At 39.6% G+C, this 142,360-nt stretch overlaps 8 protein-coding genes across 15 annotated transcripts; 3 read left to right on the top strand and 5 right to left on the bottom strand.

Annotated features, from left to right (window-relative positions):
* Positions 1-12,730: 12,730 nt before the first annotated feature.
* Positions 12,731-18,309, bottom strand: drd1a (dopamine receptor D1a). Its single transcript, XM_013271743.3, has 3 exons — positions 18,041-18,309; positions 17,842-17,957; positions 12,731-17,049 (listed from the first exon to the last, which is right to left on the bottom strand). Exon 3 carries the CDS (start codon positions 16,669-16,671, stop codon positions 15,559-15,561), a length of 1,113 nt encoding a protein of 370 aa, XP_013127197.1. The 5' UTR covers positions 16,672-17,049; positions 17,842-17,957; positions 18,041-18,309; the 3' UTR covers positions 12,731-15,558.
* A 3,728-nt stretch (positions 18,310-22,037) lies between these two features.
* nek12 (NIMA-related kinase 12) lies at positions 22,038-37,883 on the bottom strand. Of its 4 annotated transcripts, none has more exons than XM_025897681.1 (5): positions 36,277-37,883; positions 33,481-33,673; positions 23,086-23,136; positions 22,866-22,997; positions 22,038-22,755 (listed from the first exon to the last, which is right to left on the bottom strand). In XM_025897681.1, the coding sequence occupies exons 1-3, from the start codon at positions 37,373-37,375 to the stop codon at positions 23,124-23,126; spliced, it is 1,305 nt and encodes a 434-aa protein (XP_025753466.1). In that variant the 5' UTR covers positions 37,376-37,883; the 3' UTR covers positions 22,038-22,755; positions 22,866-22,997; positions 23,086-23,123. The 4 variants fall into 4 exon arrangements, with proteins under 4 accessions (XP_025753466.1, XP_025753468.1, XP_013127195.1 ...); XM_025897683.1 differs by having other exon boundaries at positions 33,518-33,673; XM_013271741.2 differs by lacking the exons at positions 22,038-22,755; positions 22,866-22,997; positions 23,086-23,136 and adding an exon at positions 32,916-33,100.
* Positions 37,870-41,915, top strand: pin4 (protein (peptidylprolyl cis/trans isomerase) NIMA-interacting, 4 (parvulin)). The gene is made up of 4 exons (XM_003445850.4): positions 37,870-38,055; positions 38,229-38,296; positions 39,344-39,463; positions 41,203-41,915. The coding sequence occupies exons 1-4, from the start codon at positions 38,019-38,021 to the stop codon at positions 41,359-41,361; spliced, it is 384 nt and encodes a 127-aa protein (XP_003445898.1). The 5' UTR covers positions 37,870-38,018; the 3' UTR covers positions 41,362-41,915.
* Positions 41,916-42,883: 968 nt separating this feature from the next.
* Positions 42,884-49,106, top strand: faf2 (Fas associated factor family member 2). Its single transcript, XM_003445851.5, has 11 exons — positions 42,884-43,035; positions 43,880-43,948; positions 44,046-44,180; positions 44,493-44,569; positions 44,667-44,805; positions 44,910-44,995; positions 45,216-45,307; positions 46,037-46,214; positions 47,183-47,354; positions 47,442-47,585; positions 47,847-49,106. Exons 1-11 carry the CDS (start codon positions 42,973-42,975, stop codon positions 48,027-48,029), a joined length of 1,338 nt encoding a protein of 445 aa, XP_003445899.1. The 5' UTR covers positions 42,884-42,972; the 3' UTR covers positions 48,030-49,106.
* A 177-nt stretch (positions 49,107-49,283) lies between these two features.
* rnf44 (ring finger protein 44) lies at positions 49,284-63,422 on the bottom strand. Of its 3 annotated transcripts, none has more exons than XM_005467956.4 (11): positions 63,127-63,422; positions 58,589-58,781; positions 58,183-58,405; positions 57,781-57,948; positions 57,191-57,364; positions 56,909-57,070; positions 54,801-54,916; positions 53,980-54,067; positions 53,606-53,727; positions 53,422-53,521; positions 49,284-53,325 (listed from the first exon to the last, which is right to left on the bottom strand). In XM_005467956.4, the coding sequence occupies exons 2-11, from the start codon at positions 58,693-58,695 to the stop codon at positions 53,263-53,265; spliced, it is 1,323 nt and encodes a 440-aa protein (XP_005468013.1). In that variant the 5' UTR covers positions 58,696-58,781; positions 63,127-63,422; the 3' UTR covers positions 49,284-53,262. The 3 variants fall into 3 exon arrangements, with proteins under 3 accessions (XP_005468013.1, XP_005468012.1, XP_005468015.1); XM_005467955.4 differs by lacking the exon at positions 63,127-63,422 and adding an exon at positions 61,539-62,379; XM_005467958.4 differs by lacking the exon at positions 63,127-63,422 and adding an exon at positions 61,539-62,373 and having other exon boundaries at positions 57,829-57,948.
* A 3,994-nt stretch (positions 63,423-67,416) lies between these two features.
* Positions 67,417-80,966, top strand: cdhr2 (cadherin related family member 2). 2 transcript variants are annotated; one of them, XM_019345341.2, is made up of 31 exons: positions 67,417-67,734; positions 68,371-68,416; positions 68,702-68,758; positions 68,841-68,897; positions 69,008-69,147; positions 69,240-69,290; positions 69,373-69,462; positions 69,914-70,003; positions 70,094-70,216; positions 71,357-71,503; positions 71,752-71,827; positions 71,901-72,010; positions 72,924-73,139; positions 73,263-73,412; positions 73,542-73,703; positions 73,801-73,862; positions 73,967-74,210; positions 75,411-75,650; positions 75,755-75,824; positions 75,906-76,490; positions 76,580-76,654; positions 76,784-76,833; positions 76,922-77,073; positions 77,291-77,387; positions 77,483-77,571; positions 77,687-77,755; positions 78,003-78,138; positions 79,108-79,229; positions 79,315-79,428; positions 79,529-79,606; positions 79,937-80,966. In XM_019345341.2, the coding sequence occupies exons 1-31, from the start codon at positions 67,624-67,626 to the stop codon at positions 80,118-80,120; spliced, it is 3,993 nt and encodes a 1,330-aa protein (XP_019200886.1). In that variant the 5' UTR covers positions 67,417-67,623; the 3' UTR covers positions 80,121-80,966. The 2 variants fall into 2 exon arrangements, with proteins under 2 accessions (XP_019200886.1, XP_013127193.2); XM_013271739.3 differs by lacking the exon at positions 68,371-68,416 and having other exon boundaries at positions 67,617-67,734.
* On the bottom strand, positions 80,755-85,093 carry gprin1 (G protein regulated inducer of neurite outgrowth 1). Its single transcript, XM_025897674.1, has 2 exons — positions 84,656-85,093; positions 80,755-84,255 (listed from the first exon to the last, which is right to left on the bottom strand). The coding sequence occupies exon 2, from the start codon at positions 84,223-84,225 to the stop codon at positions 81,880-81,882; it is 2,346 nt and encodes a 781-aa protein (XP_025753459.1). The 5' UTR covers positions 84,226-84,255; positions 84,656-85,093; the 3' UTR covers positions 80,755-81,879.
* Positions 85,094-87,725: 2,632 nt separating this feature from the next.
* Positions 87,726-99,362, bottom strand: sncb (synuclein, beta). Of its 2 annotated transcripts, none has more exons than XM_003445853.4 (6): positions 99,201-99,362; positions 98,074-98,207; positions 94,099-94,128; positions 93,830-93,915; positions 89,892-89,978; positions 87,726-88,451 (listed from the first exon to the last, which is right to left on the bottom strand). In XM_003445853.4, exons 2-6 carry the CDS (start codon positions 98,192-98,194, stop codon positions 88,422-88,424), a joined length of 354 nt encoding a protein of 117 aa, XP_003445901.1. In that variant the 5' UTR covers positions 98,195-98,207; positions 99,201-99,362; the 3' UTR covers positions 87,726-88,421. The 2 variants fall into 2 exon arrangements, with proteins under 2 accessions (XP_003445901.1, XP_005468011.1); XM_005467954.3 differs by having other exon boundaries at positions 98,074-98,204; positions 99,201-99,359.
* Positions 99,363-142,360: the final 42,998 nt, after the last annotated feature.

Genomic DNA, 142,360 nt, shown 5'->3' with positions numbered 1-142,360 from the left:
CAGACATCCAAAGAAGAGCTTTCAAGAAGCCCAGAGAACTATTCCTGAAGACTAACTAAAGAAATGAGAAGGAAGTGGCCTAAGAGACTTTAGGATGTGTTAAAGAATAAAGGTGGTCACACCAAGTATTGTTAGAATTGTATAATGTATGCATGTTTTTGCCTTATTATATATCAATTTATGTTTACACGTTTCAGTAAATTGCTGCACCTATTTCCCATTTTTCTAGAAAAATATAAAGAAATGAGGGGTAGCTAAAGACTTTGGCACAGTACTGTATTAAACATGGCTGCAAATGTGGTAAAATCTGTTTTAGGCTAAATAAAGCAGTCAGATCCGTTCCTTTAAAAAAAAAGAAACCCTAATTTGGTATTTCTCCCTGCATGTCTCCTCTGCTGTCTTTGCCTGTATGGCAAAACTGAAATCCAAGATCAACATTTTAAGATTCAGCTGCACACTCAATCCTGGGATGCAGTGCTTGCTTCACTGCACACGAGAAAAACACACAAATTTAAGGATCACTTCTCAGGAGGGAGGCAGAAATGTGAGCTATGACAAACATAAGAGAGGTGGGATGGAGGGGAGAGAGTGTGGTGATAATTTTTTATTTTGGTACAAACCTTGCAGGTCAGCGGAGTTAAAAGCATAGCTTGGTGTCCCTGAGAGCTCAGTACGCTTCATGTGAAAAAAACACAAGCAAACCAAGAAAACATTGTTACCAATTTGACAACACGTGGAGCATTTAAAAAGAAAATAGAGATAGAACAGTGTAGCACAGACTGACACTAAAAAGTGACGGATACGGTTAAGGCATGACTGTCGGTGACTCATGCAGTTACTGACACTGATCACATGATGTCTTTCTGTATTTTCAGTGCATTCCTATATCTGCTTGTGTTGTTTCACTTGAAAACTTTGCGGGCATTGTCAAATCCCTGAATATTTTTGATCGTGTTTTGTGTATTTTTATCGGTTTTCTTTAAAAGTTGCGGTGCATGCACTCAGAGTCACCGCATACTGGCACTTGTATTGTTCAAAGTGCAGTGAAAGACATGGCATGCTTTTATCTTGTCTTCAAAGCTTGCAGGCAGGTGTTTCCCTGAACAACCCCGCTCTATCCTCCATCTTTGCCGTTCACTTTTAGGTTCTGATCTGCGTCTCTGAACACTGCTCTGCTTTACTGCCTCCATTTCTTTTTCAGTCCTGGTGTATGATGATGCAGTCATTGTGTAATTAGACTCCCATTCACTTGCACAAACTGTGGCTTAGACAAACTAACAAGTTCAGAAGTTCGTTATCAGTGGAACTTGATCTTAACTAAAACACACATGCACACAACCACACACAGAGGCAGACCTTGTCCTATCCTGAGAGTAATCCCACCTCTAGCACTTTGTGTCTTTTGTTTCGTTCTTTCAGCTGGTTTTCAAGAGATATCGCCCCCAAGCAGGTTTGGCCAAACAGGATGACCTATTTAAACATAAAGGAACACCTAAAAGCTTTGGCTTTAAGGTTATAAGACAGAAAGCTTCTCATGGGTTATGACTGTTTTTGTGACGATCTGGGGCATAGAACAAGACAACCTAAAAAGTAATTAAAAATGAGACAAACAAACTGTAGGATATTCTTTTTATATATATTTAACTTGGAAACCTTAAACATATTCCTTTTTTCACCTTGGAGTTTTGTTCTCTGCTGCTGTGCATTTTTTTCCCCAGGTTATCGTTGTTATCTTTCCCCCCTTATAAAGCAGAAGCCTGATGTTTTGTGTCCTGACACTGTTTCATGTAGGTCTTCTGCTTTCGAGCCCCAGCTCTCTTTTGAAGCACTGAGGTGAACAAAGCTGGAATCAGCACTACAGTTGTTGACCTTTGTAACTAAAGAACATTACAACCTTTCGTGTTTGTTACAGTTTTGTATCGTATTCGCACATGGATTACAAAGTGTTTTTCTCCTCATTTGTTTCACTGTAAGCCTACGACATGCTGTGCCTCTAAGATTAGATGATTTTGTTTCCTCTGAAGTAACTCTTGCAGATAGGACACACTAATGTCAACTGAATTAGCATCTCCCAGTGACATCCATACATTGCCCCGTGGGAGGTTTATACCCCGTGTCTGAGCCTTTTTAGAGCAGTGACATCTTTAGCCTTCACCATTGTCTGTGTTTCCTCACAGATCTGTCTCTCCTTGCTGTCTCCTGAGATCCTGTGACTCATAAATCTTCCCCACGGGCTCTATTGTACTAAAGGAGGCCTAGTTGCCCATCTCTTTGTGATAACTTAGTAACGCACTAGGTGTCATGACATACACAGAATAACAAAGGCTGGTTTACATATATTTAATGGTAATTATGGATAAGGGTGAGCTAGGTAGTAACTTTTTACCCTGTTTTGACTTTTGATTAAAGCAGGGATGCACATATGGCACACCTTGACCTCTTTGATTCCTCTTTCTATGAGTCATCAGATATCTACACATAAGAAAAATATTTCAGCAATTTCAACAGCAGTTTTTTACATAATGGAGAAATGCAGCTGTAGTAAATAAAGGGAATCTATTAGTGTGGCTCTTTGGGCTTAAACTGTATGTGTAAAAATGTTCTGGTAGCAAAGTTTTTATTCAGTTTCTGTGGACCCACATTAAAAAATAGACATTTCTATAGTAGATCATCATTTAAATATTAATCTCTTAATTAGTTACTTCTGTGCAATATGAATGGGAATTGGGGAGACTTTATCAGTAGGAAAAGCTTTAAAGCTTATAAAAATACATCTAGAACTCCAAAATCTATGTCCTCCTTCATATTTTCCAGTGGGCTGGGTTGGAGAATAAGCCCTTATGGTTAAAACATATTTCTCAGCTAGATAACAATGAAATTAAATCAGGCTTTTAAATGTACATAAAATATACTGTTCACCAATGTAAGGGATCACATGAAGAAATCAGATTTTGATTTTTGGCAATATATATATATGATAAATTAAAAAAATACATGTAACATATAATGTAATTGCAATGAGGTATTTCTGTAGTCTATTGATTACTAGATAGTGGAAAGGGGGTGGGATTAAATAAGTTTAAGCTTCTTCCTGCTCCTTTTTGAACATAAAAGTTATTTGTAGTTGTGTTTGCTCGTTTTCCTTTTGTTTTGCTTTGTTTGTTGTTTGTCTCTTTTTATTTCTATTTTGTTGTACTTTTTCAACATGTTCAAAATAAAGATTCAATCAATCAATTAATCAATCAATCAAAGGGTTGACAATTTTGGTTTCCACAGTCATGATTTTTTTCTCAACAAATTACACAGCGTACTTGATTTTCAACTTTCAACTGAGATGCAATATGTAATTTAGGTGTTAAGAGTAAAAGGGTTAAAATGATAGAGAAAAAATTGGAAAAATTTAGAATTCAATTTGAGTGCATGGCCTAAAATAATTAACTAAAATGTGTTGTAGACTTACATTAAAAAATAAATACAGATTCAAAGTGATTCATGAGTCATTCTGCAAGCCTTAGATGGCAGGAGAAGTAAAGATAAAGATATAAGGCTGCCACAGCCGTGTCTGTGATGTAATGGTTTTATGGAAACTTGGCAGACTTCAAAATCCAACTTAGAGTATTTTCGACTATGTGGGCAGTAGTAAAACATCACGAAAGGACTGTGAGTAGTGTGTGCTTGTTTTTTATCTACAATTATTATTAAAAATGTACACATATGCTAGCTGTAGTCAGGTCACTGGTCAGTCTGGTAATTCATATAATGTGGCAAGCATGGTTGGGGATTCACATATTGAATTATTGATGGACAGTAGGTGGTCTAAACAGGAGGTCAGACTTCGATCTGGGACAATTAAAGACGACCGATGCAGTCCACAGAAAAACCATCCACCTCCACTTCCTCTCCCCGGTGTTCATCTAAACCATTTGAATACAGATGCTTCGTTTAAAAAAAGGGTTACAGTTCAACCTCTGTTCATTTAAACACCTTGTTAGCCATATTAGGGGGTTGACTCTTAAATATTAAATATGTAAAATATAACAAGTATATTAAATCACAACTAGTCGGTGACACACTAACAGGTAGAAAGGACCTGAAGTGAACCTGTAGTGAGAAACACCTTAAAAGAAATCAGTCTGCTGATAAGCAGCAAACCAGTGGGTGAAGCAGCTTTACCAGAAACCTACAGTAGAGTAAAAATGGCAGCGCGGTGATGTGATTAGGAAAGGGAACAGGTTCGAAGTACTCACCTTGCTGTCCTTGAGCAACACATTGTAATAGAAGAAAGTGGCTGTTCTATTACTGACCCCAACCTTTGACCTCTTTGTGGTGGAGCAGTTGGATTTCTTTCCGTATAGGAGTCTTATTACATTCTTATTTACACAGTAAGCCCTGACGTGGCTTACAGCAGGTATATGGGTTACAGCCCCATTTGGTGAGCTGGTGAATTGTTTGGGATTTTCTGCTTTATTCTCTGTCATGTTGCTGCTGAATCATAGAACAGATGGCTGGTAGTCTCTCTTATGGGAACTTAATTCCACTTCTTAGTAATAATAAAATCATGCTCTTTGGTAGATGCCATTGACATCCTGTTAGCCGTCCTCTCCTGTCTGAATTTCTCTTGTAATAATGTAAATGAAGGTGAGAGAATATCCTGAGTTTTCAGGGGGCTGGAGTGCGATGTGCCGTTAAATATTTACGTGAAAGGGTTAAAGCATTTTATGGTACTCGGATAGGACCAAAAGAAGGCTCTGCAATCGTTGTTCCCACAATCCCCCAGCTGTGCCGCTCTCTTTATATGTGTGTGCACATTTGTTTATGCTCGTGTGGTCCCATCTGAACTTTCCAGAGGGTAAAAGAGCCTCCTGCTGCGCTTGACAAGTCCTTTCTTAAAATAGACAAAATTGTGTCCGCTGTCTGCTTCCCTCCTATGGAATTAAAAAAAAAAAAAAAGCACAGTTACACAGCCATCGTACCATCTCACTGCAAAAATAAATGTTTGACATGCTTTTATTTCTGGCCCATCTGAGCGAGACTGTTTTCCTGACTCTTCTCTTTGGTCATATCTTGTACTCAGTTCATTATTAATCCTGGTGTCTTGATTCAGTCACTGCATAAAATATTGTGTGTTTTAAAAATACTACTACAGAAACATTGTAACATATATATACAAATATATATATCCTTATTGCCAAGTAGCGATGAGTAAAACCTGCATTTTCAAACTCCAATTAAATGATTGAAAAAACAGAACCCTGTGATCAAATAGAACAAATTTGCTCCAGTTATGGAGGTTAAAGCAGAAAATGTTTGCACAAGTTCAATATGATCTCACCCCTCTGTCTATACACCACTGTATTAGTGAAGATGATAACATTTTATGGTGGCGGTATTGTACTAAAGCGTAAACGACTCCTCGTTTACCCTGACCAGCATATGGATCCGGATCATCTAAGTTAACACAGATACAATAAAAGCCACTTATTTTCTTTCTAAGATTAACTCTTTACTTCTTTAGCCCTGTAATTTTCTCTCTTATTACAGACCTTGCCTCAATCTGCTCCCAGTTTCTTCTTTAATTCTCAAACCGTCTTTTCATCTCGTTGTCCTTATCTCCCTCCCCCCGGACTCCTCCTTCCTGTTCTTTCTGTCTCTCTCTTGGGGATGTTTGTTCAGCTTGTCACAGTGCCATCGCTCGAGTGGGATGTCTGTTGCTGAGTGGTCGCCTGTACTGTCCTCCCACTCTGTTAATCTCCTTTTCACATGCACAGAGCAGAACTTAAAATTTATGCCTGGCATTACATTCATTGGGGTTGTTGTTTTTCATCCCCTTACCTCGCTATTATATTATATTATAATATATATACAACACACATATTTATATAATTGTCATAATAACTTTTTTTGCTCAGCCATTCCTTCAGTCATTCCTTTAAAGAATTTTCATTCATACTTTACATTTTATCAGGTAATATATTGACTCTTAAAAACAGTTTAAATAAGCTTTTCCCTTTGCTTTGTGCAGTTCATTATAGTGCTTCATTATAGGCTTTCTTTCCTTTATACATACTTTATTATGACGAATAATGAATAAAGGTTAAATACAAAAATTTTAAAATCAAAGCTCACTGCCCCTCCACTTCTCCTTAAGATTACTATTACAGCTGCTGTAACAGTGACCTTAGTAATGAGTAAACTGAACTAAATGTGTGAAATAGTGGAGAACCCCTTTGATTGCCAGCGCAGATCTAAGAACTATAAATAAGTATGGTATGGGTCTAGAGAAATGAAAAAGTTCACAAGAAACTGGTACAATTGATGAAAATGTCAAACTATGCTGTCACTGCTTTTTTCGTGTTGCCAGATTAGAGAAACTGTGAATGAAAGCAGAAACTAGTTGCTTTCAAATGAAAGTGCATGACTCACCACCTCATATGGGGGTTTCACTTATGTGCAAGAGTAACACATTACCCATCTGTGAAACATCTTTTCCTTTTGCAAAAGCAAAACACGTGGTTTCTTTGTCATGTAGACATAGCAAATGACTCAGTGGTTATTAGCAAAAAACAGCTCATTGTACAAGCAAAATTAAGTTATTGCAATCTAGTTGACTCTAGAAACTAAATTTTGAGCTAATTCTTATGAAGCGTTAACTTGCACAGCACTGTCTGTGCATTTGTATCCATCAGGTTGCCTAATGCTTTCATTTAGTTTTGGATTGTTTTTTTTTTAACTTTTAACTGAAAAGGTTAAGATGAGTAAAGCGCTCGAAGTGTGCTTAAAGTCCACCACTTGGCATGCACTGTAGTTGGTGCATTATAATGTAAGTTCTCTGTGGTCAGTCAAGTCCACACGTTCAGAAAACAAAAATTGCAAGAAAAAAAACAACAACAAAAAAAGAAAAATTAGCAGCAGACCCATATCCATACGGACCCTCACACTCTCATCCGATGACGAAATTTCCATCACTTCGACACAAGTGGACCCTAGTGAACTCACAGATGCAGAAAGTCTATCCAGCTTGCTGGAGCCTAACCCAGCTACCATAGGGTGAGAGGCAGGGTAAACCCTGGACAGATTACAACGATCACAGGGCTAACATAGAGAGAGACAGACAACCATTCACACCTGTTGGCAATTTAGAATCACCAATTAACCTAACCCCAATAAATGTAGTCAAAGTCTAATCAAGGCTTAAGAATTTATTCAGTCACACACAGAGGTACTGTGGATGGTGTTATTATTCAGCGTCATATCTGACTCAGGCAGCAACCTCCGGGGCTGGTGCCAAAAATGGCATTTCCAGGTGAGGCAGTCCTGAGGCGGACTCCAAAAGCTAGTTAATCTCCATAGACCACCGGGTTAACCAAGCTTGCTATCATTAGCTGAGGATTTAGCACTCCACTTTTTCTTCCAAATACAATCACTTCTGGTGTTAGCAAGGCAGCCCAAAAGCAGCCATGTTGCTAACACTGAGGTTCCAGATCAGAACTTCACAAACCAGTGGTTCGTCATTTTGTCTCATGGAGTGACCACCAGGGGACATGAGGTAAAAAAATAAACTGACCTGAGCTAAATGTGTCCTGACCAAAACCACTATAGAAAGCAGATTTAATGTTGGCTAAAAAACGGCTTATATTGCCTTGGTAGCGTACCACAAACTGTCAGTGAGGTGGAGTAGGAAACATCGCTGAAGCATATTAAATGAGTAACAAGCCAAGGCAGTGGAAGCTAATCAAATTATACACTGAATAATAAGCTGGGTGCAAATGAGTTTGGAGGGTGAACAGTGTTCTCAGCAGGGATGCTGTCCACTCCAGCCACGCTCTGCAGCTTAGTTGGGGAGAGAAGAGGTGCTGTCTGGCAGAGACAGCTCTAAGTGGAGAAAATGCTATTAATGATGCTAATGTTAATGTTCTTGCTGGTAGGACGCCCTAGAGGTGAATTGTGGTGATGCTAATGCTAATCAGCTAGCTTGTGGGGGAGAAGATGTGTCTTTTTAAGAAAACATCATCAGCAGAATGAGCTGCCAGACACAGAGCAACAGAGTGATTACAGACAACTCTACTGGGAACTTGGAGATAGTTGCCCTGCTTCATGGGCTTAATGATGGCTGCTGTTTTTCTGGCCTAAGTGAGCTAAACAGTAAACAGTGATGAATGTGAGAGCATTGGAGCTGATGACTACATGTGCTGAGTCATGCCTGTGCTGCTCTCATGCACTTTTTAAAAATATGAAAATTAAATGTTAAGAGTGTTTCCACTCCTTTTATTTACTAAGGGCAGAAGAGAGATTGCTAGAAAGAAGCCAGATGGAGAAAGAAATGCGTATGGCTATTTGCTTCTGTTATCTGACAGTTTAATATTTTAAAACTTGCTTTGAGATCACAGATTTATATGTGATTGATGCAACTACTGAAACAAAGCCACGGTGATGGCACTTTGCAGAAAGCATTTTACTAGAATCTGGATTACCTAAAGTATACACCTCTTCACCATCAGCAGCATCAACTAATCTCTGGCTAGGTTTTAGAATAAGCCCAGATGGGATACAGAAATGGGGAATTCCACACTTTTACATACTTAACATTGTTCTGCACATCACTACTCATACATATATAAGCTGTAGAAAATCAGCAGGACTTATGACACCTTCTAAGTGCTCATGTTCAGCTTCTTTGTGACACTTGACATATATTATATTTGTGCACACCAATGTTTTTTTGGGGGGCGGTTGCAAAATTTTACACTGCTTCCTTCTGCTTTTGAAAGGCTTTTTTGTGTGTGTGAATTCATCCACCAGGGTAAGATAGTCACGCAGTGTCCTAGTGTAACATCCTAAGGTGCAAACAGCATGAACATGGTCCTGGGCCACATAAACACAACTTTTATTTGCCATCTGCCAGATTTTACTCACTTTGTCTTCTACCATGGTCTGTTTAAAATTTTCCGCCATTCGTGATGCAACATGTTTCTTTGCCTTGGATGATTGTATGTTTTCACTCATTTTCAGACCAGTCTTTGTACCTGTGCATTTTCAGAGGATTTTAGTTTTGTTAATCCACTTAATACTGACATAATAACCACTCATGCATAAAAATGCACAAAACTCAAGTATGAACCAGTGTAGTGTCTACATGTCAGGTTGGAAAGGGCTTAAGAAATAGGAAAAAATCCACCAAAGACAGGACCAGAGAGCAGAGCAAAATATAAAGAATACACGGGTGGCTTGAAGCTTTTCTGCAGTATTGTGCAAAAGTATACTGTACTATGCTTAACCAAGCTAATAGACCAAACTCTTGGCAAGCAATCCAAGATTGCTAAGATTAAACCAGTCTTTTATTGTGCACCCCTCCCTCGCATAAATATTTTTGCTCTCATCTCTCTGAAGTGCTCTCTGTGAGCATTCCTTTCTCTTCGTTCCCTTGGTCCTTTCCCAGTGGTGGGGTCAGAGGGCATGTCCTTTCCACTGGAGCCAGTTAGAGTGACGAATGGTAACGCAGCAATGCCAGCGGGTTTGCAGCACAAACAGTAAACAGTGCGAGGGTGGAGGAAGAGAGCGGAGGAGTGTGATAAGAAAGAGAAATGGTGAGCAAGAGCAAAATCAGAAAGATGAATGAAAGGCTTGCCACAAAGAACGGGCACTAAAGGTCAAACGATTTGCAGGGCAACCTTTGGCTTAAGCTTATGTATCTATTTTTAAAGAGCAGCCTTTTGCCAGAATCAGATATGCAATCACAAGGTTTTTGAATCTACTGTGCCATTTGCAAAGAGAGCCTCCATCGACCCCGACACAAAGAGAATGTGAGTGGCTGGGTGTGTGTTGTGATTGTGCTGTTGCTTTTTCACCTCAGACTAATCGAAAATGATCATAGAACAGCTGTTGATTTCACCAGCGAGACCAGACGCAGACAAAAAAAAGTTAAAAAGCAGTTTTTAACATGCAAAGTGTATTCATGTCTTTCAGCATATAACTGTGTTGCTGCACTTTGGCTGCAGCCACCAACACATTCACTCTCAATTATGCTTATCCTGGTGTTGTGCGAGGTATTAAAAATGCATTAGGCTCTAGTGCAATTATAAGAGCTCTGACAGTTTTGAATAATACATATTTAATGGAGAGTGATACAGATTATGGCAAACTGTTTAATAGCATTTTAATTCTCCGGAGGTGACGGAGGAATCATTAATGACATTAAAAATCCACCTTTGCATGGCCAGGTGTATCGTTCTTGAAGCAAACAGCATGTGGCTGCAGGATCCTTCATTATATATGTGACGGCAGTCAGACTGATGACACTTTCTGGTGGGTTATGTGATATTTACACAGCATCCGCTGTGTCTCTTTTTTTAAGTTGCCATTGCTCGATTCTTACATAAGACTGTCTGTCTCCTTGTCCCTTTTTTCTCTCTCTCTCTGTCTCAGTAAATCATTTCCCTAAGGCCAGTCATTAGCATCATCTAAAGTTACCACATCTAACATCCATTTTCTGAAGTGCCAATCCAAAAAGGCAGGATTGCTCTGAGAATATCACAAGTTCCACAGGAGGGGGGAAAAAGGGCAGCAAACAGAAATTTTCTGTGTTTGCAAAGTGCACATGACATTGCAAGGACTCTGGGTTGGGCGCTGGAGCTAGCAGTTGTAGCACTGCATCACAGACACACATTCCCACACACACACACACACATACTGTCTTGTTGCCACCTCAGCCATCACTCTGAATGATGTCACTCAAATTAATTGCTGTTCCCTTCTCGTGGCACGCTTGAGGAGGTTTCTTAGAGGCAAGGACAGTCCAGAGCCAAGAGAAAGCGGCCTTTAAAGGACAGCTCTGCGTGCGTGTGTGTGTCTGCGTGTTAGTCCGTGAGAGGAAGAGTTTCTCTCACAGTATATAGTTTTTTACATATTTATAATGAGCATTAACTTAATTCAACTGAACCATGTCACTTAGACTTGCTGCTTATTGAGAGTGATTTATTGCCCTGTAATTATTTTAAAATGCTTGACCTGCAAGACAAAGCAACAGTTCTAGAGAAAAATTAATCAAGTTATGATTTTTATGACGCATCTACAGAGATATTCATTAACATTACCGAACATGAACTTCATGTCAAACCATCTTTGAGTGTGATTTATCTTTTAAGACGACACAGCAGGCTAATGTGGAACAGAGTGTGTAACTGGGTCTTGCCAAATATAATTTATTTTGTCCTTGTCGTTGCTCTGCTGTCTTTTCACACTTCAACTACTTCCATTTCCCTCGTACTCCCCATTGAAGCATCTGAGTGGATTAGGTTCTTGTCACAGGTACATCCATAAAAGACAGTGGAACCACCGCAAACTAAAATCTACAATCCTCCTTATCCTCTTCTTTTAACAAGAAACTGAAACATGGAGGCGACAAAGGTGCATCGGAATCAAAGTTCTTGTTTAGCCGTTTGGTATTGTTTAAAAATTGATAGCGTGGGAAATGTTGTAATGCAATCAAAGAAAGAAACAAAGCCAACAGTGGGGATAAAGAGGTGCCACAATGGTTGCACTCCTTTATTATGCCAGGCTATTCACAACTTTTGATTAGGCGCTTCACTTTACTAATGATGGCAATACATCACCTGACTGAACAAACACATGAACACCAGGGTTATGTGAGAGTGAAATGTTAGATGTGAAACACAGCTGATCCCATTAGGTTTTGCTCTTTGGATGCTGGTGTGAAATTGGCTTTAGGTAATTTGATGTGTGGAGGTCAAGGCTGTGCAGCCACTCTCTCTGTCTTTATCTCACACACACACACACACACACACACACACACACACACACACCCTGTGGATTTCATGAAAATGGACAAATACACATTTATTAACATCTGCACTGATGCTTCCACATGGCTGAAGCAGACACTGCACAGCTGTTTCTTCTGATGGCTTTATACAGTTCTGAATGTAACATAACATGTATGCAGTAGTAAGACCGATATAACACCAGCATATTCACTCTCACACACACTTACAGCTTTTGCTTGTCATGAATTCTCACTCTGGCTAACAGATTAGCAGTAGTTGTTGATGATGATGTTCTTTATCTTGTTATGTCTCTGATATTTGCTGGGTCTTATTTTCACAGTTTTGGCCACAACATCTGTCAGTCATGATTGATCGTGCCAAGACTACGGCTACATTCACACTGCAGGTCTTAATGCTCAATTCCGATTTTTTTATCAAATCCGATTTTTTGTCTGGTTGTTCACACTACAAATAAAATGTGACACGCATGCGCAAAAGAAGACGTCACACACAACACGTTCTGTTTAGACCCAGACCAAACAGTATTGTTTGACTGATGGCCCTTAATATAAAAACTTGTTTCGGACTTTACGTTTCCCAATTTTGCTTTAAGTTATAAACTTATTTTGTTATTTACATATGGCCTAATAATTATCCTTACTGCTGTTTTAGAGAGGAGTGGTGCTTCAAAGGATAGTTGCAGATTTCTGTCAGAATCTGCAGGTTATACAGTACAAATAAAATGTTGACGTTTCTCCAACGTTGTCTTCCCAACAGTTTCACTAACATCTACACTGGATGGCCAGGAAGCCTTCACGATGTTTTCTCCGGCGCTGATAATTGGCGTCTGACGGATTTAATGCAACATGACCATTCAAACAGCAGTCGCTTTCTAAAACATCAGATATGTATCAGATTCAGTACCACATACGAAAGTGACCTTGGTCGGATTTGAAAATATCGGATTTGTGCTGTTCAAACTGTCATACCATGATCGGATATGGGTCGCATAGGGTCAAAAAAGTCGGATTTGATGTGCTTTCGCCTGCAGTGTGAACGTAGCCTAAGATTTAATGGTCAACACCACTCATATCTGACAGCTGAATTTGTGCCTGTCACCCAAGTGGCAACCCCTGGGCCTGAAAAATTAAGCTAGTGTTGAATGCAATGGTGGCTAAAGCCTACAGAAACACAATTATTAGCACAGTGATTGGAAGCAGTGTAAAAATGCTAACTAGCTTTGTTTAAAGTTTGGGGTTTTTTCAAAGCTAAAATCAAAATTTACTAATACTTCCAGAGGTAATTAGCTAAAAAAAAAAAACAAGAAGCTAAAGCTCATTAGCAAACTAAGTCAGTCGTTAAATACTATAGCTTTGGCCTACACAAAGAGAAAAATTCACTTAGCATAAAGATTGGAAGCAGTGGCAAATGCTAACTTTCTCCAAAGCTAAAAAAAATATTTACCAGCACCTCTAAAGTTAATTCTGATTTGCGGTTTAAAAAGTGTTTATTTTACATTGCAATACGTGCAGGACTATTTTATTACTTCCTGGAGTTCTGCTACTGATGAAAGATTTCCAGACAGGAAACCAGACAAGACAGCTAATTTTCCAAAACATGGGCCATTTTTTATTCATTATATGGGAACATAGTGGCCTCATTAAAATAATACAGATAATAATAATTAAGATTACTGATTTTTTATTTTTGGGGGGCTTTATTGGAAATGAAAAGATACATTTGATATAGAAAACATATTATTAAATTTGCAGAGTTTAAGTACAGCCGTAAATATATGTAAAAATCAGTCTAAAGCATAATTTAAACTGTGGTCTAATGCATTTCGTGTCAAACTAGCAACTTGAATGATGTGATGTAATAAGTTTTTTTTAAAAGGCATCTTTATTACACCAAAATTCATTTATGTTTCAAGTGAAGTAGCATAGCTGATAAGTGGACTTTTATTTCCCAATAGAGTTGTGTGGTTTTTAATTAATTCTTACAAATTATGGTGTCCCCCTGTTTCTTTCTAACTTATATTTTGTATGTGAGTCCCGTTGCCCGTCTTGTGCCACAAGTTGCTTTTTTGCACTGTCCGTCTTGTTAGGTTTAACTCAGAAAAGCAGTAGTTGTAATGCTCTAAACTGTAGGCTGGCTGATTGTCTGGCATCTTGTGTTTATTGCCTTGTTGGAGTTCACTGATGTATCCAATGTAATGTAATGTATCCAAACCAATAACAACAGTGACAAAATCAGTGAGAACAAGACCCATTTTAAATAACAGTCACAAAAAATGACACAATTGTCATTTAGATGTGCTTTCACTATGCAATTTATGGCACAACAGAAGTGTCACCAGTTGACACTGTATTTCTGTTAAATTTCACAGGAACATAAAACAACATTACACCAACCCATTTCAATTTTCACATAAAGAACCCATAATCCCATAATAATCCCATCCATAGCAGGTACAATACTGTCTTCTGCCAATAAACACTTTCAAGCACTGGACAAATCAGGCAATTGGATACAACATTAAAACCACAAACAGGTAAAATGAATAACATTCTTTATCTGGTAAAAATGGAATGCTCTGCAGGGAAACTTTGGGCTCACACACTTATCTAGATGTTACTTTGACATATTCCTCCCACATGAACATAGCGGCAGAACAAACACAATCCAGTGGCAATTTATTCCCTGAATACAGCAGGTCAAGGCACCCCTCCACCCTGCAAAACTGCTCAGTGATGACTCGACACAAGAAGAGCCCGAGGCACTGACCTGGCCTCCGAACTTAGCAGATCTTCAGTCGAGCATCTCCAGGATGCAATCCACCGTTGCCCCAACTCACAACCCACAGGGCCCAAAGTGTTACACAATATTAGGCGAATGGTTTTAATGTTGTCACTGACTGGTGTCATTGCTGAGGTCACAAGTTTGTAAATTTGGTTTAAAGTTATAATGATTCCAAATGTGGATGATTTATAAATAACATTTCAATCAGTAACGAGGCAGTCGGCTTGTTTTCCCCCATCTCTGCATCCTATACGGATTCAGATCACATTTTTACGTCTCCACTTCTCAGGGATTTCCTTTTACACTTGAATCTATTCACTTTTCATTCTAGCTGTAATATTAAGTCACTTGTGGATGTACTTTACCTGTACATATGTTCAACATAATTTGGCTTGATGCTTTACTGCTGGAGTCTTTGCAGGTCCTGAAATGTCAGTGTAAAGACTAACAGTGTTTCTGTGTGCTGTCATGGAATTTGTTGTTGTAGTGTGCGTGCTGGGTGCTACATGGTATTTCGGGGAGCATGTTTTGACAGTGTTTGTTTGTGTGTGTGTGTGTTTGATGATATAGAAGAGAGCAGTGTCTGACATCATTAGGGTGTGTGCTGCCCAGTCATGGGATTATCTATCCCAAGAGCTTGTCAGCACCGCTGCTCTCCCAGATCCCTGTTGCTACAGCGGCGGATTTTAATCTCAATCCCAAATCCTCTCTCCTCTATCGGGAGCTTCTCCGTTCTGAAGACAGTGTAGGGACAATGGCGAGCACAGCAAGCCCGCTATGGTAGAGATCACAAAGGCAGACCATTCACCTAATGCAAACATGGGTGCATGTGGGGTCGTCGTACCCTTCAGTCAAAATAAGAGTTAGCGCACGAAAGCAGTCTTTGCATTTCAAGTCAATCAGACCGGCTGCAACAGGACCTCTTGGACTGTTTTAAGAATTAAGGGATGAGTCAGTGCTGTGAGAGAGCTGTGAGTCATTTCTTGTTTAGACTGGCCGTCTCTATGTCGTGGCCTCCTGGATACAGTCTGTGGCATCCCAGCAGGATGGAGAAGGCCTTCCGGAAATCCGCATTGAAGGCATAGATGATGGGGTTTAGGGAGGAATTAGCCCAGCCGAACCACACGAACACATCAAATGTGGTGGGGCTGATGCAGGGGAAAGCCTCCCCTCCGCTCGACTGCTCGCAGAAGGGCACCATGCAGTTGAGGATGAAAAATGGGAGCCAGCAACACACAAACACCCCCATTATAACTGACAGCGTCTTCAGCACCTTTGTCTCCCTCTTGAATGTCAACCTGAAGGAGCTCTCTGAGTCTGCAATGCTGGAACCTCTGCCCATGCTGTCGTGTCTGTTTTTGGCACTTTCGGCTGCCCGCTCTAGAGCAGAGATCCTCCTGATTTGTCTGTGGGCAATGCGGTAAATCTGTGTGTAGGTCGCCACCATGATGACCACAGGGATGTAAAAGCTTATAAGAGAGGTGGAGATGGCGTAGGTCCTATTCAGGCTTGAGTCACAGTTCTCTGGGTAAGATGTAGCGTTTGATGCCGGTGAAACAGAGGACCCAGTAAGAGCAGTGTAAGATTTGGTTTGGGCTTTATGCCAGTTGAGCTGCACTGGAATGAAGGAAATGAGGACAGACAGCGTCCAGGCCACACTGATCATAATATAGGCCACTGTGGGTGTCATCTTCCTCTCATAGCGGAAAGGACTGGAGATGGCCCAATAGCGGTCCAGGCTTATGACACAAAGGTTCAAAATTGAGGCCGTGGAGCACATAATGTCAAAAGCCACCCAGGTATCGCAGAAAGAGCCAAACGGCCAGAATCCGGCGATCTCCGTCACTGCTTTCCAGGGCATCACCAAGATGGCAACCAATAGGTCGGACACGGCCAGCGAGATCACAAAAAAGTTGGTCACTTTAGAACGCAGATGGCGAAACTTGGTGACGGCCGCGCAAACCAGAGTGTTTCCCAGCAAGGTGGTGAGGATGAGCAGCGAGAGAAAACAACCAGTTAGGACACGACTCGATGGCGCCTCGTCCACAAATCCATTGTCGATGACAGTTGTAAAGTTCATGGGATCCATCCCTGAAAGTGAGTGTGTGCTTGGGGAGGAAGGGGTTCTGTGCTTATGTCATACTGAAGAGTCTTGCTACATTTTATCCACTAGTTTCTATGAGGCTCCTGTTCTCCATCACTGCAAAAAGTCTCCATCAATTTATCTTCTGATAAATGATGAAAGATGAGACATTTTAGGCAAATGCTCTCTGGGACAGACATTTGCCCTCTGACCTTGTAAAATAGGTTTGACATCATCTGAGCTGCACTGATGAAGAGGTAGTTGTACCTTAATTCCTCAGTGCAGTGGTGTAGTCACTGATTCTCTTCTGCTTGTTCTGTTTTAGCCCCAAACCCAATGTAATCTCAGGAATCCTCTGTCTGCTTACAGAACACATCAGTAGCCCTGGGGATTAAAAGAAACGAATTAGTCTAGAAAAATTCAATATTGTGTAAGATAAAAGTAATCATAAATACGCATGATTTTCTAAATGTTATATATCTTTTTTGTGGTTTGTTGTGTTGTGGTTTATATAATAGCTCTGATTGTTAATATAGCTGATTACACAAAAGAATATCAGGGCTGTTGTAAGTAAAAGGTAAAAAGAATTGGGGGAAGGGGCTCATTCAGCCTCATCACACCCCAAGCACCATTAAATGGCCCATGATAGAGTGCAGTTTGGACAATAATAACCAATCATACCTTTGCATATCTCTTTGTAGCTCCTGATGCCCCAAATTTCACCTCATCAAAATCAGTCTCCTTTTGAATAGTTTCCAGTTATAGTTATGTATTTGTAAAATTCGGATGCCTCTCATAATGTGGTAAATCTGGGCTGAATTAAGGAAAGGCCTATTTGCATAAATATAATTGTAAAGTATTATTTACTATTATTTAATCAGTGTGCTAATTACTATTCCCATCTTCCTGTGTGTCCACTAAATTTATTAGTTTATTTTTATTTTTTGCAGTGGCCCCAATAAACCCTCGTACAGATGTAATTTGTATTGCCAATGATCCGATTTAGAATAACACACTCACTGGCTGGAGCTGTCAGAGCAGGATTTTCCCGTGAGCGGGCTGTAATTATTAAGACGTGACTCAAAACAAGAGTCACATCCTCCTACATATATATACATACTGTGCTTGCGGTTTCTCTATTTTACTGTTTTATCACCAAATTCACTTCTTACTTACAGATGAAGTGTGCGGTCAGCTGCAGCTTGATACCACATCTAAAAACAAACGTCCCACCGCTTCCATCCGAACTTCCCAGTGTAAAGTCCCTCCAAAGAGCATCCAGACCCCATTTCCTGCAAACACAAATAAATGCACAGTCCTGTGTCCTCCCTGGAAGCCAGCTCGCTGACTGTTGCTGTGATTTAATAATACACACCACCGGATTCAAATGTCACTCAGCGCTCTCGCTGCGTCCTCCTGCAGCCACAGTGCGCATCTGCGGCCAAATCCCGAAGACCTCTGGCTCGCTTCCACACCGGCGCTCTGACGTTGTCCCATTCAGGAGTAAGTGCGATGGGAATGAAAGCGCGTGACTGTGGCCCTTTGGCGACCGATCTCGGTCACTGCTTTATGACACAACAGGTTTCACGAGAAAATCATCACGCATCCCGTTCACCGTTAAGCCTTGCTGTAGTTATTTTCCAGAGTCTTATTTATATCTGGTGAAGTTTATTGAAATGAAGGGGTAGATTATAAAATCATTGCAAGGTCCGTTCAAGTACATTGGGTCGCTGAGGCCACCTGTTGGAGAAAGAAAAGAAATGCGGGCGCAGCATCCTGATAAGGATTTTTTTTCTGCATTCTTTCGTCACATTAAGATAAAGAAGTATGTTAGTTGTGTATTTGCTTTTAAAGTATATCCATTTTTGTTTAAACTGACCCCAAATCGATGTAGATTAATCAAATTCTGAGGTCCTTTCTTTCCTCTATTATCTATGATTATCCATATATTAGTATCAGTTCACGGGTGCTTAATTTAAAAACAAATCATTTTGATTAGGATATTGTAAGCGTATTCCTTTGGTCCTCTCTGCCTGGCTGCCAGGACATTAAAGACACAACAGGCAGGGGTAAGAGTTGAAAGGGTCAGAGAATAAATAGACAAGTTGAGGTGCACTGTTGCCTATATTTCTCTCTCTCTGCATCCTCCTCTGTTGGTTTTCTGTGTTCAAAGGTGCACCTGCTACTCTTCTAACTCATGTATACTTCAAAGACATGGATGCCACTCCAAGGTTGCTGCTGACTGTGCTGTGTGATTTTCCCACACGTGACGAGTGCCACGATAACCTCTTTATCTTACTTATCTTTTCTAGCAATATAATGAGTCACTGGGTAAGTTACTCTTCAGGAAACATGATGTGACTAAAAATGTGTGATACTAGATAAGCAGAAGTCATCTGTAGATCTTCTTTTCTCAATCTTGATGTGCTCTTGTGGGAACCTAAGAAAATGTGGTTTTCAATCATGAGATATTGGGTTAAAGTCTTTTTAAAGTTGTGAGCTTTTTTTGAAGTCATGAGAAGGCTCTAGAGTGTTTTGTTTCTTTTTCTTTCTTTCTTTTCTTTTCTTTTTTTTTTTTTGCTTGGTGATGACCCACAAAATATGCAAAAGGGATAAGTAAGATGGCTAAAAGCAAAAATAAAATAAAACAACAAAAAACAAAAAGCCTGAAATTTTAGGAAGCCAAAAACCCCAGCCCTTTATCGCTCTCCTGTGTGTTAGTGTGAGTGCATGTGTGATACAGCCCTGCATGTTTATCAGACATGCCTGTCTGTGCAACTTCATTCCTGTGCATGCGTGTTTTGTGCCCTGCCATGCAAGCTTGTTAACTTTTACTGCTCTAAAGGAAGTTTAAAAAAAGACGCACTTCTGTCATGCTTTTCCCACTATGCCTTTCACCGAGTTAAATGGGGGTGGGGAACTTTCTGCATCTTCTATCCTCCAACACATCCCTTCCCACTCTTCTTAATTACAGTCTTTTAGTGTCTGTACTTGCAATATTTTTTTTTCTTACACTTATATTACAAGAGGGATTATGAGACTGATTCTAAGATGAGGATAAATAAAATTTAATTAATAAATGTGGCAACTCTTTGTGGCAAGAGTAGCCTAAAGTAGCTTTACTGATTGCTTAACAATTGGTTTAACACTGACATGGTTAAACCAGGGTTATATGGTAAAAATGTACTCTGTGATGCATTTATGATCATTATTTCAGTTGTTATAAAAAGGTTGAATGGGTGATTTCACTTTCTGAGTGGTTGAGTTACACCAAAAGAACTTGGTTAGGTTTTGGAAAAGATTGTGCTTAAATTATAATATGGTAAGCCAGACTACACATTTGAACCTATACATGCGTCACAGGATCAGTGGTACGGGCTGTGGGTTTCTGTGACAAACCAGTAGCTTTTGACACAGTGGTATTATCTAAGGACCTGGCAATGAGAACTGGCTCACTGATCAGCAATAAACCTTTATTACAACTTTGTAATACAAAATGCTAAGTAAATAGCATTAAGAGTTTTGACAAAATAAAAAAAAAAATCATTAATTAATTTTTAAAAAGTGTAAAATTGCGTCTTAAGTGTTATACATGCAGATGCCATCAGAATGTAACTGCTGTAGTGTACAATACATAAAACATAGTGATCAACTATACTGTGTGTATAGTTTGACTAATACCTAAAGATGTAGTATTACTAATGATCCCAATGGGTTTCCACAGCAGAAGGCGTTTTAATTTTGACTGGATGCCTTTCCTTGTGGTTTGGTCAGAATCCACCTGTTTCCTCAATTCCTCTCACCTCTCCCGTTGCTGCTTCTACACCATACACCTCTGCCGTTTCCTGAGCGGGCCCTCCTAATTCTCTCTGCCCACTTCACCAACCTTTCCCTCTCCGCTGACACCTCACAGCCCCCCTGAGCCTCCAGAATGAGCATTATCCCCACCAGAGCCTTTCACGAATGAGTTAGAAAAGGCCTAGGGCTTTCTAATACAATGTATGCTGGTATTTAAACAGTTAACGTATGCCTCTGATTAGATTGCGCTCGTAACTAATCTGAAGCAAGGCAGAGCTTTATTATGAGCACAGGCCAGAGAAGAGTTGACTTATGTAGAATTACTGAATAAGTTCAAATGTATTTTTGTTAAGGGAACCAGCGCTGATGCAGCTCAATCTGTAAACTTAGTGTGGCTGATTATTCAGTCAATTTCTGGATACTGGCTGAGGAGAGATGCTGGGAGGAAAAGCACTCAAAGAAGCTTTTCTTAGTTAGTAACTAAAGATTGGCTTGATCTGCTCTCAGTCTGAAAACCCAAAATGCAAAGGTTTTATGCAAAGACCTTTCTCTTTCTTTGCCTCCCCACAGATCATACAACTGTGCCATGGATGCCCTACCTGGTGTTCCTCCCCCCACTGGTTATCTCTACAACCATGGAGAAATGCATCCACGAAAGCAGGTATCATTCGCCCATCTTCTTCTCCTTTGGCCACTGGATTTTTCTTTGTAGAGAAAAAAGATAAAACACTCCATTCCTGCATAGATTACCGCAGTCTAAATCAGATCACAGTAACAAACAAGACTCCGGCACTTTGCTCCCCTAGATGCCCCTGTGGAAGATGAAGTGATCTTACTTTCCTCATGTGTCATTGGGTCCCTTACCTGGGAGGTCGAGACCCTCATCCAATCTGCACAGAAAAACAAACCTGATCCCAGAGGAGGTCCACATAACTGTCTGGGGTCCAGCAGACCATTCGTTTTTTTGCAGTGGCACTTATGGCCTAATTTAGAGACCTCTGGGAGTACATCGGTGAGTGCACCATGTGCGCCCAGAATAAGACTGCCCACACTCCATCTGCAGCACTCCTAAAACCTTTAACTGCTGCTGGGCGGCCATGGTCCCACATCTCTTTGGATTTCGTTACCAGACTTCGTGACAGGTAACACTGTCATTTTAACAATGACCCTACACTTCAATGACTAATATCATGGCAATGAGTATGCTGCGTGATATGCACTCCAAATTGGACTTTCATTGTGATGCTTTAACAAACAGGTTTTAGGTAGTCTATGACCGATCTTTAGTTTAAGTGTTATCATTAAAAACTACAATGTCAAGTTAAAACCAAACCAAACCAGTTAGAACTACCTCTATATCGCTGTGACTGTTCAAGCATTGCAACAGCGAGACAACGCTGGCATCATGATGTAAAACTAGACACTGCAGCATACATGTCAATGTTCAACCACAGTATTATTTCTCTCAATATTTTTTTTTTATAAAAGAAGAGAGGGCCACAGCAAAGTTTTCAGAAAAACACTCTCAGCTGGAGGCTGTAAATCTCAGAAAGAAAAGTCTTTGTTTCCAAATTCTTTATTCCACAAAGTTTTCACTATTAGTTCAAGGAAAACCACAAACCTGAGTGCTTAATTTAAAAAAAAAAAAGAAAAGAAAAGAAGAGGCAAAACAGCAAACAGTGTTACATAGTCAACTGTTACCACATTTTAAATAAAGTCTTTTAAACAAACTAATTAGTTCAATAAATAAATAAATAAATAGACAATAAAGTATAGTCAAGTTAATTTACTGAAGACAGTAGCACAGTCCTTTCCCTTTACTATTTTCACATGGTGAATATTACAACAGTATCACTGAGAGGTAAGGTCTTCAGTTGCATACAAAACAGTACATTTTAAATAAATAGATATAAATATGATGAAATAAATACATAAATATATGGAAACTACTTTTTTTTTGAATATTCAGAATTTTAAATTTGGAAACTTAATACGTCAAGGGTTATTAGGAAGGAACACTTCCTGGACCCAAGCTAACGTTACTTGAGGTGCTGTTGTTGTGCTTTTCAAGATTTTAATATTATTTGAAAGTACCTTGGTGTGTTCGGATAATTTAGACTATATTTCATATATATTTCAAGTTGCCGTTATTTTATGTTAAAAGTTGCCCTGCATGTAAGTGAAATCAGGTTTTGATTTTCAAACTCTGGTGTTCAGCTTCTTGAAGAAGTTTTTGTACAGACGAAAGGTTTGATTGGACATGTGTGCAGATTTCACACAGCAACTGTGACTCTGGAAAAGGAAAAAAGAAGGTATTACGTTGCATGTCATCTGGATGAAGATGTTGACATAAACAAGCAGATCTAAACAGATCTTGTTAAGAGTTGTTTTGGTTGACTTACGTTGGTATCATTGTGATGATGTGCCAGAGCATTCAAGTTTCCCTGAAGTTCTTGGATTTTGGATCCGTCGTGAACAGTCACGTTGCTGAGAAGTTTCTTCAGTTCTTTAATGACCACACCTGAACAATTGCGCTGCAATGGTAAAATGATAAGGCATAGTTCATTTATCATAACAAATGTAATGCATCTATCATCTGAGGTGATAATGTGCCTAACTTACAGGCATTTTTAATGAACATCCTGCAGGGACTTTAATGGTCACCCTACGATTCTGAAGAAACAGAAAAATAAATCAGTTAATTGTACTATGAACTGAATATTATAACATTGTAATAAACATCAGCGAAGCCACGGTGCACTTTGTAACATAGAGCTGCAAGTGAAATAACGAGTTGCGATAAACATTTCGAGTACTTACGTATGTGAAGTTGACTTTGCTGAGACTTTCGAGTCCACGTATGATCTCAGTAATCAAGTTACTGTCTGACTTAGCACTGACACAGAGATGCAACAAGGCGAGAACAAGGACGCACTTCATCATACTGCAGTGGCTTCTCTCTCTTCCTCAATAGCGTCGTTCAGCTGTGTTGAGAGTAACACTGACGTGATCAGCACCTCTACCCATGCGTTTTATAGGAGGGAAAGCGGAAGAAACCCCAAACACACCTACATAAAAATACTTCTTTCTTTTTTTTCATAGAGATGCGACTGTTTAAAAAAATACTGTTGGCCACAAGTTTTCAAAATAGCGATCCAAAGTGTCACTTCTGTCTCAGTATTGCAGACAGATTGTTATCTTTCAACTTTTGTAAACAATAAAATCATAAAGTAAATACATTTACTTTATGAATTTACTTGCATTTGGTTTAGCGAGTAAAAAAGCTACAACTTGTGTAATACAAAATGAGCATAGCTGTCTTCACAGGCTTGGTGCAATGTATTTCATGTGGTCTGGAGGTGATGCAATTTATCTGGAATTAACCAGTATAAAGAACCAGTTTTATTTTCATTTCTTTCACAGCACTCATAAGCAGAAAGCTGACATCATAGTGAGAAATCAAATGCATGAGTTGTTTCTCTGTGTCAGAGGGTTACTATATTTTAAATTTCACTGGTTGGTGCAGGTGGTCTTTTGACAAAAACAAATGTAACCAATAAGATGACTGCAAATGACACCGAAATATGACTGATTGTTAGGACAGAACTGTGATGCGGTGTCTCACTTGGCAGAGAGAGGAAATAATGTGTCTATCTATCTATGTATCTATTTATCTATCTATATACATATATATATGTATATATATATATAGAAAGAGAGAGAGAGACTGGGAGAGTTATATACAGATGTAGCAGCTTTCGTCAAGTAAAAGGAAGTACATACACACACACACACACACACACACAAATGATACGCATGTATATATTTATGTCAGAGTATTCCTCAGCACTTTTCGGTGACCTCACAGTTTCTGTGTCGCTTAGAGATGTGTCACTAGAAGATGTGTGACTAGGAATTTCTTAAACAGGAACTTTCTTAAATAGATGTTAAAGGGGGGCCGTGATGTGTGGGGGTGTTGCCTCTTACCACTGACGTGGTTGTAGATAAGGTTCACACTTTTCACGGGGAAACTACTCTGAATTATTTAGGGTCTCGCTGGTTTTTGCACATTACACACAGTATTTGAAGATTCGAAGGTGAGGTTTGAGATAGTAATAAAACTGAAGGTGCAGGAGCTACTGAGTACTACAAAAATTAAAAAAAAACATAAAAAACAATGGTTATTATGGTATTATGGTTTACCTGGTTACTCTGGTTTGACTATTTTATAGCTTGAAATTAGGTAATTACTAGGATCAAGATTTCAACCAACTAATAACAACATTTACACAACTTTGTGACCATGGTGACTGAATTAAATAAGTAAAATTCAATTTTATTCATATAGAGACAAATCACAACATAAATTGCCACTTGGTGCTTTATATTTTAAGGCAAATACTCTACAATAATACAAAGAAAACAGAGAAAACCCCCAAAATCAAATGACCCCCTATGAGCAAGTTCTTTGGTGACAGTGGGAAGGAAAAGCGTCCTTTTAACAGGAAGAAGGATGTTTAGGGAGAGGCGGGCAACTCAGTTGCCTGAGGGGAGGAAGACGGGACAAAGATATGCTGCAAAAGAGAGTCAGAGATTAATAAGAACTAGTGATTAAATGCAGAGTGGTGTATGAACACATATGAGTGAAAAAAGTTGAGTGAATAAGAAAGACTCAGTGCATCATGGAAAGCCCCCAGTAGGCTGGTCAATTGTGTTATAACTAAGGGCCAGCTTATCCAGCCCCAACTATATGCCTTGTCAGAAAGGAAAGTTCTGTCATGTCACTAATGTCACAGTATTGGTGAGGTATTAGCAAGTGCTTAATTCATCATGCATGTGTCATTGTTTCTCCTTAGTATGTCATTTACAAACACAGATATGTTTGTCCATCTGTTGCCGTTACATGTACAGCTATCACTGCCAGTAATAATCATAATCACAGTCATATTCATATATCTGTATTTATAAAATAGCATACTAAGGAGGAATAATGCTTTATGATGAAATAACCCTTTCATGCATGAATTATTACAACCTCAATCTTGATTTTTTTCTTAAGTATTTTAATTAATCTTTAGAGTTTTTTACATGTCCACTTAGGTGGACAACTGATGAAGTGACACATCAGTGTCCAATGTAGTGGTTTATGTGCAAGTATGCCATCAACACAGACACAAAGACAAGAAAACAGCCTTTGAATAGCTGTCCACTGTAGTGACCACTGTGTGTGAAAGGGTTAAGCACTTGCCAGTACCTTGCTAATACCTTCACACAGACACTGGAATCAGTGTTCGCCAGCGAATCTACTTTCTGAGGAGGCTGAGGAATTTTGTACAGGTGTGCAATTGAGAGTTTGCTGACGAGCTGCATTACAGTTTGGTACGGAAGCTGCTCTGCCACCAGCCGTAAATCACTACAGAGGGTGGTGAAAGCAGCAGAGCACATCACTGGCATGAGGCTTCCGGGCATTCAGGACATCTATCTTCAACAGTGCCCCCGTAAAGCACACAGCATCATCAAGGACCACAGCCACCCAGCACATCAGTTGTTCTCCTTGTTACATCTGGGAGACGTTATAGGAGTCTGTCTGCTTGGACTACAAGACTTAAAAGCAGTTTTTAGCACCAAGCCATTCGACACCTCAACCACAACCCTTAAACACACACCACAGGATGCACACAGAAGCTGTCCTACAGTTTCACAGGTACATACTACACTCTGCATTGGTCACCCCATTTGTATTAGTATATAAATAAAAATAAAAACTGTGTGCAATACTGTACTAACTGCCACTTTAAAATCTTGTACTGCTCAGTTTGTACTGGTGCTCACTCCTGCCACTTTATCCCATGTGCAATGTCCAATTTGCCTCCTCCCACCCCTCAATACATGTCAACGGTCACATTTCTATTTAAGATTTCTTTATCTATTTATACAAGTCTGTATATATATTTATATATATGTTTAGTCTGTTAACATTTTTTACTATATTTTTCACTATATTTTATAAATATTTTGTTTTTTACTATATTTTTTACTGTACTATACTGCTGAGTGACTTGTCTTCTGCTCGTCAAATACATGTCAATGCAATGTTGACCCTGTGCTAACTTGCATATGACAAATAAAACTGAACTGAACTGACCTTAATATTGCGTTATAGTGTAACATTATTATAAAGCGCTACCTAATTTTAAACCTAATCTTAAAATTAAAGAGGTGTCTTATGCCTGAATTTCAAACGGGGAGCAGAGAAGGGCCCTGAAAGCCGAAAGCTCTGCCTCCCATTCTACTTTTAAATATACTAGGAACCACAAGTAAACCAGCAGTCGGAGAGTGAAGCGCTCTGTTGTGGTGATACGGTAAAATAGTAAAATAAGATATGACCGGAGATTAAAAGTGTTTGGTCCCTTTTATGTTTATATCCGCTACCAGTCAAAAGAATTCGTACACACTCTGCATTCAGACAGCTATCAGATACAGCTGCTTGTATCAGTAAATTCAAAGCAGCTACATCGCCAATTTTAAGCCCCCAAAAAAGCCCAATAGGCGAGTTATTTAAAAAAAAAAAAAAAGGAAATCACCTCATCAAATCCTGGCATTATGAAGGGTTAAACTCCCCCATTAAAATTGACATTTTAATGGGGGAGTTACTTGGTTTTGGAGACAGCCTCAAGTCTACATTGTAGGAAATGAGTTCTGGCCTTTCATTCCCTTTTTCAGCTTTTCAGCTTTAACATTAAATAGTGTGTTTAACTCATAGACTAGCGCTAAATAGGGACAGGATCTTTTGTTTCTTTGTTAACAATGGTAATATTAATAGTCGCACGTGGAAATGTCAAATGAACCGTCCTCTCTTTGGATACTTTTTAAATAAAGTGAGTGTTTCCCTTGATACTTTTAGGTTTTGTTCAGTAAACCTTGCTTTAAAGAATTTGCTCCTGTTTTTATTGCTTCCACATGATGTTCCACACATCACATGGATACTAAGACAAATGTGGTCAGACTCTGATATACTATTAAAGTTGTAACTCAAAGCTATTTAATCACTTACATGATTACATTGTATGTTTTCAGGTCAACTGAAAATCTGACTGACATTTTTCAAGTTTCACTTCCTCGGGTAGTTTAGTCCATATATTGTGACAGAGGCCACAAAGACCAGTTAAAATCTCATGCAAATGGTGCACTCACATGCATGTTGTGAAACATATTAATAGCTTATGAAACATGCCTGAATGATCGCATAATATGATACTGGACAGCACGAGTCCTGGCAAATTCATCTGAGAGCAGTTGTGGTTGAAAAGAAAGATAACAAAAGATATAATCAAAGAAGAAATCACAGTTTGAAGAATTTACATGGTCTAATTTTCGAAAAACGTTTATCTACAAAATAAGCATCTTTTAAATGTTGCATGTCATATCTTTTTAGATCTTTGTACTGCCGCAGCCTGATATGACTCATTGCATCTAAGTTTTGTGATGATGCTGCTGCAACGTTTTGCACCTTTCATCATGGAAGTTAATGAGGCGCCTTTGTCTTAACACCATCAGTGAATTAACATTGAGATGACTGTGCGGGTGTCAGTGTGAGGAGCACTGAGGGGAACATAAGAGCTCTTTCTTTGCACAGGAGGGGAATCTTTATGCAGGGCGACATAAAATCGGCACTCTTGGTTTGCAATCAAAATTCCCAATTCCGCAGAATGTCGTTAACGGAAGCGGATTTAAGCATTGATAGTTAGGCACTCATAGATCTGATGAAACTCATGCCTGGCCTCTAATGTCGTTAATCCTAACAGTCGATCTTGAGATGATATTCACTGTATCATTCACCAGGCAGTTTCTTCTTTAAAGCGGTATATTTAGAGTGAGGATGTGTTTCGAGATGTCTTTCAAAACCATGAAAATGAAATACAAAAATTGTTGGCTTTCGAGACTCATTGTTCCCATTTATAAACAAATTGTGCGTCAATAGTGTGAGGAAAATAAAAGGTTTGTAGCAGGTTTTTTAACACTGACCCATGACTTCATTCATGATCTGTCTACCTGGTTCTCCCCTTTGTTGTGGTAGAGTTTCTGAAAGGAAAATATTGCCAATGCTGCGTTTGTGTGTACAGTATTTACTAATGGAACAATTCACTTGTGTCTGTCATCTCAGAGCGGGACCTTTATGTTGCGATGGCGAAGTTACTGTGGGTGAACTTGAGACTGCTGACTGCGAGCTCGGAAAACCTTGGTTAGCTTATGAAAAGATCGTGTGCTGATAAAAGGTGAATCTTTCCGTTGAGACAACATTTCACCTTGAATTTGGCACATTCAAAGCTCATTACACTTTCAGAAAGATGGCGGGGAAAACTTACGCTCTACCATCTTCTTGAAAATGTAACGAGATAGTGGTTAGTGTAATGAGTTAGACAGACATTACCTGTCTGCTCTGTTACAGCAGGCCCAGCACCATCGATGACAGCGTGATCCGTATGATCTGAGCGCCTGAGCGTCTTTGTAATATCAAAAAAGGATTACCTTATAAGTTTGACGTGTTTATATAAAAGGTCACCAAAGGGTCATTTTAAGATTGTATTTGATATTCCTGAATTTTAAAACTTGCTTTGATGACTGTTGCTTTGAGGAAAAACACAGAGGTGACAAATGCAATGTAAAAACGTACATGTTGAATGCTAATGCTATAATCGATGAATTATTGTGCCATGACAGTTGATTTGTCCACTTATGATAAAATAACATCATAATAAGGCAGTTTTTTGTCACTCATTTCTACTTGCAACAAAACTGAACCTGTAGTAGTCTGAAATAACCACAAATCACAGGCTGATACGAGAATTCAGTTAATTCTTCTGTTCAATATATGGTTTGATCCAGGAAAGATTGCAATAGTCATTCAAGGTTTCATGAGTTCTATCCATATCTATTTTCTGCTACTTATCTGGGTCTGACTCATGAAGGCAGCTGACTTAGTGCATTTAAGCGTGTATGTGTACTTTTAACCCTGGCATGAGAGAAAATCCCAAATAAATTCAAAGTTGTTCACACAGTGCTTTTTTAAAAGTCACTAAATATATACACTGTGTAATCATTCCAAACCCAAAAAAGAACAGTTCAAAGAAATTACTAAAATAAAATCCCTAAATTTCCATTACACTCATGCCTGTGACAAGAGAATCTAAACTTCTGACCCCAACTGTAATATTTCCAGCTTGTGCTGGGTTTGTCCTGAGGCCTCCTCCTGGTAGGAAATGTCAAGAATTCGTCACTTAGCTTAGGGCTTAAATTAACTTAATCAGAAGTTAATAGTTTATTTCTTAGACAATGACTGACTCTAAAGTACGAAACCCTTTTGGACATCCTGCTTTGTAGTGTTTTACCAGACCTATACTGCAGTTGTCGTCAGCTATCTTTCTGTCTTCGGTTTTGTCTCTTCAACAAATAAAAAGGTAACTTGCTCAACTGGAATCAGATAATTGACTTGGCTACTGCAGGATATTACATTTCTTTTCCTTCAACAACAAAAGGAGGTTGACCTCCTCATTATCTGTCTAAAGATTTTTCTGGCTGTGACAAATCTGCCTGTCCTGTTTTAGAAGCTGATTGCGCTTTTTTTGTTTTTGTTTTTTTGTCGAATCTTTCCATATTGATTTCTTAAATGATGATTCTTTTGGAGATTGTGATTCACTTGACTGGATGGTGAGAAGTGTTTTTTTCTTTCTTTACCATGGAAATGTGATCATCAGTCCCTGCTGTCTTCTTTAGACTTCCTTAGAAAGTACCGAATGATTGACTTGGCCACTCCTATTATTTTGGAGCTCGCGTACGGTCTGTTTCACTTGCATCGATACCGCAACTGCTTCCATATGCAAATACCAAACCAGCTTAATTGTTGAAGAAATCGTTTAAAAAAATAAGACACTATAATAATCCAACTGTGGACAAATCAATTGTCTAAAAATTAGAGGGGACTATGTATAAACATGGTGGTAACGCTTTAACAGTTAAGGAGTTACAGACTGCTTCGAGCTGATATGAAAGCAACAGCATTTAACACCCAGTTGTTACAGCACAGTTATGCCGAGATTTTCCTCTGCATAACTCTGTAGTAACAACTTTGTTGCATACCTTCTGTTGTAGCCCATCTGCTTCCCACCTTGAAGCACATGGATTACATAAACAGAAGACTGGGTGCCACTGCTTTTAGCTAAGAACAGAAAACTGAGGGTACAGTTCACCCACAATCACCAGTAGTTGACAGTAGACGATTGGAAAAATCCAATTTTCAGATGGTAGGATCCAAATTAGGCACATAAACAACATGAAAGCATGGATCCATCCTGTCTTGTATCAATGGTTGAGGCTGGTGGTGGTAGTGTAATGGTGTGGGAGATATTTTCTTGGCCCACTTTGGGCCCCTTACGACTAACTGAGCATCATTTAAACAAACTTCACAGCTTGAATATTTGAGTTCAAATACCTGGGGTCAACCATTCAAAGAAACAAGAGAGGTAAAGAAGAGAATGCAGGTGGGATTGAATGGGTGGAGACAAGTCTCTGGGATGATTTGTTATATAGGGGACAGCAAGTATGAAAGGGAAGGTTTACAAGATGGTAGTGACACCTGTTATTATGTATGATCTGGAGACTGCTGCACAAACAAAAAGATGGAATTTGGAGCTGGAGGTTGCAGAGTAGAAGGTATTTAGATTTTCACTGGGAGTGATCACAATGGACAAGATTAGAAATGAGTACATCAGAGGGACAGCTCAGGTTGAGCAGACTGGAGACAAAAATAGAGATTTGAGACTGAGATGATTTGGGCATGTGCCAAGGACGGATAGTGGATATTCTTGACAAAGATTGTTGAATATGGCGTTGCCAGGCAGGAGCAAAAAACCACTGAGATCCATGTATCCATGTATCTAGTGAAGGAGGACATGCAGAGGGTTGGTGTGACAGAAGAGGATGCTAAGGTTAGGATAAGATGGAGGCAGATAATCGACTGCGGCAACCTCTAAAGGGAGCAGCTGAAAGAAGAAGAAGCATACTTGAGTATTGTTACTGCTGCTGTATGACCACAGTGTACCCATCGCCTGAAAGCTGCGTCCAGCAGATAACTTGCCATGTCTCAAAGCTCAAATCGTCACAAACTGGTTTGTTAAACGTGACAATGAGTCCAGTGTACTCAAATGGCCTTAACGGGCAACAGATCTCAATCCAGTTGAGTACCTTTGGGATGTGATGGAACAGGAATTTCACACGATGCATGTCCAGTCATTAAATTTGCAACAGCTGAAGAATGCATTCAGCACCTTGCTGAATCTGCTGCACGAAGAATCACCCACTACTAGTGATGTGTACCTAATGAAGTGGCTAGTGAGCACATGACACCAGGTTCAATTCTAAGTTGATGTAATAATGTTGCGCACACCAACAAAATAGCACGACTTTAAGTGTCAGATAAAGTGAGAGCATTATGAAGCTACTTATTATGATTTTTTTTTAATATATCAAATCTTAGATATGCGGTTTCACTTCTTTTTTTCTTTCTTAACAGACACGATCACAGGAAACACAGCGTTCAGTAGTGCCTGCCCGGAATAATGCTGAGACAGTGAAGGAGGGTGTTGCTATGTGTGCGCTCTGCCAGTCAGCACTGGGTAACCAAACGTTCAAATTAAAAAGTAACAGAAAGCTAAATCAGTGCCGTCCCAGATTACAGCTTTTACCCACAGCGAGCAAATGCTTTAGGTAGATCCTAGCTTTTCAGCAAATATAAACACCACACTTGCGTTGCCCTTTTTTCACCAATTTTTTTATGCTGCCATATTTGGCTCACACTTTGTTTTTCTTTTCGCTGCCAGTATGACTAAGCTACGAATGACATGTAAGATGAGTGAAGAGCATTTACACGTAAACATGATTGCTTGATTGCTTTAGACTGACTGACAGGAAAAAAACGCCTTAAAATCTGCAAATAACGTAAATGGTGTGCGTCACAGGAGTTTGCGTGGATTCGGTGATGGAAAAAAAAATGTCAGTTGCTGGTTTGCTGCATAGTCAGTTTTAGCAAAAAACAATGAGCTCATTGAGTTGAACACAGAAAGATAAGGAGCTCTAACGTTCGCTATGGGGCCTTTTGAATCCTGAATGCAATCTATCAAGTTTAAAGTCGTGCACCGAGTGATGATAACAATGTTTCCTGGCAGTTCTTCTGTTATTTGCAGACCTTTGACTTCTAAGCAGTTTACCCATTATATCTAGGGGCATCAAATATCTAAATATTTGATCAAATAACTGCAATTTCTGCAATATTTTCTGCGCTCATATGTTATCGTGGTTAACTTTATGACCAGCATCGCGCACCACATACTTCCTCTGAACAAATGCATGCCATATAATGAAGCAGAGGTTAAAAAATGGCTGGTAGAAAGGCCGTGTCATTTCACATATATTATGTAATAACACAAAAGACAAAGCATTGAAAGTAATGGAATAAAGATACAAATACAGATACAGATGGGAAGCCTGATATTGGAAGTTGTGTATCAAGGTTTAACATCCACATCCAAATATCCACTGCTGCTTTTGGAAAGCCTTCAGAAGTCATTGCTGGTGTTTCATCCTTCATAAGAAAACAATATCAAACTGAGTCTACAAAATGTATAAAATTATAAAACTTCACCTTCACTTCTGTGGCCATAATGCATCACATTTATTCAGCATTTATCACACAGCTGAGCAGCTACAACGCAACTATTTGATCTCTTTAGCCCCACAAAGTGTTTTGAACATCATCCAGCAGTAAAAGGAACTTATTTATCCCCAAAGGGTCTCTTATGGAGGGGAAATGTGCTATAAGACAGCTGACAGGAGGCCTCGTGTCCTTTTCAAACTGAGGCGCATAAAGCTTTTATCAAGCCAGGCACTTTTAAAATACGTTCAGCATCAAAGGTCCCGTTATTTAACACTGTATTTCATTTTAACAATGCATTGTCTCTTTACCCCTTCTCCTTCAGCACTTTCAGTGTAATGGTCAAACCTCCAGCATCGCAGAGCTGAAACTCTTCCACCAGAGCTTCATCATGTGGCTGCTGAGCAGCATCAACACGCACACAGTCTCCTTCATGATCGTCCTTGTCCTCAATTTCCTCGAAGTCATCTGGATAGTCAACTTGTTCTGAAGTGTCAGGGATCTCTGGAAAAAAAAACAAGATTAAAAGGATGACACACGTTTGGTTTTAATAATGGCATTGTAAGTTGGTTTATTCTCAACAGACCTGATATAGGAGAGCTGTTAACATTTTTCACACATTGTTTTGATCACTAGTAGTGGATTGTTTTGTTTTCACACATCACAGATCAACAGAAGGTCCCACTGGAAAAGCAGGTTTTCCCTCAGTTTATCAGTTGATCACTCTGTTCATCTATCCCTTTAGCAGAGGAATCATCTATTTAACACATGTTGGTAAGTAGCTGAAAAAAGAACCCATTGTAGTGTTTTCATTTTCCCCCAAACTGTCTACATTATTTATCCATCCATATTTTTCTTATCCCAGCTGTCACAAGGACCTTTTTGGTGCGTGGCCACACTGCTAACCACTGTACCACCCCTTACATTATTAAGTTGGAACAGATAAGGGTAGATATGTTGCACTTTGATGCTGCTGCTGTAAAAGATCTGTAATACTAACTAAATAACTAAAAATAGAATTTCACATTTTTCTGGCCTTAAACAATAATCACTGCATTGTTTGGTAATTTCTGGGTTATTCCAACTTTACTAAGCTGCTGTCATGAAACTACACACTCACTAGTGATCCCTAAAGTGCCACCAGAAATTCTCAGATTTAAGAAGCTGAAACAGTTGAAGAAAGTTCTACATAAATGTTACAAATGTGTTTTTACAGTGTTCAGACGATAACCATAGCCCCAGATAGTTCTTACATTAGGCTCATCAGTTCACTATAAGATCTAACAAAAAAAGTTTAGGATTCGATAGAAGTTACTCAATGAACAGTTAACAATATGTGACTGAAGTGATTCAACTTTAAGTCAAGGAATTTAACCACAATTTTACCATTTCCAAGGGCCCAAACTAACTTTGAATATAAGGATTACTTTTAATACAGCCAATGAGTACATGAAGTCCAGAACCTGTGAATATCATCATTGAGATGATGAGATGCTCTGCCAGGCCTGCTTTTTGTGGGTTTTTCTGCATTCAGCTTTGTCTTCATTAGCTGAAAAGCTGCTCTACTGAGTTGAAATCAGGTGACTGAACTCTTGGGTTGCTTTTGCACTTTGCTTTGGTTTGATTTGAACACCTCACAGTTCATCCTGCTACTTCCATTAGCAGTCACAGCATCAATAAACCACTGAGACCCGTTTCCACCGGCGTCCACATGTGTCGATGCCATAATGCTGCCTTCGCCGTGCTTGACAGATGATGCGGTATGCTTTGGATCATGAGCTTTTTCTCTCCTTCTCCGTAATTGATCCACAGATTCCTTTTACAGAATTGTGCAGACTCGTTTAGATGGTTTTTTTGACAAATCTAATCTGGCCTTCCTGTCCTTGAGTGTAACCAGAGGTTTTCAGCTTGTTTTACACTCGCAGTGTTTCCAACCATGAAGCCATCATTTTGGCAGTGATACACCTGCCTTCTCAAGAGTATTCTTAACTTCATTAAATGTTGTGAAGTTGTCAGGAGATTTATTCTAAAACACTTCTTCAGTTGAGAATCAGAGAGGAGAAACACAGTTTTACTTGTATACAAGGGCAGCACAGAGCACCCACAGTGAGAGTGATGGCTCTGTGACACGTGCTCTGAAACTGCCCTGGCCTTTATTTATACATCAGTGGGTGTTTGTTCCTTACATTGGAATGTGGATGTTTAGGTGAGTGTGTGTGTGTGTGTGTGTGTGTGTGTGTGTGTGTGTGTGTGTGTGTGTGTATGTGTGTGTGTGTGGGGTCAAAGCATGACCCCATATATGACTTCCCTAAACCTGCTGGCCTGGAAGTCCAGCAGTTCATCTAAACAAAATGCACTTAGCCTAAAACAGGCATAGATACGTTTATCCTATCATAAAACAATAAAAGAAGGTACGACCTCTCCCATTCTCCCAGAGTGTGGGTGTGAAAACCAGAACACCCTGGAAATGCACACAAAGCCTACTAAAGATCACACATCCTATCACTACACAATCGATTATACACCTCTAAGCATATATGGAAACTTATATCATTAAAAGCTTATACTGACTACTAAGTACAATTTTCCATTGACAGAAGTAGTTTTTCTCAACCTCAAAAAGACCTGTGTGATCATCCACTTTAGTTTTCTTTGTGGTCTCTCAGGCTTTTTCTGATGCTGAGCTGGCCAGTACATTCATTCTTGTTAGGACAGTACTACATAACTGATCTGGCAATTCCCAAATTTTTGTTCATAGACATATTTTGTTTTGTTTTTTAAAAAAACCTAATGACAGCTTATGAATCTTTTACGTGATTGATTTGTCATAGAATAACACAAAGGTGCCTCACTGGGCTATTAAAGTACTCATCGGTGATTTTTCCAGTTACTTTCAAGCATCTGAAAATGGAAGAGTTTATAAAAATGTTTCTAATTCCTAAAGAGTTAATGTTTTTTGTTAAACTCTGATTTAAACCTAAAATTGGCCTGTCGGTCACATCATGATTGCTGGATATAAAATCCACTGTGGTGTTTCAATGTTGTTGTTTTTTAAATGTCATATGCTCAATGTCTGAATACTTATGGACATTGGAGGGATGCATTACCAATGGACTCAGCAGAATTGCTCCTCATTGCCAACCCAGACTGTTTACTTTGTCCCTCCAGAGAAGACAAGCTTCCATCATCATCAAAATCCTCAGGATAGTGGCATTGGTTCTGTTCATCTTCCTCCTCTACATCGGCAGAGGAGAAACTGACCTCCATACTTTGTTCTTTCTCTTCCCAAGAGTAGGACTGACTGGCAAAACAGGGTTGAAGTGTTGTGTTGATGTCTTCTTTTTGAACTTCCAAATTAATGTGAGCCACAGGCGTGCAGCAGTCTGTCTCTGTGTCTTTGATAGATTGCAGGTGATCTCGCACATAGGCACTGCTAAGTATAAAAGCAGCACTGGGCCTGTTGTCCGGATTGAGGTTGAGCATGCTCTGGATTAATGAGGAAATACTATCTGAGAACAAGTCAGGCACCGGGTGGTACTCTCCTTTGGTGATCTTATTGAACAGACTCAGGAGATTTGTGGCTGCAAAAGCAGGCCTGAGAGCACAGAGCTCATACAGGAGACAACCAAGAGCCCAGATGTCGGACTTGCAGCTGTACGGGATGTCCTGGCAAAGCTCGGGACTTAGGTAGCTGGGTGTCCCAACACATGTGGAAGCCATATCGGCTGTGTTAGTCATTATTCTGGATATGCCAAAATCCCCTAACTTTACCACACCTTGCTTTGTCAGCAGCACATTAGAGGGTTTGATGTCCCTGTGAAGTATTTTAGCTGTGTGTATGTAATTTACAGCCATAGCGACCTGGACAAACCAGCCCATCACAGTGTGCTCTGTGAAGAACTCCCCTGGTTTCCTCTCCTTTACTCTGTCATCCAAAGTCCCTCCATCGCAGTAGCTCATCACAATGTAAACGAACCCATCGTCGGAGTTCACAAAGGCCTCGCTGCATTTCACAATGTGAGGATGCTCCAGCCTTTTGATAATTTCTGCTTCCTGGAGAATGGCCCTCTGCGTTTTTGCCCTCTTCGTGGTCTCCGCCTTTATCCTCTTCACCGCGTACAGGCACTTCCGTTCCACGTGTCTCATGAGAAACACGTCTGCCGCTCCTCCGCTGCCCAACCGCAAGACCATCTCGTACTTCTCCATATTTGTGTCATAGAAACAAAAAACAGAGGCGAACACCCAGACTGCAGCCCGCTCGTCACGAGCCGTTTGTGTTCACTGCCGTTTCCATAGTGACCCATGACGCTGTGAGAATGGGTATGGGGGTGGGTCAGCGGCGTGTGAGAGTTACACATGCGAGTCCAAACATTAGTGTGGTTTCTAAATGGACACACTAATGTATGTACACTGTTTTCTTTATTTAGCGCCTATTTCATTACCTCTGCCATACACAAACTTAAAAAAAAAAAAACCCTTTTAATTTTAAAACTATTTTAAACTGTGATTCGAGAATATGAATTTATTGTCGAAAATCAAAATATTAAACCCTAACCCTAGCCTTTATGTTGGCAGCAAAGGAGATAACATTGAGTGCCGTCACATAAGAAAAGGAAGAAACATCTCATTAGCGTGTACAGGTATGAACCGCGTTTGTGGTTCTGTACAGTAGATGGCGGTATATTGTATCAATTATCTTTGATCTACCAACGAGTGGCGAAAGAAGAAGAAGCGTTTGGGCTCTCTGCGCAGGTTTATGCGCATGCTAATCACAACATAGCAGGGGTTTCATCTATAACTGTTATTTCTTATTGATTATTGTTGAGTTATAATTGCACGTTAGCCTGAAATGCCACCAAAGGGAAAAGGGGGAAAGGGTGGTAAAGGTTAGTGTCCTATAACTTACTAATTGTATTTGTATTCTATAATTAAAGTCAGCTAATAACTTTCCCATGTGATCCCAGAAGCGCCTTTATCACAACGGTTACTACTACAGTGCAGTTTTAATGGGTTTAACGGGTGCTGTGGTGTGTTCATCTCCTATCTTGTCACTATGTAGGAGCTGCTTCAGGGAGTGCAGACACCGACAAGAAAGAAAAAGGCCCAAAGGGAGGGACCGCTGTCAAGGTAACGTTACATTGAAGGCAAAGCTAAACTGCAACAATGACAGATTTCATTCCCTTCCCAACAAAATGTGACTTTGGGGGAGTTGAAAGGAGAGCACAGATGAACGAGTCCATGTCGCGTGCAGTGTCATGCATCCCGTACGATGCTATTTTAATAATAGAATAATCCAAACCTTTCTGCTTTAACAGAAATGTCTGAACAATTGTTGCCTTTTCTTGTCTTTTTAATAATTATCATTTGCACAGTATATCATTCCCGACTTATTTAGGTACATTCAGAGAGACTGTTGTTAAACTTTTTTGTTTAAAAAAGGTTTTCTGTTAAAAAATATTCTGTGAAAAAGCACTTCATAAACTTAACTAAATATCAAAATTTAGTACCAATAGATAATATCAAAAGATTCAGAGAATGTGGAGAAATCTCTGTGCACAAGGGCCGCGATCTTTGAGCCCTCAAGGGGCATAACGTTAAAAAAAAGGCATGATTCTGTCATGAAAATGACTGAATGGTCTCAGGAACTCTACCAGAAATCACTGGCTCTGTCATGCAAAGAAGAAGTCATGTGAACATGATCCAGAAACCCCCTCGCTCATTTAAAATTGACCAAGGGAAAGTGGAAAACTGTTCTGGGTTCAGGCGATGAATATTTTTTTTTAATTTTTGGAAAACATGGATGCTGAACTAAAGACAAAGAGCGACCATCCAGCTTGTTATATCATCACTTGTCTCTAACGCTAGCTTCTCTGATGGTTTGAGGGTACAACAGTGCACTCCTTGGGAGCTCGCACATCTGGAAAGGCACCATCAATGCTGCAAGATATATACAGGTTTTTAGACCAAAGTGTGCTTCCATCTAGACAATGTGTTTTCGAGGGAAAGGCTTGCAAGAGAATGCTAAACTGCATACTACCGCGAACTGCAAAACATTCAACACATCGTGAAATGAAAAACAAAAAAGCTTCAGGGCTATCGAGCAGCTAGAATCCTATATCAGACAAGAGTAGGACAAGTCCAGCAGAATCATCTGTTTTTGTTTTTTTTCTGCAGGTCCGGCATATCCTGTGTGAAAAACATGGAAAATGCATGGAAGCAATGGAGAAACTGAAGGCTGGAGTTCGTTTCAGTGAAGTAGCTACACAGTACAGTGAAGACAAAGCCAGACAAGGAGTAAGCGCTTGCACTTGTAATCAGATGTGCGGTGTTAGTTTCCCTTTATTGACAGTCTCAGTTTGTTTATAATGCTTAACTGAAATCATCCTAGTCAGAAGTAACGTAACCATGGAAAATTTGTCATATGATTCCTTAGTTATCGTATTACACAGTACGTGGCCTAAATGAGGTCATTGTTGAGAGTTTTTCTTGGCTCTGGCAGAAATCTATCCATTTTAGTCCTTTCTCTTAACCATTTGGTAATTGACATTTGGATTATATTAGAGCAAACAAAATCCAAACTAATAGAAATGTTTACAGATTGCTTTATTACACTGCTGTTTATCTTTCTGTGTGTCAGAAAGTCCCGTGAGGGGAAACCTGACTGTTTTATAGGATGTGTAATGTTTAGCATCACAGATAATGAGTTTCAACGGCTGACTATCCCACCACAACATCTACACCGATGTATTTTGAGCTGCTGGGAAACTCCAGTCCAGATTAGGCTATTACTCAGGTCACCACAGAAATATGTGAAGAGTTGCTGCAAACAAGCATTTGCTTCACACCCCCTTTTAAAAAATTTTTTTATTTTTGTTTGTCAAAATATCAGTTTGCCTCTTCAGTACAGCATCAGCATTAGGGATGGGTATCGAAAACCGGTTCTTGTTGAGAACCGGTTCCCACTGTTTCAATTCCTTGGAATCGTTTGCCATTTTTGCAAACGATTCCCTTATCGATTCCAGTCACCCCGAATGACGTCACCACGTTGCGGAGCGTCGGAGCGTACCTGGCAGGAAACACGGCGCCTAAGCGGCTCAAACGCTTAAAAGTTTGTTTATACTTTACGAGAATGGATGACAACAGGGCAACTTGCAATACTTGCAAAGTAGATATTTCATTTAAGGGAGGAAACACTACGAATATGCAAAAGCATTTGCTCACAAAACACGCGATGAATTTAAATGAATGTCTTTAATTCCGCTCCGGACTCGTGAATCTCAACCCAGCAGCAGCAGCGGTAACGTTTGCACGTCATCTCCCGTTAATGCGGCAGGTAAATAATCAACTAACAGTGCATATTATGTTAGCGCGATCTGCTTTATTACAAAACCTGCCATTGTGCATTTAGGTGACCATGATGAGACAGACAGACAGAGTCTGGCTGGCGCTCGCTGGCAGTTGTCGCTGCAGTCTACCGGTAGCGTCTCTTTTCAGGCCCGCATGTCACCGAGCAGTGACTAGTTTGTGGTCAAAACCTTGCAGCCATTTGCCACAGCAGATGGTAAGTGAATGTGTTTAATTGTAGGCAGGGACATTACTGGATATTCTTGTGTAATTGCTACAGAATAATTTATGTTATACTTTGTTATTGCTACAGAAGAATATTTATTTTATTATTTTACGTTTATAATTTTCCCCGGGGACCCTGTGACACCCCATTGAAGAGCCGTAGGCTGTGGATCTCTTAAGATCTCACTGTTGGGTTTGTAAGGCCATGTTACTCCTAAATTTCTATCTTGTTGAAAGAGAAGATATAAAACAGTTCTAAGCTAATCGACCTTAGTGTTCTCCTTTTTAAAAACAAGAATCGATAAGAGAATCGATAAAGAATCGAATCGTTAAACAGAATCGAAAATGGAATCGGAATCGTTAAAATCTTATCAATACCCATCCCTAATCAGCATGGTCTTTATTTACACATTTCCCCAGGTGCATATCATGTGATCTCTTCATGACTTTGATGTTTGTGACAGGGTGATCTGGGGTGGATGACGCGAGGATCGATGGTCGGACCTTTCCAGGATGCGGCATTCGCCCTCCCTGTCAGCTCCATGGATAAACCAGTCTACACAGACCCTCCTGTCAAGACAAAATTTGGGTACCACATCATTATGGTAGAGGGGAAAAAGTAACTCGGGCCAGTTCAACACTTGAAATCAAGACATGTAAATTCCCCAGTGTGCTATATTGTTAAACTTCTGATGATTTTCTTATATTTTTCAAAACACATGAGAATAAAAAAGGCATTGATGTAGAATTCTGTCAGATTTGTCTGTGATAAATGTGCTTGCCATACTGAAAATTTAACTTGAGGGAGAAGATATGCATTTATGTAATAAAGAAGTTTACTGGTATGACTGAGAGGGTATAACAAAGACTGCTAGAAGTTAGACTCATTATTGAAAAAGATCTAATGCCTTATTATCTTTTAGAAATGGGGATTTTTTTCTTTAAAGTGATGTCTTTTAATTCTTCGCTTCCATAAATAAAATTACCATAGTAAAAAAGGAAATTCTTCAGTGGGTGTGAATATTGGATGATTGAGTGTTAATGTAGGAGTTTCTATTATTGTATATCCTGAAGAAGAGTTTCATTATAGAGAACATTTTAATTAGAGAGCGTCACATGAATTAGAAATCATCAGAATTGTGTAAAAATGTATAAAAGATGCATACTAAAACATGAACCCTTTAAGCAGAGTTATTACTGTACTGCACATCATCAGTGTATATGGATGGACAGTCTGGTAGACTCCCACCTTATCATCAAGAATTGGACTGCATGCTAAATCTCCAGTAAACAGACTGTAAATATATGATATACAGTCCAGGGTGCTTATTGGCTCAAAACAGGCTGTAAATTTTCTTGGGTTTTTCAGAAGGATAGTGGGCAGAGGTTCACCAATCTTCAAAAGATTTTACAAATCATTGAACAGTTTCAGCAAAAAAAATTCCTCATTGTAAAATTGTAAAGACTTTGAATATCTTATCATCTGCCGTGCATAATAAGGTCTTAAAAATCAGAGAATCTGAAGAAATCTCTGCACAAAGAACAAGGTTGAAAATCAGTATTGGATACCCATTATCTTCAAGCTCGGCATCGACACTACATTATAAACAAACATGATCATTAGATGGAAATCACTGCATGACCTCAAGAACACTTTCAGAAATCACTGTCTCTGAACACAGTTGAATGTGCCATGCACAAATGAAGGTTAAAGCTCAATCATGCAAAGAAGAGCCATATGTGAACATGATCCGGAGACAGCACCTTCTTCATTGCGCCAAATTACATTTTAAATGGCAAAGCAGCAAGCTGTTCTGTGATGAATTGAAATTTGAAGTTTGTTTTGGAAAACATGGACCCGGGGTCCTTCAGACTAAGGAGAAGAGCGACCATCTGACCTGTTATTGTGCATTAGTGCATATGGAATTGGCTGAGTTATTACTGTACTGCACATCAGTGGTATTTGTTGATGAAGAAGTCAGTGAATTTTAGTATTTTATGAACAAATAAATGGAATAAAGCTTGGGTAAATGAACATTTTTGTACTTTTGATTGGTTTTGTGCTTTTCCTTTTAATGGAAAGCAAAAACTTCTTTCATGGGTGCCATAATGAGGAGCTCAAATACATCCACACCGCTAGGTGGCAGCAGCTCGCGTAGCTCGTGCCTGCATGGCTGGAATCAGGAAAAGACAGTTGACGTTGTTAGGCCTTGCTAGATGATTGGCGAGGTAAGATGGCGGCGCCAGAGGAGCCAGAATTATCCCAGGCGCAGACTGAAAAACTCCTCCAATTTCAGGTAGACAGCTGATTTTCCGCCTCAACTCGTGTCCGTTTGAGATCTCGCGTGGCGATGCTCTGTCGTCGATAGTAACAGGGTGTGAACATAGTGGGGGCCACATGTTTCAACGCTTTTTTGCACAGTCAACTTCGATAACGTTACCCCCAGTCCTCACCCGTCAACTTGAGTCAGAGCTAACGTTAGCGAAGCTAGCGAACACTAGCTAGGCTGGCTAACAAGTTAGCAGCTTTAAACGTTTATATATTTGTCTCACGGCTCTCACGCGGGTATAAACACTCCAGCTAGGTCAGTCAGTTCCACCATTACCTATTGTTTAATGTCATTTTTGACTGAACGTCAACTTGGGCTGAGGCTAGCTTTTCATTGACGCTCCCTACATAACACTTGCTGAGTTAACATTAGCACAGCTGTCACTGAAGTTTCTGAGCCACACAATAGTTGTAGCTACGCGAAGTCACTCAGTCATTATATGATAATAAACCCAATACATGCGATATTGCTCCATCTCCATCTGTAGCCTGCTCTAGCTTTCTTTGGCCGTTGGTAAGCTAACTGTTGGAACCACTTGAATTAACATTACATACCATCGTGCTTTGTTCTCTAGATGATTTATCTTATTTTCGAGGTCAAATTCCTCCCCAAACCCTGTTAAAGGACACTAAATAAGATAGGCGATTCAGGCTATTATTGTGTCATTGTTGCTCATTCTTAATGAAGAATTTGTGAGAGATAATCCAAAGCTTAGAGACGACAATTTTCTTCTTTTATAGTCCACCTATAGTCCATAATGGTCGTTTTAATCTTTCGGGTTTTTTGTTTGTTTGTTGTTGTTTTTTAATAGGATTTAACCGGTTTGGAATCAATGGACCAATGTCGTCGAACATTAGAGCAGCACAATTGGAACATAGAGGTACAGGAGACATGCTTTTTTATGATTTTCTTATTGACTTAATATACATATGACTACTGAAATAAGAACAATTGGCTTAAAAATGTGTTTATTTCAGGCTGCAGTACAAGACAGGCTTAACGAGCAGGAAGGAGTGCCCAGTGTGTTTAACCCTCCACCATCCAGACCACTTCAGGTCAATACAGCAGATCATAGAGTATATAGTTACATCGTGTCAAGGCCACAACCCAGGGTAGGTCTGGAGACTCGTATGTCTATTGTTTCACTATACAAAAATGGCATACTAGATTCTGGTTTGCTGGTCTTTGGAACTGTTGCACATGCCTCACCTGTTTCTCTTGGAAATAGTGCTACTTATATGCTGTGTGTAATAATATGTGCAACAAATATTAAGTCTAAGTGATTTTGTAGTTTTTAGTTGTAGTTTTAATCGAAACCCTGTGGGCTCGCCTTTTGAGTGTGATAGAAAATCAATAGATAGAAAATCTCTCATCTTGACACTGTTTAAGGTGTAATGGATGGTGTTTCTGGTGTTTCTTTTCAGGGGTTACTAGGATGGAGTTACTATTTGATAATGCTACCTTTCAGATTTACATATTACACACTTCTGGACATATTCAGGTAATTAGAGCCTTTTGATTTTTAACTCACAGTTGCTGCATAAAGCAATTATGCAATTTCTGATTGCAACTATTATATAAAACATTTTTGTTCCAAGGCTCGCCCTGCGGTTCATCAGGCCTGATCCTCGTGGTCGTGTGACAGACCCCGTTGGAGACGTTGTGTCTTTCATTCATAGTTTTGAGGAGAAGTATGGGCAGGCACACCCTGTCTTTTACCAGGGAACATACAGCCAGGTGAGAACATGTATATGGATGATAAAAGTATATTTTGATTTCTGATGTGATGTAAAGACAGCCAAAAAAGATAAAACCGCTTTTGCTTATTGTGATACTTGTAGGCACTGAATGATGCCAAAAGGGAGCTCCGCTACCTATTAGTGTACCTTCACGGAGACGATCATCAAGACACTGACGAGTTTTGCCGGTATTGTTTTTGTTTTTATGCCCACATCACCTGTAGCCACTATAGGTCCCATACTGCCTGATGCATGTGTTGTACAGTTACTAGTGTACAGGTACATCTGCTTGCTTTTTGCTGCATGATGTAAAGGCACATCCTTTCTTTATTAACAATTAATTAACAATTTATTTGTTTGTTACACATGAAAAACATGTTTTTATGTTCCTGATTTGTCACATTCCAGCTCCACATTATGTACGGAAGAGGTCATTACCTTCCTCAACACACGAATGCTCTTTTGGGCATGTTCAACAAGCAAGCCCGAGGGCTACAGAGGTATGCATGTTTGTTGCTTATTACTGAGTTGCTGTGATAAATGGAGAAGAAAAAGTATAAAAAAAGGTCGAAGTATTTGAAAGTGAGGAAGTGTCCCTCCTTGTCTTTGACTTAAAGAATGATAAGAAAAGCGAGCACCATCTTTGTTGTGTGGAGGCGGTTTAGTTGTAATAAAAACACGCTCAGTTTGAATTTATTCATTAGCAGGCTTTTCTACCCATCTATAAAACATCCACGTGCAGTTTTATTGCACATGGATGTTTTATAGGTGGGTAGAGCATATAGCAAATCATAACAAGCCAGTCGTGGCTTTCAGACATGCACATAGTTTGGGTTTTGTACAAGTTTGTGTTCTCCTTTAAGACTGTTCTTACCCTAATCCAAGTTTAATGGAATTTTGGTCTGGAAAGCATAAATGTATCAACAGACAGGAGGCAGTTATGTGGTTTATCATCATTAATGGGGACGTTGTTTCTAGAAACGGTCACATGCTGAGTCTGTAATGTCATTTTTGATGCTTTGAGAAGACACAAAATTCCTTTTATTGCTTTGAGCTGGCAGTTGAGGGTTTAAAACCTAATTTGAATAGAAATGATTTGCCTGTAAGCTGCCACATGTTCGACGAGGTAGGATTTGTTTGTCCATTTGTGCTTGGTGTGAACTGACTTTTAATTAACATGTAGTGTCACTGTTACTACAGGTGACTTGACAGTGTAATTTCTTTTTAAGTGTCCCAAGCGTTGCGAGAGAACACCTACCCGTTCCTGGCCATGATAATGCTGAAAGATCGCAAGATGACCGTGGTGGGCAGGCTCGAGGGTCTCATTCAGCCAGAGGACCTTATCAACCAGCTGACATTCATCATGGATGCTAACCAAACATATCTAATGTCAGAGCGCCTTGAACGGTACAGAAAATTGATTAACTAACACTGACTTGCATGACTTTAAAAGATCTTCTCGACACTTAAAAAAACCCATTATAATTTGGGGTCTTTGCCTTCATTAAACAGTGTAGTCCTGGAGACTGGACAGGAAATGAGAGAGAGAGAGTAAAGGGCTCTGGGTTGGATTCAAACCTAAGTCGCTGTATTCAGCCTTGTGACATATGGTTGTCCATTCACCCCGTGAGCAAAACTGCTCCCTGTTCTCTGTTTATGTTTAACTTTAATTGTGTGATAGTTTTGATTGAAGTGTAACCATCACAAATTATTTCATCACTTTCTTTCCCCTGATTACTGAAAGCAAAACTGACCATTGTGATCCTTGTGAAAAAAGATAATCATCATCGTAAAAGCTAATCGAAGCCCCATGGGCTCGCCTTTTGAGTGCTGATTGGTTGTTTGCCAGCCGTCAGTCACTGGTGTGTGAAGTACTTCTGCCTTAGGCCTAGTCCACACATACACTAATATTTCTTTTAAAAAACTGTTTCCCCTTTCTCAAATAAGTGTGCTCATGAGAATCCAAAAACACAACTTAGATGTTGTTCAGAGCATGCCCAACCAGCAGGAGGTGACATAACCCTAAAATATAATGTTAACACAGAGAAGTGTGCACATATTTTTGCCTTAGAAGGTTTTCCAAAGGTCAGTTTTGTTAGTAGATGAATGAAAATGGAAAAGTTCAATTTCTGAAAAATACCCATGTTTGTATTGGTAGGAGGCCCATATTGTTTAATTTAATTGAGGTGCAAGGACAGGACACAAGGCTTATTTAATGACCACAGCATTGTTGGCATGGACAGTGATGTGTAGATGTGGTAGTTAGAGATATAGACATGGCTGGCATTTGCGGATATGCACAAAAACAATAGTATATCATTCACTGCTTAATGCCACACTTCGTGTTGGATAAAGACGTCACCTTTTTGTTTCAGCGAGGAGAGGAACCAGACCCAAGTGCTAAGGCAGCAGCAGGATGAGGCCTATCTGGTTTCGCTCCGTGCCGACCAGGAGAAGGAACGAAAGAAAAGGGAGGAGCAGGAGCAGAAGAGGCAAGAGGAGGAGAAGGTCCGACAGAGTGCTCTTGCTGAAGAGCGGAGACGACGAGTGAGTCCTGTTTTGCATTTATGGAAATAAGAGATTTTTTTTTGTGTTTGCATTCTGAGTTTCTGATTAATGTTGTCACTTTTCCAGACACTTGAAGAGGAGAAGGAGAGGAAGTCGGAATGTCTTCCTCCAGAGCCTCTTGCAGATGATCCTGAAAGTGTCAAAATAGTGTTCAAGCTGCCCAACGATACACGAGTAGAGAGGCGATTCCTGTTTGGTCAGTCTCTGACGGTGAGCATCACTCGGTTGTACACTCCCATTTGCCCTTGGTTGATTTATCTACTTTTAATAATTGTTTTGGCAAAGTGTCAGGTTTCTAGTAAATGATGTTGTGTAGCCACATGGTTTAGCTTCCTTATTTGGTTTTCTCATCTAATTGCAGTCTTGATTCAGATGTCAACAAATTCATTTTTACATAATTTCATGTTATTAGAAAAAGTTTCTTCTCGTTTCATTATGAAAAGGCGTCATTTTGTTATTTTTCTTTCACAGGTAATACACGATTTCCTATTCTCTTTGAAAGAAACTCCAGAGAAGTTTCAGATAGTTACAAACTTCCCTCGCCGAGTCTTGCCCTGCCTTCCCACTGAAGAGCAGCCCAACCCACCCACGCTGAAAGAGGCAGGACTCAGCCGCTCCGAGGTGCTTTTTGTTCAGGACCTTACGGACGATTAATAGATAACATACCTCTTCTACAGCGAGGAAACATTTTCCTCTGACACCAACCCATCCTTTTTTTTTCTTTTTTCTTATTTTGTTCAATGGCCATTATGCATAAGGGATCATTGAGATAAAACCCTAACCTGGAAAAAAAAATTAAACCACCCTACATCTAGTCCTTGTTTGGTTGTGTTTACAGGGTTCCCAATAGCCTGGAAAGTCTTGAATTTTATCAAATAAATATTTCTTGAAGTCCTTCCTTGAGCTCATCTTTATGTGTGGACAGAGTTTGATTTCCATCACTTGTACTTGCCCCCAGTTAATTTGTGTTCTTTCACACCAGTATTTGTTGCAGCAACAGATTTAATCATCTACTGAAATGTTCTGAAACAGCACAATAGCTTTGTGCAACACCATAACCATAACCCAGAGTAGTTCATTTGTGGGCATCTGACCCACCAGAATGTGATAATAGTTACCTTGAGGATGCAGAATGGAGATTTCTATGATGGTGTGTTTCCTTAGTTAACTCCTTTTTTAAAAAAAAAAGATTTTGGTCAAAGTTTTGATGTCTGATCCTTGTCATCATTCAACATCCTTTCGCCTTGAGTTTATGTTTCCCTCACACTGACTAATGAGCACAACAAAATCGGTCTGAGTTGGGTTTGTTACCGCTGTGATTGTTAATCCATGTGGTTTGAAGAACAAATGTACCTACTTCAGGGAGCAGGTTAGTGGTTTTGGACTTTGAGGATAAATGGGAACCCTGTTATAAATGAGCCATGACCTGTACATAAGTTAGCTATTTAAAATCCCTAAATTTACCATATGTTTTGTTTGACTCCTATGTGTCATGAAATGACCAAATGCAGATTGGTTACTATGTAAAGCAGACTGCCGCAAGCTCATGAAGTTCAAAGATACATTATTTAACAAGAAGCCACAGCTTTTACATGTGGCTTTATCTAGTATAGTGCGAGTCTGCTCATAGTGTGCCTGTGGTTACTCATAGATGCCTGTTCGCCTGTAACATCTAAATGGGCTCATGTAAAGATGTAATTTTCCAACTATAAATTAAAAACATTTTAAAAACGTGGGTTTATTGAGAATGTACAACACTTGCATGCAGTGATGAGATCATATTTCTCTCTTCTTTGTTTTTTTTTTTTTTTAGGATAACCGGATATTATTTAAAGTACAATGAGCCATGTATCTCTTCCCCCCCCCCTTTTTTAAAACCTTGAATAGCGAGTCAGATGACAGTTGTGATATTGGTATACATCATACATTTATTAGTGAACAACCCTCTCAAATCAGCCACAACAATTAAAAAAAAAAATATGATTGCACTACTTGGTAAAGCATAACTAGCAACTTTCATTTAAAAAAAGTACAAATCTTAAAAATTTCAAACAGTATACAGATGTATATATATAATACACTAACTAGTTATGTTAAATGCTACAAACAATATGATTCCAATGGAATGAAAAATTATAACATTAATAAGAACCATTTCCTATATATAATATATATTAGTTGTTTTCTCCCCCTCCCACCCGCCCCAATACAAACATGGAAAAAATGAGGTAACTGTAAATGTGCAAGTACCAAAGCAAAATATCTGCCTAACACAGAACACATGCCCCTGGCTCTGTTGGTGGGTGGGTAGTCTGGTGTTCAGGCGAGGGCCCCTAGAGGCCAAGGAGAGTAAGAACAGTAAACCACTATCCCACCACAGCAAAAAAAGAAAAGAAAAAATCATTGGTAAACAATAAATGGCGTCTACTGAGCAATCGATCACAAATCCTAAATAAATTTTAGCTGCTTATTGGAACACAGTTTTCCACCACACAAGCTGTGAGATTATTCAATAACTCTTAACAGAAAGACTACAAGACTCTATTCTCAATTGTCGTTAAAATTACTTCATTACCTAGGCCTTAATGGGAGGTTCTTTTTAATTAATAGGGTAACTGGATATTGTCAATTAAATATTTACTCCAAAAAGAACAGTGCTAACATTAACATGAATTAAGGTAATCTATATGTGAACAATATATTTTTAAGATATTGATACACTGAGAGCAAGAGCCTGATAGGCAGGTACAGTACTACACTGAAATAAGTATGACAACACTTTCTTTTTTTTCCTTTTTTCTTTTTTTAAATCCCTTAAACTATATTGGTTTTCACTTACATTGTTTAGGGGTATTGGTATAACATGCTTTAAGAATACATGGGATCCATGACAAACTATTGCATTCACGCAAGTGAGTTTTCATACCTAAAAGCAGAACATCTAGCACCTTTTCACTATGGCTTTTGATAAACTACAGTAGTTTCAGAGCATGTAATTTTCAGTCGTTAGGGCAAGAACAGTAACACAATGTATGTAAGAATTTCTGGATTCAAGACCAGTCTTTTTTTTTTTTCTTCTTCTTCTTTTCTATAAAATGAAGTTAGCGCAATAAAATCTTGTAGTCATTCAGTTCTATTACAAATGTGTGCAGTACAATGCATGGCAGTTATCAGCTGAGCGTTAAGATCCAAACCCCCAGAACCCGAAGCCAACTAGAGCTAGAAATCAGTTGGGATCTGGTTGACAAGCATGCATATTGTGCACCATTAAATAGGTCCCCACCAGATTTTGAGAGATCCTCCGATATAACACTTGTTTTTACTTTTTTTTTCTTCTTCTTCTTTTTTTTTAAAGTCATGCAAAACACCTCTGAAATAGATCTGGGAGTGAATTAGGTAGGATAGTGTGCACTGTGGCACGTTTAGAAATGGGATCACAACCGCTATGTCTCAACATATGGTTTGAGTACAAGAACAAAAGTCAAACAGGTTTGAATAATACACTTGTAAATGAGTTGCAGTGTACATTGCCTCTTTTCAGTGAATATTATTAACATATTTACTGATCTTTTTTTCTTGCATGCCTGTCTTTAAATGATGTAATATCTACTATTTCAGACAAAACAATATTATAATTGATTACATTAAATTATTTATGGTCTGAGGAAAATGACCAAACTAAATTCAGATATACCCTTTTCATGGCATCCTTTCCATCTGAAATGGACTGTTCTCCTTTATTTTTATATACCGAGAGGCCCTGAGTGATTTTTTTTAAACTTACAATATATGCCAGCGAATAGATATGTACACATAGGTTAATTCTCAAAGCTGTGGGTTTAACTCATTAAATGGCTTTTTTTCTCTTGAAGGTGGCACACATCAACGACTCACATTCACGTAAGAAACAAAATTAAAAGGAAAAAAAAGGCAAGATCCCTTTACACATAAAAGCAAAGGTTAAAACTGCCTGTTAGTGCTTAGTGGGGCAGTTAGGAGGCAAGAGAGAATTAAAAGCAAAAGTTCATTTGTTGCTCTTTTCCCTCCCACCCCTAATAGATCCTGTTTTCTTTTTTTAGCATCAACACAAGCAGGGAACTAGAAGTCAAACAGTGTTTCTACACTACTGAACACTCCAGCTCTGTGTCATTTGGAGCCCGCTCTGATCACTGTAGAGCTGGTGGAGTGTCATCAGTGACTTCTACAAGGTTTTGTCAACATTCTTCTGTCTTCAAACGTTTATCTAAAAGCATTCACACTGAAGCTATACATACAGTTGCTCTTTTACAACACCATTACCATGGCCTAAGACAATGACCTGACCGAGTTACCAGATTATAACACTTACACAAACATTGTTAGTGCTCTGTTTCCTTCAATGCATTTTCTCTAGAACGTAAAACCAATAAATAAACCTTAAAAAAAAAAGGAAATAAAACAGCATACTTTCAAAACAAGTGGAAATGACATAGTATTTTCAGGATTAGTAACAGGTTTGTGCTTGTCAAGGTCATAAAAAGGCAGATCTGAAATCTTCAACAGTAGGCTATATATGTATATAGGATTTGGCTCACAAACAATGAAATAAAAAGCCCAGTCTTCCTAAAAGGGGAAGAAAAATGTTCATTTAAAACTCACCACTCACTGCACATATTGCTTTCTGCACAGGCCTCCAGAGCACTATGGCATCAGCATACCCCTCAGAAGAGTGCTCCCATACATTAAATACACAGTCATGGTGTAAATCACATGCTAAGTCTTCTCTCATGGCGCTTTCTGAACAAGCAAGCAGTTCTTTTAGTATGCTTCTTTGTCTCTTCTATTTCTTTAAAATTTGATAATTTTGGTGGCAATGCTTGATTAAAATATTGCTAGTCTGAATCAACAGTTCATGCAAATCCTAGCATGCTGCCCTGTATCCAGTGGTTACACAATGCATTGGCTCTGTGAACAGGACAAACATACACGCACAATATGCACACACGCGTACACACTTTGCCAGAGGAACAATGCTGATGTGGAGGGTGGATGAAGCACTTGTGCAGTTATGCCGGATGACCTCGAAAAGACGCAGTCCATTAATCTACGACTGCTTTTTGTACAGATCCGTGTTCCAGAGTGGATTATCTGGGGTAGAGGATACCCCATGGTTGCAGTCCATAAACCTCAGGTTTAACAGAATCTGCACTGAACCACAGCAAGTCACACTTTCACAATAGCATTGGCAAAAAAATAAAAACTAAAATAAAAACAAACAAACAAAAAAACAACCCTAAAAACAAATAATGGATAAAACCGTTAAAAGGATCAATACATTATTGCAGAACATACATTATTAACAAGTCAATTTGCCCAACACCTACACAAACATGCATCTATGATGGTTAGGCGTCGCCTCCAAACACAGATACCCATGTTGAAGTACTCCTATTATTTTTCTGCTAATTGCACAAGGTGTCCAGCCATCATTCTCCAGGCTTCCAACTCACCTCTTCCAAAGCAGGACCCCCACTTTTCACAAACGCCCCAACCAAATCCACCAAATTTAAAAGAAACCCTGTAAACAAAAGCAGCAAATAATGCATTGTAGGGAAAAATCTTTGGAATCTGCAACGAGGGGGCAGAGAAAGAACTGGCTGGCGATCCCAGAACTCTGGCTATAGGCTGCGATAGGCAGTGGGTTTCATGTGACTCGGGCAATGAAGCACAGCAGAGGTACAACAGGCTCCAGAAACAATCCTGGATTGCTTTTTATTTAGGAAGGGGCAGGAGTAGTGGGTTGGTAAGCTATAATTACTGGAGGACGCAGGGCAGGTGGCAGGTGTCCCCAGCTTTGGGGCAGACTCTGGTGTGTGCAGCTTTCCAGTTCAGCACTCAGAGACAGTTCTCACTCCACCTCCCGGTGTACGTCCGAGGCATCGGCTCGGCAGATAGGACAAGTGCGATTGGTCTGAAAGCCAAACAACACTCAGTGTAAAGACAAAGTCTTCTAAACAAAGTGCTAAAAATATGCCTTTTAAAAAGGTTTAAGCAGACATCCGCTTACCTTTAACCACTTATCCACACACTTGGCGTGGAATTCGTGGTTACACGGTAATACCCGAAGTAGCTGCCTACACTCAAAGTCACTAAAGCACACAACACACCTGAGGGGATGGAGGGGACTGGTTAGTATCATGTAGCCAATCTACACTTACTGAATCCTACTGAAAAGTGGGAGATGATCTTACAGCGTTTGTTCAGATAGATGATTCTCTGAGTTGAATCTATAGGACGGAAGTTGCTCTATATCTGCTTTTGTGAGTCCTCGTGGTTTTGCTTCACCCAACCTCTCTGCCAGATTCAGTAATGCCTAAAATGAGAGAGACGGAAATGATGTTGATGTTCTTGGTGTTCCCTCTAGGTTTTTAATTCACATATAGAAATGAAAATTTTATTTTATAGGTGTTTTTCAGCACTTGTACATGAAGTCAGAATTCAAGAACAATGAGCGCTATGAGCTTGTACTACTGCAACCCCTTGGTATGTACCCTCAAATCATTGTGGAAACAAGTTTATATGTGACTTAAATTTGTGTTTTCCAGCAATTAACAAATTCACTAACTTCATAGTTCTCCATCTCCACATCATCCACATCCAGGTCTAAACTGATGGCTGGGCCCACTGCTGTTGGAGGCACAGGAAGCATTGACCTGAGCAGACAAAGACACGGAGACAACAGGTGTAAGAAAGAATTGAACCCAAACACATCATCTCTCCTTGACAAAAGGCAGCACATGCCCTGCAAATACTAGCACTGAGTGGCAACTACATTTAATCTCCATTTATTTTTAGACAGCAGAGATTCAAAAGTCATCATCATCAATATCCACATAGTTTTAAAGAGGTTATGAAACACTAAACATATTCCCGTTTGAGTGCAGCTAGCCAAACAATGTAGAGCCACTTACAGCTAAAGAGTAAGTGGGTGAACATGGATATTATATCCTCGGTTTCTCAACATAAAAAACATTGTTGCAGTCAGAGGCAGCTGATTTTTATTTTTAGTGTTGCTAGTTTCCTCTGAGTTATCAATTCTGTCACTAGTTAGCTAATATAAACGAATTTAAGTCTATTAACCACAACCAACCAACCACATGACGTCACACTCTGTACTGACAGAAGATGGCGCTAAACATGTTTTTAAAACTAGGCACTTGTTTCTGAAATCCAGCTTCACAGAGTTGCATCTATGTCAGTTTTTGAGAGCAGGGCTCCTTTATATGTGTAGCATTTCATGTCCCCTTTAACCCTAATGTTGCTGCAGTCAATCATCAAGCCTATGCACTAAAATCGGTGTAATCAGGCAGTTTTTATTTTTAAAAAAGTATATGATTAAAACTGCAATATTTCATCAAGAGGTGTGCTTTTCCTGCAGATACTCACAGGAAGTAAGGGAGGAAGCCTGGGTAGTAAGATGGGGGAGGAGGAGGTGGGGGGAGCGGCTGCTGCAACCGGTATCTCTGTCCACTCATTCGCCGGGGCAGCATGTGTGGATATGGCTGCAGAAAGACACACAGTGTCAAACAATTCAGTGTTTAAAGTTGTACTTTTTCCTCCATTTTACCTCCAAATGACAGCAAATTCAGTATTCATGTTTTACGGAAATTAATTTTCATGCTTTGAAGTTGATGTAAGGCAACATTTGAAACAGCTGGAACAGAATGAGATCAGCTACTTTTAAGCACAGTAATAATATTACATTTTCTGTGTCAAATAAATAGGGAGCCAATTATTAAAATTTGCAAGTAATGTGCCTAAAACTGCTGATTATTCAGAGAAATAATTCTCATACCGGTCACAAACGTGAATCACATGAATTACTGCACAGTGCAAAACAGTTGAGCTACATCCCATTTCTTTATATTTCACTAGATTACTTTATTAAAATGTGCAAACATATGTTGAAAAAAACCAATTTGTACAATTCTAACAAGCTTGAAAGTCAATATTTGTTTGTAGTTACAGTGCATATCGTGAGTTAATATCTGACAGTACTTTTCTCTGTTCATAGTTCCATCAGTTGACAAGATTATCAACACCACAGGCTCAAATGCTGCCCCAAATCACAACAGGGCTTCCACTGTGTTCTACAGATTGATGTAGACACTCACTGTACTGCTACTCTCCTGACCTCCTCTGTACATATTATACCAAATCTTTCAAATTTGGGTTCATCACTCCATATGACCTGTTGCCACTGATTTTCAGTCCAGTTCTTGTGTAATTTGGCATACCTCTGTTTTTCCTCCCCATTTCGCTTCCTTAAGAATGGCTTCTTGACAGCCATCCTCCCACTGACACCACTTCTGATGACGCTTATGTAGATGGATCAACTGAAGGGCCAGATGCGTCTCTCAGGTGTCTGTTCTTTGCTTTTCCCTATTTCTTAAGGACACAACTTTCAGACACTGTTCATCTGCTGCAGATAGTTTTTTAGGCATGACACTTTTTCTGTCCTCCAATTGCCCTTAATTTTTAAGGACACACTGGACAATATGTCAAGAAATGCCAAATGTTCAACTAATAGCTCTTTGCATCTTGTTGGCACAAGTGCTATTTTATGCCTGTCAAACTGTGTTTTCATTCTGCAATAGGCTGCTAGTAACAAAATAGCTAAAGATAAATTTAAAATTGGTTCTTTGCCAAGTTTTCTATTGTGTGTACTGAGTTAGGTATTTTCCTTATGCTTTAATGTTTCATAGGTCAAAAAAACCCAAACTCATCTGAAAATGGTCAGGTACAAGGAATGGACTGAAAACAAGTGAAAAAGGAGCAACTTTGAAAGACCTACAGAAAGTCTGGCTCCTGAGAGTTGACTCAAGACATTGCACAGTAGGAGGAGGAGAAACAAGAAAATACAACTTACAAATGTGTGCAAAAATGTGCTCAGTATTTCAAAAACTCAAAAAGGATTGTTTCAGTTCAGACTGTTATATGAACACAATGTGTCTATTTTTTCATATATACATGAACACATTGTAACCAGAATAAGTATTACTACTTTAGATTGAGATTTCTAACTTCAATTTCACACCTCAAAAATCTTAATTTTCTGCGAAGCTTCTGGCATACTTAAATGCATCAGTGTGTGTGTGCCTACTCAGATTAGAGCACACTGGTGTGTGGATTTGAGATGCTTTCCGTGCTCTCTGCTCAACCCAAAACCTTCAGGGCATGCCAAAAACTGGGAGATCTTTCAGTGGATTCATATTTTCAAAGTGGGAAAAAAGTTTTTTCTAAACAGACAAGTTTGTTATAACTCAACCAGAATTTACCACGCATTTACCAACTACTGACTTTATCTTGACTTATAAATATAGCTGGTAGAGGCAAAAAGTACATAGCGTTCAATCAAGAGAATGTAACCCTGGGACATTGGAAGGACTCATCCAACTGTTTGCAGCAGTAAAGCTAACACTAATGTTAGTTCCCTGAAAAATAGAGCTCCAGCTGTTAATCTGTTTAACTGCGTGAGTCACAGGCTGTCTTACCACTCCAAAGGGAAGCTCCTGATGCAGAGGCTCTTGAGGAAGATACTGAAGGGGTAAAGAAGGAGGCAGCGCTGGTGGGTGATGAGAGGGAGGGTAGGAGAAGGTGCCTAATGGGTGCTGGTCCCCTCTTAGGTCAACTTCATTGTCTACCCTCTGTAGAGGCTGCCAGGAGACAGATAAGGTCAGCATCGGGTCGAACATGCAGACCAACCAACAAGTGACAATATTCTCTCTTTTTCTACCTTTTTATTACAGAACAAATATATACAGTGCAGCACTCACCATGCGTGGGTGCTGAGGCTGTAAAGGGACAAACTGGCTCAAAGGAGTAAGGTGCGGTGGCTGGTGGGGTGGTACAGATGGGGTTGGGTGCAATACAAAATGTTCGCTGGAGATCAGGGGTGGGAAGGCTTGATAAGACACCGGTATATGCTGCATGGTACATGCCTGTATGAGCTGAGGAGAGAAAACACCACAAGAACAAACATTTAAGTCAATTTAGAATCAAACCCAGTATTTTGAATAAGCCTCCACTTAACCAAAGCAAATTTGCTCCTTATATTCACAATAATGCAGCTATAATGAAAGCGTGTAGTGAATAGAAGCAATGTGCTGCATAAAGCCACACCACTGACATTACCACGACACCAGTTTGCTTAATAACAGTTAAAAAAACAAACAAACAAAAAAATTACTTAAATATGCCAAAAATCTTATTTCACGCAGCGTGACTCATTTTTATGCTAACATGAACACTAAATTACAAATCCAAGAATCTTGTTTGCTAATCATGAACAGTGACAGATTGCATGGCTGTTATGGCGTGCTACATGGATGCCACTGACATTTGGGCTCTTCCTTTTCAAACTCACAGGAGGAGGAAGGCAGCAGAGCAGAGAGAGCTGTCCGCTGAACATTACCGAGCATGCTGGGAGCTGCTGAGTGTTGCACCCTGGAAGGGGTTGCCCGGTGTGCATGGGAAATCCGTGGGTCGTCACCGTCGTAACAGTGTATGATATAGGAACCGATCCCTGGTGCATCTTTTAAGGGAACAAAGTAAGGGGGCAAGATGAGGCAAAAAAACAGATGTCTGTCTGTTAAAAATTTATTACACATTAACCGACAACACACTTAAAATAATCTATTACTGTGAATACATCCGGTTAGATAGCACAGCTTAACACATTTAGGACTAGGAAAGCGCTATACAAATACAGGCCATTTTACCATTTTACATTTAACAAATGGTAGAAACAAGTTACTCTCACTGTTACCTGGTCATGTAGATCCACCATGATGGGGCTCTGCTGGGGCAGGTGAGCAGCAGGGTGAAGCATGCGTGGTGCTGTGCTGGTGTGGCTGTACTGTCTGGATTCATCTAAAGGAACCTGTTGGTGGTGTTGGGAGAAAAGCAGATGATGGAAGTTCTCATCCTGGACTGGCGAAGTGTGCAGTACAGGTCTGTCTCGTCTCCCCCACTGGCGTCTTATTGGTGGGCTATATGTCCATATAGGGAAAAAAACAAAACAACAAGTGATTGCCACAAACATTGAGTACATTGTATGAAGGTATATGGTCTGAAATTGTTCTAGAAACCATTTGACATGCTTGATGCAAAACTACACTTCAAAATAACTCAAAACAACAATCCCAGAAGGAAAGACCGGGCTGAGAGTTTACCTTCTCCTGAGGTGCACTGGGGCGTTGCAGGGCTCTCCAAGGAACCTCCTCGGGTTTAAGGGGGCTGTTGGTGGCAGCCTATTTACTGCTATTTCCCATGGTCGCATTGGTGACGTCGTGCAGACGAGTCACGCTCTGGGAAAGGAAATTGTACAGTGGAGGCACTTGTATGTTGCCTCTGATTGTCTTAACCCTGCAAAAAAAACAACAACAACAACAAAAAATGCCAACTGACACATTAATAATCATGATTATGCTACAGTGCTTATTGCTGTGTCTATTAACTGAGCATGCACCAAGTGACGTTTATGGGTAGAAAATAAAACGCATATTAACCTTTTTAGGACCCCCTATGTAAGATTCACAAAGATTTCCAGGATCTTAACCCAAATTGGATTAAAAAAGAAGGCTAATAACAGGATCACTGACACTATCTGCACACTGTTTTAGTTAGATTAAATATGAAGCAAGAGCATTTTTATGAACTACCCTGTAAATTTCATAATACAAGTAACATAACAAGATATGTGACTTAAGAAAGTGTCTGTAACTTCATGTTTTACTAAGGCACAAGAGGATTTATTTGCTCCTGCTTTGTTTTAATGACCTCATGCAGGACTCAGAATTTATGAAAAATGAGCTAAAATACATTCACCCCAGGTCCCTTTATTTTAAGTGCTAAATTTAAAGGGAAAGCTAACATAGCAGGGTGTTGGGCCACCACGTGCACCTTTGGTGACCATTCTACAAGTCCCTGAAACAAATAGATTAATGGAAAACCATTCCCCTAAAAGATTTTCCCTCATCTGGTGTTTTGATGATTTTAGTGAGAGGGCTGTCTAACACGCATTCACTGTGTCGAGATCTAGTATTTGCAAAGGCCAAAGCTTATGAGTCATATCATTTTCATACTCAAACCATTCAGTGATCCTTGTGTCTATTGGATGTGGGCATTGTCAGGCTGGCAGCACAGTGTTTTTCCAGACTCAAAATGGGCCTTTGGTAGATAAGAAAGTTTGGTCCTCATACAACTAAGGCAACAAGTCTCTGTTACCTTAATTAACTGAGTTTTATGCATTTTGATTGCTTTTATACCCATTCGATAAACAAAAATGCAAATTGAAATGAGTAAATTCAAAAAGATCATATATTTTTATGACAGATTTATAACATATCTGATGATCGTTTTTGTGGTAAGAGGAGACAAAAAACCCTTTCTAGAGGGGTACAACAATTTTATTTTACAGTCGTTGGGGGTGGGCAATAACAAAACAGAAACACATGGTTGATATTCTGAGAAAGAAAAGTTCATTTTCAGATTTAATAAAATAAGATATAAGCAACAAAAAAAGCATTTTACTCTCTTTTTGTCAAGAAAATTCATCTTTATTTTGCAAGGCCAGATAAACCTCCACAACAGATTCCACCAGTTAATAGCAAATGTAACACACACACACACACAGTGTTGTGTGAGGAGGTGCAAAAGTAATCATCAATTTCACTGACACTTTTTGATGTCATTCTTGATGCTAAATAAATCAGTATGTTGTTCTCTTCTATATGGGCCCAATTCACAGCAACCTGGATTCTTCAGATAATACAGTGATTCTTGGTAAAACTGCCTGTCAAATCAGAGAGCAAATGCAGCTCTAATTTGATTTAGTCATCTACTAGTGTCTGTTGTGAGAGAGGTTGATCCAGCTTTCCAAAGTGAAGTGGTGTGGTTCCCAGACACACACAATTATTTTTCCTCATTAATTTCCAACTTAATCACATCAATGTAAGACTTTAAACTTGGATTGTTAGCCACTTTTTAAAAAATACCTAGAACTGTTCTATGCTTTCACAGGCACTGCCATCCGATCAAAAAGGTTTCATCCCAGAATAAAGGTTATTATTCTGGACAACTTTATATTGATTTTCAGCAGCCCTACCTTCCAAGTGAACAAGCAGAGCCAAAGAAAAAAATCATACCATCAGAATGCTCAGATCCCCTTAATTTAAAGTAAGGCTCAAGGTTCCTTTCCTTTCCCCCCTTCCCCTTTAATTTGCTACCAGGCTGTACACTAAAACTGACAATTTCTATAACTCATTTATACATTTTCAAATAAATATCACTTGGGCCAAAAAAAAAAAGAAATGTATAAAATAGTAAATTCTACACTACACCTCTTCTCTGAGAAGCCTCCTGTCTGATTCACTTACTGTTGTTTAGTCCGAGATGTGAAAATGTAACAAACACATCATGTTGTTAGTTACAGGTGCTTTACTGGGCTAACAGGAACTGGATAATTACATCCAGCGGTACTGCCACTAATAATAAATTGTTTAAAAAGCCAGGTCGATAATATACCGACTTTACTGCATTGTCTGTATTATACGTGTACATGACTTGAGTTTAAACTACAATGATGCAATATCAACAGTTAAGGAATGTGCAAGTGGCGGTATAATTGATGCGATTACATTGTGGGTGCTGATAAACAGGGGTCGCTGCAGCGCGCCTGAACAAAAACATGGAAAGCCATGTGCTCATAAGACAAAGCAACAACAAAAGATATGGTAGGTAAGCGGGTAAGCTCGATACTGTGCAGCTTGTGAGGCCACTGCACCACAACATAATTTCACAATGACATTATGTAAAAGCTCTACACGCATTGCTGCAAGATGAGAAACAATGGTATCGGGGCATCCACCAGTTCCTTATAACCAGGGCAAATCAGATGTCCCCTGCTGAAGGAGAACAGCTAACTTTAGACGAGCTAGGCTAACGCTTTGTCCAATACAGCAGCTGCTGCAAATAACGGTTGTTAGTTAGCATGCTATTACAAGATTCTGATAGATATTATTACAACTGCACAGCTAAACCCACATAACAATTCTATACCACAGACAGACACAAGTATTATTCAGCAATGAGTTTGGTCACAACACACTGCCCATATCTTACTTTTTTTTAGCTAGTCTGCTTGTTCGACGAGAAAGGGAGATGTCAGGTGTTTCAGCCTTCGAAATGTCGTGTCCCATCAAGTTATCCTTGCACGTAACCGCCTCTAAACGACCACCACCACCGGCAAAAAAAACCAACGTTAAAGGACTTTCAATCTTCTCTGTCCGACAGCTTTTTTGACACTGAGCCCGACGAAGCTGCTATTAGCTTGCTAAAGTTAGCCAGCTAGCACACGCTTTTAACAACTGCATAAGGAGTCCGTCTCTCCCCAGAAGCCGCTAAGATGGCCCGTCGGTTAACGGGAGCGTTTACCTGAGCAGGAAATACCGTTAATTGTGTAACAAAGACAACGTTAGCTACCATAAGACAGAAAACATTCCTTGGCGCGTGTATGTTCCTTGAAATGCATTGTTATGGCAAAACCACGCCTCCTTCGCCGAGCGGCCAATCAGCATACAACAAACACAGACGGCAGACATCCAGACAGTCTTAGCTACAATGTATCAAAACAAGCAGCTGCGCTTCTTACTTGTAGCTTATAAACAAAACGCCGCCGGAGGGGTCGCAGGGAAAGTAGTGCAGATGACCGGAAACATTCAATTAAGTGATGAGTTTAAGCGCAATTTTGAGTTTTTACACAATATTTTCAAGGATTTTTTTCAGAGACATATAGATTGACTAAAACCTATGATGGATTCATTTCTATTTGTTAAACTACCCACCAGTAAATACAGCAACCCCATCTCGACCTCCACATGTTGCTTACTCAATAATGCATTCACAGTAATTCATCAATATTCAGTGCCTGTACCGATCTGTTATTATTTGTCAGTGCGTATTGCTGACTTTTATTCTTATTTTTATTTATTTACTTATTTTACTCAAGTAGTAGGAAACACTAATTTCCATACGTCAGTTTTCCACTTTTCTCACTTTTCCTCACTTAAAAAAATCATTGAATATTTAGGATCAAATTACAATCAAACTTAGCCTACTAATATATTTTTTTTACTTTACTTTGTAGAGCACACTTTTTGAACTCAACAACAGCACTGTTGCACACAGTCTGTTTTGATTCTCATTGGAGGCCACAGTATCCTACTGTAGACTACCCAGCCGGTTATGTAATATTGCACTTGCATGATCAAGTCAGACATAATAAGGGTTTTTATGTTTCTGTTGGCCACTGAATGCAGCTGCAAAACATTTTACGTGATGCTGCACTTTAAGATTACCAAGCTTAAATGGGCTCACGGGCTACCTATTAGGCCCAATTTGTCCTGTAAGACTTAATAAATAATACAGGGCGTTTTGGGTGCTTCAAGGCACAGTACTGGAGCATTTCTGACATTTTGCATGCATTCGAAGGGTGCACCTAATGCAAAGCTGACTGGAGAGTGCAGTAGCCGTATGCAACATAGACTAAATGTAAACATTACAACATCGCACTCGGTAGCAGCAAAACAAGGAGGGGCTGGAGGTTGAGCAGGATGACAGCCCTAATAAGCCGTCTAACCATCTCCCGTAAATAAAAAGCAGCGCAAATCTTCAAAATTGAAAGCAAAAAGAAGAGGAGATGTGTCGTTACCTGATTGTTAATATGCAACCATCTAGTTATGACTGATATTTCCCTTGTAATGTTCACATCTCGTTAGGCTAAGTGCGGCATCCTGTGGTCAGCTGTTCCCGTGTGGAACATTCCGTGGATTTCACCACTGCTGTAAAAAAAAGGTGCTAAACATTACACTCTCACATTATCGGCAAGTTCTGTGTATATCTTGTGCGCATTTGTGGCTTGTCAGCCGTCGAGACTGATTCCGTTGGAGCCACCTTTTCGTTTTGGAAGTGGCAGTTCAGCCCCGTGTCTGTTTTGACTTTCTGCAGTTCCCTGTTACACCCCCATTTTTGCGTATTTCAAGAGCGGAGAGCACACGGCGCGCTGCCATTTTTACCGTAATGGACAGAAAAAAGTGTGCCAGTCTGACTAGGAAGTTCATAGTTTCCCTACATAAAGTGTTTTATTTGCATTCTTGGATTTGTGCGAAAAGGGGGGGAAAGACATCTTCACCACCTTATTGAAAAAGGTTAATTCAGTTTTTACATAACCTAAGAAATCTTAGCCTGGGGCAAGCAAAATTACCTATTTAAAGACTCACCCATCTTATATTTTCCTAGCAAAATGAATATAGGTGCAGCGATTTATTGAAACATGTTCAAACATACATGGAAATACAGGTTATAAGGCAAAAAAAGAGTTAGTGCAATTCTAACACTTTTGAGAGTCAGTATTTGTTTTGACCATCTTTATGCTTCCACGCAGCCTGAACTGTCTTAATAGTAATATCCTTTAGTAGTCTTCTACAGGCATCTTGAAAGACATTCATAGTTCTTGTTAGGATGTTAACTGCCTTTTGCGCAATTTCTTTCAAGATGATTCCGCACTACTTGAATAATGTTGAGATCTGGGCTCTGATTGATAGTGGTCCACTGTGTGTTTTTCTATCCAGCTATGCTTTTAGTGCAGTGAGAGTGTGTTTGGGATCATTGCCATGCTGACAAATAAGGCTGCTCTCAATCTGACAATATTGAACCATGATCTGTGTTTTAAAAGTGGCTGTAGACACTCTCCTGATCTCCTTTGTACATATTAATGATGATTTGAATAAATAAAATACAAATTAGGATTCATCAGTCCATAAGACCTGTTAGCACCTATTTCAGTCCAGTTCTTGTGTAAGAAGGCATACATTAGCTTTTTTCCCCCTGCTTCCTTCCCGTAAGAATGGCTTCTTGACAGCCACCCTTCTACTGACAGTATTTCTGATGAGACATGACTTTCATGTCCTGCTGAAGTTAGAAGATGACAAACAAACAAACAAAAACAAAATTCTTGAAAATTGTCAAGAAGAAGGACTGGACTAAGTGAAAATCAGCCAATGCCCATGGAAACGTTTGAAAGACCCTCATAAACCCTTGGGAACTTATTGCTCAAGACCATTTTAAACAACTATTAAGAAAGTCTGGCTTCTGGGAAGGAAAATATAAATGAATGAAAGGTGGCTTGATGTAGGAACTAAATAGCATGAAATATATATATATATATATATATATATATATATATTTCACCACTACTATGTATTAAAGCATATGCAAGGGTGGTTATGAAAGCAGGCATACATACATGATTCAGAACTGCCAAGTATTGCACAGGGGTCAAAAGTTGTATTAATATTTACTCAATTTATGACTCCATCTGTGGAAAGAGGAACCCTTTCACTTTCAAACTATGAGCCACTAGAGGGAGTATTTTACACTGAGCATGAGGCTTGTGTAGCCTGTTGTTCCCATTTGGTTTGGCTCCCTCCGATCATGTTTGCATGATTCAGAGCTCTCAGTCAATGCTTTAAAAAGAAAAAACAGGGGAGAAATCCCACCTATTAACCACAGAACAACACTGCTGGCTGACCTTGACCTCCAGTGCTCTGGCTGTTTCTTTATCACAACAACCTGCCAACCTGGGGCAGACTTCCAGATAACTCATATGTCTTTTCCCAGTGTCTTTTTGAATTTTAGTATTCCATTCACATTTTTTTCTTTCCCTCCCTATTGCATTAATCCCGGCAATTCTCACTGCATTCTCAGACTCCCCCCAGACGATTTTTTACCGGGACTTGAATGTAAAATTTGGTTGCACCTGATGTGAAAATATGTTGCAATTACAATAAAAATCCTTAAAAACACACACACTCACATCTGCACCTCTGCTAATCTCCGTACCAATTTCATCTTGTCTTGTTTTTTTGTTTGTCCCCAAGTGTTTTTTGTCTAAGTACCCTGAATTCACAGTTTGTCTTATTCTGTTTTTTTAAAAATAAAGTTATTAAAAACACACAATAAAACCAAATAAAACACACTGTAGTACATTGGTCTTGATTTGTTGAGGAGGAAACGAGAAGTCAGAAAAATGTGGGGGGGGAAAATAGGACACCATTCATCCAACAAGGAAGGTATCAAAGTAGGTCAAAAGAAAGGGTTGATTTGTCCAATTTTTATCAATACTCATATAATTTCCTAGAAGCCTGTCACTGCAAATCGATTTTTGTTGTTGTTTTGGAATTCAGTTATTCTCTTGTCCATTTTGTTACATAATCATATGCCTTAAATCATGATCTAGTTCGCAACATTTATCTTATCAGTATTTGGACTGTGTGGATTGAACAGTTTGAGTGACCCTGAGATCATTCCTTTTTTTCTTTTTTTTAAAATTATGTTTCTGTTTACTGGAATTGCTAAGGAAGAGTTTTATTCTGTTACCGCCCATTCATATATTTCTATTGCTGCTCAGGGAGTGGCAGTGCTGTGTTAAATGCTGTAAGTCATAAACCAAAGTCGAACTGGATAAGAGTCTTGGAAAAAATTCTTCATCGCCAGTATCATGTCTTAATCACTTTATGTCAGCCTGTGAATTATAATATTGCTCTATTTTTTTTTTCTGCATATCATCGGTTGATTACACGTTTGCCTAACTGAAGAGCTCCCCTGTGGTACACGCAATCCATAACCTCTAAAATACATCTTTCTTTTTTTTTTTTTACACCTGACACATTTTTTAAATTATAAAATAAATCTTCACATTTATATTAATCGAAAACAGCCCCTGGAGGATGGATTCGTTTTCAGCCTCTGGTGACTGTCCACTGACTTCCTGTAACACTATCAAGAGGCTAACATTTATGTTTTCTGTAAAAAGAAAATAAAGATGCAAAATGTTTCTTTTCTACCAGATTTGGCTGAGCCATTCTTGTGGCCTACAGGATAAACTTTGTGAACCTTTAAGCTACCACAAAACTATCACCATGTAATAATATGACGAAGACAACACCTGCTTAGCATTAGCATTATTAGTATCACTATTGTCACTGGCATTATCATTTACCTCAAAGCAAACCAAGTATCTGGAATAATTTTTCATCAATGTTTTGATAGTTACTGGTAAGCATCAGCAATCCAGTGGATCCAGTGGATTAATAGTAGACACAGACAGTGAGTTTAGGGACAGTACTAGCATGATAACATGCTAAATCAATATGGCGGCTGTGGTAAGCTTCTTGAAAAAAACATGCAATCAGGACTTGGAGGAAAGCTTTCTCTTCTTTTATATATCTTAAAAATTTCAGTTGCTGTTTATTTTAAAATATAACTTTTCAAATGACTCTTGGAAAGCTGTAGCAAACTTCTTTTGTACTAATATGCTCATATTTTTTTTTTGCTTATTCAGTAAACCACTGAATAAGCAATTCAGTCAGTGTTACATTATGTTACCACGAGTAACATATATCTTTAGGCTGTGTGTTTTTTTTCCTTTAAATTTAATTTGTTTTTGACAGAAACAAATAAGAATCTTGTCTGATATATATAACATGTATATCAGGAATTTTCTTTTGAGCATTTTGCACATTTGTTCATGCTAGTGTTTTTCAAATGTATTTTTATTAATAGCCCCATTCTCAACACTTAATTCACTGGCATTTGTTTCAGTCACAGTGAAGATGTTGTTTTCAGAATAATGCCTCATTATGAATGAAGCCAGTGGATACAAGAGAGCATAATCCTTTGTGTGATACCCTTTAATGAGGAGAGTAGGCTGGATGGGTTGTGGAGCTTCACTGGGAAGAGCTCATTAGGGCCTGGAACTGTAGTTTCTGGATAAGGGACTGAACCTCTGATTGGTTCTGAAGGCATGGGCATTAGAAAGCCCTGGGTTTCCAAACCTAAGCAATCAGAATAGTATTGTTGCCATGACAGCAGCACCACTCATTTAGACAAAAGGGCATTTCAGATCCTTGTGGGATTCTTGTTTGGACACTTGTGGCCCAGTATGGCTCAGTGCCATTTGTTACTGGTGAGGAGCTTGTTTCTAAGCTTAAACAGCCAGCATGAAGTCGTAGTTGAGTCCAGCTTCAACTGTGTGAAGTTTTTCTATTTTACTTATTAGAAAACAGTTAAAACATTTTTTTTTCTTTTTTAACAAGCAAACAAGGAAGCGGAGTAAAATGCTATCATATTTGCTGCACGTCACTGGCGCATGTTAATCATTTATATTTACTGCTGTGAGACGACAATCACTAAGAGGAACAAGAGTCAAAGGTCTCATCCAGACATCAGTAAAGGAGAAGCCTTCTGTGAATGTTGGCTGGTAAGTTTGCCTTCTGCATTTGGATTTATTTTTTAGAGCATTAGTATATGGATTTAGTTACTATATAATGCTTAGACAATTAAGAAAAAAGAAGATAATAACGAACAATACGTAATATCAGTTCAGCGTGTTGCTTCGAACACCTGAAACCTGAAATAAGCTGATCAGTTTTTTTCGTGTTTTTTCTTTCTTACAACAGTAGTGAAAAAAAGTGGTAAATCCCTTTAAAACAAAGGTCTTACATATTCAAGTAAAGACTTATTTATATGAGGTCATTCTTAATTTTTATACCTTAATTATTCAAGGTTTTATATATATATATGATCAAAGTGTAAAATTTTTAACAGGTGAAAATGAACTAAACCATCTTTACATCTTTATTTAAATTTATGTAAAATTACTTAAAGCTTAATGCAAAGTTCCCAAGTAGGTTTTTTAAAAATAATCAAAATACGGTGTCCACTTTTTTAGTTAATATAAGGGGACAGCAAAAATGTAAATGTATGAGGTTTCATATTATAAAAAAGTTTCTGCTGTGTTCTTTCTGTAAACAAAGATTTCCAGGTGTTTTCACCACCTGCTATGCTGTGAACAGTTTGGGTGTGGCTGAAATTACAATTGGCTGCTGAATTTCAGCCTACAAAAATCAGGACAAGAGCTGTGTACTACCCAGCATCGTCCAGTATGTGATTCACCTTCTTATTTTTCTGTTTGCATCATGACATCTAATAATTTTGTTGTTTTCATAAAGATTAAAAAAAATTTCAGCCTCAACTACAATTTGCAATTAGGACTAGTAAGGTGGTCAGTGTAAGAACCAATAACTGAACATTGTCATTATGAACCTGTTAGCATGTTGATAAGTCTACTGAGTGATTGTCTTTAAGGTTTTATTATTTCATGGTGACACTAAGAACAAAAATCTAATGTTTGCTACTTTTATGAAATTGTCTCTTTTGATTTGCAGGCATGGAGGGGATTGCAGGAAGCATACTATTATTATGCCTGATCAGCCTAACTAATGGTGTGTGTTTGTTTGATGTCTGATGATTCATTTTTGCTTTTCTTACCTTCACATCAACATTTAACCTTCAAATCTTCTGCAGCAAGTTTCCCTGAAATCAACGAATTTGTTTACAATGTGTGTGAAGACACCCCTGTTGGTATGTTAAAATATTTTTAAAACTTTTTCTTTCTTTCTTTTTTTTTCACATTTGTGATGTTATGTCTCTTTTGACCATGTTTTATATGTTTTTATGTTGTTGTTCTTCAGATCAACCAGCATTTACTATAGCTGCATCAGATCCAGATGGTCACCCACTGACTTACACACTCAGTGGGAACGATGCTCCAAACTTCAGAGTTGAAAAATCTACAGGGGTTGTATATGTTGCAAGGCGTCTTGATAGAGAGGTGTGGCAGACGTAGAGCAGAGACCCTTTATTGGAAAAAAACATTTGGTCAAAGCATGTTCACTTACCAATTTCATCAATTCTCTCTTCTAGACTTCGGTGTTATTGACACTTGAAGTTACTGTTTCTGATGGCCCGAATGAGGTAAGTGACATTTAACTTAGTGAAAGTTATTTTTTAAAGTCAATTTATTCATTATATTCACAGAGTGCATCATATGTTACAGAGAAATGGAGACTTAAGCATAATATTAGATGATGCCAACGACAACCCACCCATCTTTGAGAGGCCTTCTTATGACACAAGTGTTCCAGAAGTAAGCCAAATACATTTTAAATAATAATTCTACAAATGGTTTTGTGTTTTTTTGGTGTGTGTTTTTTTTGCCATAGCATCTTACCTTGTTAGTAAAGAATGTTCTTTCAACTATTTACTTCATGTTGCTGTGAGAGAAAAGCATTCTTTGGGTTGTTCTAGCTCAGGAGGGAGAGCAGGTCATCTCCTAATCGGAAGGTTACTGGTCTGATCCCTGGCTGCTTCAGGCTGCATACCAAATATGCTAACCCCAAGTAGCTCTCTGATTCATCTGTTGGAGTCTGTTATAAAGTGTTTTGAGTGCTCAGATAGAGTAGAAAAGTGCTATGAAAGAAGCTGTTCCTTTACCATTGGCTCATTAATCAAAAGGAAAAAATAAACACTAATTTGTTTACTAAGAGAATAACTTCTGATTTTATAATTCTGTTTTGTTTTTTGTGTTTTATCAACAGAATACTGCTGTAGGCACAACTTTGTTTCAGGCATTAGCCTCTGATGCTGATACAGGAACTGCTGGCATTGTTACATACGCCATTGATGAAGTAAGCTTCCTTTGCAAAGCATAAAATGTAATGATATTCAATGCAGATGTTCCATGAACCTGTAAAGCACTGTTTACCTGTTTTTTCCAGGTAATCCCAAACGATGGGTTTAGTCTGTTCAGCATTGTAAGAGAAACTGGTGTAGTCACACTGAGCAAGCCTCTGAATTATACCTCACTGAGTACTTACTATCGACTGAAGATTAATGCCAGTGTAAGTATGATTGTTCAAGTTTAAACATGATAATGGTTAAAGAAAAGTGTAAACAGCAAAGGCACTAAAAAGCACTAAAGCAGCTTTGTATATTCTTGTGGTTCCAAATTCATTAAAGCAATAGTTTGGCATGTTGTGAATTTCTTTTACTAGCTGAGAATAACATGAGAAGATAGATTTTATTCAACTTTATTCCTTTTATTCAACTGGTATTTTGTGTTTAGCAGTTTGGACACAAAAATGTATCTTGTATCAGTCAGTCTTTTGTTGGTTTCTACAAGAATTCCCAAAGTTATCACACCTGGCCAAGAAAATAGCCCTACACCCCTGTACAAATGAATGCAGCTTATTATTTTTACATTTTAGATTTGTAAATAAATAAACTGTAAATTATTAAATAATAATAATAATTAAATAAGTACACAATTTAAGTGACCTTTAGTGTGATGGGTTGGCAGTTTTTCTGACCTTTAGACCGCTACTAGTGAGAAGCACGCTAGCTGTTTCCCTCTGCTTTGATTCTTTGACCCACCCTGGTGCTGCTGATTATAATAATAAACAGATATAAGAGTTTCTTATATAACTGTTTGATAAGAAATCTATTGAAGATGTTTCCAAAACAATGTAAAGATAACTTTATATGTGTTCTCCTAAATAAACCTGCAGTTAAGAACACTATAACAACTAACAGTGCTAACCTAACATAACACACAGGGGCATATTGTAACATTCGCAGTTAGTTTGTTAAGTAGTGAATTGCCCTGTTACTTGCTCCTAATAAGAAAGTGTAAATGAAGCTAGAGCATTCAGGCATAATAACTGTTGTTGCATGGTCAGTTTGCAAAGGAGAAGTGATAAATTAAATACTGTGAAAGTGATTTTTACATTTAATTTTTGCTGATTGCCTTTGCTTGTTGTAACAGTAATCAAGTTAATTTCCATTTTTTAATACTTTTACTAACACATTTTACTCATTCTGTTTGTTTTTTGTAATTTGACAGCACTGTCAAAAGTGAATAACACATTTTCAGCATCTTTGAGTTTAGCTGTCATGTTTATCTTTGAAATCTGTTTCTAGATTTCTAGATTTATTTGATCACCAAAAAAATCTAAAAGATTTTTTAAAATGTTTTCTAACAGGATGGTGGAGGCAAGTGTTATTTTTCTGATACAAAATACTCGTCGACCATTGTTTATTCCTTCGTTACTGTTGAAGATGTCCCAGATCTTGACCCTCAGTTCATCGGCATTCCCTATGTTGGAAGTGTTCGTGAGCATTCACCTGTGGTGAGTGCTGCTGAACCTGACCAATGATTTCAAAGAATTACTGTAAGGCAAACAAAGCTTTTTCCAATATATGACCCAGTGTATGCAATGACTTGTTACCGTTGATAACTTTTTGTTACCGTTTGTTTGTTACTATTACCGCACAGAACTAAAGGCACTGAGCCTGCTTTGAGTTGACATATTTTTTATGCATATAAAAAGACTTTCAAATGCTTCACATTTCATAAACATTTTCTTTACTTTAATAGGACACATCTGTGCTTAAAGTGACTGCTGTGGACCAAGACAGAGGAGTCAATGATGCAATCGTCTATAGCATTGAAGGTAAGCTACAGTATGTTGTTGCTTTTAACTTATGAGTGATAGTATAATATATTATTTCCACATTATTTTACAGAGTCCTCAGCAGATGGCCTGTTTACAATCTCAAGCAGTGATGGTGTCATATCTGTACAGTCAGAAATTGACAGAGAAGTTATTGGTGACACTGTAACTCTGACTGTGAAGGTACATTTTTATTTCATTTTCTAATTTCCTTCTCTCTGTGCATGTTACTACAGTAAGCTTGTCCATTAGTACTAACTAAAGTTATCCCATGAAGTTCATACAGATTACAGCACATTACAGTTTCACTGTGACCAAACTGAGCTTTCTGACACTTTTTAGTCCCTCTACTTTTAGTTTTACGTATTAAGATTTAAAGGAATAGCTCAACATTTTGTCAAGACTGAACACCGAACAATACCACTCCCTAGAGTCAATATGACGTATTGACCAGCAAGTATAAAATTCTCTTATCTTAATAAGACCTGGCAGCAGTGAAAGGCAGGTTGAACGTCTCTGTGCACCACCAGAAACTTCCGCGTACCACATAGCTTCTTTTAGAACACAAATCAAAGGTTGTTTTTACAACTCAAGCAAACATGACATAAACTGTGATAAGACCATTTTGAAGGTTGAGGAAGACAAATCTTCACAAAACTCATGAAACTAATAGTGATGATGTTCCAAAATGGTTTAATTTTCCCATTGTTTTGGGGGGATTTTTTTTTTTTTAACTTTGCATAACAGTTTTACACCAAAGTTGCACTAGTAGCAGTTTTTGAAGGTGTTTACAGTGACCTTAGAGAGCACATTCAAAATACAGATGGGAACTGGTGTGAGCAGAATGGAAGCCTGAGCACAGGGTCGCTGACAACAAAGAGCAGATGGTGTCATGGTGGAACCCACCATTACATAGGAGCAACTACTCAATGATGCAAAAACAAAAAACATTTAGGATCTTCTTCTTTAGACCATTTAATTTAATATTATTATTATATTTAGTCATAAAAAATATTGAGAAAGATTAAATATCTTTAATTTTTTTAATCAATATCTTGAATATTGAAAACATTTTTTTCATTCTGGCCTATTTAAGGGCACTGAGTCTAAAGAAAACATCCATGGGGTCCGTGCCAGCGTCACAACAACTGTGCAGATCAACATCCTTGATGTCAATGACAATAAGCCAGAGTTTTACAAGTGTGGAGACTCAGGAGAAGACTGTGTAACGGCCACTGAATTCAGTGGTGAGATCTTGGAGCACTCACTGGGATTTATTAACATCGGCATGACTGTCAAAGATCCCGACAAGGTAAGGAAAGACCATTCATCATCTATAGGATGAGGTCCCCATTCACCCCCCTCCCCCCCAAATTTCACCTCTGTGTAACATTATTGATCAAACATAAAACTTTTGGGTTCTGGGATTTTACAGATTTCAAACACTCAGCTAATCCTGGAGGGAGAGGACAAAGCCGTGTTTTCTGTGGAACCTCAATTTACCACCATAGACAGCATCGTTCAGATCATGATCAGGCAACCCGAAAATCTGGATTTTGAAAAAAAACAGCAAATGATTTTACAGGTAAGAAAATGAAAAATGTAATTAAAATAAGCCATATACATACATACCATTGCATGTGCCAATACCACTCATGTTTGTGACTTTTAAAACTCTTTACAAGTATAATGAGTTGCTCATATCATGGTGCAGGTGACTGCTGTAGATCAAGATGATCCCACTTTCAGCTCCACTGCTCAAGTCACTATAAACATCAAGGATGGCAATGACAACAGTCCAACCTTCAAAGAGGACACATACAGGTTAAATGTGTCAGAGCATTCACCCATTGGGACAGAATTGATCACAATTACAGTAAGTTCCTTGCAATCTGAATTCTCTCTCAGACATCTGGAGCTTTTATTCTTTTATTTCAGAAACTCACACATTGTTTTGTTTTTCTCTTTTTTAGGCAGATGATCCAGACACAATGGATAAAGGCAACCTGACATACAAACTTTTTCCCGACAGCATGTACGTCTTCACTTGTGGCCTGCTGCAGTAATTCTTCTTTTTTTGTGCAGCTGCTGTCTGTGTCTCGCACACAACACCTCACCAACAGTGCGCTTATGTTTCAGATTACCCTACTTTGACGTGGAGTTGCATACTGGCAAAGTTTATGTGAAAAGCCAAGAGCTCCTGGATCGTGAGCTCAGATCTCTGTATACAGCAACTCTACAGGCCAGAGACACAGATGGGAAGCCTGGCTCTACAGTACTGGAGATCACACTGACTGACATCAACGACAATCCTCCAGTCATGAACAGAGATTCTTACGTGGCTTTTATTAGAGAGGGCCAAGAGCTTGAAGTCCGAATAGAGGTAAGTTTGGCAGGGTGAGCACTAAGGACAATAGTTGTCAAGTTAATTTTGATTTATCTATTTTTTTCATTTTGGGCTGGGAGGAATTAACTGCTTAAAGGCACTGACTTCAATTCCATTCAATTCAATTCAATTTTATTTATATAGCGCCAAATCACAACAACAGTTGCCTCAAGACTTCTCATACATACATTTACTTACCACTTCTACTTTGAAGAGCCTAGAAGACATGAACATAAATAACAGGTTTCATGTTGCTGAAAAATGAAAAGCGCTTTATTGTTAATGTTGGTAGGCAGAGACAGCAAAAAGTTCATGACTATAACTTTGGGCTGCAGCTATGGTCATAATTTTTAAAGTGAAGCATAAAAGGTTTTATATGGAAAAACAGTCATTGTATCTGACCTTAAACTCTTAGTTCAGAGCTTTTTAAAAATCTGCTTAATTCCATTAAAATTAAGAAACATGGATTTAGGATATGTATAAGAGCTAGTGAAGTCTGATCCAAACATACATTTCTGGGGAAATTTGCATCACCCAATATCATGGCCTGTCATGTGACGTGAATGAAGTGTGTAGCCAGGCCTAAAATATTATTTTAAAAAAACTTTCCCAGAAATTGACAGGGAGTTATAATTTTCAAATGTATACACAGTCAAACATGTCATCATAAATATGAAACATCACTTTTAAAAAATAATTTAAATGTGACTGAAATAAATAAAAGCAAAGGTTTATTTATATAAATTATTAATCATTAAGGAAAATATGCTTGGTATAAACTAAATGTATACCAATCAGGTACATTTCATTTGACCAGATTTCAATAAATGTTTTACACTGTTTTACATTATGTAACAACATTACATCAAAAAAGTACATTTAATCAAATGACTTAACCCTGTCAAGGCTGATCCATGAAATCATTTCCAGAAAACTGTATTTTTTTGAAACTGGAGTGTTTGTTGGACCTCCTGACAAATTATATTAAAAAAGAAATTACATTTCAGTTTACAGATATGAGGTTTTGGTCAATATTGTATTTTTGTAGCCTTAAAAGTGTATACGATACATGGCATTACTGGATTAAATTCAGCATTTTGGCCATAAATATTTGTTTTCAGGCTTTTATTGCATTTTGCAGCAAAGAAAATCATCTTCCTAAAAGTGTCTCTTCTGATGTTTCTCTGCTTTGGACAGGCTACTGATGGAGATGAGCCCAAAACTCCAAACAGCCAAATTGTGTATGGTATCGTGTCAAGCACATACAGTAGGAACTTCACTATAGACCGTGACACCGGTGTTTTGACAAACAGCGTTGAACTGGATCGTGAGGCCGTGGATCCAGAGCTGGGAGGGGAGATTAACCTTGAAGTGACTGCTACAGACCAGGGTGAACCCCAAAGATCCACCAGTGTCACGGTTACCATCAATGTACAGGTAGGTATTTTAGCAAGTTGACAGTACCAAGTTACAAGAGATGGTGTAAATCCTGGTACAGCTGATGACTGCCAGTGTTTCTTTTTCTTTATCATCCATTTCAGGACATCAATGATAACACGCCAAAATTTTTTGCCCCATCTTACAAATTCTCTGTTAAAGAAGGAGAAAAAGGCAAGTATTTCACACCGCAAAATGTTTTAAGTGTTTACAACTGCGTGTTAGGGTTTTAATTCATATTTATCATTCATTCAGGTGCATTTGTTGGCTTGGTTGAAGCTCAGGATTTGGACCAAACAGCAGAGTTTAATCGCATCTCTTTCAGCATTGTCGATGGGAGCTTTGGGAACTTCATCATTCGAACCTCCGCTGCCACAACAGGTTTCATAGGAAACATCACTGTGGACCCAGACATTGAGCTAGACTATGAGAAAGGCCCCACAAAGTTTAGTATGAAGGTAGATGCAGCAGATCTGGAGCAGAAGAAAGCTACAGTGACGGTGGATGTAGATGTGCTTGACGTAAATGACGAGAGACCCGAGTTCAAGCCAATAGCATCTATGACAGTGAAGGAGAACACCACAGTAGTGGAAGCTGTTGGGATTTTTAAAGCGGAAGATAAAGACGGGAACCATTCTCTGGTCTTTGAGCTGGAATCCGTCAAATGCAGATGCAACAACAGCCTGGATTTCTGCGACTGGTTTGTCCTGGATCCAAACGGAGAGGTCAGGGTCAACCCTAAGGTCACGGTGGATTATGAAAAATGCCACCAGGCGATTGTAGAGGCTCAGGTGGTGGACATTTACACAGAGAAGGGATATAACAACAGTGCCACGACAGGTCAGTAATGGGTTGTTTGCTGATAATGAGAGTAAGACATTAAAACAAACAGCTTACATAAAAACTGGTTCACTGTCATTTCTCTTCAGGCCTAATGGTGATCAACATTGAAGACATCAATGACAATGCTCCAGAATTCATTTTCTCAGACAGTCAGGTGTTTGGTGAGTCCTTCTCTCAGAATAACCACTCGTCTGCAGTACTTATCAACAGGGCCACGTTTTTTCACATATCGCCCTAAATTTTTAAAACATTATACGAATCCAACGCTGATTTTTCTTCTTCTTTTATAGTTGTGGTGTCAGAAAGTGCAAGCAAAGGGACATCAGTTGCGGGGGTTACCGTAAGTACGACTGAAAAGCAAAAACACCTGACCTCATTTCGGCATGTTAACGATGCATTAACGATGCTCCATTTCATATCTTTCATAGGCTACAGATCGTGACAGTGGCATAAACAGTCAGATTGAGTTTAAAGTGACAGACGTCAAATTCCAAAACACCAACAATCAAATAAGTAACAAGGGGGCACTTTTTGAGGCTGTCACCACACAGCAAAATGACCGCTATGTTGGGATTATTCAGTGAGTACAAAGTCGTCTCCTGCAGTCAAACCTCGGTCTGCTCTGGTAATGTGTTTTTCTCACAAGCGTCGGTGTTTACACTTGCCCTCATATATTTAGATTTATATTTTAGCAGGGATAACAGGAGCCCATGCACATGTTGTTTTTTCCAAAATAATATTCTCATGGGTGTATTTTTATGGTTTTTATGGGTGTGCTTCCCTTCAACTATCCACAGATCTACACAGACACTTGATTTGACACTGAAGGGGAAGTATTTGGTAACAGTCTCTGCGACTGATCCCGGCGGCCTGTCCTCAAGCACCGTGCTGGATGTAAGTAACGTGGGATTTACCCTGTGTTGTATACTCCAAACAGGCTATAAAACTTGCAGCACACACCAATGTTTCCATTCTTTTTATAACTGCAGATTTTCACAGTCGATGAATCCTACAAAGTCGAACTCAGGTTTGCAAATAATCAGATTGAGGTTGAAAAAAAGCTCACTGAGATCAGGAGGTAATGTCTGAATCATTAGTAAAGACTATATCTGATCTAATCTGCTAATTTTCATTCAGTCACCACTTAAATCTACCCATTTTCTTTCCCCCGTCATCTTCTGGGACTCTTCTAGAGCACTCATGACTGCCACTAAGGCTGCCGTTGAAATTGTTGCTCTTAGGCCTTACAGTGAGCCATCCAGGTAAGTTACCTTTCACATCTCCTTTAACTTCAGTGAGTGCGGTTTATAAGCTGCTTGCCGCTGTAGGGATTAAGTAAAAAAATCATTATTCAGCTGTTGATTTATGCTTTGTTTTTCCTTACTAGGTGGTGCAATTGCACATGTAGACAAAATGACAATGGCAGCAACTCCAAGTCTTAGGTTTTAAATGCTGAAATGTGTTGATTTAATTTGTGTGTATGTGTGTGTTTTTTAATGGTTCTCTCAGGGCTACAGACAAAACCATTGTGGTAGCTTATTTTGTCTACGCCAATGGAACAGCCCTTACCTCTGTTCAAGTGGAAATAATGCTCTCTGATCCGGAACACTTTCCTAAGCTGATAGAGCTTGGGCTAGATAACATTGTAAGTATGGTTTTATTTTTTAAACACGGCAAAAAACCCACTATTTTTCTGCTTCTTCTTTATATCTTCTTGGTCATTTCGTCATCATTTTTTTTTTATTATTCTTTTTTGATAAATTGCTGGTGGCAGTCTAATAAAAAAGTATTTCAGAGTCAGCACAGGGGTAGGGAACAGTTCACTGATTCTTTTCACCAAGTTCAATATGTGCTACAACAAGCACTCTGGCTCCACCAGCAGGTTAAATTCAGAATTGTTTCATGCGTATCACTTTTAACACACATGCCTAATTTTCAATAATTTAGGATTTATATTTATTAAATGCTAAAAGGCATATGATTTCCCATAAAGGTGGATCATGTGATCTTCAGAAACAGCCGTAACTAAGTTGAGATTAAGAACTCAGTGTATGGTGCATTTGAATGATATTGGCTATAGTTAAAAATTACTTAGGACATTGTAATATACATTTTGAAATTTGAACAAAAACAAAAAAAATGTAACAGATTTTTTTTACATATACATTTTTTCATGTAATTTTATTACATAAGTACAATGTAAAATGCTACATTTAATGGAATCTTGTCAAATGGAGTCACATTTTCTTTATTGATTAATTATTTGAATAAATAAACCTTTTTATAGATTTTATATATCACAGTTGTATTTTACTCAAAATTATTGTTTCGTGTATATTAAGGGTGAAAAAACAATTTTTGAGCATAGGTTTAGATAAGTAAAGTAAAATATATTTTACAGGGATAAAGACATTTAAAATCTGGTTTAAGGAGACACCAGTAGCAATCGCTTTGGTTCATTTTACAAAGCAGTTAACTCCAGATAAGTAAGAGGTCTGATAAGTCTGATCAGTATTAAAGGACATGTAAAAATTGTGAAGTTAGTGTAAATATAAGTGAATGAAAACTTTAAGATCTACATATGAAACTCGAAACCTGAAACCTCTGTTTTTAGGGGACTGCTCCTGAGGAAGAAAAAACAGTGGACACAGTAAAATATGTCCTGCTGGGGATTGTGGCAGGCCTAGTCATTGTGCTTCTTGTCCTCACCACTTCACTGCTGTGCACTCGCAGAAAGTAAGAAAATGTGACACCTACTATTTCAAACGTCTACGACCATCAGGGAGTCTGTGTACTAACCACTCATCATTCCACCCTACAGCTACAGAAGGAAGCTTAAGGCCGCTAAAGCTGCAGAATCTGCATCCAGTATGAATTATGACAACCAGAAAAACGGTCTTATGCTACCTGGAACCAACAAGTACACCATGGAAGGGTGAGGAGACAAAATCTTTATTCAGATAAATGAAATAGGCAATGGTATGAAACCTAATGTATAAGTTTGCCTTCTAACATGTGTCACTTCTCTCTGATAGTGCTAATCCCGTGCTCAACCTCAACATCGACACAACCATCGAGTTAGAAGAGAGCAGCTCTGATGATGACAAACACAGGTAAAACAAAAACAACAAGGAAACAAAGAACCCTGTCTGTAAATCGGTCCACTGCCTACAGAGAGCAGTTACTGGCTTGATCAACACAGTTTGATAAGGTGGCTCACGGTGAAACGCAGCTGCGCTCACCACTCTGTAGCTGTGCTGGTTAATAATCTGGGATGATTTCCAGGTGAACATTTTGCCACAGAGTGCCCACTACAGAATGTTGTGACAGAGCTGGCTCTGTGCTTCCAGCAATCCCATGTGATTGTTGTTTTTAAATCAAAAACCTTGAAATGATCATTTGTTCATATTGTCTCCCTCTTTCTCTTTGTTTTTCCACCAAAGCCATCTAAGCTTCAGCTCCGACGACTCGAAATCTGACTCGGAAAGTGCTCGACATCCCAAAGAGGATCCACCAGCGTACAATGAGCCTTTGGATGAAGCACTGGCCCTGGCTGACCAAAACAAAAGCACTGACAACCCCCTCATGGGGTACAGCAACCCTGTATTTGACACCACAGATTTGTAATGTAAATAGTGAAGGCCAGATGCCTCAGCTAGACAAATGTAGCTTCTTCGTAATCAGGTTTACCAAATCAAACTTATTCTATAGTTCTTGATGAAGACTTCATCTTCAAATAGCCTTCTCTGTATTACAGATTTAACTTTGAAGCCTAAACACCCTTTACAAGCATAAAACTGAACCAAAAGGGGGATCCTATTTTGTGAAAAAGATCTAATTGTATAAAAGTGTAATGATTTCAAAGACTTTATCCTTATCCAGTCAGAGAGCTGAAGTATGTGAATTGCTTGTTTGCTGTAGCCTCATAGTTTGTACATAGGTATGAAAGTGAAATCAATATCGATGGCCTAAAAATATCAAACTCTTCCTTTATCTTTCTGTAGAGACGGTTTCAATCCATGCAGTATAAAAAAATGAATAGCAGCAGTGGTTAAACACACAAACCTCTTGCTTGATGCACATGTGAATCACTTTATTTTTGTTAATATAATAAGCAGTAGTTTAAAAAGGGTTTGAATTGCTTTTGAAAGAAACTATTTCTTAAAGTTATGCCAACACAGAAATCAAGAAAAACAGATAAATTTCAAAAAAGGTTTCAAAATGTCAGTGTATGAATGAAATCCTTATTTATAACTGTGTGTCTGCCAAAATCTCTCTCTCTCTTTTCCCTGTTTCATTTGTCAGTGTTTGCTATGACATTCTTGATGAAGAGAAAAAAAAACTCATGCAGAGTGACTTCCAACAAGCAGCAGATTGAAAAGATTATTCACTGTTTACTGACACCTAAATGAATGTAACACAAGTGCAATCCATGAATAAATTCTGATCCTTTGAATGTGGATCCGAAGTTAATGCTGGTGAACGCGTACATTCACTGACACTGTAACAACCGCGGCGTTAAAACACATTTAAAATCGTTGCCTTCACATAATTTACAACAGGATCACAGATTATGGCATTAAAATACTGTAAGCAGTCATGACTAAAAATACCCTGATATCAGGAGTCATTACTTTCCTCGAAAGGTGATTGTACGCGTCATCATTTTTTTTGTTTTTTGTCTTTTTTTAAAACACTTTTCACAATACAAACAAGTCAAAACACTGTGCCAAATCTAAAGCAATATATAAGACATATAAAAGCCTGCACTGACAGTAGAGACTCCTCTTACAAAGAGATCAAGGCAACACTTAATCGATTTAAATATCCCCCAGGCCACCAGGTCACACATCACACTCAAAACCTGTCATTACACCATCATCTCTCTGTCGAAGCTTAACAAGCTTTTTAGCAACCAGGAGAAAAGCTGGTTGCCATGGCTTCATATTGTGTGAGGTGAGTGGAAAAAACAACAACAAAAAAAAGCACCAACAGCTAAAATGAGTCAGTGGACGGCTGAATGGTTTCAGCGAAAAACACTAAAGGAGGAGAGCCAGGCTGATGATGACGCTGACGCATCGCTCTCGTTTCCCCAAACGTCCATCATCACTCTGTCGGTGTGTGCAGAGAGATTTGTGAATAAGATACCAATCAGCGAGGGTGGGGGGTGTGGGGGATAAAAAGAGAAATCATAATTTATGGCTGCTTTCTCAGCGGTTAATGCTTCTCGGTGCAAACTTCATATTAAATCCTTTTGTGCTTGCTTGTCTTGAGTGAAGGTGTGAATTTTTTCCTTCTTTTTCTCACACCGTCAAGACGACGTCATTCAGTGGATGCACTGGATATCGACCACGTGTATCGGATACCATGTAAACTTTCTCTCCTGTCACTCAGTGGTATGAGCTCTGGAGCAACAGTGTGGCTGCTGCATATTCTCCATCAGCAGGCGGAAGGGGTTTCTTCTGCGTCGGCCCGCTTTCCCATCATGCTCCCCTCTCCTCCCTGCACGGCCCTTACCTGAACCCCCCTGGGCTATCTCTGAGGTCAGGGGTGTAGCTGAGGGGTTTAGCGGAGGCGGCGGGGGCATGGAGGATTGCCTCTTCTGCTTCTTCACCTGCTTCTCCAGGTGTTTCTGGATGGCAGAGCCCAGCACGGCTACTTCCACCACAGCTCCGTACACCTCCCACGTCATCCCCTTCTCATCCCAGCTCACCTCCTGCACTGGCTCCTCGCATTTCTCCTCATCTTTCTCCTTACAGTTTATTTCCTCCTTTGTGTTCTCTTCAACTCCCTCCACCTTTTTCTCTTGCGTTACTTTCTCCTCTTTCTCCTCCATCACCTCCTCTTTCTTTACCTCTTTCTCCTCTATCGCCTCCTCTTTCTTTTCCTCTTTCTCCTCCTTCGCCCCGTCTTTCTTTTCCTCTTTCTTCTCCGTCGCCTCCTCTTTCTTTTCCCCTTTCTCCTTCTTCGCCTCGTCTTTCATTTCCTCTTTCTCCTCTGTCGCCTCCTCTTTCTTTTCCTCTTTCTCCTCTGTTGCCTCTTCTTTCTTTTCCTCTTCCTCCTCCACTATCTTCTCCTCTATGCTAGGCTCCTTCATGACCTGAGGGAAAGTCATAATCGTGGGAGTTCTCGGGGTCATGGGTGCGGTAGCGACAGAGCGAAATTCCACCTGCTGACCCACCTGCAGCTCAGCATCTTTAGTCTCTGTGCCCACAGCCCCACATTTTCCAAAAGAGCTGGGGAAATAGAAGGCCTGGTCCCCCTCAGGAGGGGTCATGGGGCTGGTGGCCACAGACTGACACTGCACTACCTCCAGGCTCACCTGTGTGCGGATGTTGTGGCAGCCAAAGGGAGCCGGTGATTCAGGGATGGGGGATTTTTTTGCAGAAACAACTCTCTTTTTTTCACCTGCATCTTTGTCGTCTTTGACCTCTGACTGCTCGGATCCCGTGTATGTTTTTGGATGTTCACTGACAGCAGCAGAAGGTTCTTTAGTTTGTGGATCGTTTGTGGTCCCGTGAACACTTTCACTGAAGGACTTTCCCTTTCCGTCCTCCCTGTTTATATCACTGCAGTTTTCTCCAACCTCATCTTCATCTATTTTGACCATCTCCGGTTCAACAGAATAAAAAAACGACTCAGCCTTGTCCGTTTCTTCCTCCTCATTGTTGCCATACTGGGTCACCAAGATTGTAATATCTTGATCCATACTTCCCATCCTCTGCTGCTTACACTGCTGATTGCTATCCTCCACACTTACATGTGCACCTATTAACTCAGCATCCACTCCGTTGGTGGAACTCTCAGTCATCTCCTTTGATGCAGTAAATTTTAAAATTTCAGTTGTTTCTGACGCAGCCTCTGCTGAAACTTTTGTCTCCTGCTGACCAGTCTCCCTCTGCTCCTCATTCTTTTTCACTTTCTCATCCCTTTGCGCTGGCTCTCTCCCGATAAACTCTGGGAAAGCCGTGCTATACGGGGACTTTGGGGTCATGGGGGATGTGGCGACAGAGCAGAACTCCACTTGCTGACCCACCTGCAACTCTGCATCTTTAGTGTCGGTGCCCACGGCTTGAGGTTTCCCAAAAGAACTTGGGAAGAAGAAGGAATGGCTGCCCTCTGGAGGAGTCATGGGGCTGGTTGCTGCCGAGCAGCACTGCACCACCTCGAGGCTCACCTGTGTGCGCATGTGGTGCTGCCCAAAAGGGGCCGGGGAGCGTGGGTCACAAGGGTCTGGAGTTGATGGGACAGCAACTGAGATTTTCTCAATTACTGCATCTTTTTCTCTGTTGCGATTTTGATCCTCAAAGTTTTCCTCTTGAATTTCAGGTTTTCCATCTTCATCACTCAGAAACTTGATCGACACCGTTGCATCATTATTTGTAGCTGCCGTTGTTGTTTTATTGTGCTCCACCATTGCAGGCATGGCATCAATTTGTGTGCAGTTTTTAACTCGTTCAGTGTCTGTTAGGTCAGCATTGCCATAATCCCCCCCTGAAAGCACTTGATCTTTAGATATTAGGTTTTTCTCTTTCTCCTCAACTGAGCTGACATTCCCCTGTAGTGCCGACTGATAGTCCCCTTGAGTGGTTGACTCTTGACTCCTGTACAGTTGAGGTCCTTCAGGTGCAGCAGTGCTATCTGAGCCTCCTGGATGCCCCCCATTATCCGTCTTCTCGCAAGGCTGGTGGTCCTCCGTGACACCTCTCATCTCATCCTTAAGGCTTCCCATTCTGTCTCCGCATTAAAGGGCTAGAATTACCTGCAGGGATAACACAGCAGTGTGAAAGTGTCCGTGCAGTTTATAATCGGGAACAAGCCCAAGCACAAGCGGAAGATAAAAATATTCTGTCATGCGATATGAAACGAAATTGATATTATTCAGTTATTCAAATAGACACAGGAGCATCACTGCTACTACTTGATCAGAATTGCTTGCACACTTACTTTAATATCCCAGGACTATCTTTTTAAATACTTTAGAGAGACGAAGTCAAACCTTCATGCCCAAAAATATCTCATTATCAGCTCCTGTCTGAATTCTATTTTAGTCCATAATTACATAACACAAACAGCGTGCACATGAATTCAGAGTTGTTTTCAAAATGTAACTATAAAACAAGCATGATTACAAAAGGAGATCTCAGAAAATTAGGACATACCTCAGCAGTCTAAAGTCAGGCTGAAGCCACTCCACAACTCTTCTTCAGATTTGGGTCAAACATTGCAAATCTCAGCACCGATTGAGACAAACATCTGTCCGTGCATCTCCCCCCGGTGATTGATGCTGATTGCAGTGGGTACAGGTTTGTCTCTAGAAGAATCTATCTTAGGCAATCCTCGCTCTTTAGGCTGTGGCTGTGTCTGTTGAAAAGCTTCACATTTCCAGTTTCCCTGGAAACCACGGTCGGGTTTCTGGCAGTGAGTGGTAATGTAATGGCAAAATCTCTCTACAGCTCTCTAATCAGCAGTAAATCATAGTAATTAACTTCAGGTTCTCATAGAAACACAATGGCAGCTACGTGTGCAGAGATAAACCTGTGAACTGGCTAATCTGGAGAAATTTTAAAGGAGGCATAAATTGGTGATAAAACCTCTCACGTCATTACAAATGATCACTGTGAGAGCTTCACGAGGGAGGGAGGGTGAAGTATGCAGAAGAGGGATTTCTCTTAGCAATAATGAAGCAGTGTTTTGAACTAAAACAGCAGTGTCTGTGTGTGTATATGTGTGCATGTACATGTGTGCGTCAAGGCCACATTTGCCCGATCACTGCTGTTTAACAGAATCTTAAGCTTAGTAAAAAATAATAAAAAATAAATAAATAAATGCTTTTAAAACACGTCCTACTTCAGGAAGACAGATAATCACAGGCTCATTACAGGACTTCTAAAAAGTCTATGCAAACTCAAAGCTTGTGGAGGACATCAGAGAGATATTAGTAACAGTGAGTGTTCTGCTGCAGCTGTACATGAAAGACACAACAGAGAATTTAAGCTGAAGGAGCCTGGAAGCAGCAGCTTCGCCTCCCACACAAACAAACACTTGTAAATCACCAAGTCTTTTATACTCATTCGTCATTCCCCTCCAACCTCCCTGCTTTGCGACACATATTTCTCTAGAGCCTCTCTAATTCTGCTCGCCTCTAGCGATTGAGTGGGACTGAGGACGATTATATTTCTTTCATTTTTTTTTTTTTTTGGGAGAATCTCTAACCGACTTGCTTGTAGCATGGCAGTGGGCTGCTGCGGCTTGGCCAGAACACCGTGTACTGACATAAGTATTCTTGCTGTTAATTCAAAGGCTGCCACAGAGTTCTGTTGCCTAGCAACCACGTAGTGGGATGCAGGGGAGGTGTGCTGCTGAGGACCAAGGTAGACGGGCTCTGATCACACTCTCATCAGGGGCCATCAGCCTGCCAAAGGCCATCTTCTCAGCAATGTGTTGGTAATAATGATGACCGTGGTGATTCACTGATGAGTGCGCTCCACAGAGCAAAAAAACAGGATGCATCATAGATACCGTGCCTGCAGAGCAACTAACAGTGTTATGTCTCCTGAGTGTGGCAGGATATCACATTTTACAAACCCGTAAGAGGTGTTGGAATTCATTTATTTTGCAAAAACAGGCAGAATGCAAAAAAAAAGAAGAAAAAAAGCACAAATGGCAAATTAGAAAAGACAGTTTATAAACATTTCTTTTGGAATGTTAACTATTAAAGCTATATGTCTCTTTCTCTCTATAGATACATATAGTTTATATCTTTTTTAAATCGTTTTTATGGTTTGCATACTTCCATCCCAACAGTTTCCCCTGCCTAAAGGGGATGATCAGACAAGTTGGCTTAACTTTCAGCTGCAAGTGTCCATTCTTTAGGGATCATTTAGATTCCATTTTCTGTCCAAACTCCTTGATGGTGTCCGTGGCCTTGCCCACAGCTTTTCCTATGACTGCTTGAGTCTGCCTGCTGGTTTCTTCAGCAGCTTTGATAAGTCAGAGCAGAACAGAAGAAAAGTAAGTTAAGCAACAAATCCTCTAATATTCAGCTAATATTCAACTGAATAGAGTTGAATTAAAAATATTCAACTAATATTTTCACAGTGCATTCGTTCGTATGATTGTAAAATATGATATTTTCACAACTCCACATTTCAATTGTTTCTAATAACCTGAGGATTTAGTTCTAAAACTAATTTTAAACAAGATAAAATTTGCATTTTTTATTCATACTCTTATAATAATTCCAATATTTCTTTCTATTTTGACTGCATTCATTTTTACAATTCATGTTTCCTTTTAACTGCTCTGCTTTTATTAGCAATTAAACATTTAATTTGGCAGCAATATGACTGACAGCTTGTCTCTGCAATCCATGCCTTAATAAAAACCAACTAATGTTTGCGTTACAGTATATGATGCTAGAAAGAAGGAATGTGCACCTTACCTGTGTTGACTGTTTCTTTGGAGGAGTCTGCCACCTGCTGCACGGCTTCCTCAGCTGCCTGCACTGGAAACACATCACAGGTTTTTAAAGTGACTGACAGTTTTTAAACTTCATTTTACTGCAAAACCTCTTAGAAAGAAAAATAAAATGCTTTATTAATTGCAGTACAACTCTCTGGATTCCAGGTCTGATGTCGATCGTGTCACCTTGTAGCCACCGGTTTGTACCTGCAGTGTCTGTGACTCCTTTAGCGGCTGAGTGGCTCGTGCTTTTCAGGCCCTCAAAGGACTTCTTGAACGATGCCATGGCTCCTGTCTTTGTCCCTGCAGCTTCCACACATCCTTCTGACCCGAGAGCGGCAGGAGCAGCTGTTTAATACCCTCGGCTTGAGCCCGGCACCACCGAGCCTGCACGTTCCAGCTGGATTAACCAAAACAATACCCACCCTAAGAGGCACGATCAGACTGGCATCCCAAATATGGCAGCATTGTGCCAACGGCCAGAGCCTACTCAGCAGATTTTACACACCCTTTAATCAAACCCCAGACAAGAGTGAGCAAAAAAGATAAACATGCGAGGGCGACGCATAATAGATTCTTATTGAGGTCAACTTTAGAAAAGATTTAAAATGCGATGAGCGATCAGCGCAGTAAATTAGTTTGCACATTATTAAACAACGCTAACAAATGTGTGTTTTTTTTAACCTTTTATTTACAGAGGATTTGTATGTCTGGCTTAACATGTAACCCTTTATATTGACAAGTCCTGCAATTTAAAGCACATATTGATATGACAACCATTATGATTCCAAGACGTAATATATTGACTTTAACTTGATAAAATCTTCAGTACACACAAACAAACACACACACACACAAACGTGTACACTCTGTCAGTTTCTAACAGATAGTTTACTGGAATGATTTCACAAGCAATCATAAAGATACAATGTAAAAAACTCTTACTTCAAGAAAAGTTCAAATTAAACTTCCAAAGAAATGCAAAAAGAAAAATAGAATTCCACAAACAGGCATTGTCGACACTTAGGAGGATATTATTGTATTCATATCTGCTTGCAACCGGTCATATTTATTTTTTACCACTCCCAATGTCTCATTGGAAGATGATGAACATCTATTGCACATTTCTAAATACAGATACACACAAGTACAAAGTCACAAGCCCTGGTTCTGGTCTCATTTCATTGGGAGGGAATCAAGGAAATGAGACCGTGAGGACAAATCCTACATCTCAATAAATACCTACACCCAACACATTACATTAAGAACATGACATTTACAATATATAATAATAAAAGATTTGTCTTGAAGGAAGAACATTTTTCAGTGGGAATGCTTGTCTTTTTTGTTGTTTTTTCTTTTTTTTGCAACAGGAATATAATTGTAATAGTTTCAGCATTTGTCCTTTTTATTATTAGAAATATTATTGTGCTGCTGGTTGGACGGTGGCTTCGACTGATGCTCTTATGCTTCTGGCTCGTAGTCCTGGCTCTCCTGGGGAAAAGAAGAACAATTTTTTATGAGGATGGCCAGTAAAATTTGCAGCACACAGAAGCTCTAAAGTTAAATCTACATCCAAAATAATATTCAGCTTTAATCTGATTTAGCAGAGTTTATTAGTCTCAGCAGACGGTAGTGATGTCACTCTGTTGAAGCTGAGCTCATCTGTTCCTTCAGTGCTTCTCTCAAGCCTGCAGAGGGCAGCACAAGACTGCACTTACATCGAGGACGCGCATCGTGAGCACATTCCCCATATCCTTGCAAGCCTGCACACGCCTCCACCACACATGATCATAAAAAAATAAATAAATAACACAGCCTCCAACAGTCTTATGTCATCTAATGTATTCACAAAGCCTTGAGTGATACTGGATGACACAGATTTTTTTTTCAGATCCTCCCAGTGATGGCTTCGTTCACTCTGCAGCACTCAGACTCCATATTTACAGCAATGCAGGGAGACCCTGACATTACCCACAATGCATGAAGGCAGAGAGCGTCATCACCACACCCATTCAGACGGAGCTTGCACACCGCTGGTGTAGCAAAAGATGGGGGAGGGGAAAGAGACACGGAGGAGTAGGAGAGAGATGGGAGGAGAGAGGAGGACAAGGATGATACACATCCGTGGAGAAATTCACTTTGAATTTGGATCTCAGGGAACGCCTCAGGTTTACTCCTTTTCCCAACTAGTGCAAGAATCGATTGATGGAAAGGATGATCAAAGTAAACGCACAGAATATATTATTATTGGAAATCATATAAAATCTCAAAAAAAGTCTTATTTCACCCACTTTAGAAAATGTATATATTCAGTGGCAATAACACAGGATCAGTGCTTTCATACTAGCACGATCAGCCCTTTGACATTATGTACACTGTATGATATTTTTATATTCTACCATCGCTATTTAAAATCTGTACTCAAAGCCATCGGTTCTGCACAGTTTGTCTCGCCCCTGACAGCCAAATTCCAAAAATAACCATCTGTGTCAGACTCACATACCTCCTTCGTGCACACACCCAACGCTCAGTGAAAGTAGGTGGTGCTATATTCACTGTACTAGCTGTGTGGCAATTGGCTTGTTAAGTCCTCTGTTATCATTTCCACAGAAAGGAAAAATTACCTCAGCGTGAGCTGTAGTGTTTGTGTGGGACACAAGTGGAGGGCAAGTGTGGAGTGCCATTGAAATCCAATACAGCTAAAATGTGTATCCATGCAGAGCTCGTGAATACTGATGAACCTCAATCTACTGTAAGTGAATGGACTCATCTCTGCCTGATGTCCACCACTCCACAGTTTTGTTTTTTTAAAGGGTTTTACACAAAAATGATCTGTAATGTAATTATAGTTCAGTTCAAAAGCTGATTCTTGTGATGCTTTGATGACAGAGCAGAGCCATGCGTGCACTTTGCGTATTGTAGGCTGATTACCTGCTGGGACTCATCATATGTCTCCCCTTCTGGCTCCAGCATTGCCTCTCCCTGGCCCTCCATGGCCTCCTGCCCATACTCCTCAGGCTAGAAAATGAGACAAACATAAAGAGATGAAGGGAAGGAAAGATTTACAGAAACAGAAGCAATCATACAAATACATCGTCGTTTATACACTGTCAACCTATTTGTTTTACTATCTGGGAATTCTCAAAAATGACATTTATTAATGCTCTTTCAAGCCATACAGTACCATTTTTTTCTCAATTTTGGTTGTCTGTTCTGCAAAAGACAAGGTTGAGAAAACTAAATTTCTTGGTTTGTCCAATTTCTCGACTCTCTGAAGAGTCTAGAAATCACTTCTGAACAATTAGAAAACCTTGTGGGATTTCAGCTAACTGAAGAGCTCTATGGGTGACACAATTGCTCTGCCTGACTCACTACTTCGAAACTTTTTAATGGACTGCAATAGAGTTTTCTTTAGATATTTTGTCCCCTACAGATTGACAGAATCCCATAAAAAACATCAATCTGAGTCGTATGCTGTGCTTCATGAAACAACCCAGTGACAGTGGTGTCACAGTGTATTCAAGGTAAAAAAAATCTTTCTGGAAAGTCTGAACCTTCACAATATAATATAATATAATATAATATAATATAATATAATATAATATAATATAATATAATATAATATGAAAGACTCCAACAAACAGCCAGAAGCAACACACAAAACTTTTGTCCCGTTAACATGTTTAGCCAGCATTAGTTTTTGGTGAATGCTGTTCATAAAACCTTTTGCTGATCAGTGTGTGCGACCTTTTCAGCACGTAACTTTTGCACTCCCTGTGATGTTGTTGGAGCTGAAATGTGGACTGTGGAATGATTTTTTTGTTTGCAAGACAAAAACATGTTTAGCAGGTTTTCCATGAAGTATGGACTTGCTCTAATTTTGAGCAAGATTTGTTTGACAGTGTGAGCATAACATTTAAGAACCCTAAACTAAGATGGTGATCAACCGCTTGAAATTAGGACATTCTAAAGAGTATATACTATATATGAGTTTGTGGCATGATTCTGACTGTAGATTTTTGGCCATACAGAGCTGTTAGTATGGATTTAAAGTCTTGGTGTTGTTGCAAATCTATTGCAGACATTGAGCTGTGTGACTGGAGTGTAAGGAAAAGGCTGGTCGAGTGTGGAGATAGAAAAGTCCATTAATCTGTCAGTACTTCCTGCTTACGGAACCACCCCGCGGCAGCTTGCACAAACAAAACTGTCTCTTTCTTCCACTTAAAAGTGAATTTCAAAAAAGAATTACTTTCTAAAACAGCCCTTCTCGGTGGTGGGTAGTAGTAAACTCACTCAAACAGGAACAAAACAGGAGAAAAATATCAAATTTGATGGGGACTATTTTCAGCTGTGGGGAACACACACCTGAGCGATACTTGTTTTTAAGATCAGATCATTGCTGTTTTGTCATTGCGGCAATAACACAATAAATCTGTATAACACAGGTGTAATTCTCCTTTAATGTTTGGAAATCTATTAACTTGATATCCTGACAACACTATGGTTTGTGTACATACAACATGTGATGAGTGCTTCTGAGAGCTTTCTTAAAAAGATAAAGCTCCACTGAAACAAAGCTAGTGGGTCAGCACCACACATTTATTTTTAAACCCAGCACTAATCAAGTCAATTAGGTCAGGAAAGAACAGCCTGTAATCCTGTGTGCTGTATCAGGCTTGTTATTGCTGTATGCCCACCAACACGATTAGCATGGTCGAGGCTGCACAATGGGAAAACTATCGCTAGGACAGCCCTAATCAGATGGATCATTGCCTGAGAAAAAGTGAACATGAAATAGACTGTTTGCATCCGTATTTCTGATTGGTCACGGATTTGAATTCAGTCAAGGCTAAGACAAGGCAAGCCTTTTGTTCAGACTGTGTAACAAATCTTGAATTAGGTTTTTAAAGTATTCTAAGTTATAAAATATGCCACCTGAATGGGTTGTGCAAGGGAAATTTTGTGATTAGACACCAACAGAGCTAAAACCGAACCCAAAAAGTAGCTGTGTGCATTTGATTACAGTGTCAACAGTTTAGCAGTCTGTTGTGAGGGTGCTGAAATGAGGAGCTTTATCACTCAGATAACGCCTTCGAGAAGCCTATTAGAGCAGGCTGTCAGATTTACTAGATTAGCGAGTCAGTGGAGAGGGTCCAGCTCTGAGTGATGAAGGCTTAGGACAGGATGAGGACCTCACTGTGTCACTGACAGTCTGACAGAGATAGACAAAATGTCAACATACTGACAGCGCATCTCCAGGTCATTAAAAGGGAAGGAAAACAATAGAATAGCAGCATCTTAACACAGCATGTGCCACTCAAATGTCCAAACTTTGCTGTATGCAGGTTTCACCACTGCTGTGTCAAGTCAGCTTGATTTTGTGCCTTTCCTTGCATCATAATATCAGAGTGCCTAAAAAAATGATGAAAGCAGGGGATAGAAGGGGTGACACTGAGGTCAATGGGCAAGAGCATTCGGTGATGTTAGTGGGGGGGAGGGCATTAATGGAAAAGCAGTGTTTGCTTTAAGAGAGGTGATAGTCCCACAGAGAGATGGTTTCGGTCATAAGACACCTGAACAGTGATCTGCATCCTTAATATACATTGAATGCAGCTCTGTGTGCAGAGCATACTGCAGAAGTCCTCTTCAATGAAATGAGTATATAGCAACAAAGCCCAAGTCTATTTCAGTCAACTCCATTTTTTTCTTTTTATAATAACTGTATAAAAGCAATTGCCAGTGTAGTATTCATCCTCAGCAGATGGATAACTATTCCTCTAAACCAAAGACACGAGCAAACTCGTGCAAACAGGAAACATAAATTTAGTACAGTGCATGCTTTTGCTGACAGCAGCAGAATGAAACAGTCCAAATGCACACTAGTAATTCTGTTTTGGAGTGACATGCAGATTCATCAGATTTAACCCTACTGTCTAAATCTGGCTCTGCTGTCATCACGATCCTGTCCAGGCTTTTATGAGTGCAACTTGGCGCAAGTTGCCAGCTCTAATTGAGGCATAAGTTTGGAACAGATTTTTGTTTTCCACTTGTTTTCCGGCACATGTGCAGACCTAAATAAAGCCCGGTCACTTATAAGAGTAAGTTGCTACATTGTTAGTGCACACTGGGTAGTTTGTCATAATGTGAATATCTTTAAGAGTGCACCCCACTAGTAATGCACGTTCAGTTTGATTTACTCATTGAATGCCAAACAACCTGTAAAAACTGTACAGAATTCCTTCTAAAGATATCAAGTCTCAGCTTGTGCTCAAAGGTCAAATTTCCGTAAAAAGCCAGTTTTTCAAAGCAAAGTTAAGTTGGCAGACATACATGGACAAGAGAATGCATCATAGGAAAATTGAGGCTTCTGTACTTTTGGACACTAGAATGATGCCTTCTGCTTTTATTTTCCTTTTTAAGTCCAAGTCTCTTAAGTCCACCAATATTGTACAAATGCACTGCTGTATCGCAATAATAAAGCTTGATAAAGAATAACATAAAAAGTAAGGTATATCATAAATAAATGTTTTAAATGTATCCTATTAATGTTATAATGGATGCCTTCTAAATGCAAATGTTATTTTTTCTTTTTTTCTTTTATGCTTTATTTTGCAGGAATTGTGCAAGCTGAAGTTTTTTGTTTTAATGAAAAAAAGCAATTTAAAGACTTATGACATACATATAATAGTTAAAAAACGTTTTCCAGCATGCGTTGTAATGCAATACTGACCCCACATAAGGCAACACTCCTAATTCAAGTTCACAGGTAATTTATTTCAGGTGTGCCTAAACATGCTGCAGCGCTGCTACTCTGCCTCACTGCAGGCAACAAAGCAGCGTGTTACACCGTAAGGACGTGCAGCACATACGTTCATGTCAGCTGGGAACTCGTCCTTCTTCACCAAGCCGGTAGCAGCGACGATGTTCCCGACAGCTCCGGTGGTCTTTTCAGCCACTGCAGACACACACACACACACACACACATAGTGAGAGAGAGAGAGAGAGAGGGAGAGACAAATGCAGACGGATTATTTGCCGTTTTCCAGTTAGCAGTAGTATCTTACCACTGTAATGAAACCAGGCTTCGAACTCCAGTTAACAGAAATTTAAAGAGGTAACGAGCAGATGGGAAACTCACCTGTGCCCACGCTGTCTTTGGCCTTGCTACCTGAATTGAGAAAAAGCAAAATGTAGTCAGAAAACTTTACACTTCTCTGATGCTAATGACAAAAGCAATGCAACAAATGACTTTAATTGAAATCATTAAAATGACTGTCAAGTCTGAAGTCTGGCCACCCTTGGTATTTGTTAAAATTTGTCATTTTTAAGCGATATAGAAAGCGATGTGTGAAAAACTCTTAACTTTTGATAACATGGCGACTGCACAGATCAGCTGGTGGAAAACAACCTCCCTCCAAACAATTGTGGTGTGACTCAGACTGGCTGCAGTAACTCTCAGAGAGATTGGCAATGGTTTGCAAATCATTTTTATCTAATAAATAAAAGCAGACAGATAAGCAACATGCTGGAATCAGTCGGAATCAGTCTGCACTGATGAGCGCAACTCATCTGCAAAACATTTTTTTTCCGGTGGGGCACTCATCTCAGCTGACCGTACTCTGTATAGATTCCTATATAGAAGCAATCATTCATATCATTTTGCAATTAAATCATGGTTTTACAACAACTACATTACTATTTGTGGAGGATTTTTTTGAGTCTCTGTGTTTGTACATGGCAACAGAGGTGTGATTTTTGATTGTTCATCTGATTTAATTGCCATATTATGACAAATAAATTGCACACAGTTGCTAACTTGACCACATTCACAAACTAACAGCACACTGACTCCATCCTGTTGCCTTTTTATTGCATCTTGATGCACCAAGATCACTTTGAAGACCGCAACTGATTGCAGCTGGTCGCACACCCGCTCCTGGTCGTCGACGCAACTGTTGCAAAGGCAATAAGATGACAGGTTCACTGCACATGCTTGCACTAATTTGGTCATGCTGCAGTTTCGAGCCACTGTTTTCCTAGTGTGACTGTAGCATTATCCACCTGATAGCACAGTTCCTAATATACTGTTGCTCCAATGCTATATGTCGACATGACAAAAAGCTACAGTAAGTTCTGGAGTCCAGAAAACCTCTTGTGATAAACTGAAATTGAATTAAGATGATTACATTTGGACCATCACCACCAACCAATTACTTTTCATAAATACTGTAATATCATTTTTGTTTATCTTTCACTGTTTGCCTCAGGTCCTGGAGAACAGTGGTGGCTACAGTAGTCGGGCTTCTTGGTTTATTGTAAGGACTTATTAAACCACAACCAAGCCACTGTTCAGTCCTCTGATCCATATTCTTTGGCAGTTGTCATCCATCTACACACTGTACTCCATCATGCTACTGGGGCAATCTACTGCAGGCCCCATCCAGTTCTGATCACTCAAGCCCTGTCATCCTCTTTATTGTGCAACAGTCAGTGGACTTATTGGTCCCCGAGGGCCTTTAAAAACCACCAGAAAAGAGAAGAAATAGTGAAGTACAGAAGCCTCTCTTCAAAAGGCGAGCCTCAAAGCAAAGCATACAGTACATCTGAGTGATGCCTCCATTTAGGTTTGGCTTTGGTAAATTGCAGCTATTGTGCAATGGAGCACAAATGGAAGATAGCTGCAGGTGTGATTGCCAAATGACATTAGAATTATTATTCTTCACAAACTGACTTTGGATATTTTTAGACTACGGATTCAACAAAACATCTGCAACATTTTCCATCATCAGAAAAAAAGGGTTGATAATGAGTTCTTGTAGTGTTTAAGTAAAAAAAAGAAAAGAAGGATGGAACAAATTAGCACTAATGAAATGATATAATTGAAACCAATTACAGATAACCGCTATCTTTTTGAACTGCAAATGTTAGCAGAAGCAACAACTGTGAATTGTAAATTTCCATATGGTTGGACTGGTGCTGTGTGACTGCAAGGGTCTGCAAAATAAAAACACAGTTTTTAATGTGATGCTGTAAAAAAAATACTCCTTTGTCATAAAAAATAGGAAACAGATGCTTTATGAGTAGCATCCTATACTATAGGGGTTTCTCTTTCCCACCTCTGCTTGCCTTTCTCAGTTCAGGTGGTTGGGTGGTCTGCAGCTGCAGCAGCAGCAGTAGCAGCTGTCAAAAGGTGGGCCACAGTCCTATTAGATCACTCTTACCCCTCCTCCATGAGGGACTGTCAAGCATATTACATACAGCTTTCTAGGGCACCACCATATTCAACAGCAGCATGCAGAACCACAGAGACACCACAGAAGCGAGCCTTTCCTGCCATTGCGTTAACAAGGACATGATGAAATTGGTCCTGCACATGTTTTGACTACAGTCTGATACGTTTGGTGGTGCTGATCAGTGACAGGGACACTATGCTAAATGTGTAAGATAATGAGATTCTACCGAAATGCGAACACATTTGACAACCTGTGCTGGATGTTGTAACCCATCATATTGTTGCAGAATCAATTATACAAGCTGGTGACTGTAAAACAAGCAGCAGGCCTGTCACTGGAAATTTGGTTCCTCTCACAACAACTCAGCAGCTGACAAAATAAATTCCAAGCAGGCCTGCTCCGGGTCTCCTGAGTCACACTGATCTCCCGACTAATACGTAAGTAACTATTTGTCATTACAAACAAGACGGGGAAAGTTGTAAATGAAGACTGCTGAAATGCACCTGATAAATCAATTTGTCGATCAATGGAAACTCATCAGCAACTCTTGTGATTAACAGCGCAAGTCATTTGTGGTATCCTCTACCAGTCGTGAGGATTTGCTGCTCTTCTCATCTTATGTAATCACACAGAGAACACCTTTTGGTTTCTGGTACTTGGATTAAAAGAAAGCAGCCAATCTGAAGATGCCAATGTAAAGTTTACCATTTTAGAATAAAAGATCATGGAAACTGTACAACTCAAATAAGTAAAATAAGGACAACTGCTGAAAATGTAACTTTTGTTTAATTTTTTTGAGACATTCAATCATCAGATAATCGGCATAAATGCTGGCATATTAAATCTTAACTGATACCAGTACATAAAAAATTACACTGATTACTTGAGTAATGTATTAGTTATTACCTTTACAGCATAAGAGAAGATGATTTAAATGTTTTAAATGTTGAGAAATAGCGTATTATCATCCTCCATTGCTACATCTATTTAATTAATGATCGAAACAAAGTGATATAGATTGGGTTAATGATGCAAGCATGCATATCTGACACCTACACTTTAAATCAGCAGACAGATTTGCTCGTTAGTTGCAGGCTGTCAATGACAAGTTAGCCAGCACTGAAAAGCACAAAAAGCAGAGGCCTTTGGTCTGTTTGTCCCTGGGAGGAGACTGCTGACACTGTTTTACAATCTGCTGCTATCCATTCCACAGGCATGTTGCAGGAGCTGCTCCCACCATCAGCTGCCCCACCCCCACTCGTATTTCCATCTCCTTCCCATAACCTAGACAGGCCACAAGGACACCCAGATTCCTTGTATCACACACACTTCTACGTCACAACGAAACACTTTGAAACAGAGTTAACTACTATTATTCTGCTGAAATTGAGAGCCAGGGCTGGATTACTAATTTTTGATATGCTGTGATATTTTACACCAAATCGGCCTGCAACATTAGAACAAAAATATTGATCAGCTCAGAGGCTGGCTGGTTCATTATACTGCCACCGCTCAAGTTAATGATACTGGATTTATCAAAGAAGGGAACTGGGATGCACTTTCTCCACACAATGAGCTATGAATAGCTGTAATATTGTCCCCTAACTGTGAACTGAGAACAAGCAAAGACAAACATATATAGGCGAACAATGCGTTCAGCCTCCTGCTTGTTTGTTTCCTGTATGAGAGATTTACACAGCCAGTAAGAAGAGCTACTGTATAATTCAACCATGTGTTTCAGGATGTATACTGCATGATCTAAGTCATAAAATATTCCTTGAGCCTATCTGCCGCTGCTCCTGCATGTAGCGGGAAGATAACGGGCGTGTGTACAATTTGCATGCAAATAATCTGCAAGCATACATTTGGGATCATCTTACCTACAAACATGACTCCTTCCTTTGTCTTTTCAGCAGCAACTGCAACTCCTTCCTTGGTCTTCTCTGCAGCCACAGCCATCCCCTCTTTCGCTTTAGACAAACCCTTCATAAACACATCCATCTTGGCCAAGCTACTGTGGAGAGAAGCACCATTAGCTGATGTCAGTCAATGTGCAGCTTTTGTCTTATTTATATACATTTAAAGCCTCATTATTAATACGGGAGGGTAATTATTTTATTCCCATCCATATTTTATGAACCTTTATATATTCCAGTCTAATATTAGAGCATACATTATGAGAAGAGAAGGCAGCACCGCCTCCTGTGGTGGATCGTGACAGCCACACTCCAGCCATCAGGCTGTAGTAAAAACCTTCTGTTCACTCATGCATTCAACCCCATTTTTCTCCCCCTCACACCCTCCTCGATGCATGAAATATTCAGAGGCAAAAATATTTCAATGAAATGGTTAACCCAGCAGGCAACTCATTAATTATTGCTCGTCTGTAACGCTACTCTTAGTGGCAGAAAGATGACAGGATGACTGCGCCAGGCCCCCTTTTTAAAGGACTGCACGGCGTATAGAAGGTGGCATCTATTTCCAAGAGCTACATGGCGTTGCTGGGGGAAGGGAAACGCGGTGTAAGCTAGGATTTCTGCACGAATAACGGTTTTAGCGACGAATTGTGTGGTGTGGAAGCGATACGAGGCTGCCCGATTACACGCGGGGGGCACATCGCGATGAAGCAGACTAACAGCTGGCATTCTTCGTTCTGGCATTAAACACGTCCCTCCGAGTCCCATCCTGGATGCTGCAGGTCAAGGATGCAACATCCATGATTTAAAATATGCACCAGTTCACGTCGACCGATTCCCACGTTCACATTCCGCCCCTGGCTTTTGTGTCTTTGCGTCTGCATTAACTTCCACGTACAAACAAACAGTACACAGAAAAAAAAATATGACGATCATTACTAGTATTATTTTTAATGCATTTAATAGTATTTCAAGCACGGTGCAAACATTCCAGTGACGACGCTCACATACATGGCTCTCAAACGGAGGTGACCTCTATATGTTCAGGAATAATAATAATATTATTAAGCCGTAGAAAAACGTGTTCTTACCTATTTACAAATAGCCTTCGACTTGTCCCCGTCTGATGCAGTCGCCACAGTCGAGTCAAACTACCGTCTAAATGGGAGATATCTTCAAATGATCACTAGGTGGGCCTTCCTCGGGCAGATCTCCACCAACAGGGACGGCCCCCTTCACAGTGCGGCTGAGACGATCACGCCCCCCCATACCCCCCTCCCCCTCTCCTCTCTCCACCATTGCCTATTGATCCCCTCATATGTCACAGCAAGGAAAAAAGGGCCACTCCACGTCACCTCGCCCTCTTCTTCTTCTTCTTTTTTTTTTTTTGCAGTAGTCACACCATGTGTCATTAGGACAATAAATACATAAAAATCTACATTTCTTCTCTGGACATACTACATACTCTGCCGAGCTATCTATCTATCTATCTATCTATCTATCTATGACTTTCTGTTGTGAACTTTTATTAAATGAAAAACTGCTAGAACTCAGTTTTTCTATAGCTGGTCCCCATTTTTGATTTAACTGCTGGAACATCTCACCTTCCAGTTACCCAAGTTATCCATTCTGACTTGTATTAATACAAGTCAGAATGGCATACATATTAATATGTCTTTAATTCCATATAAATTACACAGCTTTAACATAAAAAGCAAAAAAATATGATGCAAATTTGAATATTAAAAAATAGTTATAAGTAAAAAAAAAACAAAAAAACCCAACAAAACTTTGCTTATCTGTTGTTTTTTTTACATGTTTAGCAGAGGCACCATGGGCTTGTATATTTTGGATGCCATTAACCTGCAAATTTAAAGATCTGCCATAATCTTACAGGAAAATTGTAGGTTTGACCTATATTAATATATGAGCTTTATATATAATAGGTCAAAATATTTTTTATGCAATGTGCATACTTTGTACTCTTTGTACTGTTTAAACTATAACATCTACCCGAAGTGTTTTATTTGCTGTACTGCACACCACAGTCTGGCATATAACCATTTAAAATGCCTTCAGTGACAAATGTAACCACATATTGTGCTTTGTGGATTTCTGCAACTTCAGCTGTAACTGTGTTCTGCATTCAGCTCACTTACAGTAATCTCAGATTATCTCAGATAGATAAGACTAGACTCTTGTCTGTAATCTAACCATTTCTTTGGCATATTGGCATGCTATGTGCAACACGAGCGTGATATCAGGGTGATACCACTTTGTGCGAGAGGTAGGGGTGGACTCATGGTGATGCTTAATGAGATCGTGCCCTATTTACCAGAATATAAAGAATAAAGTTAATGATATTCTCATAAGTAAAACATTTTATTGTAGAACTAATTACTGTGAAAAGTAACTCAACAGGGCGACTATCACGTGTGTCTTAGCGTAACTGTTTTTTTTTTTCATTTAATTTAATTATTTTTTATTTTATCATGGATGTTCAGATTGTATGACTATAGCAAAAGATCCACAGCCAATCAGAATGACGATGACCTCAGATGGACTCATGATTTTCCTCGAGTAGTATATGGAGCATGGAGCACTAAACGGTCGTTGGATTTCCTTTTTGTTTAGGCAATTCACAGGCACAATTTAGGGGAGAAGGGGTTAAACACCACCCCTCCCCTTTTACCCCCCTTTCTGACGTATTTGCGCTGACGCGATTCATTTTGTAATGGGAGAAAGATTGCGAAATCCTCCTCCCCCCCACCCCCATTCTGAGGAAATCCCACATAGCCGCATCTCTTTGAATCATCCAGCTCTCTCACGTTTGTGGCTTCTGTGAGAAGGTGACCCATAAAGAGCCCGCAAAGCATAATCGAACACTAAGGTTATCTCCTCCCACAACCTACGAGCTACCCCATTTAATGTGCTATCTACTCCTCAGTTTAAAAAAACCAAACAAATAAATAAAATCCTTTCCTTATGTTCAAGAGTCACGGGATGGTGCTGTCCGTGGTGCTGAAGGGAATCTCTGTCCGTGGTGCTGAAGGGAATCTCTGTCCATGGTGCTGAGCTGCTTCAGCCAGTATTGACACAGTCCCGGAGGTCGTGGTGCAACATAAAAGAGGACACAAACCCCCTTCTAATCATCCACAAACACACTTCAATAATTTTTACATACAGTCAGCCCAGATGTTTTGTTTTTTTTTCCATTTTGCTTTCAGCCTCAGAGGCTGAGCAGAGGAACTCGCATGTTGGTTTCAGCACATGGCTGTTTGTAAATGTAAGCCACATCTGCCCTCTTGTGGTCTTAAGGAAATTTTCAGCAGCAAACACCTAGGCTGTAGGAATAATTAGCATTTATATTTAAAATAAAAGTATGTAAGCAAGTTATATTCAGCATTAACAGTTCGTTACAGATCACTTGATTATAGTTTTTAAAAATTTGTTCTGGTAAAATAGATGTCACTCTGTGGTGTGTAAAAATAAAAGCTTAGAATTTGCAGTTTATGTCCAAATAACCACAACAAGAAAGAAAGAAAGAAAGACAGAAAGAAACCCAGTTCTTTTCAGGTAAATCAAACCAAAGACTTAAGGTGGTTTTTCTATTTTACACTGAGTGTTCATAACAAGTGAACATGTCGTTTTCATTAACAGTTTATGCAGTTACATCTGTTTTTGTCGGACTGGCTTCATGCATCACAGTCACTGGACACAGCTGAGCTCCAAACACAGACGAAGCACAACTTAAGATTCATCTCTTCAAAGAAAAGACGGTCTTGTTGGAGTTGGCAGATTTGAGGCAAGGCTCCTTTTTTAAAGTCCCTGAAGGCTTTATAAAAGTTACCAAATAAACTGACACAGTCAATAAAATGCACAGAGAGGATTTAAGTCAGGTCATATGGCTGATACATGTTTCTTGTAACAATGGAAGTGATCATTACTAACTATGTATGTCAGTACTGATAATTTAGTGATTTATATACACTCATATACCTTCTAAAATGACTCATCATCAATCTAACATGTTTGGTTCATGGGTATTAGCATCCAGCAACTGTTATTTCATGCTGACTAGTCAGATTTGGTCTGTTGTTGCAATAATTAATTATTTTTAAATACAAAAGCTAATCAGTGCCGCTTGAGCTGTGATGCTAACAGATACAGTCAGACTGGGACTATGAACAGATTTCACATCTGTGGTCGTGGTGACTAATGACTGTAGGCGTACTGTTAAAACGGATGCTGAGATTTAAGACCTGCCACTCAATCGCACAGGAAAAGACACAGATGCCCCTGTCGTTTAAGCTCACAATAAGGTAGGCACAATGACATTAAGAACTTGTTAATTTCAGTTAATTTCTTTTTTTAAATTAAAATATGAACTTTTTTTTTTTTACATTAGATGTTTTTCTTCCACATTTTTTACTTGTTTTTGTCATGGACTGATTTTCATCCCAAAAGTTCGTTAATCCAGCTTTGCTCAGTTATCCCAGTAAACACATCACGGTCGGATATACCCCTGATTGGATCCCCTCAGTGAAAACTTCTGAAAACCCTTCCAGTTAACAGCACTTTAATGAACAGCTGCGTGTAAAGTCTCCTCTCGGTAGGTTTACCTTATTTAAATTAGAGGAGCTTGCTGTTTGTTGCTAATAAGTGTCCGGTGTTCAGCTTTTGTGAACATGTTTTTTTCCAATCCATTTAACAAATGCCCCTTTACTACACCACATTACCTCGCACAACACTTTCAAGAAAACAGCTCTCATCCTTCACTGCAGTTTATCTGAATTCAGAATCGTGGAAATTGAATAATATCTGCTCCTTAACCTGTAAATGTTGCAGAAGACATGCTCACTGGTCCACGGCAGAACATTGTGTTTGTACAGCTTTAGTGCCCACAAGTTTATGTGAATGAGTAGCAGGCCGTGTTTGAAGTAGACTGTGCAAGCTCTACAGACCCAGCAGGCCAAAAATAAAGGTGACTCACCATGCGTTATATCCTGGGAAATAAATTGTGACATAAAATGTTCTCTGCGTGCAGCTCCAAAATCGCTAGCACAGTCAGATTTCTCAGCCTCAGTGGGCAGCGGGCCTTTCAGCCCCCAGTGAACTCGGCTTCTTTACGACTCCAGCTCCTGCACGATGCTTTTCCTTTTACAGAGCCATTGAGTAGAGTCAGTCAGTCATGGCAAGCATTATATAATTCTAATCAATCTAAGTAATAAAATGTTGACATAGACTGAGGCCACCATGCAGTTGAAATTTATAGCTGTTTCGACTGCAAGTCATTTCCCTATGGCATGCGCCTACATGCTGCATCTGCCTTCTCAAGCTGAGTGAAAATAAAAGACTGCATGTGAAAGTCTTCAATTCTGAGTTTTATTCCTTCTTTGAAGCACCTGTGAATGACTGTGTACATTTACCGCATTGGATCGCATTAATATTCTGTAGTCTGCCACAAACTGTCAGTAAAAAAAAAGTAGGAGTGTTTGCTGTGGGTCTCTGAGTCGAGGAAAAAAAGCTTGACGTTTTTAAGAATGATGAATAAATCCACGAAGCAGAGTGGCAACACCTCTAGGTGGCAGCAGAGACTGTCTTCTCAAGGGCTGTGATTACTATTCCCGGCACTAACCAGGGAGCATATCAGCTCAGGACATACATGAATCGATTCATTCTAATGTATATGCGCCGTTGCAAGGAATTAAATATTTCCTTGTATCTGCCACTCGTCCTCGGCAGCCAGGGTGCGCAGCTGTTAGATGTGGCAGCGATGCTACTGACATCACCTTGAAAAGCCTTGGCTCTCTGTGTCTCACGTCTGCATGTGTAAGAGCAGCAAGTTTAGCGTCAACATCCAAAATGGCACAAGATAAACTCTTGCCTCACAGTCAAGATGGAAGGAAGGAGGAAAGCACATCCTTCGGCTCGAATGGCTTTGTTTATATCACACATAGTGTAACACTGTGGTGTGTTTACAGCTCTTGGATAGGGGTTATGTTCTATTTGTTTTTATCACACAGGTTTGTATTTGTTATACAAAAACTGTGCCAGTAATCACCTATAGCGTTCCATATCTCTTAAGAATACACCCACGCTTTTGATAATGTGCGTTAATTTATGTAACATGATATATTTGTATTGACGAGCCTCCATTCACTATGTACATTACACACATGCTGCCTATAGTCGGCTGATTGAACTATCCTTTGGGTGTAATAGCGGGCGTACTAAAATTAAAGGCATTATGCAAATTATACATACAAAGTGCTCAAAGCAATTCTCCATCTTCTTTATGCGCCCGGGCTCGATGAATCTGTGTGAGAGCACTTTCACCAATGATTGAACTCCATATACAGCACCTGAACATAAGCCAAGCTATACAGATTAACAATGTGACATACTGGAAGCAATATTACGTTATATTATGTCATAGCAATTTATTAAACTGTCTCCAGGCTGACCACATGAGCGGCAAAGGAGAACTTGTGTCTCGTGCGTGCCTTACTGCCTCCAGTAAGGAGTGAATTTTCCTCCTGACTGGAAAAACATTGCTCACTTTCCTTTTTTGACTTGTCAATTTTGGGCAGTTATATAAACCCATCACAGCTGGCTGGTTGCTTGCACAATTGCCTGCTATTAATTGTGATGCATAATTGCATTACATAATGTGTTATGCTGCCTTTTAAAAAGAGTCGAACAGCTGTGGCTATTGGCTGTCTCTGCTGTGCATAGAGTCAAGCTCTCTCCTTGAATACAGTCCCAGACAACAGCCTGATCATAAATGGAAGCTGTCACAGGTCATTGTCAGTCTCAAACCATATCAATAGGTCTTTTGTAACTCCTACAGCACTTCAATATATTATGTCAATGAATTGTAAGATTTTGAGTCCAGGGAGATTTGATTCATTTACATTCTCTTATCAGACTGCCGCTAATTTAAACACAGCAGTCGTACAATGTCATCAGTGACAGACAGAGAAATCAATCTCTGTTATAGAAAGAGAGAGAGAAAGAGATGTGGAACAGGGACAGTGAGGGGCGATCGACTCTGCCTGTAGGTTCCCCCAGCAGATGGTGGTGCAGCATCATGGAGGAGCTGCTCTCTGAACAGCATGAAAGTGGTGCAGGGAGATGAGCAGTCTGCAAATGAATGCTAAAGATTCTGAGGCATGGACATTAATGGGATAATAGGATCATGTCTTACCCACACACCCTGCAAGATGGCATATTTGTACAAAAAAAAAAGACAGACTCACGAGTGACAGCAGCGTATCTTTCAGTATCTCCCATATGGTGTACCCAAGGGGAAGATTAACCCTTACATATTGTTCAGGTCATATTTGACATGTTTTGATATTTGACGGCAGCAAAAATACCGTAAATCTCTTCTTTTTTTGGCCTTTTCCCAAAGTCACTCAAATTTCACAAAAATGAAAATATTTAAAGATTTTATACTTTTGTCTAGATGCTACAAATTTTTGTACACCGAGGCTGTCCTGGACTGAATTTGATCATTTGCATCTTTTGATATGGATTTTAGATCAACCAGTGTAAAGTCAAATAAAGGAAAATGGTGGTTTTATGGGTTTGTGTGTATTTTTTATGAGACAGTGATGGCAGAGGTCATGGGGAACCTTCACATAAGAAGTGTTTGAGTTCCCTCTGTGTTTGTCCAGGTTTTTGCAGAGAATGGCCTTTGCGGGGTCATGGGGTATCCCGAAATGGAGAGACAGTAACACAGCTCAGGAGTGATCATTTATGGTGCACATGAGGAACAGAGGTCACACGGAGGTCAGTGGGTGCCTCAACACAGACACAACATCTGTACTTGCAAGCACAAGCACCGGCAATGTTGTTAAATAACCTAAAAATAAACAAATTTCATCCATCCATCCATCCATGGAGACACTGAGTTGTTCCCAACCTAGCCAAGATATATATTGTCTCCAGCTTGCTCCGTGTCTGCTCCGGTGTCTCCTGCCAGTAGGACATATTTGAAAACCTTCACCAAGGTGGGGTCCAGTGTCCTGGTCAAACACCCGAACCACCTCAACCAGCTCCTTATAATGTGCAGGAGTACAGTCCCACCTCTGAGATCCTCCTGAATGTCCATATGTTGCTTGTATTAACTTGTATTCACAAACCATATAAAGAAGAGAAGATTACTGGGGATGGTTACCCTGACCAAAATAGGGTCAGGGTAACCAGGGCCTCCCTCTTATGATATGTCTTGGTGGGGTGCTCAAGGGACAGCACCTGGTGGCCATGCTTTAGCCAGTGGAGCTTGACTGGGCCCAACCAAAAAAGCTACAAGATGAACCAACACTCCCAGGAGGAGTTGTAGTGGTTCTGTGCTTTTGTGGATCAGGAAGCTGAAGCCCTGTCAATCTGACATGGAACAAAAAAAACCCCCAAACAAACCAAATCCATTTATTCTGATGTAACTGAGATTTATTCTAAGCTAATTGAGATTAAACTCACTGAGCGCTAACTGAGATTAAAGCAGAGATCAAAAGAGGGGTTGTGCGGGTCATAAGATTATAAAACCACCTAAGCTGCCTTTTCAGTGAGTGAGAAAAGTACATGCACAAGTCCCACACATACACGCACTGTGAACACACAGCCTTGTTTGCAATAAACAGATTCTTATGTTTTGTGTTTTACATGTTAGATATGAGAAGGGTTTTTTAAAATCATAAATCAGAGAGGACAGTGTTGATAACAGCTGTAATGTTTACATATATGGTTACATAATGGATGCTAGAAGTTCCAGAATGTGATTGTCATTTTTACTTTCTATAAAATGTAGTTAAATCAATGTGGCTGATATATTTTCATGTCTTAGAGGAAATGGGACACGATAGTGGGTGATAATAGATTTATTTGTGGCAAAAATTAATTTAGTGTCAACAGTATGTAAAGGTTAAAAGTGGAGCACAGGGTATGTGTGTTGCTGGAGCTTTGTATCCGTTCACTTACACAAATGAATCTCTGACTGAGTGCAAGCAAAATATTCAAATAGCAGATAAAATACTTGATTCGGCAAGAGCAGAAAGCAAACCCAAAACCAAACTAGGACCAGAGCAAATATCAAATATGCTCTGACGTGATGAGTCCACAAAAAAAAAAAAATCTCCATAATGGCTTCATTTGCATAACAAAGAGTTTTTTTTGTTGCAACTGTGACTTCTGTGTCATCAAACACTTTGCTTTGCTGGAGTATTGCTTGTGGTATTACAAGCATTATGTAGTCAAATATAAAGTAAGACTGAAACGCATTACTATTTCCGAGTTGGCCTTTTCAAAATTGCCACACCGTAAGTGCATGCAGAAGCGAGATCAACCTGCCTGATTCATCTGAGATTCCAATTGTCTCTGCCTCTAAACACAAAGTCAAGTATTGTTTCTGCGCTGTATTGTATTCCATTTGGGAAATATCAAATAGGAGCAGATAGATTCACCCTCTCATAGGTGCTTGAAGAAAGTGTGGTGAAGGAAGTTTATCACACTGTAGCAGAAGCACAAAAAAAGAAAGAAAGAAAAAAACTCGACGCGGAACAAGGAGTGCTCGTACATGACAATGTGACATTTTCTGTGCTCCCCTCCACCCCACACATAAATGGAAATAAGATGTCAAGGTCTGTTGATGGAAGTTTTCATTAAGGTGAAACATACCTTGCCCTGTATGTTCTGACACAATACATCAGCCCTGGAAACATCAGCCTTTAAGTTCTGAGGCATAACTGTGTCCTTTGAAGTCATGCAAAGTGGCTCTCATCAGATGAGAGCTCTGCAGACGGAGCCATGCAGCATATAAAAAATGCTGTGATTGGAAACCTGGTAAGCTAATGAGTTTGCACTTCTATCTTCTCAATTTGTACAGGCTTTTGTGCCAAGGCCTTTGAGGCTTTTCTGTGCCAAGTCTTGTAATAGTGTTCTCATTGTTCGCCTGAGAATCTGACACTTTTTTCATGAAACTTAGGGGGAATCCATCTCTGAACTTTTTTTTTTCATTTCATATGGGAAAGACAAGGAGACATTCTCTGTGAATTATGGATATTACTGCAGTGAAATTAAGATGACAAAGAAATGGCATACAAAAAAAAGAATCTGTCTTAAACGGCTCTAAAGAGTGGACACTTTGCAACTGCATCTGAGCTGCAATGCGGCATAACAAGTGACAAGTAGCTCTTGTTAAAGACTAATAAAACCATATAGACATTTCACCTTTGTTCTCACTTTATGTTAGCCAGAGAGCCTGAAAACATACAGTCTTATACACAATAATTATCTATAACTATTAGTTATTAGTTTGCTCTAATATTGCGTATATCAGAAACAAAATTATTGTCATAAAAGTTCTCCCTCGCTCCCTCCCTCCCTCCTCTCACGTTTTGGTCTCTTGGTGCCTTAGCAAACCACATAACTACTGTATCTGCTAAATGAGCTACAAATTAGAAAGGGCTTTTACACTCGGGAGTTGTTCAAAGTCTACGGAGGGCAGTGACCACAGTGCTTATCTGAGCTTAAGATGGGGGCTGTTGAGATTTGCTGGGAGCGGAACTAGAGGCTGGTTGAGTCTTCAGGCATGTCCAATCCTATCCATTCAACCATTAATGCCCAAGAGTAGACCGGAGGAAACATTACAGCCCTTAGATCCACTCTCAGGCAGATAGGCCAGGGTTTCTCCTCCTCCTCATGCTAACCGCTTCCTTTTCCCAGCTTTAGTAGTGAAAAAAACAGTGCAGAACATTTTTCATATTCTCGTTATACAGTAGATTCACTACAGGAATCTCCTGCACCCACAGAAATTCAGATTTTTTGATGAAATAAACAGCTGTTGGGGGGGCGTTAGATAAACACACAGTAGTTACTCAGCACTATGCACTTTGTTGTGAATGCAAATAAATGCTCATTCACAAATATAATATCCTACGGGTCAATCTACTGAAGAGAGGCACCCTCAAAAATCATTTAAAGCCATTTTGAAGAGAAATTATAACAAATATGTCCCGTAAAAAATTATGATTTCTTCTGCACAGATCAGGCGTGCGATGCATTAATTCACACACAGAGACACGCACACACACGGGCGGTGATTCTATGAGGCTCAAGGTTGTTGCGCTTATTGAATATATCAACTTAACCACTGATGTCATTGATCAAGAAGCCAATTCCAGTTCTATTATTGTGTTAGAGGGTAAAACAATTGCCACACGACTTTGTAAGGTGCACTCACTTGGTAAACAGATCTCAGATCCATTAAAGCCTTGGAGATTATCAAGCCTCAGTCCAACAATTTGTGGGGACCGTTCTAAACACCTTAGTGCTGACCTTCCTCGTCCAGTTGAAAGTCAGTGGGAAACGTGGCAAGGAGCCCGTCATAACCACAAGCACCTCCCTGCACTTTAATTAAGCTGCATCTCGACGGATGGCCATTTCCTTGTCCGCTCGCCCCCCTTATATAACCATGTGTTCATATCAGTACCTCAGACCCACTTACCATATGTGCCATATAGGTTTAACAGCCCCGACGATACTGCTGGCTACAGTTAATCACAGTATACTTACTCCATGATAGATATGGCATAGCATGAACTCCATCATATCGATATTGCTGCCAGGACATTGTGGTAGCTGCCTCTCTGTGACCTCTGAGTGAGGAACGTGGATCCTTTCCATGTGCTTAATCATAATGCACAGTGCCTACTGCATTGATAGGTTAATGTACCCGAGAGGATCAATGCAGTCTCGAGGACGTCTAGCACAACAGACATTCAAAGGTTTGGGAAAGGCTTAACAATGAGCGCAGTCTGGCAATGTTAGGATCTGAATACAGCTTAATTAAATGGAGTTGTGTGAGGTCTGGTGACTGGTGTGATGAGCTACTGTAGATAATTGGCAAGCACAGCAATTCCAGAGAATGCAAATTTGACCGGAAGCTCATTAAAATCACATAAACATTTTCTACAGGTTTGTTTGGAAACTCATTCTTAAAGATCAGCTTCAGTTCAATACTTTGAACCCCCCTTCCCCCCAAAAACAGGCACAGTAATGAATGTTTGCAACCTTTGGGGACCGAAATAAGGTTTAACTCAAACCTGTCTTGATGTGGATTTCTATCAGTTATATAATGTCACAGTGATATTCAGGATGTTTGAAGATATCTGAGGTTGGTCCCTGGATAACGAAGGCTGGCAAGAGATCAACAGCTGAAGCATGTTTGTACTTGTAATCTCCATAAAACTTTACGCAAATCTCTTTGGAGAAAAAAAGAGGCCTCACATGGAAAACTCAGCAATAATTGAAAAACAAGTCAGAAACTATTTTTTATCCCTCTCTGTCAAGATAATTCTTTCAGTTTGATATTTAAAGGGAGGGCATGTGGACAGGAAACATGAAAAAGACTTTCTTTAGAATTTTTCTTTTTAAATTTTGCTACCTAGGTTACTGTATCTTTGTCCGCTGAAGGGGAAAAAAGCATCCGCATGGATACAGAGGAAAACATTTGCTCCCAATGAATAAATAATGAAAGGAAATGAGGTGCTTGCATTAATTTGCAAAGCATAAAATGGGAAAATATTTCACACAGTTTTTAAGCCAAGGTTTTTGGGTGGGATCATTATCCTCGCAGCGGGGTGTTACAATATGCAGCCAAAAATAGCAGCACTTTGGAAACTTTAAAAATGCAGCGTACTTTGACAGTAAATGAAATGGAAAGCATTCTACAACCTTTTTATTTTAAAAGGAGTGGTGCTGAATCCAAATGTAAACTAAGATGAGTAGCTGAGTGTGCTTTGATTTGAAGGATGCAGAATCTAAAGAGCTACAAAAAATTCAGACTTTTTTTTTGTTTTTGGAAATGTGCACATTTTATTTTTTCCATCTGTCCTTCTAATATCCATTTTCTGAGTATGAATTCTCAAAAAATTTGAACTTCAAAGCTGCAACATCAAAACAACCTGCCTAATTTTGTGTAGGTGCCCCCTGTGTCACCAGAACTTGTCAGGGGGGGCTAGCAGCAGGAGGTTGGCAAGTGAATCTTATAGCTCACAGGGTGGATCGAGTTTGTTCCCGCACATCTTTTTTGGCTTTTTTGGCACGACTGCATTGGAATCTAAGGGCGTTTGGAGGCACTGGGGTCTTTGTTGTGTTCCTCGTGCCACTGTTCAACACTATGTTGGAGTGTTCTCGGCCCACAGCAATGTTCTTGTGGGTGGCTCATGTCAGTGTAACATCCACATAAATGCCGGCACCCGAGGCTTTCCCAGCAGAACACTAAAACTGTAACGAGATGACAGACGCTCTGCACTTCACCTGTCGGTGGTTTTAATGTTGTAGCTGATGGATGTAGAGCTGTTTGCCAACTTTGCTAAAAATTCACTGAGCAGATCTGCTTAAGACAATAGTGAGTCATTTTACAGAATATCACTGAGCATCTGCACACCAATTGTCTCTTTTATCGTCTAGAGTCTGGCATGCCATAGCAGAGCTTTACGGTCCAAGAACAGGAAAGCTGTTGTCTTTTCTTGATGCAAACCTGAAAACAGAGAGACTTGTGTGCCAGCGACTGGTCAGAGAGAGACGCAAAAATTCATCTTTGGTGCACAAGCACTATTCTAACCCGCTGCAAAGACAGCAAATTATATCTTTTGCCAAACAGCTCTGCTGGATAATAATTAAAATGTAGCCCTGGGCTCGTGTCTCAGCAGGGGTCCCCACCTATTGTGTGAGTGTAGAAATGCCCCCAGCAGACACGAGTTCAGTCACCTCCAATATTGGGTGATCTACAACCCGAACAATCAGCTCTTTCCTCTTTCTTTAGCTCTCAGAAGCGTGCTCCTTAGCACTGTCTGCTGAAGAAATCGTGATATGGAGGTAAAGATTTCCCTGGCAAGGATTTGAGAAAGCAGAATAAATAACAAGAGCAATGATCTGTCCCACATGGAAAATTATTTGTGACTATGAAGTATTACATCACTTAACGGTGAGACTCGGGGAAAAAAGAGGAAGAAGAAAAAAAAAACTTAATTAGCACCTCCAGAGAGCAGAAACAGATCCAAGATTTCAAGGGTAACGCTCAGCCAAAATCTCAGCCAATACATTATCTCTCACATTAGCTGGTACCCTGCTGCAGGAGAGTGCTCTTTTAGAGATATACAATATGGCAGGCCCTGACAAATAAATATGAGTCCTGGTCATAAGCCTGAATATCTTCTGTTTAATTAACCAAGCTGTCATCAGGCTACTCATGCTCTACTTTTACCTGAGTCAGACTTGTATCATACCACCATTATGTGTGGCTGCCTGCAGAATATATAACAGAACTCCAGAGAGAGAGAGAGAGAGAGAGAGCACCTTTGTTTTTCTTTTCTCTTATTTTTAAGGCAGAAAAAAAAATACTACAACGTATGCTGACCTTTTCGAAGAGGAACTAGATGTGTTTCACACTTGTTAAATACGGTTGAGCCACACAGCTCCTGGTTGGAGCCGAAGGTCTTAATTGGCATGTGATTGCCTGTCATGAGTCATCACGGGAAATGCTGGGTGTTTTTCAGTGTCACTGACTGTGTGCAAACACAGATCCAACAGATGGCAACATTGTTCCTTCTTCACCAGAACAGGTTACTTGGCGATCTGCCAGTGAGGTAGGGGTGCATCGACGAACCCTCAAAAATAAAAACAGCCATCAAACGCAAGTGTGGGCGATGACGATGTGACTAATTGTTGCCATGGTGATCTGGTCTTTGAGATAACGTCTAACGGTAAGGGAAAAGGAGCGAGCCGTGTAGACGGCAGAGGAGAAAATGGGAATGAAAAAGGAAAGGGGAGATTAAGGAGCACTAATGTTGAGTGTGGGAAAAGTGAGAGGGGAGAAGTGACCTTATAATGTAAGGTCAATTCAATGTCCCCCAGCCAATTCAGCGATGTAAATACCTTGCGGTTCATTTATTCAAGAACTGGTCTTCATCCTCAGAGACTATCATTTCTCATTTCGGACTTACTAGTGTTCCAAATGGATTTTAACTGTACCCGGTCACCACCGCCAAGGTTAATGTTAGCAAGGGCTTGTTTCTGTGAGCTCAGGAACACCAAAAGGTGTCGCAAGTGGCATTTAAAGTTTACTTTATGTTTGTAAAATCCCTCTTCGGGTGCATCTAAATGATTATAGTCTCGGCTAATAAAGGCCATGCATAGAAGTAAAAGAAATGACCTGCTTTTGCATTTCTGTCTAAGAAAGAAAAAAGCAGGATGTATACCTGCAGTTGCGGGTGGAGCGTGCACTCATCCCTTCAATCACCTCCAGGATCCTTTCATCAGGCTGTGTCTATGAAGCAGCGTGCTGGCATTATGTGTGCTGTTTGCTCAAGCAGTGTTACCCCACAGCGAGTGCCGAGTCAGTGTCTGCTGTGTTAATGTTGTGCCAGGGAGAGACGCCTGGCCATGGACTGTTGCATCAGCCTTTCCTTTTGTTTAACAGGACAATGAACATGCTTTTGGATGCTTGTAAAAACAAGACAGGGAAAGAGTGAGGCAAATAATAGAGAGCATGAAAAAGAAGAGGCTCTGCATAACACCATCCCATCTCTTTGTTAAAAATAAATCCAACTAATCCAGTTTTCCCATGGTCAAGGTCAGCTCTTTAATAAGACAGATATAAATCATCACTGAGTTCATATTTCCCCTCAGTGCTATCAAGACCCTGCAGTACTGTTGTGTTGTGTTTTATCACATGGGTGCTGCCAGTGGTGTGGCAAACTATGTTGAGCTGTGGCTTGTCACAGAGCTGTGTGTCATATGACAACCCGCTACCTGGCAATAGTTTCCACTGGGGCTGTGCGATAAGAGGGGTGCTGCAGATAAGATGCTTCCTATTCTGGATATGCCAGGAGCCCCTGCCATTTACAAGGGAGGGAACTGATCATTTTTAAAGCAGTGTAAGGACTGCCAGGACTCTGTTTCACTCCGGGTCCCAAGGCGCAAGCTGGATTTGTTTTTCACAGCCGGGATCAGCCTTTTGTAGTGCGTTTGATGTCACTCACCAAAAATGTCATTAACGGCAGGAGCTGCCATTGCTGGCGCCTTTTTAGTATTGACTAGTGAATAGCAGCCACCACTGTACGTGACTAATCATTACTCACGCCTCCGACTGCAGTGTGCCTGATAACGACGCAGGAATGTGGATTTGTCTTCACTCCCACACAGGCTGGTGCTAAATGACAGTGAAGTGACGAGTCCTGACGATTCTGACATGATACATGTCGTCTTTCACCGAGCCAAATTCGTCAGTAACACCCATCACAGTGCCACTTGTCACTGTGCTCCTGCTACTCAGTGCTGTGCCTGTCACTGTGATGTTGCAACATAAAAAGACGACCCCATTCCATGCTCCACATATATATAGTAAACTGTATCACCTAATGTTCTCTGTAATATACAAAAATTACTATTTTGACATGCCTGCATCAACCAGCCAGGGTGCACATGCCATACATATAGCCTATTATGCATAGCCAACAATTTTATAGGTGTCACACATAACAGTGACCTGTGACCATTAACATCTAATAAAGTCTTCATATTTTAAGAAATTCCCTAAAGGTGCTACAGAGATTTCATGTTTACATGAATGTGGATTTGAGGTGAAGACATAAAGTTCCTGTGACCTTAACCCTTGACCTTGATGGGCTCATGTGGTCGAGTGGGGTGTCCTCTAATTACGCAGTCCTGAATCCTGAATGGTTGAATGTTCAAAAGTCCTCTGTGGGACCTAGCAGAAATTAGAAGGAGCAGTATAAGTGCAGATCATTTATCATTGTTCCATTTCACCAAAATCTAATCAGTTCATTCTCGAGTCCAACTGGACATTTTTGTGTCGAATTTAAATAAATCCCTCGAGGCTTTCAGTAGATATCCTGTTCATAAAAATACATCAGAATGAACAGGCAACGTTGAAAAACACGACGCTTCAGGCCTCTGTTTTGTACATTTTCTAAAGCGGGTAAAAATATTGCAATTTTTGTATTATTTTTCAGCCACAAAAACACATTCTCATATGAGTGAGAATGTGTTTTTGTCATGTAATGCACCCCTGTGTCCCCTCTGCTCCCTCTCTCTGTGTAAAGGACAGTTTGTTTCTGCATCAGCCTCTCAGCAGGAAATTAGTGGGCACAAGGATACAGACCTGTATCTGCAGGCCTGTGCTAGAGCATCAGGCAGGTTTTTCTGTGTATATGTGCATGCATATATGTTAGCCTAAACAAGACGCTTACAAGATACTCTACATAACAGCAATCAGCTAAGGATTCATTAAAATGTAAATTCTATCTAGGCCTCTTGTGAGTCTTTACAGTGCTTCCAAAATAACTGCGCGAAGGCCTTCTGGGGACTTAACTTATGATCTAATCTGTATGTCTTATCTGAAACCTCCTTCTTTCTCTATGCAAGCAGAATTGGAGCGCCCCATCTGATTTGGGGGAAACAGAGCACTTAGAACCGATGCCTGGCTGGCTTTCAGACCGTCCCGCTTTCACTGTTTGTTTGCTTTTCAAGAGCAGCACAAAGATAATTAGACAGCTGGTGCTGAGCCAATTTGTGTCCCTCAGTCTGTTGTTTACCCACTTTTTGCATAATGCAGACGTGATTGTTGACATTGTACGGTGTCGCTGCACGGTCACAAGTGGCCATTTGGGTTATTCTCCTTCGTGTAGCCCGAGTGTCAAGAAGCTGGGCTTTTTTGGCTTGGGGAGGCACACTTGTGTCCATTGTGTGTCTTTGTGTCCTGAGTGGCTCACCTATTTACAGTTAACACCAATGCACAATTAACCACCATCAAAAGAGATTACAACACCATTCTTAATCAACTAGCCAAATAAAGCCCACTGACCACTCTACAGTTGCAAAATGGCTCCTATTTCCTCCTCAATACTTTTCAGAGAAGGTTTCAATGAAGACTGACAACAATTAATTTTGGGGGTCAGTAACATCTGCCGCTTTTGATGACCACGGTGAAAGGCATTGTGTTTCGGGGCTAAATGTTTACTTTGACCTAATGAAAAGCTGATAACATTTTGGTGATCAGAGGTCAAAGGTCACTGTGACCTTACAAAAACACTTTCTGGCCACAATTTCTGGACATTTCAGTTCTATAACTGAGGAAATAGAAAAGAAAGGAATTTATGATAATATATGGGAATATTTGGTCTGATACTATGGTCATGGCAATAGCTTTGTGTTTCATCAAACTCAGATTTACTGTTTACAAATAAATATGTTTAATACAAAGTCTTCACTGCATATATGATCCTGGACTGATATTGTGTGTAACACTTTCCAAAGTGAGTTTTTCTCCAATGCAGCAATCTAACACATTACTCTAAGTTCAGTAATCACACATAAATCTACTAATCAAATGACTGTTTGATTCATTCCTTGTGTTACATGAGCTCTTCAGTTGGCAAAAAAAAAAAAAAATCTCATCAAATGTTCCTTTTTCCTGTCCTATAATCACATCACTTAATTAATAAAATATAAAGTGTTTTAAAACTTTTGAGCAGATATGAAGACATGAACATTGCACATTTTTTATTTTTTATCGCACAAAAGGACAAGAAGGTAAATAAATGGCCTGTATTTGTATAGCACTTTTCTAGTCCCTAAGGACCCCAAAGTGCTTTACACAATCAGTCACCCACCCATTCACACACTGGTGATGGCGAACTACATTGTAGCTACAGCTGCCCTGGGGCGCACTGACAGAGGCGAGACTGCCGGACACTGGTGCCACCGGTCCCTCTGACCACCACCAGTAGGTGGTAGGTGAAGTGTCTTGCCCAAGGACACAACGACCGAGACTGTCCGGGCCGGGGCTCAAACCGGCAACCTTCCGATTACAAGACGAACTGCCAACTCTTGAGCCACAATCGCCGGTTTGTGCAAAACACAAACCGTCCCTAACAGCATCGGTTCTTTTGAAGTATTAGCAAAGTTAACAGACTTACCTCTTATGATGTTGAAACTAAGCAAGACGCAGAGCAGTCACGCTAGATTTTTATGTAAAACACAGTTATGTAATATATTTTAGTGCCAAAATCGGTAACTCAGTAAAAATTTGGTTACAGTTACAATTATGCAATTACTTGCGTTCAGTTATCTGCAGGCTGGGTGGACTGAAAGAAAAACATATATATCAACCTGCACTGCAATCAGTTTATGTACATGAAGGAGGAAAATGGTGATGTGGCCTACATCTTTTTTATTCGCATTGAACAAATGCCCTTTATTTTTATTTTTGTTATTTTTCACCTTTATTTTTATTGCAGTGCGACAGTAAAGCGCAGAGTGCTTCCAGGATTGAAATAACTGTATTATACTGCTCTTTGTAAGCATGTGCATATAGTAGCATGCTAACAAAAAGCTAGCCAAGAGCCCAGGGTGATGTTAAAGCTGAGTCTATGCTGACCCCATCCCAGCAGTCAGAGCCTGATCTATAACTGGTTTCTACCTGTGCATGTTTCTACAGAGAATTGCAGTGGTGATTGCTTCGTGGGCTTTTATAGGCTTGTTTTTTTTAAACTTTGCTTTGTGTTGTTTGAACATTAGAAAGATTGTATGCATGTCCTCATTAGAACCTTCATTAGGGATTTGTCAGTGCGTAACCTAAGGCTTATATTGCAAACTGGTAATTACGTGACAGTGCGTTTCGGGGGCATGTTATAGAGTAATGCAAAAGTGACAAAACAAATAGTGCTGCAAATTACTTTTTCTGGAGAGTAACTGAATAATGTAACATTACTAAAAACTGATCAATCAATGATTGAGTCACATGTCTTCATGTGTATAACTGCTTTTTCAAGATGTGACTGATACATATCAAATTAATGCACATGGATTTCTAACATCCTTCCTTCTTCTATGTCATTCTGCTACCCAGAGTTTCTGAAACCGTTGCCTGTAGGCATAGTACATCCTGTACAAATCATGATAAATTAAAAAAAAGGGTAAAAAAAAAAAAAAAAATTTCTTCTTGCAGTGTGAGATGAAGGTTTAATGCTAAATGTACATTATAGGCTCGGATGTTGCAGAAATATGGAAAAAGTAAAGCTTTTATACAATAAAATACAAAAAATTGTGCACATCTGTATTTTGTTGCTTTGTGTCTCACCCAGCTGAAATGCTTAGCCTGTAATGAAGTTGCCAGTTGGCTTCTGTGTTAAACAATAAATCACATGGTCACTCAGAAGAAACAAAATCCCTCTGGTTTCCAGTGTGCTTTTGTGGCACAAACTGTGTTCGTTTTTGAGTCAAATGCTGGTGAGAGCTTATCATGGAAAACAGAGAGTACGACAAAGGAGTCATGAGAGACATTACTGATTAAATCATATTGTAAATTGCTTGCAGTATATAGGAACATTTCATTCCACGAGGGTCAAACATCACACTTATACTTTATCCACTTCCTCAGTGACAAATAGGACATTTGGCTTGAGTGTGTTCGATTAAAAGAGCGCAGCACTTGGGAGTGATTAAAGTTTGATGAAGCATGCATCTGCTCACAGACAAAAATGTTGTTTTGGGGTTGTTGCACTGGTGCTTCTGCCCAAGTGACACAGAAATACAGAAACACAATACTTGCATTGGCAAAAATCTTTATTCATTCAACAGAAATGTCTATTTAGTGTGAGTAGTACCAAATTCAAGGTGAATACTTGTGTCATTTTTCTTTTTAAGAGGTCAAGTGTGCTTTTTTTTGTTCAGCTTATGTTTTACATTATACTGCAGCCTTGGTGTAGAAGATATAAATTTATGTTTGGAAGATATCAATTTGTCTGTCAATTTGTCATATTGTTCATATTAATGGAGTACTTTTTTATTCATTAAATTTATTGTCATTCTACATATAAAATTATCATTAAGTATTTCTGTAAGGCAAAAAAAAGAAGAAGACAAGCAATTTCACAATATTATAGCTAATAAGAACCTAAGCTACCATCTCTAAATCAGGCCCACATGAGAATATGTGCAATAATAATTATAGCACTAAAAATTGATCCATAGGGAGTCAGTGTGACTGTGTTTTTGACATTTAACTACTTGTATGCACTACTGAGGTGTTTTCACCTTTGGTATGGAAAAGATAAGATTTCTCATTTGATCTCATCTCATCTGTCAGTGTCTGGGATCTGGGGGTGTCTCTGTCAATTTCACATTCCCGTGGCAGCGTGCTAGGTACTTGCTCAGAAGTTTAGGGGTTTTTTTCACTGTAAAAAGAAGTTTTCTTCCCACGCAGCGAACAGCGGACACTAATGTTTTTGTCACTTTTTACTTCCATGCTTTAAACACTGCACGGTCGCACTCTCTCCCACATATATTATCCATTGTTGATCTGCACACGTCTGTTACCACGAACATCACACACGCTTACGTCATTGTCATGAGACACTCTCGCAAACAAAATCACGGTTTAGTAATGCAGTAACTCAGCGTGCTTACAAGAAAGTAACAGTAATCTAATGACCTTTTTTTTGCAATAGTAATCCCTTACTTTACTCGATACTTGAAAAAAGTAATCGGATTACGCGTTACTACCCATCACTGATCTTTACATTGGCAGACTTATTACATTAAATATACATAAAGACATCTGGTCCTCCATGAAAACCAGCTATAAATGACATGTTTGGCAGATGATTATGAGTTTCAGATGCAGCCTTCTTCTTGTCTTCTTGTTTCAGAGTTTACTTCATATTAAATCAGTGAATCTGTGACACCAAGAGTGCAGGTCAATTCCTGTGACAGCATAAACATGAGTGATGTTCTTCTTTTGAAGCCTCACAGATTTTAGCAAGACTGAAGTAATGTTTGTTTGTTTGAAAGGTCAATAAGTAAAAAAACAGAAAAAACAAAAATCTGTTTACCTGAAATATATTTTTGATTTTATATCAACATTTTGGTTTCACAATGTAATGTTGGCTCACTTATTTTGTCCTATAAACTCATACCAATAACAGTTTAAAAACTCTTTCTGGTATCAGTAGATGTTACAGTTAGGCAAGCAAATGTAAAGCGGGAAGTAAAAATTTGAATATTTTATAACTATTTGCAAAATTTCAAAGACTTTTAACTTTTAACAAAGTGCTGTCGCTATGTTGCTTGTAGTGTAACTCATCTGCAGTTTTTTTTATTCATTTTTCTTATTCAGGGAGAAAAATCTAGGCTGTACAAAGAGAACCCACATCTTCTGAGCATGTCTCATATGAGTGGAAAGTTCTCCTCTTTGAGAAAAGAATAAAAATCTAGCAGTGAAACTGACTTGAAGTGCTCTGCTTAGTGAATCAAAAGTGCAACAAACTGTTTGTGATTCAGTGCTCTTTCCCTGATGAAGTTAACTACGTTAGCAACAACAGGAGGGTTCATTTTCAGAAGTGACTTACACCACACTCCCTTGGTGTATGATACAATGAAAAAGTACCAATTAGATGTTGGGTTCATTTCAGTCACTTTATTTTGCAGCTGCTTGAAAAATCCGATATATTTCTCTGGCAGATTTGGATGGCCATCGGTTGCACCACCTGCCAGTTTCCCCCATTTCGGCCCAACCTATAGGGGTAAATGGGGGTAAAATGGGGCAACAGGGAGTGGTTTGTTACCCTCGTGAACAAAATACTCCCTGTCGTAGTCCCTTTCATTGCTGCCAGCTCCTCTGTAATCTCAAACTCTTTCGCTATCTCACATACAAAGAAAACTGGGCTGTGTTGTGGACATCATAGCCCTCGTTGAGAGTCAAGAAGAAAAAATACAAAATTTCCACTTTTTTTCAACTGAAGTTGCAGATTTCCCACAATGTCCTTGATCCATCATGGTTAGCCGAGAGAGGGGCATATTCTCAAACGTTTCTTTCTTCTACGGGAACATTAGCACAGCAGTGTCCACCAAAACTCCCCATCAGAGAATGGCTTACTGTTTGTTTGTGATTTTGTGGGAAATCACAAACTGGTCCTGACTGCTTGGATGTGTAAAGCTTGGTAAAAAGTCCTGTTGCTTTTGCAGCTTTCCTAGCAAAGGTTCAGATGTCTACTCCCGCTCTGCAACAGTCAGGTTCTTGTATTTCTCTGCGTGTTTAGTCTTATAAAGGTGAGGATTCAAAGGATTCAAATTGTAATCCTCAAACACACCAAACTGCTCTCCACAAACTAAGCACACAGCTTTACCTCTGACTTCAGCAAATAAATACATAGAAAACCATGTCCTGCTAAAAACTCCACATTCTGTATCAGTCTTTCTGTTTTGAATGTGAGCTGATGTCTTTCAGGTCTAGCAACCTCACATTTCTCATAAACTGCATGGGAAGCCGCATTCAGTTGCACACAAGAGCATTTGTACATTTAACAAAAAATAGAAGTCCTCTTCAAAGTAAACACAAAAATCTTGTATTGTGAATTCCCACAAAACGGCAAAGAAACCCATTAAGCCATTCTCTGATAGAGTTTGTCTGAAGACTGAAATGGGACAAACTGAATGATGTATAATTATTTATTGTCAAATCCTAATTTTGTATTGATCACACACAGGCTAATCAGTGAAAACCAATGGGCTGGATGTGGCCTGCGGACAGTATGAAGTCCAGGTCTACTGTAACAGGTTTAAAGTGAGACATACACATATGCAAACTTACTAAATAAAAAACAAACAAACATTAGAACTAAACAAAAACTATTTGACTGCTTTTTCCATGATGTGTTAATGATGTAATGACATCATGAAAAATACAAGCATTAGTAATTCACATTTTTTTCTTTCTGGAATTCCAGAAACTACTACTACTTTAGAAGCTGAAAAAGTTCACAAACCACACACCAAACAATCTTTAACAACAAAAAAGGACTCAGGTTGACTCTTCCTTCAAAGCTACTGCAGTAACATCAGCAAATATTCACTCAGCTTGTGTTCATTTTATACCTAGTTTCCTGAGCCCCACCTGTATCGGTTCCTCTTTAAGTTATAAAGATTGCTTACAATCAAAGTCACCCACATACACCCACTGAGACCATCCTGCCAAACAGCATGCTGCCAGTTGGTTGAAAATTCTTAAATCTGTGACAACCAAAGCTAAATTTGCATACAGAGTTTTCCCCAGTGCAACGCTAACTGAATGAAGACAGATCAAGAAGATTTCTTTCCTCAAAAGGGCTTAGTGTTGCAGCCTCAAGAAGCTTTTTACTGCAATGAAATTTAGCGTGTGTATCGTGTTCTGCTTGTGATGTGCAGCTTTTTATTTGCTGCAAATACTACTGTTATAGTATTTTTCATGCTACCCCACAGGGAAAACACTTCTTTGTGTCAGGAATGAGTTTGACATAAGTGTGATTAATGGTGCGTAGTTGTGCTGCTGCATACTCACCACCCTGTTATTTGAAGTGCTGCATGGATGCACATAGCGTAAGAATGCTGAATGTATACACCATATGTACGATGACAACATAGTCTCTGGTCTGTTGTGCACGATGTCAGTCCTGCTGGGCCAAGTGAACCAGTTATATATCAGTGCTTGTAGATTATCTGTGCTTCACTTGTCCCACAGTTAGTTATTTTTATTGTAAAGCACTCGACGGTTATTCTGTGTTTTGCTTATTATTTTTAATGTCTTTCTTCTTGTCTTGAAAGATTTTATATTTGCTAGCACATAAGGGAAAATGAAAGCAAGCTTCATTTTGTTATGTACAGTAAAATCCAGAAAAAGTGTCAGAAATAAAGTGGAGAAATCAGAAATAAATAGTTTAATAGTGAATAACTACTGGCTTGGACCAAAGCGTCCTTGGATGAGAGTTGGCATATCGAGCTGCGGAGAAGCTTCAGACAAGGGACTAATTGGTTTCTTTGGGACATGTGGCAGGGTGTCAACTGAAAGGTTAAAAGAGGCCATCAGACATGCAACTCCCCAGACCGGCACACGAGTGACAGTTTTTAAGAAGCCCTCATCATCTCCCATTCACATCATGTTGATCACTTCATCAATATCACCACAGGTGACGAGAGAGAAGCCAATGCCTTCAGATGCCCTCCATGCGGAAACTTTGCTTCGCTGCGGCAACTTTGCAGCCAGTTCACTTTTAGCTCTTACATCCGAAATAATTGCGTGTGGCATCAAAAAGATCAAAAGGAAACAGGATAAAAGTTCGGAGCAGATGGATTCAGAAGCCAGCAATAATGCAAAAATAATAAAGGATGCACGGCTCTAAAGGAGGGTGTTTACTGACTTGTTTGCCTGTGCTTTTGGAGTGCATGCAAGTGTGTGTTCACATTTTCCTTTCATGCATCTCATAGTCGGAGTGAATGAGATGAAAGCCGTGTTTGGATGGGCTCTTTGTTTAAATGTAATTCTTGATTTCCTTTGTCAAGGGGGAGTCAGATCGCGACCCCGTGCTTCTGTCAGTCATCTCTTCACCCCGGAGGGGAACAGTCTGTCTTCATCATCCAAGCCTTCCATCTACTGCTGTCCTTTTGTTTCAGACTCTATTCATAGATCATGAAAAGAGAGACGTTATGCGCTTGTCTTTTGCCTTCTTTAAACCTATTTTTGTCCTTGTGAGGCTTTATTAAGTTGTCATGTGGAGGGGCTTGTAGTCTCTCACGGCGTATTCAACCTTGCAGAGCAATAATTATCAGGACACATGCATACACACCACGCTACAGGTGGGTCGCTCTTGTCACTTATCATCAACAAACAAAAATCAATTAATGATCAGGTGTTTCTCTTATCGAAGCAGGCTAAACAGCCTGACACAGCAGCGCTCCAAAAAATGTATTTATGTGCCTGTTCACGCACGTGTTCGTGTATCTGTGAGTGCATCTGCCCAGTTGCACGATACGCCTGTGTGAGCCATGTACAGTATCTGCTCCTGGAGTACTTAGCCAGAGGAGCTGTCTGCTGTTTGAATAAGGGCAGTCAGTCACCAGCACTAAAGAGAACATTCATCAAGCACTTTCGCAGCTTACACCTGTTTCTGCTGGCTAAGACAGGCAAGCTGGGACGGCTGTGGTGCCACATCACTCTCTGCGCTCTCTCTCTCAAGCGTTCCTGTGTGGGCTACCCACACATATTGTTCCTGATGTTTTTCACATTAGCACCCTGCAATGACCATCGCCACTTATAGGTAAATAAAGCTAACCTGACTCGGCGTGACAGTGGAGCGAGTAAACGAGGACACTGTTGTTTTTAATGTCCTTATATCATAAATTCAGCCGCACCTGCAGCGATGATGAGGTCCAGAACAACATTATAGCATGATGTTGTTATAGTTGACTTGTGCTGTGGAGAGGGAGGGTGTGACCTCACACACCGCCAGCGGTTTCGTAAAGTCGTTGCCAGCAGCAGCAGCAGGCATGGATGCCTTCTGCTCAGTCTTGTACAGTAGGCTATAGCACTGCTTAATTCCCTGCTAATATGACAGATGTGTTCTAATCATGATAAAGAGCTGGCTTAGCTGTGTGAGGACCCACTGGTCTCACCTTAGTGCTTAAAGCACTCTTTCCTTTTTCAGCTATGCTGCATCACACATAATTGCCTTACTCCATTCTGACATGGCCACTCAGTGGAATTAGGCCTTTCTAGCTTCACGTATCACCTTCCCCTTCTTGGCGTGGTGTGTGTCTCTCACAATTTTACAGCGTTCACTTCAGTGTACTTGAAGAATATGTCCTTATATGGACAGACTGGGCATTATTAGCGTGATCCATCAGAGGATATGCGTCACTACTTCATATTTTCTTTCCAACCTGCTCAGGTTTTGATATTACACTCTTATCTTCTCCTTGCGCCTGTTGTCTGCCGTAGTTCAGGGGGGAAAAAAAGAAGAAGAAGAAAAAAAGAAAGCCTCCCCACTCCTCTCGCATGCAGTACACATTCACGGCATTATTGATTTCCTTTAAAATTGTATTTGCAGTAAACAGGAAGAATGTAGGCTTTAATATTTCCTACTCTCTGCAACACCTGGTTTGGGTTGCTAGGTAACACGTTGCATGGCAGTGTTTGATGTGTGTGTGCTCTTTGCAAATGGCTTTGATCCTCAGCATACTGACAGACTCTCCACAGAGTTACCTTCCCCTGGTAGTTTTGGCACCTCATCACACTGCGGAGACTAAAATGTATCTGAAAGCTCCCAGGTGAAATGGAATACCTAGCTTGTTAAGCAAAGTAGAAAAGGGAAGCTGTCCAGAAAAGTTTTAGCTTTAAACTCTTTTCATTAAGAATTCTACAGGACAAGGCAGGGAGCCTCCGAGTCATGGAGCCACGCTGGAAATGGACAGAGAAAGAAAACAGCACCAAGTTATTCGTTATTCTTTTTTTCATTCAACTTTTACAAGAATTCCTATGTGAATTACAGTATCCCTATACGTATATACTGTAATGGCTGCATAAAGCATTAAAATCACCATAATGAGACGCTCCTTAAAAAGGAGCATGATGCGGAATCTTCAAAGTTATCTCCCCCACAGCAGTCCTCGCACATGATTTTACTTTTAGACTATGACATTTTATTTCTTCGCTGCAATAAATTCTCTCTCTATCCGAAGCACTGAAAAATTACCGACAGCGAAATCAGTCAAATTTAGTGCTTAAAAGCATATTCATACACATTATAGCATCTGCTTTGAGGCTGATGATAACATTTTTACTGGAAACCATTCTGGAGATAAACAAATCCTTTTAGTGCATGATTTACAACAGATGTTTATTCAGGGTAGGTACACAAACAGGTTTATAAAAAGTTACCCGTGTTTTACTGAGATTGTGTACAGTGACGGTTTTCACAAAGATGTTTTTGTGTAAAATTGTTTCTTTACTGCACACCAAAGTGGGCAAGCTGAAAGGTATCTTCTGACCTCCGATGACACAAATGAACTCTATTTTACATAATAGCTTACTTTTAATGACTTGGCAATATACTTTGCTGCATTGCACTGCCATGTGAACTAACTTGAAAATTATAGTTGCAGGTGTGCACACTTTGAAGTCAAATAACTGAGGCTGAAATTAATCACGCTCAGTATGCACATGTACATTTGGACAAAGTGAGACAGAGCGAGCGAGAGGGAGAAAGAGGGCGGGGGGAAGGGGATGTGCTCTGGCTGGCCCTGCACACGAGTGCATTTCAGGTTGTGTGAGGTTATTACAGGTTTGATTATTGAGTTCCACAGGGCAATTGGCTCAAATGAGGGCTGACAGCTTTGGAGGGCAGCAAACAGCTGGAGAGCTCGTCTCTGCCAGCAGCCATATTAAAACCATTCCACTCCCAGGTGCATCAGCTGCTATGATCTCTGATTAAGGCATAACTAATGAAGAGTTGATGAAAGTAATCAGGTGCCACTGCATTTGCAGATGCTTTCAAGATGCTGGAACTGTATCTTCACAGCTTTAGAGAGAAGAATAAAGCCTAAGAGGAGGCGTGCTATTAATGAGTCTATATTTAGAATTTAAGGTGGAGCTCAGGCATTGAATGCATTCCTTACAAGCTCTTCAAATAGTCATTTCACCATTAAAGGCTAATTACAGCACAGTGAGCTCATCTGAGCAGCTATTTAAATAAGTGCCAGCATGCTTCATATACTATTATTCAAATATCACACACACACACTCTTTATTCATTAATATACATCTATAGCTAGCTGGGACACAGAGCAGTCAGTCTCACTGCTCTGTACATCTCTGTGTGAACTTTGCAATCCATATCTCTGTGTATACTATATAGACAAAAGTATTGGGAAATACCACTTATTCTTTGAATTCAGGTGTTTTCAGGCCTTTTGCCTGGCCTAGCTATTCAGTTTGCCTTTGCAAACATTCATTGAAAGATGTCACCATTGCAGCAAGACAGTGTCTAAAATGTAAAGTGTTAAAGCTTGTTGTTTTTTACTTGTGAGAGTTGATCCACAAAGTTTACATTATTTTCCTTGACATCAACAGTGAAATGCACCCATCTACTGTACTACTCTTTATACCAAGCGTTGACAGTTTGTTGAGTTTTCAGAGAGCATGGAAGCTACTTCTACTATTACCCCCCCTACTGTTTCTATACTTAATTAGTTCTAATTGGCGCTTGTCTCTCCAGAATATTATTATCTGACTTTAATAAGATCATGAACATTTGTCCTTGTGCATCATTTTTGATACAATTATCATCTTGTTTTCATCAGAAAAAAAGGTCACTGACGAAAATGATGTCTATATAGGTTAAAGAAATTAACACTGGTGTGTAAGAACTGCCTGTGGTCTGCTGAGTAAATAACTCATTAACATCAGCACAAAAACAGTGCACCGTTAGCTTCATGGCATGGGTTTCCAATGGCTGTGCAGCTCCCATAGGTGCAGTGTGTAGGCGGTGCAGTGCTGTTGCTCATATATAATGCTTCTTCTTAATCTTTAACTTGAACTACAAGTTAAATTTCGACACTATGAGGAAGTTCATACGGAGGTCTTTGTTGTTAGATTTGGCTGAGTCCAAGTGCATGAATGATTTTGAGCATTATCACTTGCTGTGAACTGATGTCAAAGCCTGTAGGAAATGTATCGACATAATATCTCTTTAGTGCAATATGTATAAGCAACCACTTACCGTGGCAAAATAAAATTCCCCCTAATGCTGCGCAATTTTTGTGTGTTCGGACCCCTGAGCATCTTGCAATTGCATTTCATAATGGTTTTTTTCTTCCCCCTTACTCCCTTTTTGTGTCGGTACTGGACCTAATGGAGAACTGTGCAGAAAGGGATGGATAAGGTGTTTAGCAGCTTCAAAAGATTTGTGTGATTTCACCTGTTACTTCCAGTGTGACTTTGATGTAAGCGACTCTGCAGACATCCTGTCTTTTGGTAGGCAGGGGGCCTATACACACACTGAGATTTTACCAGTAGGTTTCATTTATCATTTAATTCTTTGGAGATGTCTCACCAGCCTGTCACCTGTTGTGCCAACAGTAAACAAGAATGAATGATGAATTACAGAATTCAATTAGATGACAGCAGCTGTCACTGAGGCTAGTTAAACCATTAGCAGTGCTAATCTTGTGAAAGTCTTGCAATCTTTTTTTTTTCTTTTTCTTTTTTTGCAGTCCTGCTTGTGGTCTAGGCTCCTGTTGACAAATGCTACATCACTGTAGAGGACAGGAAGCCGGATTGCATCTCAAGGCTGTTTCCATGTAATATTCATTGTCATCTGAGAACACGGCAGCCTCAAGTTTTAGATCAAAAGCATTTCTATTCAGCAACAAGGGAAAGCACTTGAGTGTGGAGGAGGAATTCACAAAACGCCTCGGTCTGCCTTTGATATTGCAGTCTTCTTTCGGACCTTTGCCAGTTAAGGAACAGAGTCCATCTTTCTCAAGCGTGTAACAAAGAACTGCATCTTTAGGGAGTCAAAAAAATCAATATTCATAACGTTGTATCAATAAGGTCTGTCGTAAAGCAGGGCCGCGTTTTTCCAAGTTCTACACTTCACTTCACTGCCAAGTTATGTACATCACACTATGTGCACATGCAGCAAATCCATAGTTTTTTCTTTCTTTCACTGACATAGAGTTTGATGCCATTTCCCCCCGCACAGCTGTGCTACCATCCATCCAACAACTACAGTAATCTTTTTGTTTTGATATCAGCCACAACACATAATATATTTAATTTATAAGGATTTGAGAGTTATAAAAACAATTCCCAAAAGCTATATAGATGCTGATAATCTTGGTACCCTAGGCAGTTTATATGGTAAGTTTCATGTCGATTGATTAACATGTCTAGTAGGAGTTAGGGAACAGACATACATTCATACACTATGATCATTACAGTGAGATTTAGCTGCCTCTGCTGCTGCTGCACATAAAAGTGTCATGAATACCAACTCAAATGGTTAATTATCATTAATGAACAGCAGCGATCTGATCATGAACTCATGGGAACTGAAACCTTGTGGTGTTAATATGTCACATCACATAGGAATTAAAAGAAACACACTAACAAGTACAACACAGATTGTGTTTTTGTTTCATTATGAGATAAAAGTGTTGTCAGCAACACATCCATTGTCCTCAGAGTTCTCTCGGTAAGGTTCCACCTTTGTATCTGAGTATATTCAAAACTACTCTAATTTCTCCTTTGTACTAATTAATGACCTTTTGTCTTTCACTTTTGGCTAAAATTTCTTTAAGAACTTTAAGGAATTTCTTGATTGCACAGATTGCGCCTCCTGCAGTGACAGCTTGAAATCCAGTCAACTCATCACATATCCATTCATGATTTCCTGTGCTTGTGCAGATATCTACAGTTCTGGTGGTTTTTATCAGGCCTGCGGCAATTATTCGCTTCACTGAAAAACTGACTTGTGTGTTAATTTAACATGTTATTCTTTTGATATTCGTGATATGACTTTATAAGCTACATGTTCATTGTGTAAGACAAAATGATCAATTACAGGCACTATTAGCACTTATAACTACTTATTTACTGGCATGCATGACAACATTTCACAAAAAACTGTTGAGCAAAATGTATTTACGAACAACAACGTACATGTAAAAAACATGTAATGTCACAAAGTTCATGTAACATATACGTAATGTCGCTTTTTGTTTTGATATCAGCCACTACGCACAGTATATTTAATTTATAAGGATTTGAGAGTTATAAAAACCATTCCCAAAAGCTATATAGATGCTGATAATCTTGGTACCCTAGGCAGTTTATATGGTAAGTTTCATGTCGATTGATTAACATGTCTAGTAGGAGTTAGGGAACAGACATACATTCATACACTATGATCATTACAGTGAGATTTAGCTGCCTCTGCTGCTGCTGCACAGAACAGAAATCAATCTAAAGGGAAATACAAAGTGCGGTAGCCAGTGTGTGGGCACGCTCACCACTCACACATTTTATTACAATTCACTCACAATTGATCAGGAGCTCATCTAATTAACACTCAGAGGACATCTCTAATACTAAAAAAAAAAACTATCAGGAAGTGCTGGCACTAGAGACGAATACGCTCTTAAGTGTCATTGTACAAAGAGATACCAGCTCAAAGCTCAGCTGGAAGATCAAATGTCTCAGTCAGATAATTCCATGCAGGAGTCCTCTATTTAGAGCAGTTTTCCTGTTTTACATTTGTAATTTGTATTTGTTTAAGTTATTGCATATTTAATTCATTATTCTTGCAGTAATGATACAAATGGCCCTTTTATGCAGCAGTGGTCAGAGAATTAAAACAACCTTGACATCACTGCAAATCTTCACAAGGCCATGTTTAAGTTCAGAATACACACCACATGTTCTTTCTCAGCCAGAGGAGAGTAACAGAAAGCAGTGCTGTTGGATTTCAAAGGAAATATCTATTTTGAGATCCAACACTAAACCGATTGTACAGCAGTAAACACAAATATTTTCCCTTTCTGAACAGCAGCATAGAAATCACATATCATACATTAAGACATTAGTCAATGGATTGCCGTGGTGGAAAATTACATGAGTAATTCAACAATAGCTATTCTGGGATGGGAAAACATATGACAAAACAGCACAGCACTTCTAAAGAAATATAATGAATGGATGGCTAAGAAAAGAAGCACCGTTATGATCCAACAGCAGGAAAGACACTCAATTCTTTTGCGCTGATGAACACACCAAGGTCTGCTGTACTGATGATAGTCTATAGTGTTAGATTGATAGGATACTTGGGGTGTGAGTGAAACACACCATTTATAACAGCCTCAGTACAGCATGGCCCCGACAGTGCAAATTCACTTAATAATCCTTGAAACCTAGGACAACCTGACAAGCGCACTTAAACCAATTTCATTTTACAGGGTTAGCATTAGGCTATACATTAATCTTCTCAGATTATTTCATGTGCAAGATCCTCTTGCTGTAACCACGTAAATACCATGAAGTAATTTACACGGTATATAATATCTGCTCACTTGCGAGTTAAATCCGTTGGGATTTTTCCTGAAATGATGAATACATTTGGCATAAGCAATGTCTTTTCGCACTGCATACTTACTTCAGGCCTATTTCTTAGTTTAATTCAGTGCTACAAGTCCTCTGGGATAGTGGAAGGCCAACACTTGTTGTATCTTAACTTCTTTGTCTCTGCAAAGTGGGGTTATGCAGATAAGCTCATACTCCATTTTGGTCAGTCCAGTGTAGCACAGAGTGCGTGCAGGATATTAAGTAATACCCTGACAAATGCTGACAGCAGCTTAGCAGGGAAAAAAGAGGTTAATGGGACCCCTCACATTCATATGCCAGTATCTAATAAATGTGTTAGACAGAAACACAGTTATTAGTTTATCAATGGCATCTCTCAATGAAAGTCATTTAAATAATTCCGAGATGTCGTTTTCCTCCCAAAAGAGCAAATGTGAATGTGAGTTGCCAGGCAATCAGCCCTCCTAGCACTGAAGGCTGGGGTAATAGTATGCATGATCCAAAGGGACAAAGACTGTTTCAGCCGTGTGCTGCCTTGAGCCGGATTTACAAAGCAAGTAAACAGCTGATTGCATGGGTTGAGGGCCTTGATATGTGCCTCACGTGCAATCCGTGCACCATGCAGTCAGTCTCCTCGGCTCTTTAAAGACACAAGAGAGAAAAAAGCATCTACATCAAAAGCAAGAGACAGGTTAAGAGCCTTATGAGTACACTCAAATTTAGGGTATAACATAACATATACCCCAGCTGGGAACTGGTAGAGAAAGTATGAACTGACAGTGCATGAAAGTTAAATATTGTCTTGGCAAAGCAGAGAGCCAAGAACAGGGCATTTTTTAAGATACTTCAAGCAGACCTGCCGCATCCAGTGGTTCAAAAGGGGATTCATATCGTGACTCAATAAGGACAGACCCCCAGAGAGTCTGGAGACACTCAGCTGGGATCACTGATAAAACATGATGAGGTAAACATAGACAGCTGCCAACTAAACTGTGAGGATGGCTAGGAAACCTAATTTTATAATATGGTTTTTTAGATCATTGATTTCCTAATATTAAGTTACTAATGACATTTCGAGTTAAATCACTGTGGAGTTTCAAGCTTATTTTAAATCGGTAATTACAAAGAATAATTTAAGAATAAATATAATAAATTTGTTGTAGATTTGTTGTAGCATAATGTCAAAGTGTGCTATTTTTTCACAGCAGATGGCTGCCTCTCCCTGAGCCTGGTTCTGCTGGTTTCTTCTTGTTAAAAGGGAGTTTTCCCTCACCACAGTTGCCAAGTTTTCCATGATTGGCCCAACCTGTGACAGCTATGGTTGGGTCATGGGCTATGATAGCTGGAATAGGCTCCAGTTTGGCTGTGGTGCTGAATTGGACAGACTGTTAAGAAAGTGGATGGATGAATGTTCATACTATGCTTTTCTGTGCAGTACACAGGTAATACTGTGGAAGAAAATTACTTGGGTTCCTATATTGCACTTGTAAATTTTTATTTTAACCTACTGTCAGCATGGGAATTAAGACTGGCTACCATCAAATTACTTAGCCTCTGAGGGCAGTGGCCAGTGTCTCACAGGCTTTCAGCCAGTTGAAGTCCAGATAGTAGACAGAAATCTGGCCAAGACTCAGAGTACTGGTCATTGCTCACAATCTGACTCTGAATGCAGATAATTTTTTAAAAAACAAAAAAGCTCATAAAAAGCTAAATTGTGGTAAGGCAGTAGCTGAAGACTTCGAGATTGCTCTTTGGCTAATGCCTTTCCTCCCCTCCTACTCTCTGACTGTCCCTGCATGCAGCTACAGTAAATCCTGTGCAAATGTGATTGATCAGTACTTCACAGACTACCAGAAAGGTTCCAATATCACAAATCGCATCCTTCCCCTACTGATTCAGCATACTCATGTTTACTATTCTCTGCCTCTGCTCCACATTACAGAGGGAAATATTGTACTACCTTAACCTAATAAATTGTATCTGTGACTAGTTACAGCACTTTACAGACCATAATTTCATTTTAAAATAGATTCTCTAAAACACAATTCATTGTTCAAAGACTAATTTAGTACATATTGTCCTGTGAGACTTGTAAATAAATCCAACTCACACCATCAGAACATTTACCTTTAAACTGTGTGTAGCCCAGAGAGGTAAAATTATCCAACATTTAACAAAAAAAGTGAATTAGCCATGATCCAAAACATAGGGAGGATGCTGCTTACACACTGATACATCAGTATTAATATTTTTAACAATCTAGTTATACTGTTTTTATGGTTTTGATGGAAAGAGCTTTAAAAGTGAAGGATTTTGCATTGAGGTTTGGATATTTTTATTAAAGTACAGGCCTCTAAACTACTTCCACTGCAGGTGATAATAAGGGATGTTGTCTCCATGGTGCTGTGAGCAGGAATCCTATTAAGCTGTTGCAGTGTTTGTATGAATAATGTTGGCCTTCTTAAATTCTGATGTTGACAAGCTTACCTGGGTTAAAAAAGCTGACAGATTCAGCTGATAACAATATGATCTTTAACCAATACACCTGACTGAATTAGGACATAGGATATTGGAAGAATTCAGCGTGATAGTAAAATCTGCTTGTCTGTAATAGTTGGATCTTTGAAGGGTTCAACAAAGAGTTGAGCTACAATGGAAGGAAGAAAGCACAGCGCCCTGGATGGGGCAGCAGGCCAAGCTACCTTAAGGGAATTCACACCTCTACAACTCAGTGAGAAAGATGGGGGCAGAGCTGGAGTTTGACGTTTCTTTGAGCGAGATAGGTTAAAGCTCTCTCCTCAAATAGATCGCAACCTGATGCAAACAGGCCTGTCAGCTGAATTGGGATGAGACTGTCACAATGAAAGGAGGCTGAGGACTGCACAGAGGATAGTGTGGTCAAACGAGGTGAGTATACCTTGTCCAGCATTTACTACAAGGGAAGCTAGCTCTTTGTGCATCATCTCTATCATACTTCACATCCAAAGAAAGTCGATTGTAGTGCTTTAAAGAAAATATCAAAGCACAGCTGTAGGTATGTCTTTCCCACATGGATGCAGCGGCAGCGAAAGCAGTGTTTACCCACGGTTTGTTGGACATTTGCCAAGCTGATAGACGAGGCAGATTGAGCGTGCGCCCAATGAAGAGAGGTTGAAGTAACAACCAAAACACAACCTGCCAAAACTTACTAGCAATGCCTACCCGGCAAGTCATCGAAAATGACTGGCTGGCAGCAAACATCTAAGCACAGCAGAGAAACAAAAGGTCAGCTAAAGAAACCCAACCCTCTCTAGTAAGTCTAGGCCTAGTAACTCTCCCAAAGTACATCAACAAGTTTAGATCACAATAAAAAGCTTAATCTTTAAATAAGGCTTGCATTGGATGCCTAATTGTATAATATAATCGCTTTAATGATTAGTTTATTTTTCATTTGGTCATTAACCTCCTAGGACCTGGTGTCCACATATGTGGACATCACATTTTGGGTTATTTAGACCAAAATACTAAATTTTGCTCTGCATCGGCCTGATATCCACTTACGAGGACATTATACTGCTACTGTTCTATCAAAATTTTAAACGAATATCCTCATATGTGGCTCTGATTTTTCATAAAAACAAAAATAAGGTAAAAAAAAAATCTGGTAATTCTTTGTTTTTACATTCATCGGGCCCCAATCAGCCCAAATATCAAAGAGAATTTAAAAATGCATGTTGTGGAAGAGTTCGGGTCTTAGGAGGTGTTAAAATCTCCCAATTCTTTTAATCTTTGGGCTGAAGGAAGGACAATACTCCGTGTATAAATGCTCAATCAACAATTCTTTATTTCCATACAATTCAACACTTATGAGCACAAACCATCCGGATGGGGAGAGATGCATGAAGAGGGTCACAGCAAATCTCAAACTGGTGGAGGGTTACTCAAGCTCTTATAACCTCTAGTGGCCCCCACCTAGTCATAAAAATCTAAACATTCACATTCTTTCTCTCACACGGCGCCTAAGTTATGACCTCGGCTCCTTGTTTTATCTCCTCCTGATGAGATGGGGCAGAAAATCTCTCTGGTATGTTCTGTTCTCTTCTAATCAGACAAATAAGGCCATGACTTTCTGAAAACGGTATTTCTTATAACTCAGCAGTATAATGCATCATAAAACAATATCATTCATTCACAATATATCAGCAGTCTAATCTAATACAAATCAGTTTAATAAATCTAATAGTTATCACCTCTTCAGGAGAATAAAGCAAACTACTACTACATAATAATTTCACAATCATTAATCAGGGATATAACATGGCATAAGATAATATAATAATCTCACAGAGGTTAAAGTTTTGCAAAATAAGTATCAAAGGTATAGCTTCCCACAAGTAAAGGTGATGTCTTCAGATTTTCTTATAAATGTGCAAAAACTCAACAGAGATTATAAGCGTATGATGCTAAAACTTGAACAACAGAAAAGTCTTACATCAGCAAAAACAGACCAAAATAGAATTTTGTCTATTTTTTTATATTAGTAGGTGGTAAATACGTTTGCATTAGTCAGCAATTAGTCCAGATGTAATCAGTTTGTGTTTTAACCATGTAAATTTCTTTTTTCTTTCTAGCAATATGCCTTTAGGATACCTTGATTGCAAGAAAGTAATTATTTTTGCAAAATCTTATTTTTCTCTTTTTTCCATTGTATGCATGCATTTGTGTCTGCGGCCCCCGTGGATCAGAATTTGTTTCCGTCCATGACCTGGATTATGAGGATGTTGCGTCCTGCTTGAGAACAGGTTCTGCTTCAGCTGAGCAATTTAGCCCTTGGTAGTTGTCAACTGTTCTTCTAAAAAGCTCGATATACAATTACGACAACCTTCTTGCTTCATATACTCCGCAGGCTGTGTATTGGAGTGAGATTATGAATTTGACAGATGGAGGAGGAAGAAAAAAAAAGTGAAGAACTTCCCTCGGGGACATCTTAAGGGAATCCATTTTATTCTATGACTGCATTTCTAAATAGAGAGAAATGCAATGAGCTGACACATCAAACATTATCATGGAGGGCTAAAAGCAGAGTTAAGCTCTTTATGTTTACCTCTATGGTTTGAAGTTTTGTTGAACCCTTTTCAGTGAAGCCATTCATACTGTAGCACATGTTGATCGCCTGTTCCCCATCAAATGAGACTCCCTTTCTTGCGCCTTTAAATCTCAAGTTTAATATACACAAGTCTTTTTAATCACTATTATTCCATGCGTATGAAAGCTTTATGTGTGACAACACCATGAAAATAGCATTGTTTATTAGCCTGGTAACCTTGAATTGCGACGGGAAGCAAAGAGTAGCATTTCAGGATCTCCACAGAGGAGAATCTAAAATGCCATAGTCGACTAATAACTTGAGGAGCATTTATCTCCGTGTCAGGAAAGTGAGGAGAGAAATGATGAAGGCCGACAACCTGTAGAGCTGCTCACATTACACCATGGATTTCCGCAGCCCTCAGGCTAAGAAGGAGGGGGGGTGTTGAGGAGGGGGAGACTTTGAAAGGAGCAGAGAGTGAAAGGAATAAAGGCAGGGTCTTGAGACGGCATGCCAAATAGTGAATAGAGCTGAGACCTTTTGAAAAGTCAGACAGTTAACTTCTGACTGATTCACTTCATCTCCATCGGCATTGTTTATTTATGTGGCAGATGGGTTGCATAAATTTCATCGTGGAACTCACCGTTATAAACCTAACTCAATTAGCCAGCCGGGGTGTTAGCAGACACTTAGTCGGATCCATTGCAGCAAATCACAATAGGCAGAAGGGTGATATTTTTCATTTTTGGTGGCTAAGGCTCAAACCCATTATTTTTCCTTGTTTGTGAGTGCCTGACTCATTGAATAATCAGTTTGATTAATAAAACCAGTCACCGTAGGCATAATGTATTTGGCTCACATGAGTGTTTCTGTAGTAAGGGGGGAGCCTCTGTGGTACACTATGTGTTCATGTGCTGGATGAATTCTTTTTGTTTTTCCGGCTCTCTAACACCGCTACGAATAATGTGACAAATTCATCATTAATGCTCAGAGCTTTAATTCAGATTAACTTGGCTCCCCACATGATGTTTTCTCCACCTTTTGCCTTTTGTCTTCAACTTAACCCCTCATTATTCTCTTTCACTGCTGCTTCTATAGTTACTCCTTCTGTATTCTCTCTAATCGATCTCGCCCTCCATCATTTTTCGTTCTCATTTTAAATATTTCTCACGTCCCCACTTCATCTACATACCAGCCTCCTCTGCCCGCCTCCCCATCCATCGCTCACTTCATATCTGCTTCTTTCTCTCCCCGCCAGTGAGCCCACCCTGGCAGCCTTGGCCCTCTTAAATGCATCATTTCTTCCAAGAGATATCCTTCTGCACTGACCTCTGTGCTAGCTGGCTGACTGCCATCTTCACTCAATGGACTCATCAATCCATCTTGGTTCTTGGATGGCCTTGATTTTATTGTCTCACACAGCCCTCTGTCATCCTGTTCATCTCTCATCCTTAATGTCATCCTTTCAGATTTTAACATGTCTGCATTTTCTGAGCATACAGCGTTTGATTACATTGAGCTGGAATGGCAGAGTCCAGGTGGGCTATTGTTGTCAAGTCCTTGCTGGGGCAGCTGATATAGAGTCATGGATGTGCCATTTTTGCAGACTTAATCATTTGGGTGGAAGCAGCAGCTACTTTGAAACTCTATTTATTTTTCTACTTATTATTACAGATGGCTGGCAGCACCTTTTAATGCATTAATGCTTTACATTAAACAATGCTTGTAGACACTTATCAGTAACATTTAAGTGACAAACAGTATTGGATTTTTGGTGTGTGTATAAGTTTCATAATGAAACATTAACCTCGTCTGTGTGTAGTTTGTAGAAGAACAACTGTATATGGCAGGTTCTTTATGGGAAATACATATATTCTAGAAAGCTAACCTTCCTTCAAAATACTTACACAATAGAATATTTGACCATAAACAACGTTAAAATGCACAAGTTAATACGTCATCCATCAATTCGCTTATCCTTTTCAGGGTCGTGGGGGACGCTGGAGCCTATCCCAGCTGTCATAGGGCGAGAGGCAGGGTACACCCTGGACAGGTCACCAGTCTGTCACAGGGCTAACATATAGAGACACAGACAACCATTCGCTCTCACATTCACTCCCAAATTCACACCTATGGGCAATTTAGATTGATCAATTAACCTATCCCCACTAACTGCATGTCTTTGAAGCCGGAGTACCTGGGGAGAACCCACGCACACACGGGGAGAACACGCAAACTCCACACAGAAAGACCCCAGCCGGATGGTGGAATTAAACTCAGGACCTTCTTGCTGTGCGGCAACAGTGCTAACCACCGTGCCAACGTGCTGTCGCGCACGCATATTTTTAAAACCATATTTAACAATCTGTTACCAATTTTACTAATTTTTCCAATTTAAAAAACAGCAAACCTTTCAAACCAACAGCTAGTGTTGTTAGATAGCAAAGCTAATAGTAGTTATTAGTTCATTAGGGCTAATGTTAATGCTACAGTTAAAACTCCAGTTCCCTGAATAGCCACTTGAGACTGGCTCAAACAGCCAGTCAGGCTTCATACATTAAAACTACTTTAGGAATTCAAACAACTGTGCTTTAGCTTTAGTTGAATGAGATTCTATTATAATGTATATGTTAGCACTGTTAGCAGGTATCTGTCTCTGCAATGCAACAAAACAGTTTGATAAAGTTTTGTAACCATGTGACATAATGAAAGAACATGTGTATCCCCTTAAGATTGGCAAAAACCTCCAAACCTGCAAACACTCTGCAACTACTCTGTGCGAAAGTGGAACTGTGAAAAGAGCGACACAAACTGCTGTTATTTTGAAGGCTGTTATTGTCCAAGTAAACATGCTTTTTAAAACATTTTGGCTTGAGCTACATCTCCAGTTTAGAGAATTGTTAGTGAGTGTTTGCAGACATGTCAGAATCTTCTTTACAAATGCAATCATACGGTGGAATGGTAAATGGACTGATTCTTATATAGCGCTTTTCTACTCTCCCAGAGTACTCAAAGCACTCTATACAACATATCACATTCACCCAATCACACCCATTCACACAAGCACTTTATCTGTACTTAGTGCTTTTTCTAACTACATTCACACTCCGATGTACGCATCGGAGAGCAACTTGGGGTTAGTATCTTGCCCAAGGATACTTGACATGCAGACTGGAGGAGCCAAGGATCGAACCACCAACCTTCCGATTAATAGGTGACCTGCTCTACCTCCTGAGCTACAGCCACTCCGGTGGAATGGTAAATGGTATATGGACTGATTCCTATATAATACTTTTCTACTCTCCCAGAGCACTCAAAGCACTTTATATAACATGCCTCATTCATACAAGCACTTTTTTCTATGTTTTTAAGCGTTTTCTATCTAACATTCACACATATTCATACTTGGGGTTAATATCTTGCTCAAGGATATTTGACATCCAGACTGGAATCAAACCACCAACCTTCCGATTACTAGTTGATGAGCTCTACCTTCTGAGTTACAGCCACCCCAAACTAAGCTTTGCAATCCATTTTATCCAGTGACAGCCATCAAGAAATACTCACCAACCAGTCAGGTAATAATCATTTTTCCTCATAACCGGTGTTTCTATCAAGTTCAATATGGTGAACTACTCTCGAAGCCACGTCAGCCTGATGCCACATGCAAAACCTCAATAAATAAGGACACAGCATTCCACCCTCTAATCCAAATATTTGTGTAGTTTTGATTTGAAGTCTGATATTTAACTTTTTTTGGTTAAAAGTTTGAAAACGAGGTTTCTGGAAATAGCTTTTGTTTAAAGAAATTTAGAACTCTAGTTTGCTAACTATCTCAAGAACATGTTGCCTGCCTTTATTATTTTTAGCCTCTGTAATACAGCTGAGATATATGATTTCTAAAAATCATCCCAAAACACAGCTAGACATGATATGCTAGGATATGAGCAGAAATCTGAGCTTTTAAAGCCCAACTTCCCCAATCGAAAGACCCAAAAGTAGCCAGATATCAGACAGAATTTCCAGTTGTCTTCACCCAGACAAAAACTAACAGGAGAGTACATAATGTCAATATTTGTGTTGACTCAGCTGGGATAGTATTGAATAAGAAAAACTGAAAATAATCATTTGGAAAACAGTACAGAATGCCCGACTGTCTCATTGCATTATATTCCAGTGCCTCTTAATCGGGCGTGTTTGAATTTGTGTTTCCTTTACATAAATAAAGACATTTCTACCACAAACTGATGCATAAAACCAACCATAAAATTCAGGAAATAAAGTGTCAAAATATCCTGGAGGAAGACCCGAACAACCCCGCTTAATGTGTTCCCCCAATGCTCAAACAAACCTACGCTGATGTGTGACCCTCACCTTGCAGATGGTAGCAGTTTGTTGAGTCTCCTTGAAAATTCACTCTGAATAGCAAGAGTGTGGCTCAATTACAGATGAGGCTAGCTAGATTATAGAAAATGTTTAAGCACAAGTCAAGATCAACGCTCAAGGTGTGCTTAGTATGCATTACAAAGATCTGTCTGATCACTGGGTCAAAAGCCCTGTTTTCGCTGCGCTCTGGGTGAGCGGGGTCACGAGCGGGATGAATAAATGCACAGGCGTTTATGCTGCGTTCGTTATTTGCTGAGAAAAGCGTTTGCAATTCCGGATCAATAAGTACCCTGCCGCACAACCAACTTATGGCCAGGTCTGGGGATTTTCTGTTATATATGGACATGCTAAATGTCAGTCATGCTTCCCCAGCTCTCCAAGGCCATTATGAACATTTGCTCTGCACTATTTATAAAGAGTCCCAGCATGTTTAGTCATGAAGAACCTGACCCTTCAAATCATTGCCTACTGAGTTGAGGATGGAAAACTTGCTGGTACCTTTTTTTTTAATATCTCTGAAGCAGCAGCAGCATTAGGCCAGTAAAATTCATACAGATAAGGTGAGTAAAATGTACATTTTAAAAGGGCAAAAGTGTCCTTCACCTTTCCCTTTTCTTTATCAGTCTTTTTATAACATTCTCACTCTTTCAACAATACCTTTTTTCTCCCTGAAGGTCCACCAACTCCTGGCAGAGCTCGTTCACTGGAAACTGCAACACCCACTGAGGCGTGTGTTTGTATTTCTGCCTTTGTCTGAGCCCCTTAGGTTTAGACCTCACTCCCCAGTATATTCAGGTTTACCAGCAACCCCACGGTGCTGAGCAAACTTCACAGACAGGGGACAGAGATGGAGGGCACTTACTGTCTGCGCACTCAAAAGAGAGCCTCCTTTGCTTTTAGCTTGATTCAACTCGTGCTCACTCATAAAATTATTTAAAATGTGCTCCTGGCATTTTAACACCCACTTTCAATTTGAATTCGACTACACTTTTCGGTGTAAATGAATGGCAATAATAAAACTTGCATATTATCACAGCAACTCAAATGCGCTTTTCTGGGGGTTGCATGAAAAATCTATGAAAAGCAGAGTTACTTAAAAGGAAATCACAATTTGCTGCAGATGCATTGCAGTGGTTTTTGTAATCACACAGCCGCTGTTTTTTTTTCTGCCTACAAAGGCAAAATGGCATTTAATTGCTATTGCAAATGTACATGTGTGTGACTGTGAATATAAATGAGTCTGCTAGGCCTCTTGTTCTCATGGTAACACTAGCAGAATGTGATGTGCTGATTGACCTTGGGGGTGTGGAGTTTCCTTTTCCTACGTGAATCAGGCTGCAAGGTGAGAGGTTTTGGGCATCTGCAAGGAAACAATCTTGCCGTTTGGGAACACAGACCATCAAATGCCGTTTGTGTTAGTTCATTTTCTCTGCCTGCATATGAATCTGAAGAACTCTAATAGTTTATGTAATGAGAAAACAAGTCTGTCAGAAAAATAAATTGCATTCATTTCACTCACTGCACTTATCTTATTAGGAAATGACTGCAGCCATTCAGGTGATCATTGTGTAATGTTTCAATTTACACATGCAATGCATTACAATGATACATAGATCAGTGGGTGCTGCACTGCTGCTGTGTCGGCAGGCCTGTGGGGGGCACTCCAGCACTTTCACCCATCATCTGTCGCTCTCTTTCCCTCCATCTCCACTTTTTTTCCCAGCTCTCCATCCCCATTTTCTGTCTTCCTTTTGTTCTGTGACTCTATCACTCCTCAGTCTTCCTCTCTCTCTTTCTTGTACTAATGTGCTCTCTCATCACTG

This window comes from Oreochromis niloticus, linkage group LG2 (genome assembly GCF_001858045.2).
Source record: "Oreochromis niloticus isolate F11D_XX linkage group LG2, O_niloticus_UMD_NMBU, whole genome shotgun sequence".
Taxonomy (NCBI): domain Eukaryota; kingdom Metazoa; phylum Chordata; class Actinopteri; order Cichliformes; family Cichlidae; genus Oreochromis; species Oreochromis niloticus.
This window is presented reverse-complemented; position numbering and strand designations above follow the sequence as displayed.

What these genes read in the sequence shown, in the direction of transcription:
- faf2 (XM_003445851.5), top strand. Translation starts at nt 42,973, where the DNA reads ATGGCGGCGCCAGAGGAGCCAGAATTATCCCAGGCGCAGACTGAAAAA. An exon ending in TGTCAAGGCCACAACCCAGG is followed by an intron (nt 44,181 to 44,492) that starts GTAGGTCTGGAG and finishes GTTTCTTTTCAG; the next exon opens with GGGTTACTAGGATGGAGTTA. An exon ending in ACCAGGGAACATACAGCCAG is followed by an intron (nt 44,806 to 44,909) that starts GTGAGAACATGT and finishes TGATACTTGTAG; the next exon opens with GCACTGAATGATGCCAAAAG.
- sncb (XM_003445853.4), bottom strand. Translation starts at nt 98,194, where the DNA reads ATGGATGTGTTTATGAAGGGTTTGTCTAAAGCGAAAGAGGGGATGGCT. An exon ending in CAAAGACAGCGTGGGCACAG is followed by an intron (nt 93,916 to 94,098) that starts GTGAGTTTCCCA and finishes GTGTGTCTGCAG; the next exon opens with TGGCTGAAAAGACCACCGGA. An exon ending in CATATGATGAGTCCCAGCAG is followed by an intron (nt 88,452 to 89,891) that starts GTAATCAGCCTA and finishes TCTTTTCCCCAG; the next exon opens with GAGAGCCAGGACTACGAGCC.
- cdhr2 (XM_019345341.2), top strand. Translation starts at nt 67,624, where the DNA reads ATGTTAATCATTTATATTTACTGCTGTGAGACGACAATCACTAAGAGG. An exon ending in CCTCAAGCACCGTGCTGGAT is followed by an intron (nt 77,388 to 77,482) that starts GTAAGTAACGTG and finishes TTATAACTGCAG; the next exon opens with ATTTTCACAGTCGATGAATC. An exon ending in CTGCTGTGCACTCGCAGAAA is followed by an intron (nt 79,230 to 79,314) that starts GTAAGAAAATGT and finishes TCCACCCTACAG; the next exon opens with CTACAGAAGGAAGCTTAAGG.
- gprin1 (XM_025897674.1), bottom strand. Translation starts at nt 84,225, where the DNA reads ATGGGAAGCCTTAAGGATGAGATGAGAGGTGTCACGGAGGACCACCAG.
- rnf44 (XM_005467956.4), bottom strand. Translation starts at nt 58,695, where the DNA reads ATGCGACCATGGGAAATAGCAGTAAATAGGCTGCCACCAACAGCCCCC. An exon ending in AGGAGCTTCCCTTTGGAGTG is followed by an intron (nt 54,917 to 56,908) that starts GTAAGACAGCCT and finishes GTCTTTCTGCAG; the next exon opens with CCATATCCACACATGCTGCC. An exon ending in CATCTATCTGAACAAACGCT is followed by an intron (nt 53,522 to 53,605) that starts GTAAGATCATCT and finishes CCATCCCCTCAG; the next exon opens with GTGTGTTGTGTGCTTTAGTG.
- nek12 (XM_013271741.2), bottom strand. Translation starts at nt 37,375, where the DNA reads ATGGAGAAGTACGAGATGGTCTTGCGGTTGGGCAGCGGAGGAGCGGCA. An exon ending in CAATTCTGCTGAGTCCATTG is followed by an intron (nt 33,674 to 36,276) that starts GTAATGCATCCC and finishes TTTTTTTTCCAG; the next exon opens with AGATCCCTGACACTTCAGAA.
- drd1a (XM_013271743.3), bottom strand. Translation starts at nt 16,671, where the DNA reads ATGGATCCCATGAACTTTACAACTGTCATCGACAATGGATTTGTGGAC.
- pin4 (XM_003445850.4), top strand. Translation starts at nt 38,019, where the DNA reads ATGCCACCAAAGGGAAAAGGGGGAAAGGGTGGTAAAG. An exon ending in AGGGGGAAAGGGTGGTAAAG is followed by an intron (nt 38,056 to 38,228) that starts GTTAGTGTCCTA and finishes GTCACTATGTAG; the next exon opens with GAGCTGCTTCAGGGAGTGCA. An exon ending in AGGGAGGGACCGCTGTCAAG is followed by an intron (nt 38,297 to 39,343) that starts GTAACGTTACAT and finishes TTTTTTCTGCAG; the next exon opens with GTCCGGCATATCCTGTGTGA.